The 136,169-nt window shown below is 44.0% G+C and overlaps 2 protein-coding genes and 2 long non-coding RNA genes across 6 annotated transcripts; 2 read left to right on the plus strand and 2 right to left on the minus strand.

Moving 5' to 3' along the window:
* Positions 1–466: 466 nt before the first annotated feature.
* SMARCA1 (SWI/SNF related, matrix associated, actin dependent regulator of chromatin, subfamily a, member 1) lies at positions 467–34,960 on the minus strand. The gene is made up of 24 exons (XM_064426823.1): positions 34,802–34,960; positions 30,999–31,085; positions 28,606–28,772; positions 27,576–27,676; positions 27,354–27,454; positions 26,904–27,083; positions 25,422–25,577; positions 25,048–25,179; positions 23,837–23,905; positions 23,002–23,111; positions 22,119–22,345; positions 21,453–21,574; positions 20,918–21,070; positions 19,448–19,580; positions 18,345–18,493; positions 17,636–17,755; positions 15,311–15,421; positions 15,022–15,135; positions 13,050–13,172; positions 11,397–11,529; positions 10,505–10,623; positions 10,094–10,306; positions 5,310–5,420; positions 467–4,628 (listed from the first exon to the last, which is right to left on the minus strand). Exons 1-24 carry the CDS (start codon positions 34,880–34,882, stop codon positions 4,557–4,559), a joined length of 3,084 nt encoding a protein of 1,027 aa, XP_064282893.1. The 5' UTR covers positions 34,883–34,960; the 3' UTR covers positions 467–4,556.
* A 53-nt stretch (positions 34,961–35,013) lies between these two features.
* LOC135304448 (uncharacterized) lies at positions 35,014–37,758 on the plus strand. The gene is made up of 2 exons (XR_010365841.1): positions 35,014–35,856; positions 37,360–37,758. It is a non-coding gene; the product is annotated as an uncharacterized LOC135304448 (long non-coding RNA).
* An 8,952-nt stretch (positions 37,759–46,710) lies between these two features.
* On the plus strand, positions 46,711–118,409 carry GAB3 (GRB2 associated binding protein 3). 3 transcript variants are annotated; one of them, XM_064426824.1, is made up of 10 exons: positions 46,711–46,942; positions 88,719–89,022; positions 95,026–95,239; positions 95,658–96,130; positions 107,358–107,413; positions 108,477–108,726; positions 109,841–109,922; positions 111,528–111,630; positions 112,889–113,002; positions 113,996–118,409. In XM_064426824.1, exons 1-10 carry the CDS (start codon positions 46,871–46,873, stop codon positions 114,110–114,112), a joined length of 1,785 nt encoding a protein of 594 aa, XP_064282894.1. In that variant the 5' UTR covers positions 46,711–46,870; the 3' UTR covers positions 114,113–118,409. The 3 variants fall into 3 exon arrangements, with proteins under 3 accessions (XP_064282894.1, XP_064282895.1, XP_064282896.1); XM_064426825.1 differs by having other exon boundaries at positions 107,361–107,413; XM_064426826.1 differs by lacking the exon at positions 46,711–46,942 and adding an exon at positions 88,245–88,392.
* LOC135304449 (uncharacterized) lies at positions 61,225–61,808 on the minus strand. Its single transcript, XR_010365842.1, has 2 exons — positions 61,604–61,808; positions 61,225–61,529 (listed from the first exon to the last, which is right to left on the minus strand). It is a non-coding gene; the product is annotated as an uncharacterized LOC135304449 (long non-coding RNA).
* Positions 118,410–136,169: the final 17,760 nt, after the last annotated feature.

A 136,169-nucleotide genomic window follows, 5' to 3' on the forward strand; every position in this document is an offset into this window, starting at 1 on the left:
GTTAGCCTGAGGAAAAAGAACTGAGCAGTCAGTTAGGGCATGCACCTCTCCAGCACAGTATCTAGCAAGGCTACTAGTGATCAACAACTGCAACAAAATTCATGCTTCCTACCATGGTGTCAGCTGGACTTAAGCTCCAAAGTGTTTCATTTTAGGAACACACCAGAGATAGGAAATAAAAGAGAACCAGCAATACACTTTAATATAGGATCAACATACATTGTGTAACATTGTAATGAGAGACAACACAGGCAAGGCTGTCACAAAAACATAGGCACTGGTAGTATAGTTTTAGATCACAAGAAACTATAATTTAAAAGCAGATGTGGAACAGCCACACACCCCCCTTACATTCAGCCACCATGGCCTGAAGGTTATGGGAGGCACAAGAGCAAGAAAACCAAATCAAACTATATTGAAAGTATCCAAGTAACAGACCCCCGTGTACCAAAATGACCAGAAGACATGAGGTTCATATTAACTTTTATTTTCATATATGTACAACTTAAGAAACAAATCCCAGATTGAAAAAGTTCAGAAGTCCTCTTGAACAACACGACACTGACATACCTTTGAGGCAGCAAATCTTACTCCTATTAAGGCTCTCATGAAAGGATGGATACCATGCAAAATGCAATTAAAGAGTACATTACATTTCAAAATATGCAAACGAAGTTTAACTTTAAGTCTTTCAGAAAAAGAACATATCAAACATTAGAAATATGAGCCACAAACATATTTACATACATGCTTGGAGTATGTGTGGACCAGATAAAATTAAGTAAAATGTAACAATTGTCAACCTCTCTTTAGTCAGAACTACAGCTGGTGACCAATCCCTTCCAGCATCACAAGTGCCAATGTGTGCACCAACCTCATCATTTTGCATTCACATCAACTGGTACTGACTGCAAAACTCCACCTTTTTCAACCTATAACACTTTGGCATTTATTTCTCATCACTGAAAATACTCAATCGTCCTACTGAAAGTGCAGGAGGCATGTACAGAGTGCCTGTGACACAGCAGCACCTGCAGGCACTGCACAACAAAGTTACTTCCATTGATACCAAACTAACTTTTGCTTTTATATATCCTTCATATAGCTACAAAGCTACATATATGAGAAATATATAAAAGCAAAAATCAGTTTGGCATCACCATCAGACACTTAGAAAGATGCTGATTAATTTCTGTATACTCCTTGCTCATCATCTCAAAGTGATAGATGCTTTTTTTAAACCCTAACCAGCATTAACACTAAATCAAACAGCAATGCTAATCTACAAGAAAAAAATCTCTTACTTAATATTTTACTATAGTAACACCACTTATGCAAACCAGCATCTAAATATGGTCTAATATTACCAGCAAAAAGAAAGTTCATTTCTTCTCTGTGTCATTGTAGCAAACAAATTAAAAACAATGAAGGTGGCTAGCAGCATTAGTTTTTTGGTGTCATCACTAACATAACTCAAAAATAGAGGGACTAAAGTTGGAAATAATGAATATGTGGAAAGGAAACCACCACAATTGCTGTGACCTCTCCCAGGATGTTATGTGCACAGCCTGGTGAGTCAGAGGTGCTCGGTGACTTTCTTCAAGCCTGATATTTACACAATCAAATTTTACTTGTCCACTGAAAAGGAACTAAATTAGCTTTCAAAATGTTTTATCTTGCAGCATTTTTGGCAACTCTAAAATTGCCTAAAGGCTCAAATTTTCAGAAGTTTTGTCACATTACATTCAGCACTTACTAATTTCTTACAAACAGTATTCCTCACCTAAGAAAATAGCAGTTCAAAAAAAGCAGAAAGATTCTTTCATTTCTGTCACCTAATTTTGAGTCATAGCAGCACATAATTTAAGATACTGCTAGGCACACACTGTGTGGGTATTGGCAACTGGAAGAATGAAAAAGGGAAAAGAAAGATCCATTTTCCTTTAATCCTGACCAGCAGCTGTTAGCAATTTTCTTTAGTTATCACTGTAGGACATGATGGATGGGAAGGCTCAATCTGCTAGGAGCTGGTGTGTAGTGTCCAAATGCTCTCAAGGACTGTTGTTCAACAGCACATTCAGTTTAACTGGGGACTACAGACTGCAAGAGGTAACAGACAGTTCCTGGGAGAATCTATCATTCTTCAGAGAAGCTGTCTGATCAAGGGGTAATATCTGAAAGAACAATTGCATGATCTTTTGCTGTATGGTTTGTGTATCAAGTCATTGAGAAGAAAGAACATTAACTCAAGTGGTAACTCAAACCAAAATATCTGCATAAAACAACATGTTGAGATATTACCATTTTAAGACTTTCCATACACTTTGCAACACAGAGAAACTGCATACACAAAAACATGCAAGTCAAACAAAGCTAATCTACAATAAACAAAAGCAGAATACACTTATTTCAAGACTTAAAACATTAAAATATTCATCCAATGCTAAATAGAAGCAATAGAATAAACTCTAGACCTAGCCATGTAATTCCATAAACATTTCAACTGGCTCTTTCAGCCTTTATTCCCCATCTCTTTTAACTTGTTTTTATCATTTCAGGCCATAAACTTAGTGAGTGACACATGAGCCAAAATCCAAACATAAATAAGGCATCTTCCTCTCTCTATTAACAGCAATGCTCCCAGGGTTTGTGGTTATATAAACATGCAGCTGCACAGCCTTTTTCCATAATTACATGGGATGTCCTCCTCCCAAGGATAAAGCAGGATGTTAACTGCTCCAACACCACATTCTGAGGAGACATGCTGCCTCCTGAGCACACCCATCCCACCTGGGCTGTACACTCACTTGAGAGCATGCTCTGACTCCCATGACCAATGTCCTGCCTGGAAGTTGTGCCCCACCATTATCAGATCTACCTCTCAGATCATCAGATGAAGTTCAACAGACAAATACCAAGTCTTACAAATAGAAGCAGTGAAATAATTAGTGTGGTCCCTGGACCAAAGCTACATTCCAAAATACAGAATCTAATATTTTGAATTATCTTTTGAAATGCTCAACCAATCATCACACCCATTTTGCCCCAAACTTTTAACAGACACTACGAAAAAAGCTGAAAATACCTCATCAAACTTAAGAGATACTAATCCCAGAAAACTTCAAAGACATACCAATACATTTTAAATGACATAGAAGAATATTAACAGAGCTGAAGAACTTTATTTTATAAAGTCCTATGTTTTACAAACACAGAAGAAGGTAGCCAATGCAAAGCACAAAATACAAAGAGTAAAGAGGTTTCTTTATCTCAAAACACCTCAAACCACTGAAGGAAGCAAACTGCACTAGAAGAAGTTTACAAGTAGTCTTCAAGGGAAGTACCATGTAAAGCACACTGCATTAATCTAGACCTGACATTATGAGGGCATGTCTCACTGTAGCAAGGTCTGTACTAAACACCAGATCAGAGACAGAACATGAAAGTAAAACATCAGATGTCACAGCCACTGTTCCACTGATCTGGGAAAGGCAGACTCCAAAGTGAGCAGGAACTGTGAACCTGCTTAATAAAGGCCATTCTTGCAAAGTCAAAAAATCATACATCCAACACTTTCATCCCTTCATTAAAATAGAAATACTAAAAAGGAGCACTCCATAACATATCCCCATTGCTTCTGACTGACATGTTGAACAAAAGGTAAAAGAAGAACTATAGCAGAGATAATTAGAGCAACGAAGATCTTGCAGCACAAGGCAGCAGAGCTGAAGAGCCTACCAACCAGAGAGTGAACTACTTTGTTTGCTACATAAACAGCCAGAAGCTGTGAGCTGACTACTTCCTTTTATGAGGCATAGAAAAGTTTTCATCTAGAGGCCATTCTGAGGAACACCTCACTCTATGTTAAAGCACGTAGCCCAGCAGAAATCACTGATAAAGAAAACCAAAAAGTGTGTATTTGCTGGGTTTCCTTCTGAACATTTCAGAGAAAATGTCCATTTAATGCAGAGAGCAAACAAGGATGTCAGTCTAATTAGATTTTGTTCTGTCATGCTCCTGATCCTGTCTAAGTACTCCTCTGAAAAAAATCTGATTGATGATGAAGGCACAATTATACAAACCTTAACATTCTCTCCAAATGTAGCTATGCAAATAAGGGAGAGAGGATAGGGAAAACAAAGGTGAAGTATATTTCTCTTCAAATAATTAAGTCAGTTTATTTTCCAACAGCCATATAAATTTAAAATATGAAACAACAATAATACAGCTATAGAATCTAGGTTTTCTTTCAAAGCAGCAGCATATAAAACATATAAAAGCTAAAACCTCAGCACAAGCTTCAAAAAACCAAGGACTGAGTGAATTTTGCCAAAGACATGAAACTCACAAAATACAGTACACAAAAATACTGGAATGCGTAAGATATAAAGCTACACATTTTAGGTAAAGAAAGGCGTTGTAAAGGATACAAAATTTGCAAAATTAAAGCATGGGACTTGGGGAAGAGTACCATGAATACAAACAAGTTGGCAATTAATACACATATATGGAGTGAAGAAAGTGGCAGTTTCATATTTAGCATTCAGCTTTCAGGTTCACGACTTCACTTTCTTAGCATCTTTTTTTCCAGAGTTCTCAGCAGCCAAATCTGCTTTTCTCTTCTGTGACTAAAGAGAAAAAATAAGTATACATTTAACAAGACGGTGGCATTACAAAAAAAAAAAAGTGTAAATACATAACTGACTATTCAGAAGGGAATGTACAACCCCAATGCCTTCTAGATTTCAGTTCACCTTTGTAGTATATAATGGAAAGACAAATATTAATCCCTGATGTACACACTTAATTCTCCTACCCTTTTTATATCCTTAAAATCATTACATGGTCTCAGTGGTGCAGGCACCACACATACCATGAATTGGATGAGAAGATCAGGACCTTGACTTATACACAATTCTGTTCTAAAAGATGACAACCCTTCAAAATAAAAGAAACACTTTCATTTCTTCTTCCAGCAACTACTATGTAGAGGAGAAAAAAATCTGAGAAGAAACTGAAGCAACATGCGATGCAGAAAGTAGGCAGTGCTGCTTTCTAAAAAGAGTCTTCCTCTGCGACTTCGACAAAAGACTTCCCAAAAAAACCAAAAGCCTTCAAACACTATGCACTGGGAATACCTACCTAAGCAAATCTAAGAGAGCTGTGAATAGACAAATATTTCAGTTTAATCTCTCACCTCATTGTTTCTACTAATGCAATCAGTGCCTACAATTATCTTTCACATTTTTAAAAAAATATATAATTGAATTCTACCCCACTGGAAGTAAAGTAAGTGCTGCTAAACATACTGCTGTAACTTTTGCTCCTCTTTTCTTCTTTTCAGCTCTTTCTTTTTCCTCAATTTCCATATTTTCTTTTTCTATTAATGATATGAGAGTATTGCAGCGCCTCTGAAACTCCTAAGGAAAGAGAACACATCAAATTTTTAAGTAAATTATACAACTTCTTTTGCTTACATAAGTATGTCCAAAATCCTTTCCTTTCAAAGCACTTACATTTTCCTAAAATATTCAATAATACTAATCATTAGCTTAGTTGCTATTATGTGTCTTTCCCTCAGTGTAACCTTTAGAAACAGGAAAGGATTTACTGTCCTCCTGACAAGCAGTTTTCAGGATTCTGTCTTCCAAACTGACATTCCAAAGACTGATGTGATCTTTCATCTTGGTTAATGAAGCAAATTACAGCCTACCAGCATAGTATGCCAGATTTTAGCTAAGAGGTCTTCAAGTATATCTTTAAAGCAGAGAGAAAAGGAAGCAAAGCTATCTTAAGCAACACTTTTCTCTGGCACACAGACTAGGGAGGGTTTCTTGTGAAGAGACACAGTAGAGCTGCAAACTGGCCAAAAATCTATTCAGTCTTAAATTGTAAACTCACTGTTGTATTTTTATTCAAACAGGACCCTAAATGCTTTTAGCATCAAGACTTGCAAGCCATCAGGACTAAATGCCATAAGGTTGTTTACACATTAAGAAATATTTCCAATACAACTCAAAATATCTGCATTGCAGTTACTAATGGCTGGCTTGCTTAATAGAACTCACTTGACTTGGACAGTTTCTTGTACCCCATTTAAAAGAAAAAGATCTCTTACAAAACACCTCTAGCGCCTATTTTTATTGCAATTATTCAGTATATTCTATGTACTATTAAGAACATGATTCCATGGGTTTTTCTTTCCAACTCAAAGGAGGAAGCTGTCTTCTGAGGTAAAAAAAAGCCCAAAAAATATGTCTCATCTCTGCTAAACTCAGTGAAGACATTTTTGAAACACAAGCTATCCTACAATTACCTAGTAGCATGTATCTTAACCTACAATGGGTCCATTTGCAATGAAGTGAACAGGTGAACTTTTTGCCCAGAAATTAATCTCTATTTTCTCAGCATTTGTAAGCTGGATATTGCCTCAGCCATGGTGGTCCATCATGGTGATGGAAAAGACACAGCCTTGGTGCTCTCCTGATCTGAACCTTCCCAAGCAGGCAGGCATGTGACTCATCTTTGTGGCATTCAAACCCTCAAGCTCAACCCCTCTAAGTTCTACAGTTTCCACTGATTCCTTTACAAAGGATGCTCCATAGCCCTGGGCAAAAACTATGCAGTTGAGAATGGACACAGAGAATCCTACCACCACTTGAATTCTTTTTATCAGACACACACACAGAAAAATCCTCAGGACATTTTTCTTTACAAGTCCCCTCCAGAAATGTTCCAGTGTCATGCTTGTAGCTCCACCAACGGAGTACTGCAGTAAGTCACTTTTATCACATCCCTGTAGCAACAACCCCACACCCTCCAGTCAAGGTTAAACCATGAATTAGGGTGCCATGCTTGTGCCCTGGTATGTGACAGTCCTTCTGGAGCTACAATACTCTCACTTCAATCATTGAACTCCCTCAAATTCCACACAAACAACATTTAGATAAAAAAGCAACAACTCTGAGCAAACTTGAGTTCAATCCATCCCAATATATACTGCAACCCCAAACAGAACAAAAGACAGCCTCTGTCCCAAAAACCTATACTGTACAGATGAACAGAGATGCAAAGAGACCAAAACAGAATCATGACTGTCAACATGCCACAAGTATTTTACATTGTTTATATTTGTGTATATTGCACTCAGACTTAGGAGCTGAGGTAAAGCTGCTTCATCATCGTAGTCTGTACTTTTTCTAGCATATGAGAAATGGGACTGTGTTAAACTCAAAACAAGCAACTAATCTGAAAGGACTAAGAAATAACCTTGATCCACTTGCCTAAAGCACTCAAAGATCCTCCTCTTTCCTGGGGACAAATGCTTGCATAAATACATACATTTATAAAGTGTTCAGGTTCATGGTTAGACTTTCCAGATGGACTACTGCTCCAAGCATCTGCTGTGGACAGAGGATGGACTCAAGAACAATTTTCTCTGGAGAATCACAGCATCAGTTGACATTAACACGTGACATGCACACAGGTTTCTTGTACATCTACCATGAAAAACAACCTGAGTGATAAATCCTGCACTACTGAGATTTCAATATGGACTGCTGCATTCCATTTTAGTACTACAAAAATACACTTATTTAAAATGCCTTGCACTTTCAGAGATGACTATTTATTCTGTGTGGCTTGATACTTCTCTCTTTTGGATGGAAAGAGAGAAGATATACTTTGTTCACCCCTCACAGCTATAAAGACCTGGATTGCAATAAATAAGATGGGAGCACTGAACCATTGCCTTCCGCATGGCTGGAGGCAGAGAAGCTGACTTGGGAGCAAAGGCTCCCTCAGCTCTGTCCACAGGCCTGGGCATTCCTGTATTTACTAAGAAGTCATTTCTCTTATGCTGGGGAGTGTTTGCAGAAAGCTAAAAGAGAATATGCATAATTTATGACTTCAGAGAACAGATACATGCTTCACTATTGCCACGATATTTTGCATTCTTCCTGCAAGGACAGAAATTTAAAAAAAAAAAAAAAAAAAAAAAAAAAAAAACAAAAAAAAACAAATCTGTGCTCAATATAAAAAGCAAAAAAAATTACAATCTTAGGCACTCATGGTATCTCTAAGAATTTACATTTTGGGTAAACCATTTGATTTTGAAATAATTAAATGAAGCAGGATTTGTTTTTCGAAGAGAAATCTTCAGGAGAACAAACAGAAATAGTAAGATGGAAGATAAATTAGCTATTTATATGGAATTCAAGAGACATCTAGTGGTCAGAACACAAAGCTTTCTCAAAGAGCCTGCTAAGCCCTTTTCTGAATTATGCTGCCCTTTTAATCTTATTTCATATGAGTTTAAATGATCACATGTGAATTTCAGCCTTCTCCATTTCACTTATTTACTCCTCTATAAATATTTGTATTAATACTTCATTCATTGTTATTATCATGTGATTTTCCAGCACATTTCTTCCCCCCCCCCAAAAAAAAAATCACCAAACTAGTGCAAAATGGACCCACAGAAATTAACACCTACACAAATCTCAGGACATTAGAATGTATCAGCTATATTACTAAAACATACAGAGCATGATAATTCAGAACATTTCAGAAAATTAAATGCACATTGAAAGTGAAATATTGGTTTAAGTTTGTATTTCCATAATATTCTTTTTCAACCATGTAGGAGCAGAAAAACTAAAATTATTAAGGGACAGAATTTTAAAAGAAAACCCTAAGCCAAAAGATTCACTATATTCCCAGTGTCTCAGTTTCAGCATTAAGACACCACAGAATATATTTCTACACTTGAGCAAATGATTTCTATCCCCTTTAAAAAAAAGTATACTGAACATAAGGATCTGCAAGACTTAAATTGAATATTTAACTCTACCCCTGACAACTATATATCAACTAATATTAAACGCTGAGCTACATTTTTAATTTCTAGTACCTATTTCTATGATTTATTTAAATGGATTCCTGCATAGACAATCTAAAAGAAACTTCTAAATGTGCTAAATACTGCAGTCTTCTCTCTTTATGGACATAATTTTAAAACCCAGTATTTCTTCAAACAGACATTTTAGTAAGAAACACTTGTAATTCTTTTTAATTAAGGGCTAACTGCTGCACTATCCAGAAACACTTCAATTGCTGAAATATCAAGTAAAAAGTGTATTGCATAATTATTAGTAGTACTGGGAAAAGCAAATATACCCACCTATTCAAATACATATTTTAAATATTTTAGGTTTTATTTATTCTTAGAACAGTACCCAGAACTCTGAAAGAACATTCTTCCAGACAAACAAATCCTGAGGTCAGGAAATGAAGATAAACAACAAGTAGAAAGAATTGAGCAAAAATTTTGAGGCAGATCCAAAAGCTTTTTATCATGGAAAGAGTCCCATATTCTGATACACACCTTAATATCTGCAACCACCAAAGCTTCTTAGTGTTAGTGTTATCAATTCCTGCTTAATAACCAAATTAAAAATGAATAGTTTTGCTCTAAAATTCTTAGTATTAACCTTGTATCCACTTGCTATTAACCTTGTATTTTATTCTCTAAATACAAACAAAATTTTTAGTAAAGTATACCTAAAGAAATTTAAGCACTTGCATGGGATAATCCACATTCACAAACTACAAAGTGCATTTTAAACCTACTGCTTCAATGATTAATTTCTATGTGAATCACTAACTTTCCTCATGCTGTTAGAAATTAAATACTGTATTAGAAAAGCTGCTCCTTGCTCCAAGTATATTATTCAGATGTCTTCAGTCTTTAACATTATGCAACAACTTTAAAAGAGATGTATTTTAAGAGACGATGTTTGGTAAAACACTCAGTTTGCAATAAAAGTAACAAGGATATTTGTAAGTCTAGTCTACCTCTGCCTTAATGCCTTTGGGTAACATGGGACTCCAGTCTGGCAGGTTTTCTAATCTCTGTTTCAGCTGTACTGCATTTTTTCTGTACTAAGGCAAATGGTCATTATAAAAAAAAAATGAAAATAAAACCCGAAGTTATTCTTTCAGCACTTGTTTCCTAAACAAATCTTCTGTGGTGGTGCTCAAAAAAAGTATAAGATGTCTTATGTCATGCCCAGTCCCTGTAAGGGGTACCTACCATGGCAGTCCTGGATTTGATGAACCAGTCGAACCTGAACTGAGGCGCGTTGCGCACGCACTGCCTCAGCTCCTCGTACACGTTCTCCTTGTCAAAGCCCATCTTGTGTAACATACAGATCAAAAACCTGTCTTCTTCTTCTGTGTAGTTTTTCCCTTTGTTTGTTCCATACTGAATACGCAGCTGATGAAAAGGTGCTTTGTACCTTGCAATCTGAATGCCAAACAAAAATAAGGACTAATAAACATACAATGGAACATCAAGGAATCATTACATGATACTGCAGATCACTGAGAGATGGTATACTACCTATGCTGCATAAAAAGACAACTCTCATCCCCAATTACTCCTTTTCTGAAGGAATTTTTGGAAGAAATCAGCTGCAGAAAACAAAAAACCTGGAATAATTACTTTGGCATCAAGGGCTTTCTTGATACTGATCCTCCGCTGAATTCTGGCCTCTCCTCGTTCAATCTGAGCCATAATCCTCTCAATGTCCTGTAGTTCATTACAACGTTCCCAGAAAACAGCTAAAAACACCAAACAGAATTGTTGAATATAATCTTTTCCTCTGTTCTTATGATTTTACTGTTAAGATACTCTACCAAAAAAAAAAACCAAAGAATTTAGCTTGTGGTTCCATTAAATCTTAGTGAGCTAATTCTCTCCAGCTTACTGTGCTAGCCAAAAAATAAGCTTGCACTGACTCTTTAGTCAGTATTTTTAAAAGTTAACTGTAAGTAAAGACTTACAAAGAATTCTAACAAAATTTACATGCAACATAATTAATTGTAAAATAAATTCAACACTGCAGGGAATTCTTGTGGAGGTCTTCCTTTTTAACTACAGGAAACAACATTGCAAAGTTGATTTTATGAAGGTGTTTAGTAAAATTACATCCAAGGCTGAAAGAGGAAGACATCTCAAAAGCACTGTGTAAATACAAAACAAAGATACAGTGTTTTAGGTAAAATAGCAGAGACACAGCATAAAGAATCACATTGGCACTAAAAGGCAAATTCACAATTTCTCAAGTCCATGTTGTCAACGACAATTAACTATGTCAAATTCTAAATCTTGACTAAGGAGGGCTAAAGGCAGCTGTAGGTGTTAATTACATTCTACAAGATTAACCTTTTTAATAGAATTTAGTCTTCTGAAAAAAAAAAAGCTGCATACTTTAACAAAAAAAAATTCTTAAATGCATCCAAATTCTCTATCTTATAATTTTAAAAGAACATGTGCAAAAATCATGGTAATACTTCGGTATCAGGAAGTAAATACATTTCAAAATATCACAAACCTGAGTACTCAATGACCTCCTCAGGTGACTTTCCTTCCACCTCACGGGCAATATTGTCTATATCATCACGACCATATTTCTCATTAGCTTTAATAAACTGGTTAAAATCTCTTTTATTCCAGTTTGTAAAACCCTGTAAGCAACAAGAGATAAAGAAGGCATTGTCAAGTCGAAGGGAAGCATTTTCCAAAATTTTGATTTATTTATGTACCATTTTCTCCTCTACATCACACAATTACAGTGGCTAATGGTCTTCTAGGACTTCCATAAACTTGTGTTATCCAGGGCTTATTACTGAATCTATCACTTAAGAGTTATTTTTGGCCATGACTCCACGTGCATTAGTAATAGCTTTTTATCCTTTCTTTTTAAAGTTTTTGTGATACTTCTCCAAAGAAACAAGCTCAGTGACAGCTGCACTTCTGCAGATACAAGCACCACACTTCAGAGCAGTACAAGGTGCAGCAATGCCTGTGTCATCACAAGTTCTTAGAGCAGTGCAAGTATCTAAAGCAAGAGCTCCTACTTCAGACATTTACAAACCTGGAACCAGACAAACAGCTGGATGAAAGCATAAATATGTCAAGAAAACATCTCTAGTCCAAAAAGATGCAATCAAATGGAAACTCTAAAGCACTGTCAAAAAGAGAATTTGTTATGTACCAAAGAAATCAATCCAAAACTGAACAACGAGATGCAATGCACAAAAACATCATCCAAGAAAAAGACATTACAATTTAAAGACAGGGAAAGCAGAAAATGACAAGAATAAACAAGACAATCACATGCCTGGGCAATAATCTGTAGTGCACTGAGTTTCTTTCATCACAGAAATGTATTTACAAGGAACTTTGTGAGTTCTCCAGCTGAAAAAGCTCAGTCCACAATTAGCATGTTCAGAGTGAGTCTAACATATACAATACAAGTATTTCTTTTTAATCATTAACAGCAGTACTGATATGCATATCAGCACCAGCTTAAATATTTCCTCTGCTATACACAGGTGAAATTAATAGTGAAATTGTGACCTTGCAATTTTCTTCCAAGGTACACCATCCCCAATTCTTCTAGAGAAAATTTTCTGAATCAGAAAGTCCTGTTACTTTGAACACGCCTTTCTCCTTAACAATCAGCTTTTAATAAGCCCACTCAGCAGGATAATCTGCCAAAAGGTCAGGAAACTAGTCAGTGGCAGAAATTCAGTCCCAGTATAAAAAGAACATGCCTAACAACTCGACTGGGACAACAATTAATGGATGCAACATGCCTTAGACACCTGCATAAGCACCATGTATGTTGAGACAGGCTTGTCCTGATTCAAACCCTTTTTGATTTAAAAACACACAAGCTTTATGCATGTACAAAGAACCCACTGACTGGATTTCTGCATGCATTGCTGGGCAGTACATCTACTATACAAGCTGTTGCCTCAGAAATGTTCAAGGACTTCCAAGGAAACAGTAGATGACTAAAATGTAAACTTGTTCAAGGACAGGAAAGGTCCTTCAAAGCAAAACCAATCAAAATCATTACGTGTTCTGTGTTTTCTTCTTTCAATAACATCAGCATAGCTTTCCTGTGTGTATTTACCATTACTTATATTCCATACTAGCAAAAACATACGATTAAATGCTTTAGCTGATTTTATTTTACCTGTGTTAGAAGCTTTTCTTTCTCTTCACTTTCCTCAGTATTCAGAGGCATAGACTCATCTATCTTCTTTTGCTCCTCCTTTTGTACCTGAGCTGCATTTGGAAGGTCAGGATTCCTGGGGACCTAAAATCAGGGGTATCAAAAAGCAGTAGTGCAGCAATGTTATTTCAAAGACAGCATTTTAAAAGCACTAATCTGTACAAAATGTGTTCTACCTAGATTCAGATCTTATTGCTTAAACCCCTCCTCCCAAAAACAGGACTGCCTTTAATTTCTAAGTTCGTTATGCCCTGAACCCACCACTCCTGCACACAATGACCTTGGGATACTGTGAGGCTGAGCTGTCACAGCTCACTGATTTCAGTGGTACTTCTCACCAGCAAAGGACCTGCTTTCCTACATTCACTGGTTTACAATGTTTTGTAACTACAGTGAAACACTAAGTTCTGCCAGGTTTCCTGTAGAGCCATGCACACTGCCCAAGTAAGATCAGACACAACATGATGTAAACAAGAACAAACATTTTATCTGTCCCTCTCCAAACTGACCAATTTAGTATTTGTGACCTTTGAACTGTACTCCAATTCCACTGCACACAACAGCAAACAAGTCAGAAACCAGTATCCAGTAAAGGTTTAATAGACCTTACTTATTCCTGCAGCAAAGGGCAGTGAAAAATAAGAACTGTTAAGCTGGTTTTAATATATAAGAAATCTTCTTGGCTTTACTGGTTTAAATTAAGACTGACACATAAAGCTTGGTCTCTGCCTATTGGTTACCTTCTGATATTGTTTATGACTGTATTTATAATAAACTCTCTTCAGATTGGAAGTTATACTTCCACTTCAATGCTAAACAAATTTAATTATATTTAACACCTTCCCCACCAGTAAACAGTAATTCTAACCTTTTAAGATAACTATTAATGTTCAACCTTTCCAGGCTGACAGGTTTCCATAACAGGTCTGAAACACCTCTTTTTACAGGCATATTGTCAACGTTAGCAATTCTCTCCTCTTTCTTTGTTGGAGCATTAATTGAATAAATTCTTTCCCTAAACTAACTGCATACTCATCTCAATTCTATCCTGACATCCCCATGAAATTCTTTTGGCTGCAAACAAGATTCTAAAAAAACCTTCTGCTTTTTCTTAAAAATACATTTTACTAATATTAATTCTAGTCTCACCAATTTTCTATCTATCGCTTTGTATGACAATTTTATGTTCTCCAACACATTTTTTAGATTATATTTTTTTCTTGCTGCAACCTGTCACAAAACCTGAGGCTTTTTAAAGCAAGTTACAGACATGTCTGGCTGGAAGTAGAGAATCCATTTGGTTTACTCAATCAATACTGGTCCAAGTAAGGATAACAGAATCTGTTCATTGCTTGTCCAGCAATGTCAGCAGGGAAAAGGGAGAAATTCAGCTAAGGCACAGTAGGAAGAAAAAAATAAAAGGAAAATCAAGAAATCTGTTGTCTGGTTTCCTTTTTGTAGCAGTAATACATTCAGACTTCACTACACCTTTAAACCTTTTATATCCCACTCAAATCAAAGGAAAACTTATGTCATTTTAATTACCTTCACATCAATACAAAGATATACAAAAGTTTTTACCAAAAAATCATACTCTGGAAGATGACTTTATATTAGCCAAATTGTCCTCACCTTAGACCACATGTCACACCTTTGGTTTTGCGTATATGAAGCACCAGAACTGTCTTTCCTTTTTCTACTCTACTTTACCATTAGGAATCCACCACAAAACACAAAGCTACACAGACACAGAATTTTTACTGAAGGGAAGAATGACAGATTATTTTTTCTGCTCCTCAATGGAACAGAAACAGAAGAACAGAAGCTTTAAGCCATTTCTTTTACAATAACTCAACAAGTCAAAGCTGTAAAAAAATTACAAAATGGAATACAACTACATTTCACTGATTGGAAAAGAAAAAATAGGCATTACCTTATATCCTATAGTTTTACGGTAATACAGAATTTCTTTTTCCAGAAGTTCAAATAACCGTGGTGGGAAAAACTGAAAATCCTGAATATTTGGTTGTTTTGGAGGTCGTGGAGCCTTGAAAAATACACAGATAAATCAACATTACAGAAGCTTAACTTTTCTAGCATAATTCAGCAGCAGTGGCAACCTATGGCTTTGTAAATACACAGGGGTAGAGCCAGGGATGCAGCATGGGAGAGGAGGAGCAAAAGAACAACATCAAACCCTTCCTCACTTGCCACCTTCTTACCTTTGGGACTTTTGGCTCACTGACACGTAGGGCTTCTCTGAAATAAGCATCCACTGCGTAATTGGCTTTGCGTTCTCTTTTTGGAGGCTCAATCCATTCCATCATGCTCAGCTACACACAGAACAGAACAAAAAGCTACTTAAGTAACTGTTTGCTTCCCTAAAGTCACAAGAATAATGACTAATATGGCACAGCAAAACAGGAATCTGCACAGCAAATCTAACGATTGTGCTCAATAATTTGAATACTACAACAGAGCTCAAAAATAAGCTAGAAATTATAGCTGATTATAACAATTACTTAAGCACTTAAAAGATAATACACAAGTAAGGCAGTGCAGTGGCAAGAAGAGATTCTTTTACAGTATTCTAAGTATTTCAGACACCTGAGTAGGGTTATGATTCCATCTACCAAAACACAATGGAAGGGCTGAGGACTTGGGATCTGAATTCTCTAATGTCTTGTGATATAAATAAATTACTTCTCCTCTAAATATCATAATGAATAACCTCTATAAAGGCTACAATACAGACAAAAAATCCATTAGCAATCAATTAATCTCAACTAAATCCTTAATGTTATTTCATACTACGCAGTATTAAACTTCTTATAATGAAATTATCAACACAAAGAATTTTATGTGTATACCCACACACTGTACTATATTATCATCGATCAATTTTTCTAAATGTTTTTTGAAAAATCAATAAAAACCTGAGTTAGAAGGGCATTTTGTCGTTAACGAGTAAGAATTCACATATCTGATTCCAGGTAAGACCTTGAGGATATCTTCACTATACATCTTGTACAAAACAGAGCTGCAAAGGGAACCTTGTGGGATTGAGCAATACCTCTTTGTATGGACAATCCTTCTATTATTAGGTAAAAATCAATGCACAAACTAATACCTTGTTGGGGGCTAGGTTTGTTTCCTTTTGTTCCTTTTTACTTAGGGAATTTTTTTTCCCCATAAATTGCTGGGAAACATTAACAACTTAAGAAAAACAAAAGAAGTGGCCAAGCTCAGGGGAGGAGGGCATCTGGTTGTACTTCTGATTTCTGGGAAATTTCTCTCTGAGGGGCAGAGATACCTTGGGAACTGGGCTGGTAAAAGAGGAGGCTGGGGCAGCTGCAGGCACTCTCTCTCTCTCTTGGCTTTGGAGGTTGGAGCTGCTGCTTGGGGAAGGGAATTTGCTACTGCTGCCACCGGAGCCCAGCCCAGAGCTGTTTCTTCTGCCATGGGGTGAGCCTCTGCTTGTGAGAGCAGCCACTGAACTGGGACCTTACTAACACCCACCTCACTGAAAGAGGGACCTATCCCCGTGTGCTCGGGTGCCCGGGATCCTGAGCCCTCCTCTCCCTGCCCTGCCCAGAGCCAGGCTGCCCCTGCCTGCCCCTGCTGCTTCTTCAGCATGGCTCTGAGTTCCCACTGCACTGTAGCCCTGCACCCCCTGCCTGCCGAGATGTCCTGCCAGCCTAGCTGGGTGCTCCTCAGAGCCCTGCTGGGCACTGGGATCGGCTGCCCCAGCGTTTGAGGAGCAAAGCCTCTCTTCTCTCCTCCATCCCTTCCCTCTGGGCCCAGCCGCCATTGCCGCCATTGCCGGGTGCTCCCCGGGCCCGCACCACAGCGCCCCCTGCAGCCCTGGAGGAATCACCGCCCTGCCCCACCCAGCGGGAGCAGCAGCGCCCCTGCTGGCCGCGCCCGGAACTGCCCCGCGGGGAAGCGCCGCGGCCGAGCCGCCCCGGGCTCCCGGCGCCGGCTGCTGGCAGGGCAGAGCTGCTGGGGTTTGCCTTGTTATACACACCCGCAAAGAACTGTTATTCCTATCCTCACATCGCTGCCTGAGAGCTCCTTAAATTCAAAATTATAATAATTCGGAGGGAGGAGGTTTACATTTCCATTTCAAGGGAGGCTGCCTTCCCTAGCAGACACTTGTCTTTCAAACTAAGGCAAACCTTCACTGCAAAAACAGAATCAATTCCAACTTCCACATAAAAAATTATTATCAGGCCTGTTTTTTCACCTCAGTTATGCGACAGCAAAATAATACTGACTGCAGCAGTACAGGAGCATGCAACACAGCAGTTTTGTTGCTGAAGGGATAACATCTGAGCAATGTTACCAGATTTTGCCATGAAAAAAACAGTGGGGCTGAAAGCATTTTAACAAAAATTCAGAATATTAATGCTCAGGCAGAGCCAAGTGAATTTTTCAGTAGTTCCTTACTCCTCTAAAATCCAGAAACCTTCATAGTCATAATATTCATAGAATGGCTTTTATGCTTGCACCTTTAAACTGAAGTCTTAAATGCTACAAAAAAATACCTTTTGTTTTTCTCTGTAATCTTCACCTTCAAAGTTGTACAAGCTCATCTCTGTGTCCATAGTGAAATTTCGTAGGGAGCTCTCTCCCATTTTCTGCAATCGTTCATTCATTTCAGCTGTCTAAAATGAGAGGAAGATACTTTAGGCTCACTCAAGCTATTTAATCTTTTCTGAAAAAAACAGCTTTCATCATTACTACAACATTCTCAATATCTTTTTCTGATTTTAACTTTTACTTACACTTTCTTTTAAAGAGAGATACCCATTGTCCTTTTCAATTTAGAGTAATTTGACTTCAAGACTTTCCATTAAACTAAATTTATTATGCTGGGATGTAGTCCTACAACTGTAGAATTCAACTTTAAAATTTAAATTAAATTTATGCCCATCTCCTTGGAGCTGAAATGGCAGTTCATTTTTTCATAGAGCTATCTATTACCTAATAAAGTTCCATAAAGACTTTGTGTCTGTCAGAATTATTGGCATTAAATTTACATTTTTCTAAAAGACCACAAAATAAGCAGTGCTTAAGATATGATGCACACAGCATGAACCTTGAAAATAATTACAATCACTAATTCGACTTCTTCAAAACTTTCATAATATTTAAAATCTGCACAAATAGTAAAGTAATAATAGATACACGTAATCAGATCTCATTCTATTTTGTGCATAGGTATTTTGAATTCCGTATTAACAGCTCTCTAACCTTCTTTTCACCTCTTTCTAAAATAGTGGTTATATCTTCTTCTGTCAGCTCACTATCTTTGGAAGCAAACACGTGCGTGGCTCCGTGCCGGATCATCTGCAGCATTTCATCTTTTGCCAGTTTGTTGGACTGCTGGTCTATGAGCCTTCCTACAATCACAAGGAATATGTTGAAAGTTATAATGTGGGAGTTCTAGTAGGATCGTGCAAGCAGTGGATTTTTTTACTTCACTGACAGAACAAGAAAGGAAAAACAGAACAACCATACAGAAAAAATACATTTCACTCAAGATGAGAATAAAGATGAGAAGTCAGGAACTTTGGAGAAAATGAAAAAAAAGCAACTTTGACTCAAGTCATAACAAAAAACATTTCACATTCAGATAATCTGAATTTTACACGCAAGCTCTTATTCTTATAAAGTTAGCTGAACTTTTAAGATCACAATCTTATCTCAAGATGAAAAATTACAAAGTATTCTATAATAACCACTAAGAAGTGCTTGGCATTTTCAACTTTCACACCACTGATTTCAATCCAATTTTCTAATTATTCTTCCCAAAATTTAACTGCTATCCCAAAATTTCACTTATTCTATCTCTTCTCATGCTATCAAATTTTTTCCCATCATCCTTTCAGTAGCCCACCCTTCTGTAAATACAAACAACCCTAAAAACTTGAGTTGACAAACTATTCCTCTAAGTGCTTCCAAACAAAAATACACAAAGGTGTTTTATTGCTCAGTTAACTCTTATGTGGTAAGAAGCATACGTACATCATTAATTCAACTGCCATGCAACATACCTGATTTTTTCCCTTTTTTTTTCCTTTTAACATATCACAAAATTAAGTAACACCTATTCAGCTGTACTTTACTTTCCTCATTTAGACTCACTATAAGTCTGTGTCTACAGTAATTAGAAAACAGAATTTAAAAATAATTCAGCTGAACAAGTGAATACCTTGCACATTAGGTTGATTTAGTACACTGCTATTATACACAAGGCCTGCTTTCTCTAACACTGTACGTTTGTACAGTTATTTAACCATACTTTAAGGGACTGAACAATTCTGTTGCAGACAAACATATATAGCAGTTGATACCTTGTTGTATAACTATAGAGTCCAGTCTCAGTTTTATTTCAGCTCTTTCTACAATCCTCTCTTCAACAGTATTATCAGTGATAAGTCGGAACACCCGTACTGGTTTCTTTTGACCAATACGATGCGCACGATCCTAACAAACATAAATCAGTGAGTGTTCAGCAACAAGAACTCACAAGCAATAGACAGTTAGCTTGCAGAAATAGCAGCCTCAAACTAGCATTGTACTTCTTGGTCCCTTGCCTATTCAAAAGCACAGATCACTGTTAAACCAGTATTCTAATATTTACTTATACCTGGCTATTACATTTTTGAGTCATTCCACAGCAATAAATGCATCTCCCTCATTGTAAATGAAGACAACTGAACATCTGTCCAGACTGCAGCTGGGAAGTGGACATACAACAGTACATACATGCATACACTTGTATTGCTTTCAAATGAATTCTCTCACTTGACACAGCTATTGATATTCTGTATCACTGGCTTGAGCACATAATTCCATGTGCACAGTTCCTGCAGCCACAGCTCCAACACTGCGCTTGTCCCATGCCAGCAAATGAGGTTTATGACTGACACACTATACTCATTTGTAATAAAACTTGTGTTTATCCTCTCTGGAAAACATGTCCTTTTAAATAAAAAAAAAAGTTAAACAGCTGTCCTTCAAGCTGTGGGTACCAGGATTTTCTCTTTAAACATGAGTTCTTAAATCTTTTACTCTTCATTTCTTCCTGAAAACCCTACTGAAGTTCACAAATCACAGTCTCCAGGAAGTTGGTCAACTATTGGCAGTCAACATGCATATCTAAAGGATGAGCTATTGATATTAAATATTTGATGTGTTGAAGTGCATTAAAAGAAAATTAAAAATTACAAACCACTGAACAAATGTCCACCCTACTAATCATGCAAGAAGGCTCACATGAGTTTTATTCCACATGAAAAAAATTACAGACTATTTTTTTTACATTCAGCACTGAGAGATTTGAGTAGATTTAACCCAGAGGTAACGTTCCCCCACAGCATCACCACCAAATGCCTTTATGCTTATGAAGAAACAAAAAGTAAAACCATAAACTTCCAAAATGAGAGAAATATAAGGCTGCATGCTTTTAGTTATCTGTTATTATTTTGAAAACAGCCCCCTATTATTCATTGACTATTCTCTTCTGAAAACACAGAATTAAGAATAATTCTATACTTCTATTAACAATATTGATATAGTATTTTGATAGAAGTAATCTCTCATTATGAAAATAATTAAGACAAATATCTACAGGCAAAAATCTACAATTTCCTTCACAAATACTGTTCGTGCCCTTTTATTCAATTCCTTTGTTTCTTGGTATTGTCTTGTGTAAACAAAATTTAAAGAAAAATAACAGTAGTGCAAGTTCTGAAAACAGTTATACAAAATAGAACACTGACAGCTTAAACAAACAAATGTGTATTAGGGAGTTAACTCACCATGGCTTGCAGATCTACTTGAGGGTTCCAATCTGAATCATAGAGAATAACCACATCAGCAGTTGCCAAATTAATTCCAAGACCTCCAGCTCTGGTACTCAGCATGAAAATGAATTTACTGCTGTTAGGAGCATTAAATGTGTCAATTGCTTCCTGAAAGAAAATAAAAAAGGTGTCACTAAAGTATCAGATCTTTCAAACAAGTTTCCAGTATGCTGGTGGCTTTCCAACTAAATTTCTTTTAAATTTACACCATTTTGCATATAAAAAAGAATTTCATCAAAGTAAGAAACTGTATGTCTGGACAGGTGAGAAAATCCATACTGACTCCACAACATAGTGTATTTTTCATTTAGCTGAGGATCAAATGAAACATACGTGGACTTCAGTTAGGAAAAACATTCCCTTAGCAGCCTTTGGAAAACTGTAGCATTTCTGCTTTCTTTAAACAATTACATGGCTACATATGTATATGTAAATAGTAACTTATTAACCTAACACCAAGGCTTTTCTTGTTTGCATACAACTTTCCCACCTCTCTTTCCTCATGTGGTGTCTGCCCATCAAGTCTGCAGTACTCATAACCACGCCACATGCAATAGTCTTCCAAAATATCCAGCAAACGAGTCATCTGACTGAACAGCAGAACTCTGGAACCTGACAGAACACAGAAGGTTTTGACATTCATTTTATGTTTCCACATTGATCTTATCACAGAGCTACTACAGAGCATGACTGAGAATTCATGTGAAATATTCTGTACTATGCCTAAATTAAATAAGTCTTTCTTCTCAAGTTACTTTTCTGGTAGTGATTTCACCACTCAAGAATATTCCTTGACAAATTATAGAGGAGAAACAAACAACCAAAGAAGCAGAACATCTGAAGCCATTGTAAGGAAATCTGGTGCCAACTAATGCACATAGATTAAATAATCCTATCATCAGAAATTTTCTTACAGAAAGGAGAAGGGAGGCTCTACTCTTCCTTTCCTTCTGCTTCTTCACATTTTAGTCTTACTCATCATTCCTATAAGATTTCTTTCCCTTCACGTGTTAAGATCTACAGAAAATTAATTTTCAACAAAAGCCTCAGAGAAAGTAATGAATACATTCATTGCAGGAAAGGCTAAACCTGTGCTGTTTTTGAAAGATACTTTAAAGGAGCATTCAGTTCACTGCTGTCCATAAACAGTACTCACCCTGCTCTCTGAGTTTTGCCAGCAGCTTATCCAGAACTAACATTTTACCACTGTTGGTGATGAGATGAGTGTCAGTGGTGTAAGGAGGGCCTGGCTCAGCACCATCAAACAGGTACGGATGGTTACAGCACTTCCGCAGCTGCATCAGAATATTCAGCAGACGCATCTTATCCATTTTGCCAGCTGAATTCAGGATATCAATGTCTTTCATCAGGATCCTGGTATACCTGAGGGTTTAAGGGCAGTTTTGAGCAATTTTCCATTTTTTATTTCAATGAATGAATGAAACCCTGCAATATCAGCATTCTTATTTCTGGATGTGGGAGTTGTCTTTGTTTATATACCAATGAGCTATATTACTATGAAACATCTGACTAATAAGGATTTCTAAATTCCTACCTAAATATGAAAGGGAATCTCTCTGTGAGTGACAATGATCTACCATTCACTGGACTATTTTACAATTTCATTTTAGTAGTACAAAGTGGATTAAAAATATCACTTATTTGACAGAAATTGCTACACTGACCTGGCTCCTTATCTCATGGCTCTTCTGGGTATGTAGCTCCTCAAGGTTTTCTTTTAATGTCAGGTAAGACTTTTTGGTGCATACATACTTGGCTCAAAGAAGGAAGCTTAGGAGGCATTTGTTCTTTCAAATTAACTTAAGGAAGGACAAAAGTTTCTCCTTTCTTCCCCCCAGTTCTTTTCATTACCCTTCCTGAGCTCTCTGAAACTTGTGCATTTTATTTATAGCTGTCTTAGGGCTTTGGTAAAAGTTTCTCTGACTGTCTCAACATGCAAATGTAAGGAAAAAAGTATCAGCGTGAAGAGCTATAGTGTTTATCAGAAAATAATCTTACCTTTGATGTAAATAACTCACCATTCTCTCTGCATTTTGCTGAGCCCAAGATAAATTTTTACTTCCTTCTTTGGAGGCAAACTCTTTTCTACTTCACCTTTTATGCGACGTAAGAGAAACGGCTTCAAAACCTACACAAATTAAGATGTTTTACATAGATAAACGTATAAAATTGACTGCCACAAATACAAAACTAACAGATTCAATTATCTGATATTTATTCAGAACTAATTGGTATCTATTGCTGTCATGGTGACTCCATGAGAAAAATTCTGTAAAACTAACTTGTCCAGCAATGACAAAACTCACACATAAATATGTGTATCCCTATATAAGGATTGCCATAATCATCCCAGTTGTTATCTTAAGAAGGAGCAAAACTCTTTAAATTTATAAAATTTAATTCTTTATAACATAAGCCCTGTTTCATTTCCACTAGCAGGGACAAAACACACCAACATTTCAAGTATAAGCAATGCGTGTTCTAGTTTCTCTGACCTCTTTTGCTACTGCACTTATCTCATGCACAGTAAAACAAAGGCAAAGGCAAGCCTTTATCCAGATTAGTATGACGTGTATCAGTGTACTATTCACAATAATAAATAGTTTCAAGAAGAATCAAAATCTTTTGTTTTCATATTTTATGTTCAGGTTTTGTCTGCTTCAAACAGCAACACACAAAAAGTAGTACCTATGATAGGAAGCTTATTTCATGAAAATTCTGATAGGCATTCCTGTAACTAAAGACCTTCATGTTCATCTTTTCAACTTTGAGATGAAGGGGAAAATAATGTGGTTTTCTTCTTTACAGTGTGCATGCTAATAATGACATGTGATTACAGCTTTAATTACTTACAGCATGAAGTCTTTCTACAAGTTTCTGATCACCGAGACAATTTTTAGTGTCAAACCATGAGTCAAAATCCTGTGATGAGAAACAACACAATTGGTAAGAACAGTTTATCATCTGCACTTCTGACAGACACACATTGGCTCTCTCTCATTCCAGCTGAGAGTGGCATAAATCTTGAGACAAATTACTTCTGTGAAAGAAAAATCAGACTGCAATTCTGCGCCATCTCCCCAGTACGTTGTAACATTTGAGTCAAGTGCATCATTGTGCAGACAAAATACCATTATACTCTGCTTAATATACAACTTTCCATGCTCATCACTGCAGTGTCCAAGTGCTTCCCTTCAGTGCTTATGTGATAATGGGGCAAAAAGTAAAAAAAGAAAAAACCCAATTTGAATCCTTAAGAAAATTAGATGGACAGCAGAGCAAAAATAACATAAGCACGTAATACAAGCACAAAGAAACATTAACAGTAAAGGAGAAGAAAGATTACTCAAGTTCTAAATTTAAAAAAAAAGGCTTATGTCTATTTGGATACTTCATATTCTTGCTACTTCGTTGCTTTCTCAAATTTTGCATAACTCTTGAACTATTTAAAGTATTGCACTTGCTATTAATTGTTGTGGTGAGCACCTCATGTGTGGAGACACGAGGCTGGACTCCATTTTCTCAGAAGGCTGATTTATTATCTTATATATTATATTAAAATACTACATTAAAACTATACTAAAAGAACACAGAGAAAATAAAGCTCAGAAGGCTACCAAGAACAAGAATAGAATAGAATGTATAACAAAATCCTGTGACTGCTCACAGCCTTGGCACAGGTGGCTGTGGTGATTGGTCATCAAGTGAGAACAATCCACATGGACCAATGGAAGATGCACCTGTTCCATTCCACAGCAGCAGAGAGTTATTGTTCACATTTCTTTCCTGAGGCACTCAGCTTTCAGGAGGGGAAAAATCCTAGGAAAGGATTTTTAATAAAATATCATAGCTACAATTAATGGTCTGAGGCCCCATCCACACCAGCAGAATGCACTGTTGTAACAAGGTACAGTAAGAAAAGTAGTCTACAGTAAGCCACAGAGATTTCCTGAACCTGGGTCATGCACAATGCCCATCTCCTACTAGGCTGGTCATTCTTCTCTTCTACTGATGGCAGTATGCAAATCAAAATAACAACACTGTACTTCCAAACATCAACTTACATCTGCAGAATTGAAGACATCAGGTAAAAGGAAATTGAGTAATGCCCACAGCTCATGGAGGTTATTCTGTAAAGGAGTTCCTGTAAGCAGCAATCGATTTGTTGTCTTGAACTCACGTACAATCTCTGACAGCTGGAAACACAACATAGTTATCAACACCATCTACACTAAAGCACAGTGAATCAGTTTTTGAAACCAAAAACAGTGTCAATTAAACTTAGAGACAGTGAGCTACCTTTGAAATTTGTATTTACCACCCAACAGCTTATTGCTTCTATTTAAAAAACACCACAGCTAACACTTGCAATCTGCTTAAATCAGATGCACCCTTTGTACAGAACTAACTTGCAAGTATCAAACAATTTCAATTTTACCTTAGACTTCTCGTTCTTTATTCTGTGGGCTTCATCAATTACCAGGTACCTCCAGTTAAATTTCTTGAAGACCGATTTCTCTTTAATTACCATTTCATATGATGTAACACAAACATCCCATTCACCAGGCATCATAACATCACGGATAAATGCAGCCTAGAGCAGAAGAACTGGATTAATAAACATTTATAAATATGAACAATTTTTATAGCATTCAGGGAAAGCTGACTCCACCACCATCACTGATGCAATAAACTAGCACACAAAATTCATCTAAAACATCTTCTCAGTAACTGTTACTGTAACTTCTCAGAAAGTTACTGTAACAAAAGCCTTCAATCCTTTGTACTTCAAGCACAGAGAAAGCTGGAGTTAAGCAAAACATAAATTAGTTCCTACTCAAAATTAGCTATTTGCCCTTCAGCATCATGTCTCTTTAATTCAAAGAGAGTACATACAACCAAAAGGGGAAAAAAACCTTCTGAATTAACTTGTCCAAGGATACAATCCACAAAAGTGTATCAAACCAACTTACATAACTCACTCCCAACTATCTTCTCTCTTCCCCAAACAGCTCCCTCCTCTGTCCCCATCTCTGTTTTGCAAAGCACACATCAAAGCACATAAATCCCTTCACATGAAAGGACATCATCCCATAGGAAAACCATGCAGACAGGTCTCCCCCGGTGCCCCTGAGGCCATTTCCTCTTGTCCTATCACCTACAAAAACAAGTTCCCTCAGCTGTTCCTCCTAAGCTCTGTTCCCTTCTCAGAACACTTGTCTGAACACCTCAACGTCACCAGTGCCCAGTACAGGGGGACAGTCACTGCCCTGGTCCTGCTGGCCACACCATGGCTGGTACAAGCCAGGATGCCACTGGCCTTCCTGGCCACACTGCCAGCTCCAACTCCTCTTCTAGAACCTTTCTATCCTCAAGCAATAACAGGCAGCCATGCAATCCATATAAGCAGCTACAGATGTTTCACAGAAACATCGAGCTCGTTCATCCCCTTCAGTTAGAAAAACATTCCATATCTACTTTAAGGCATGCACAATGAAAGATGAAAAGCTCTACAACAGAATCCTAGTTACAAGGCCAGGTAGGCTTATAAAATAGAAGAGTGGGAAAAAAGGTGAAGAGAGAGGTAACAAAGTGAGTGCAATAAAGAAAAATGAGTACACACTGTCACATTACAAATATGGAAGAGAGATAAAAAATAGGTGCAAAAGTCAAAGAGAAAGACAAGAGAAAAACTGACAATTCAAAGGGCTGTACTTTGATCCCAACTTATTATTTCATCTAGTGATTTTCAGTTTTTCCTCACAGTCACAAGCATAACATTTTGCATTTTTAACATTAATGCAGTTAAAGATTACTAAAATATACTGTAATTAAGGGAATAGCTTAGGGAGAAGTCCATGTACCCAACTGATATTTTTTGCCAAATAATGCATAAATTTCTGAAATGTGAAGCACTTACTCTGGCATCTTTATCTCCAATAAGGCAAACAGCACGTAAGGATGGCACCCAGCGCTTGAATTCGTTCATCCAGTTATGCAGAGTTGATTTTGGAACCAGGACCATGTGTGGCCCAGGAATGTTGCGGTAATGTTTCAGATAGCCTAACAAAGCTATTGTCTGCAGAGTCTTACCGAGCCCCTGCATTGACAAAGAGGGGGGAAAGAAAGTGAAATGCCATAGAGAAATACTTTCAAACCATTTTCTTACTATGTAATTCTGCCATTTGCTTAAAGCAAGTGACACAAAAAGTGTTAGCAATAGAATTTCTTTCATTACAATTTCAGATTTGAAAGACCAGACTGCTGTAAGTGAAGCATACTACTGCACATTCATAAAGCACTATAAACACTTCAATGTTGTACTGTGCTCAGTAATTACCACCAAAAAATCCAAAATATTATTGCTTACCATTTCATCTGCCAGAATGCCATTAACTCCATTTTCATACAATGAGATCATCCAGTTCAAACCTCTAACCTGATAATCTCTTAGTGTTCCTCCTTTCACATCTGTAAATGTAAGATTCCTCTAAGTAGAAAAATACTAATTCTAAGTAGAAAATTTTAAATGTAATCTGCTCACATCTTAATCACATCAAATCAATCAGAGAGCTGTTAACACCATGCTTACATGAAGGGGACTCCTCAAAGCGAATGCACACATTGGAGGTTTTCCGACTCTCCGACAGGAGCTCTTCATCCTCCTCCTGCTCCGTGCGCCTGTGGCGGTACCTAAACAAAGAGCCCAACCCTGATGTGTGAACAAAACCTCTTCAAAACACTGCTACAAACTTCAGATTACAACAGAAGCAATCACTGACCCACAGTGTGAATGTTCTGGTACCCTGACCCAACTCTCATGCTGTTAACACATTATTCCTCAGGAGTCACTCCAGCTTTAATCAGAAAGGCTGATAGGAAGTGCTCTCTTTCAGAGCCAAAGCTATAACCTGACAATATCATGAGTTCTCTGAGGCACTTTTTAATGAGCAACACAGAAATACAAGACACATCAGTGGTGGCCTTAGATTCAATTACCTGATAATTACAAAGTTCAGAAAAATCACATATTCACATTTTTTAAAAATTAAAATTTCTAAACTAGAATGCCATTTTGCAAACATTCAAAAAACCTAGTTGTTTGTTATTTCAAGACCTCTCAGAGGCACTACAGGCAGGCTCTCGTGCAACACTAACACAGACAGACCAGTGGGGAGAGCCAGTTGGTGCTGAGGATCCAACAACCACTACGAGGACACTGCCTTGTCACAAGCTGGTCTAGCCCCACCCTGGTCCCACTGACTGGTGCACTACCAGCTGGGTCACATCAGGGGGATTTCTGGAGTGCCCCTTCAGCATCTTGCAAAAGAAATTCAATTTGTGTGCTCCAAAGTCACCCCACAATACAGACCAAAGCATTTTACATGGTAAGAATCAGGCAACTTGCTTTAAAAGGGCATTTCTGCTCCAAGGTCACACTTACTGATGGAGCAGATGATGCTTTCAAAACAACCAGCTTTTAAAGAAATTGATACACCACTGATAGGAAATTGTCTGGATTTACTGAAAGCACAATTTTTATGTACAATCTCTAAACAAGTTATGTCAAAATTCTAAGTTGTCTGAACATGTAAGAAGCCAGAAATAAAAATAAAACATACTCCCCAGCTGAAATCAAACTCTGTTTTTCGTCTTTCTTCATCCGTGGCCGTCCCAGCTTGACTTTCAGTGGAGATGTTGGTGATTTTTGTGCTGCAGGTTGAATAAAATGTGCAAAAAGTTCTGTCTGCTTCAGGAGGAATTCAAACCTTTTTGCTCGATCTGCTTTCTGGATTCCAAAGGGAGAAGAGAATAAAAAAAAAAGAAAAATAGATAACTTTTCTTCATAAAAACATATTTTTGTTAAGAAACAATTCAGACACTCATGAGAACAACTTATATGAAGAAAAACTGACAAAACCATCTGTTAGACAACTCAGAGGGCTACAAGCATTGTGAAACAGAGCTAGAAGCTAGAGCTGCTTCATGGCACATCAGCAGTGGTGAAAGGATGCTTTAATCTTTGTCTACAAAAGATAAAGACAAAACTAAAGTTATGACTTGCAGTAAGGGATGAAATCCTAACCTTGCTCGTCAGTGGCAGAACTTCATCAGCTTCAAGGCTATCAGGATTTGATCAAAGACAACAATGTAGTAGCTCTGCTTTTAGAACTATTTCTGAAGTAAAGGTTGAACTGCTTTCACTCAGGTTTGTGAATTTTGCTGTCAGATTTCAAATTTTGAGCATTTCATTTTGCCATCTCAATGGGGCACATTCATTATGTCACACAGCAAAACGTGGCCTTCCTTATACTTAGAAGATACCATGTTACATCATTTTAAAGAAAAATATGAAAAAATGCAAATTCTATCTGAGAGAATGCAACTGTTATTAGTTTCTTTATGAGAAATCAAAACACTATGTAAAGCAATGTCCATGTGATCCCATTCACATATCATGACATCAAGGAGAGAAGTGAAACCGCAGTTCAGCATCGTGACCTTCACAAGGAACACCCGACCCAGGGCACGCCTTTCTGCAGGTCCTTTACAGCAAGCAAGAACCAACAGGAGCAGAACCGCCAAGCAGAGCGCAGCAGAACGATGCTGCCGTGCAATGCTCGATGCCGCCACACGAGGGCGCCGCGTTCCTTCAACCGGAACAGCTTCACCAACATCCCCCGGGAAAAACAATCCTGCTCTCCCCCCCGGCGTTATTATCGGATCATTTCTGCAAATAACTTGATATTTACATCGCATTCGGTTGTCAGGTAAAACCTTTATGAAAAAGAAATTATAGGAGGGGGAAGTAGAGGCATTGACGTTTATGATCATCAGTATAAAAAATCTATTCAGAGGATTCGTAGTTAACAAATAATACATGATCGTTTGGCAAAATAATCATTGTTAGTAAGGATCTATTTGAATGAAACAATATAATTTTCTGCCTGCAATATCAAAGGCTTAGTATAAACAGTACATCTTGATAAAACGGTGAAGGTCTAGCTCACAAGTGCACAATTGATAAAAGGCAGTTTTTTGGTATCTAATCCCTTTGTCTCTTAGGACAACTGAACTAACACTGTAATTTAGGAAAGTTGTAAAGTCATGTGAAACAAGTTTAGCTGCTTACTCAATTCATTCTCAAAGAACAGATTCACTGTGGCTCCTCTCTTTGGCAATAAATTAGGTGTTCACACATATAAGTATCAATTTTTCCATGTCTAACAATTATATTCTTCCCTGACTTCTGTGATATCCAGTCCTTTCAATGGATTATTTGGCATCCATTTAACATTAAAGCTTTTAAAAACAATGCAAGATAGAGGTACCAGCCTAAACCAAGAACCTACTACAAATGTCATCCAAGGAGTCTTATAATGTCCTGCAGGTTTTTGCCTCTTTGTAACACAGAAGTTACCCTGTTACAAACCCTCTCCAGCACTGGTGTCATGGACAAATCCTCTTTTGCACTGTTATGGCACACATATTATGGGGCATTTAAATATTTAAAGTCTTGTTTTTATACGAGAGAAACTGGCAGATTCAGTAGTTCAATTAAGTAAGAAGTAGCTTAAGGATGCCTCTGACATGACCCAAGGAGTCATCAAATAAAACTGACAAAAACCAATTCAAAACAAAATGGGGAGAGTTGTAATTATAAAATGTCATTGAACACTAGCTCCTTACCACAGATGGGTGTGGATAACTAAAAAAGAAACCACAAAACCAAAAATCCACTGACAACTACTGAGTATAAAAATCACAGGCTACAACTCCAAAAACCAGGCAGACAAAAATACTTGGAAGAATGGGACAGTATTGAACAGAACTACCACCACCTGACCTGTTAGACACTGTGAGAGACACGACATGGGCCTAGACATCTCCATGAATCTTGGATTTCTCTTCTGACACATCCAGGCTGCAGTAACTCCTTGAAACTGTGCGGATCCTGCTCCGACAACCAAGTGCCATAAAAAGCTGCAGTACATTTTCTCATGAAAGCACTTACCATCTTCTCTTCATATTCTGGGTCAACTTCTTTTTCAGGTCTAGCTGCCTTTGGAGGAAGTTTGAGTTGGAATGGGGGATCATTTTTCTGGAATTCAAATGTTAAAGATTTTATAAATACCAGTTTATTTACTTTTTTAGCAAAATGTATCAAACTACAGCAAAACAAGCAAACCTACAAACTGCAAGACAAGCATGCTACTTTTTAAAAATAATTATCTCAAAATTAAAGAGTGCATTAATCATTTCACCTGAAGCATCGTGTCCACGATGAAACTAAAGATCCTCACATTTATCTCTACACACAGGATCCAAATTGAAAGAGAACTAAGTTTAATCTTTCACAGAGATCTCACTATAAATCCATAATTAAGTTTAGTATCTTGAAAAGATATTTCAAAAAATTTAAAAGTTTTGGTTTCTAACTGTCAGATTCCTAATTGTAAGTTGCTGACACTTGCATTTCAGTTGGGTTTTTTCTGTTTCCACTTCTAGATGAATAGGCACAAGTTCAATTGGAAACACAATTTAACACACTTAACCACAAACCTAGGAAGACAGACAACCAACCAACTCAATCCATGCAGCAACAAATCCATGGACACTCTCAGACAGCAGAAGAACCACCTTATTTACTATATATGGAAGAAATCTAAGGAATTGTAACTAAAATTTAACTTTTGTTAATGAGATTCGTAGCTGTGAATAAATATTAATGAAGCTCAAAGCAGGTTTTTCACAACTATACTGGTAAAATGATGAAATGGGTCTTTTTCCCCCTACTAAAGGAAAACTTTCCTAACTCGTCTTTGAAATATGCCAATAAAAAATAAACTGATTTTGAGATGCTTTAAATGCTAAAAATGTTTTTGAAAAGCTCTGAATAAACTGAAAGGAGCTGCAAGAGTGCATGTCTGCATAAAGTATAACAATGCAGAGCACAAATCTGCTTTAAATATCAGACTACTATTAACATAATAATTACTCTAAACTATTCAGGGTCCAGCAGCAAAATCAGGCCAAAATGGTACCAAATATTTAAAAATCTGTTAAGCAACACTGCATTTAAATTTCAGAACTGTTACTGATAAATACACATGCCAGCTTCTTCTTTAAGCAAAATCATGCAAATGGGAGGAATATTTTCTGAAGTCAGAGATTACTGCTGCAAGTTTGGCCCAAAGCCATAATTCCCTGCAGAGGTGAACAGTACTAAGTGCATAATGAAGCTGCTTGACAGCTTCATGATTTTACACATGCTCCAGCTCACCTGTGCAAGGCCAAATGTTGCAAACAGGCAGCATTAGAAATATTCTATTCACTTAAATGTTCTTCAATCACACAGTTAATCAGCTCATCTCAGAAAACAAAGTTACTCCAACATGCCAAAGAGAGGTGATACAGATGTGTATATTCACACCCCCATTACATCACTAAACAACATACACTCCAAAAATACAGACTGACATTGCTAATATCAGGTCCAGTCCTTCAAGTGAAGTGTCAAATTACTCCTTAAATGAAAACAAATTCACAGTAGGCCATTTCAGGCATCTCCCTCACTTGCCCCAGAAATAAATTAGATATGTGTTACTGGAAAAAAGCTGCCTGTCTACCTCAGAGAAGTATGAAGTTTCTTCAAGCAGAACAACTCGGTATTAGGAGAATCCCTTAAAAATGAAAGTTCTCCAAGCAAATTGCCATGCAATATTATCTTTCTTAGCCCCAAGGCAGACAGCTGCAATGCCAGTTCTGTTCTTACTCAGATTATCCCAGAAGGATAAAACTTATGGTGGCATACAAATACAACTTATTCTGAAATAAGTATTTTCTCAATAACACACTCTGAGTTAAAATAGCAAACGAGCTGACCTCTTACTGCAGCCACAGCACAATAAAATCACAGTGCACACCTTAAAGAGAAAACACACTGTCCCTACCCCCCCAGCTTCTTATTGCAGTGTTTCTGTTGAATACTGATGACTCCTATATCAGAAATAACAGGAGATTGTCAAAAGGCAGTGAAAGATCATGACACATGATCCCTGTGCCCCTTCTCTCCTCACAATGGGGAGAATTCCCTGCAGGTCCCCTGAGCACTGCTCTGTGCCAGGGGTGCCAGGCAGGCAGGGACAGGCACCATACCCAGACTTGCTTCTGCATGATGCTCTGAATTACAGAAATCACTAGATTTTGGTACGAGTAGTAATACTTCCCCCTAACAACCGGGCCATGTAGCTTAATACAACACAGAAACATAAAATCTTTCACGAAGTCTGAGAGTTTTTCCCTAGAAACTTTACATAACATATCTTCATCACGTAGAGGGCTGCCTTGTCAGGACCAGGACAGCAGAAGTCTCTGTGCAACTCACCACCACAAAAGTAGTTTCATTTTTAGCTCAGGAAACTCGTCAGTAACAATCTGTCTCTACTCTAGAGCCTATTTCCATTATACATTAAACAGTCCCCTGAAAACTGGTACCAACACCTTACAACATCCACGCAGCACTTTCAAAAAATCCTGAGCATTCCACAGATACAAAATACTCCCCTTAAAATCTCTAATATTAAACTACCCTAAACAGAGTTCCCAAATTCAGGCTGCGAGATTTCTACCCAGAAAGTTTAACAGTCCCAAAGTGAGGAGGCCCCATGAACACCTGAATAAACAACTGGGAACAAGAACTGCTGCTGCTGCTTTAGCTGCCTTCACTCTTGCAACTTGCGCTACTAAAAACTCTGAACAGATGCACTAAGAATAATTAAATTAGGGTTCCTTCTGTGCTTAATTCACATATACAAGGTGAAAATACATTTCCAAACAGTCAGTAAGACAGTTGTGGTAGTACAACAAGGACTATTTATGAAGTAAAACACTGACAGGGGAGCAGAGCACAACAGGTTGCATGACTGCCACTGTTATGCAGATGCTGTGACTGTACAGTTGACATGCACAAAATTTTGCAGAGTAAGTTGAATAGAGAAATAGCCCTTAAATATTTTCTCTTGAGTAACCAAGTAAACCGTCCCATAACTGTTTGTATGCATAATAAAATAAAGCTTCAAACATTCTTTACAGGCAAAATGGACTGTCAGTAAGTGGGATAAAACACCTGAATGTATCAGTAGCTCTGCAATTTTCTCCAGTATCATAAATATATGATGTATGGTCCTCATTCCTACTAAGTTTTTTCTAAGATTCATTCTTCGGGTTAAACCTTGTTCTGTTTCCAAGGATACCTGAATACGTCACTTTCTACATGCCTTGTGTCTTTCTTCCAAAAAGCTAAGGAGAGGCGGCTGGCAGCCATAGGCGTCCTCTGGAGGGGTGCATTCTGCACCAGGGCACAATTCCAGCCGGGCAGGGGCAGGAGGAGGCCCTGGCCCCTGCCAGCCGCCAACTCCCGACACTCCCTCCCCGAGCCCCCGGAGCTGCCGGCCGCGGGACAGCTTTCCCCGGGGCACGGGAAAGGAAACAACAGGGCGGGGGCTCCGGAGCACGGGCCCCGCAGGAGCGGCAGGCCGCGGGCTGGAGGGGCTCCGCACGGGCTCCACGGCCGCGGGCTGCAGGGCCGGGCGGGGGGCATCGCGGGGCCGCCGGGCGCTGCTGGGGCGCTGCCGGAGGGCAGGCCCGGGCCGGGGGTGTGTCCGGGCGGGGCCGGCCCGCAGGGCGCTCGCGGGCCGCGCCGGAGGGGCCCGGGCGGCCTCAGGGCCGGGGCGCCGCGGGCCGAGCAGGGGCTGCAGGAGGGGGCGCCCGGGCCAGGCTCCACCACCCGCAGGGCCCCCCGGAGCGGAGCGGTACCTCCTCGGCGCCGGGCTCCTGCGCGGCGGCCGTGGCGGAGGACGTGGAGGCGCGGGGCTCCTCGCCGGGGCCCGGGTCCATGGTGAGCGCGGCGGGCGCCGGAGCCGCGGGGGGGCGGGGGCGGCCCCACCGCCCCTCGCGCCGCGCGGCCCCGCCCCTCCGCCCGGCCCGCGCCGCGCGGCTCTCGCGATAGCTGCGCGGGCCGGCGCCGGGCGGTGCTGCCGCTCCCCTCAGAGCCCCGTGCGGGGTCCAATGGACCTTACAGATCGTCTTGTTCCACTCCCCGTTGTGCTTTCCCACACACTTTATCTATTCCAGATTGCTCCAGAGCTCCATCCAGCCTGGCCTTGGACATTTCCCGGGATCCAGGGGCAGCCACAGCTTCTCTGGGAAACCTGTGCCAGTGTCTCACCACCCTCACATTAGATAATTTCTTTTTAATAATTAATCCAAATCTCTCCTCGCTGTTCAAAACCGTTCCTCTTTGTCTTATCTGCCCATCTAAAAATTGCTCTCCCCGCATCATGAGCCCCTTCCAGAACTGAAAGGCTTCAACAAGAGCCTCCTGTTGAGGCGGAGCAGCGCCATGTCAGCTGCTCTTTCGTAGTTCAAAACTAATCTCTCCTCGTACTTCAAAACCTCTCCTCGTAGTTCAAAACCATTCCTCCTTGTCCTGTCTGCCCATGTAAAAAGCTGCCCTCCGCCCTGTCATGAGCCCCTTCTAGAACCGAAAGGCTTCAGCAAGATCTCCCCAGAGCCTCCTGCTGAGGCGAGGCAGTGCCATGTCCGCCTGTCCCCACAGCAGAGGTGCTCCAGCCTCCCGGCCTTCTCCATGGCCTGCTCTGGGGTCACTCCAACATGTCCCTGTCACACTGGGGACCCCAGAGCTGGGTGGGGGTGTCACCAGAGCCGGGCATTGGGCCGGGATCCCATCCCTCGGTGCTGTGGGTTCAGCGCGCAGCTCCAAACCCTGCTGCAAATGGCAAGCGTGCTTTCCCGAACTGCTCCATGCGGCACCAGAGGGAAAATCATCTGTTAATGTCTGCAGGTCTGAGGTACCAGTGGAGCTCACAAAGCAAAAATAGCTTGCAGGATTTTTTTTTTCCTGAGCAATTTTAAATTCAGCAGTGTTTGCGTATTTCTTTTGAAAATTGCAATAATGAAGCCACTCAGTTTAGTTACTAGCAGTGCACATATTTCTGACTGTCCATGCAAGATGTTCAGATTTTCAGCTGCTGAGCTGTAACTTTGCTCATACTGCTAAAAAATCCCAAAACAGTCCTTGAACTGGCAGACATAAAAACCATAGCTCCAAATCAGCCATGTTCCCTAGTGATTATTTACAAAGGCAATAGCATGAGCGTTTTGTCCACTGGCAGCAATGAAACCTTAGCTCAGTAGGCAGAATGAGCAAAAAATGCTACTTCAGTCCAGTAAAAAGCTCAGTAGCTATCTGAATCTTTTTTGTATAACTCAACAACTAAGCTGAGCGAATAGGTTATTGCAGATCTCATACGCTGCATTTAGAAAAACTTCTGAGACCTCTCTTCCATCTATACACTGGTTCCAGGGAAGTGCCAGTAACATATGTCTGAACTGTTTCCATGACTGTCTGATTACTCTGAAATTCAGTATCTACTTTATGGCCCATCATAGCCTGTCTAAGCTCCAAACTCCCCTTTTTCATGTTGTGGAACAGCTGCAAAGCAGTAACAGTGTTGTTCCAAACTATTTAGCACCTTCTGTGTATGCTACATCATCCACAAAAAAGCAAGGCCCACAGCATCTGCAGTAGCCCTTGCACATGATTTCTTTTTAAAAGCTTTGGGAAGTACATTTTTCATAGAGCAATTGCGAAGAGTGATGTGACTGGTTTTGAAAGAGTACTCCAAATAGCTTTTCCAAGCAGCACTCTGTAGAAAATGAACTTTACCGTTAGCTATGAGAAAGTCTCTGAGGTGGGAAAATTCCAGTCCATGATGTGGTTGTTCTTAACCTTCAGAGCAAATAGTGCACTAACCACTTTTAACATCTGACTTTCCTTCTCCACTTTCAAATGCTTGAAGCTTCTGTTTATGCAGAACACTCTCAAGTGTTTGTCACAGCTTGTTTTTTCCTTGGAATTCACAGGAACATTGCATGCTGTACAAAACAATCAAGCTGCTGCTTTCATGAACGATCTCTTTTGGCTATTTTTTGCTTGTGTGCTTCACATTTACATTTGACACTTTGCAAAGATGTTCCTAGCTGCTTCTCTTAGACTATGCAATGTACTCCTTGTGGATCTACAGCAGTGGCTGAAAAAATCACTTAGTCACACAACACTGTTATAATTTAATAATCTAACTAATTATTTTTAAAAAGTATGAAGTGCTTTTTTGTACTTAATTAGTATACTAGACTTTGTAGTCATATTTGAAAAATTCTACTGAATATATCCAATTGTTTGAGGGGTTTTTTTCATGTGTTGGGAGGTAAGGGGCTAGTTGTCCTGTTTACATTGTAGATTTAGCTGTGAGCTCCTTGTTTTCCCAGGTTCATTACTCTGTATTTTACAGTCTGCCAGATATAATCACCAGAGCTGAATGTGTGGCCTGCTAAATTCACGAGAACAAATAAACTCACCATGCCAAGAATCTGCCAAATCCACGCAAGGCTACTGCTGGCAACAGGTTTGTAACTCAGACCAGAGCTGAAGAGCAGTGGCTATGGCTGCTAACTAGAAAGGGAGTGAGAGGATTATGCAGGCACCTGCTGAAAAAAGAGGAGCCTTCAAAGACCTGAGCCCCTTGGTGAGCAGGAGGGGTTTGCCTCCCGGCTGTCACAGCAACCAAGAAACTCAGTGCTGGTGAAATGGAACCATGTCAATGCACCGTGGGGATGGTGATCTGCTGTTAGCAGTAAAACCTTGATTCTGTAGCAAGCAACAGCTTAAATAATAAAATGTGTCTGCGATATCAGTTGTGATGTGTCTTTGCTGACTTGAAAAGCAGATTCCCAAGTGGCAGTGCCGCTGTGCCACCAGGTGGCAACACCGGCCTGTACTCAGCTGTGGCAGTCCTGACAAGGGGATCCGGCAGCCCGAGCACTATTTGATGTGAATGCTGCTCGGTCTTGAAACTATTCTGATCAAGAATAGGAAAAAAATAATAAAAATTACTTTGCAAACAATCTTTTGCTAGCTGTTGTTTAATTACCTCTATAACTGTATCACGTACGTATAGCACTTTCCTGTAGAATGGCAAAAGGGTTTTGTTAAGAAGGGTCTTGGGAAGGGTGTATCCTGTTACTCTGGGATCTGTTCACTCCCACATGCACATTCAGGAGGCTCTCCATTGAATGCCATAGTCCAAAATCCACTTCTGGGACCCTGGTCGTTTCTAGCTTAATCGTACCAGCAATTAACTTTAACCACAACTGTGCAATGCATGTTAACTGTAAGCAATAAACAGCTTTATAATTCAGCTTTATATATAAACAGCAGGATCTGGAGGTAACACAGCTATCTCTGCGATATTTGCAAGTTGACTTGAATAGTTGCCACCTTTATCTCCATGCCTACATCAGCCTCCAAGTGTGATCAACCACAGTAACCACACATTACCCTGACTGCAGCACTGCTACCCACTTGCTTAAAATGCTTATATCAAGTGTTGCTATTTTAATATTGCTGTTAGTAACAGGCTGTTTCTCTACAAGTTGCCTTGGCTATGTCCAGTAGCACAGTTCTATGCATTTTTGCACTTACCTGTTTCATTCAGTTCCTTATTTCATAGGTTCCCTTCCAAGTTTACCAACTTCAGGGCTCAATATTATTTTTCTTGTTCATAGGATTAGAAAGAAGCCTAGGACTCCTCCTCTAGAGCTTACAATAAAGAAGGTGCTTCTGAAATGTGCTCTTGGTTTATGTGCCACTCATTTGTAAGCCAGGTTTTGCTCAAGATGCCATTCCTGAGGATATCTGTGGCTGCAGGGCTTTGCAGCAGCCAAGAGATGAGAGCAGTGCAGTTCATTTGCTCCCTGATTCTGCATCAGTAACAGGCAACAGTGTGCCCTCATAGACTGGACATTGAATATTCTTGTAGAAAAGGGTTTGCATGATTTTGTTGTAGTTGCTTGGAGGTTTTGTGAGGGTTTTGTTGTTTGGTTTGGGTTTTTTGTGGTTTTTTTTTTTTTTTTTTGCTTGTTTCTTTTTTTCTCTTGTTTGTTTGTTGGGGTTTTTGTGATGCAGGCTTCATACCAACACATCAATTTTCTGTATCAAGTTTTCATTTCACCCAATGGAGAGTCTCTAGTGTTGCCAGAAAGGTTACAAATGCAAGACCACATTCAGCATTGGGAACTATAACAAAATAGCTGATGTGTCCTTTTTATCTGGTTCAAAGTGTTGATAGCTGTACAAATATTCTTTGTTTTTACAACTTTATCCCAATATTGCATTTTCAGTCCAGGCTTTAGTAGCCAGAGCTTTATTGTGGTACTGGAAAGTCTTCTAATATCCCTGTGTTTCCCAACTACACAGGTTTTTGTTAACTTTTTTTTTTTTTTGGCTGTGTTCATTGTTGCATTGGGAGAGCCAGGAGCTCTCACAGTTTGTGTTCCTGACCCCTTGCACAGTTACTGGTGTTTCTGCAGGTGAGCAGTGGGTTAGTTCTAGATTCTAAAAAACAAAATTGGTCCTAACAAAGAGAGTTATTATTTTTTCCTCAGATCAGCCCAGCAAAACAACTCAACTGCCCACGCACAGAGGGGCCAGTGCCAATACAGCAGCAAAACAGATCTACAGCAAGACGAAGGGTGGGATTGCAGCCACACTAATTTGTATCAGTTTAAGCTACCATAACCAGGCTTTAATAAACAGTTTTACAACTGTGTATTCTGTCCTGAATGCCAGATTTTGCCCACCTACAAACCATGATGTCATCCAGATATAACAATGATTGGTGATTCCTTTGGAGGTCATAAAATATTTCCTGTTGTAATAAGCTTCTACTTTGCCAAAATCTGAGCACTGTCTCAAGAAGACAGTCCCTGATTAGAAGAGTACTTTAAAAGAGATTTTAGATCAAAGCAAAAGCCATCAAAAGTTTCCTCCAACTGAAATAAAACTGAAGCATAATTTGCTGCTCCCTTCAATGGCATCTTTTTCTCCCCTAACCTATGCAGTCATTTTGAAAACCTGTAAAAACAAACTGCCCTTAACAAACACAGAGTATTATAAAATCTGGAATATCTGTGAGAATCCAGTGAGCATGTTGGTGCAGTACAGCCTTTAACTCTCTTAAATGTTGGTCTCTTAAATGTTGGTTGGTCAATTTCTCCTTCACAATCTCAATTTCTTCTTCACAAAGAATTCTCTTACTGCTTTGCCCAAAACAATTTATCTCTCTCTTAACCAAAAGCCTGTGGGTTTGATTTCACACCGATCACAGATTATTTGTAAACGTAACAGTTCTTGTTTGAAGGTTTTAGCATGCACCAGGATTTCCTTTGAACACAGGAAATGCACAAAAGGATGCTGCAAAGTACTGCCTGCCTAAGCCTTGCAAACATGGCAGATCCATTCCATAAGCCAGAAGCCATCACTTCAGTTACTACAGGCTTGACCCTACTGTGAAATACTTGTAATCTTGTCCTTTATATCTATTTTTACTTGTAAACATCTACACACTGTGAAAAACTAGACCGAAGCTATTATATTTTCCAGAGTACTATCCATTTCTGCTGAGGGGTCTGTTAGACAAAAGTATTTTGTCCTAGGCCACATAGGATATGTGTCTGCTTTTCCCCTTTTCCCCTTGCTGTCTTTTTTTTTTTTTTCTTTTTCTTTTTTTTTTCTGCTATTTTACTTCCCTGACTGCCTGGGCCTTCTTTCTTCCTCATCCTGTACTGATTCTTCCTTTTTTTGTAACAGTCTCAAACACACAGCTGCCATCAAAACAATCCCTTCTTTCCTGCATTTGCATTCTTCACACTGAGCAACCTTTTCCACACAGAGTTCAGAAATCTGGTGTGTTTGCTGTATTTTGGTGTATTGCTTTATGCTCTATTTGCTGTATTTTGCTCTATTGAATCATATTAAACATAGTTAATTGCCTGGAGAGGGAAGGTCTCTCACCCACAGTTCTGCCATCAGCATGAAAATTTCTCCCAAGTGTAACAGGTAGGGTTCCTATTTATTCTCAGGCATTTTTGGGCAATCTAGAGAACAGAGGCAGGCAGTGTCCTCTGTTAATTCTCCTGGGTTCATTTTCTCATCACTCCAGAGAGTTCTCTGGTCTCAGCAGGACTGAGACCCATCCTCCAGTTCATGGCAACTCTTCCACATTTATGAGTCTGAAAATAGCTAGACAGATATTTTTTCATCTAAACATAAAACTACAGACTTCTTTTTCCATCTGTTTCTTCATACTTATGTGGAACCCGTTTTTAAGCTAGTCTGGAGTAAACTGGTCTCAGCAAATCCTCACTTTCAGGATATTAAAATTCACATAATGATTTGTTATTTCTGATCTGGAAGAAGCATATCATAATCTTGATGTCAAATAGATTATTTTGGGTTCCTTTAATAAAGTAAAAAAGGTAAACTTCAAATTGCTATATAAAGTAGATCTCGTGTGAGCTGAGTACTGATCATTGTTGTGTATGAAAAATTAAGTAGATTTTTCTTAACTCATAAAAGTTATTAGGACAATATAGTAGAAATTTTGGATCTTTGAAAAAGCCTTTGTATCTCCTCCCTTAATTGCAAGGATTATTTGCTGACCTTGCGGGGCCAGTAATATCATTACCCCATTAGGAAATCCTCACAAAAAGGTTGCTACTGATTCACATGTGGAAAGGAACAGCCATGACTTACTTCACTTCATCACCTGTGTAGACATCATAAAATTGTTTATAGTCTGCAAACAGAAGCTGAAAGTTACCAAATCCACAATTATTAGTGCATGCTTTTGTGGATGACAGGGAAGAGAGAAACGTCTCATCTGGCAAAAGAGCTGGGGCAGAGATTTGAACCAAAGTGAACCTGTTTGTTGCCACTCCCACTTCAGAAAAAGACAGTTTTATGTTTGTAAATAAATTCATTATTCAGAGAACTCCGGTCATCCACCAGCTACTTTCCTAAACAGGAGACTTTGCTATGAGATGCTGGATGTCTGCTGCTGTTTCCCAGAGGAGGTTAGTGCCAGAGGGCGTTGGTCTGTTTTCTGAAAGGGTTTGACAGAGTTCTCCCCATGTGTCATGAGAGCTTTTGGTAAAATTAGATTCTGCCCTGTCCACAACAATAAAGGCCGTCCCCACATGCAGCTCACACAGTTCACAGCTTCCTGGAGCAAAACCGCAGCAACGTTCCTCTGTTGTCTTTGTCTCTTTTCACAATGGCTCCTGCTCTGAAATCAGGTGTCTGCCCAGGGGGTGTCACTGCCGCCAAGGTCCTGGGGGTGACAGAGCACAAACCAGGCAGGCAGAATATATTCATCAATCAAACAGCACAGTGCACATGGGTCAGCATCACCCTGGGCCTGTGGTCAGGCTCCAGTTTTGGTCGTTAATTGTTTAAACAACAGCAATAAATCGTGACTCTGAGCATCTGAGTGCATTCCTCCTTTAGACCTGATTTGTATGGTGAGGACAGGCTGTTGAAAGGAAGAGCAAGGGCTGAATTATCCCGTGACTTTGCTAAATTTGTCCTTGTGAATGGAGAGAGAGAGAGTGAAATACTTGTCTGCAGGGGGGAGCGGAGTGGTAACTGTCAGGAACAGCTGGAACATATATACTGTGTCATGTCTTTTTGTGGCACTGGGCTTCTCTGCTTGCTGAGAGAATGCTGCAGAGGCATGTTAGCATTCTGCTGAGTAAGTGTGCTGCGAGTTCCATATGTAAACAGGGATCAGTTGCTAGATGAGAGAAAAAGGCTGTTCTCCCAGGGCTGTGGTTGTCTCTCGCATGCACCTCAACCTTCTCAATGCCTGTGTGGTGTTGTAAATTAAATGTGAGGCTAAATTCTCAGAAAACTATCTGCTTGTGGAAATTTCAGTTGAGATAACTCTCATCTCTTTCTCTTTTTATACCTATAAATTTGTGAATGAAATAAATCCTTCTGATTTTTTCCATCCTATCCATCCTGATTATCCATTTGCGCGCAAGGAAGTAAGAGCTTTCACTACTCTCAAAATTAATGATAACAGTATCAGTTGCTTATCAATAGAAATGGATAAGCTTAAATAGCAGACTTCTATCAGTGGCCTGTCAAGTCATGAAGGAGATTCCCATCAATGCAAGTAGCCATTTTGTTCTCTTCTGCTTTATTAGTGTTGTTTTCCTCTGGGACATCAGGAAATGAAAGGAGTACACCAGCACTTCCATGACAAGCAGAGAATTCTCTTAGGAATCTGGCTGATGTGAATTGCACACACATCCAGGGTTAAACTGACCATGGCTGCTGTGCTCTTTGCTAGTGCCACATACCGGGTTAGTCTGGGGAGGGCGGTGCTGCTTTGTGTGGCAAAGGGCTGCAGGGGGGGCATCTGTGAGATGCTGGCAGATGCTTCCTCCATGGCCAACAGAGCCAAGACCAGCTGGCTCCAAGACAGACATGCCACTGGCCAAGGCCAAGTGGTCTGTGACAGTGGTAGCACCTCTGGGTAATGTCCTTAGGAAGGGGAAAACAACCTGTTCAGCAGCAGAAGACAGGATTGAGACCTTTCAATTCTATTTCCAGCATCAGTTCACTCTCTACATATGTCTTCAACTCTAAGATCGTTAAAATAAAGACCCTGTCATTCACCATCATGATGGTGGATTTAAGAAAATAATTTAATGATTTAAATGTGGCTGGAAAATTTGTGCATGGATCAGGACAAAAGTGAAATCCCACTTCTTCCATCAGGATGAGAAACCATTAATTTTTAGACCTGTTATTGTCAAACACATGCATGAGTGGTACATTATCAGCACAATGAAAGTTGTCAGTGTAAGAAAATAACTTTATTGGCTCTTTTAATGTTTGGAGCACAAGTACCAAGAAGGCAACAGCAGCTTTCATAACAAACATGTTAACCCCCACATGCTCTGCTTAATTATGGCTTCCTGTATTTCTCCTCAGGCTACTGGCATCATAAGTAAGTTGGCACAGATTTTATTTATTCTGAATGTGCTGAGTGCAAGTGGCCGGGCAGGTGCTTCGCAGGCAGCTGAGCCATTCCAGCAGTTCCAGAGGACAGGAGCCTCTGACAGAGGAGTGACACATCGAGCAGGGAACAGAATCACTGCACCCCTCCCTGTCACCATGGCTACCACTCAGCAGGCGGGTTTTGGGCAGAAGTGCCAATTTAAGCAACTGCTGATTTCTTCTTATTGCCCCTGCATCACCCCCTCCCTTGATAAGGTTCATGCTATAGCAGGTCACAGCACTCATCAGATCAGGAAACTAGTCCTGATACAGCTGGAAAATAATCTCTCTCTGTTTTTTTGACTCATTCTTTTCCAAACAGTCAGGTTTGTGATTCAGTTCCTCATGTAGACACAGAAATGCACCATGTCTGTGCAGCGGAGCTGATGGCAGAAGTGCAGGGACAAGGATGGGGACTGCTGGTGATTTAAGCAGCACTGTCACTGACCACAGCAAAGACAGAGGCAGAGCTCTCCTTAAGGCTGTGGTCTGCTATTCAATGTTTAAATTCATTTGGTAGCCCAGGCTCCTTTTTCCCCTGTCCTGTCCCCTCCCCACTCCCTCTGCTGCCTTTCTGCAAGTGGTTATGCAGCTGCACAAGGGAAGCCATCTGTCTGAAGCATGATCCAGTAAAAAATGGATATTGTTAGGACAGTGCAGGGATAACACATGAAGTGTACCCCAACTCATTTTATTTTGACATTTGGATGTTTTAAAGCCTTTAGTTGTAGGCTACTGTATGTGTCAGGGTGACACAGGCAAGTCACATATGGGAGGAAAGTGTGACTTTCTTTCCCTAAATAAGTTCCATGGCTGGATGTAACTCTCCAAGAAGAAGTGTTGCAAAGCCTTGTTCACAAACCTGCTATTAAACATGTGAAGTTGTTAAAACATCACTGTGGATAATGGATAAATGGAGCTGAGTGAAGGTGGTAGTAGAATAGACGGTTGGGAATCAAATCAAATAATACTGCAAGACTGCATGAAAGCCATTCTCAAACAAAAACATATCTAAAAAAGAGCACATTTGAAATGTTTGTAGTTTATTCATGACAGTTTTCATTTACCATAGGATTCTTTTGAGACCAGTGATAATGTAAAGCACTAGCAACAGGATTCTATGAGTTTGTACAGATTTATTTATATTTTTATGTGAATTTACATAGGGCCTATATTTATACAGTTATGTCATTTATAGTGCATATTATATTAAATGTAATAAATACATATTACAATCACCTTTTTGCTTAGAAACTTGAAAAACACATTTCTAGTTTGTGAGATTCAAGAAGTGACACTGCAAGCTGTTGTCAGCCTGCCCTGCCAAAGAGCCCCGGCAGAGACCTGGGCTTTTCACAGAAAAATTCTGTGAAAAGATGAAACTCTGCCATGGGCAGAGTGCTGGTGCTGATCCCACCATGCAGGGTCGGGCTGCACTGAGTGCTGTGCCTGGCCAGGGGCACCAGAGACTCCTCTCAGTAACAGACTGATGAAGTCTGTGAAGAACCACTGTGTCCTCTTTAAGTAAGTCAGAGTTTTTAAAGTCGTCTGAAAAATGAACACAGATTGCCCTGTCCTTGAAAAGGCAAGAGTTTCCCACTCTGGAAAGGCACAAATTACAAGGATCAGCAATATTATGCACTCTGTGGGCGTATTTTTTAGTTGTGACAGTGGAGTGGCAGTCTCCTTGAAGTCACTTTCTGAAACAGTATGTTTCTAAAAAATCCGTGATGATGAGAGAAGAAAAATCAAGTTTATTCCTATTAAATTCGTACAGGGGTCTAAATGCTCCTGGAAAAAAAAAAAAAAACAAAAAAACAAAAAAACAACCACTAAATCCACAGACTAACGAAGCTTGTTAGATGTCGGAAGCTGTAGTGGAGATTTCAGCGGGGACCGGCCCCACCGGCCCTGGTTTTGCCTCCAGAGCCCTTCTCGAGCCGGGTCCCCACGGGGACCTCCGCGGTCACCGGCGCTGCCACGGCTCAGCCGCGGGGCTCGCCCTCCCCGCTCCGCCGGGCAGGGCTCACAGCATCCGCGGGGCTGCGGGCAGGGCTCACAGCATCCCGGGGATGCGGGCAGGGCTCACAGCATCCCCGGGGCTCCGGGCAGGGCTCACAGCATCCCCGGGGCTCCGAGCAGGGGCTCACAGCATCCCCGCTCCGCCGGGCAGGGCTCACAGCATCCCCGGGGCTGCGGGCAGGGCTCACAGCATCCCCGGGGCTCCGGGCAGGGCTCACAGCATCCCCGGGGCTGCGGGCAGGGCTCACAGCATCCCCGGGGCTCCGGGCAGGGCTCACAGCATCCCGGGGCTGCGGGCCGCGCTGTCCGGGGCGATGCCGTGCCGCTGCCGCTGCCGGGGTGTCGCAGGCGGCGGCGGCGAGCCCCGGCCGCCCATCACGTGCTCGGTGTGTTGCATTGTGCTGGCGGCGGAGGGAGGGCTGGCCGTGTCAGTGATCAATGTCATGACTTCTTCCGCGGGCTGGAGCCGCAGCAGAGCGCAGCTGAAGGAAGCTGATTGCTGCGGTGCGAACTGCCTGGGAACAATACACAGAGCCGCGCACCCGCACGGGCGGACACACGCCCGCACACACCGGCGCACACCCGGGCGGACACGGCACGCACGCACACGGCCGGGCACACGCGTCCCAGCAAACACACACACACATATCCCAGAAAACACACACGCACTCACACCCCAGCACACACACACTCACATCCCAGCACGCACACACACACTGACATCCCAGCAAACACACGCTCACACACACATCCCAGCACGCGCACACACGCACGGACGGACGGACGGACGGACAGACACCCGCACATAACAAGCACACACGCACTGGCAGCCCGCACCCTGGCTCCCGCTCCGCCGCTCCGCGCCCGGGGGGAAGATGAGCTCGGGGGACGTGGTTTGCACTGGATGGCTCATCAAATCACCCCCCGAGAAGAAACTCAAGAGATACGTAAGTGCAGAGGCTTTGCTGATATTTTTTTTTTTTTTTTTCCTCGCTAAAGGGATTTCGGCATGTGCTCGCTGTCTGACTCTTCCTTTGAAATCTCTCGCCCGTTTCGGCTTCGCCTTGGACCAAAACAAAAAGAATTCCAAGTCCATGCGCTTATGGAGTATTTTAGTTTCCACCGACATTCTTGTGCCCTCTGGAATTAACCTTTCCCGGCTCGTAAGATTTCAGTACTTCAGCTGTTATGCAACGTATTTTAGGTTAAAAACCGCATTTCGGTTGCAGTTAACGTTGCCGTAACTAACAGAATTGTTGTAATAGAATTGCAGATGTCACTTTTCCAGGGACGGACAAGAACATCCTAAAAGGAAACGGGAAAAAAACCCAAACGCAAACAGCCAAAATTTTAGTAATTTAAATTCTGAGGCTTGGTTTTGTTAAGATGCTCTGTAATTTCTATGACACTTGCTAAAGGCAACATATGCAGTAGTTTTATTTACCAATGCCAGATGCGGTTGTTAGCAGAAAGCTTCAGAAAGCTTTTTGCACTGTGATAAAGAGGTGCTGGAAGATGCTGTGCTGTAAAGTTCCTGATAGCTGAAAGGTGAAGGGGGCTGGGGAGAAGAAGCGAGCCCTGAATGGAGATCTGCAACTGCACTATGGGCCCCTTGTTTCATTCTCTATCTGCTTGCCTGTTTGTCTGAAGGGAAAAAAAAAAAAAAAAAAGGATGTGTGTTGCAAACATAGGAAACTCTCATTGCAGGGGTGCAAGGAAAGCATTCCGGGTAGGAATAAATGACCCTTAAAAATCTGCTTGGGACAGCATTAACAATATAAGCCCCCTCATGGGCCATTTTGCATACTCATTGGTGGTGGTTCTTCATCAGGCACATTGTTCTGTTCTGCTGTGACACTTCTGGAGTCGGTAATACCCGTTTGAGTCATGCCCTTGTAACCTGACTTCCCCCGAGCCCTGCACCGTACTCGAAGGATGCCGCCGGCCGTCCCTGGCGCTCCGAGCCCTGGGCACAGCTTACATCATTTGTCGTAGTCACTTCTGTTTATCAGCATTTTCTCTGGAGTGCTGATGTTAGCTTTTCCCGGTAATATGAGGCATAACTGTCTTGTGGAAGAATATGGTGGATATCATTGGGTAGTATATTTTTTCCTAGGCTAAAAACTAGCAGAAAGGATAATTTACTGATGTTTGGATTGTTTTTAACTTATTCTTAGCCAGAGTTTCTTCCTGTAGACCACAGTATTGCATTGAAGTGGCTGAATATTTGCTTTGTTCAGTTAGCATTTTCCAATTCTAAAATAGCCACTATGATGTGTCTCACGGGAGCTGCAAATAAATTATGGGCATCTCATTTTTGCTGTATTTTGTAACGAGTGTACTAATAGCACTGTATGGCAGGCACAGTGTAAGAGCCACTGATTCACCCAGCTGGTATCATTAGTAACTCTGTCAGTGAAGCTATTTTTTGATGACTCAATATTCATAAAAGGGCAAAGTAGAGAAAACAGAATGTGATAAAGCTGGGATTTGAAAGCCCCCATTATACAGTCAAGATAATAGTCACAACAGGGGCTCTGATCAGCTCACAAGGCTACTTGCAGTCTGCTCTGCTCAGATTTTGCACTACAAAACCAGGGGAAATTTGGTCTATGTTAGTCTCCAAACACCATTAGATTAGCCAGATCTCTGCAGATTAAGCTTTGTTTTCTGTTTAGGAGGATGAGGTAGTCCTTGGTCCATAATAAACCAGAAAGAAATCTGGTGCAAGTACAGCAAAGCTTAATGTCTTTTCTCATATGACTGGTTACACAGTGGATGCTACAAACCAAATGGAAATTGTCTCTCACCTGCTGTAATCTACTTTTCCCCTATTTTTCATAGAGTTTCACCTGCATGGCAGCTCGTGCATCTTGCACCGGGGTAGAGCTAGCTCGGGCTGAACCACGGTGACTGCTTAAAAACAACAGGGCTTTAAAACAATGCCTGTTTAAACTGACTTCAGTAGGTGTCAAGTGTCAACCGCTTACAGCAGAATGGTGTTGGCTCCGGTTCTGAACTGACAACACACATAAATCCCCGAGTTCAACGCCACCCTTTGTGTCCAGCTGGAAAAGCCCATGGTCTGAGCTGATGCTTCCAGGGAGCTTCCAGTGCCAGCTTGGCCTGCTGCTGCTGGGACCTCTGCACGCTGCCAGCCCCGTTTGCTCTCCTGGGGTTGTCTCCCAGTTTACGTTTTCCTGAGTTGAGCATCCGGCCTTTGTAAGGTCTGACCTGAGGGTCCAGTGTTTTACACACAGATAAATTCTTAATCCTTCATCTATTACATCTATCACTAAGAAAATCCATTTAATTTCAGTGGATTATGTGGTTAAAAGATCAGAAAAAGCAATGAATTCAGGTTGTGAGATTGGGAACTGCAGTAATCCCGCTGAAGCCACTGGGAATATTTGCAGTGTTTATAAAATTAAACAAATTATTCTTTCCAAGACTGGAGCCTGAAGACCAAAGTATACCTTCATTTATATTTGTTCTTTGGTGAAAGCAGTTAGGTTTTCTATGCATAAACAAGTCAGAATTTGCCTCTAGGTAAGCAGAACATTATTTTCAAAACTTTCAAAGCGAAAAGCAGGTGTTAAGAGGCTATATTTTTCCTGCAATGTCTCACAAAGCCGATGCTCTTAGTAACACTATTCTTAGAAGTGTCTTATCATTCCCTAACAAAGGCTGCTCTCTTGCCTGTGCAGGAAACGAACATGAGATTAATTACCCTAGTGTAACTTTCTGTAAAAACAGAGAGCTTAATGCTAAACACAAAGAATTCGTTAGAAGGCACAGGGAGCTTTGCTACATCAGGCAAATACTCTAATAGTGATTTAATGGCATGGACAATGCTTTTCTCTCAATCTGATACTTGAACCATGAAACCACCACGTCAGCCTCTCTATAGAGGCTGTTGTGCAAGGAGTCTCCCAGGAGAGTGTTTGGTGTGTGTTGCAGTACTTTGTCCTCTGAGTGTGACCCGAAAGCTGTGCTGCTTTCATTTCCCCACTCGGTTCCAGCTTTTCTCACCGACCAGGTCTGCGTGGGCCTGAGGGTGCCAGGGAGCAGCCAGAGCTGGGGGGAAGCTGCTGTGGGGCAGGAGACACAGAGGAAGAAGCTGCTAGCAAAAACTAAGAAGTGGTGGTGATGGAGGTGAAGTCCACCCTGCTCTAGACCAAAAATGTTAAGTATCAGTCATAGCTTGACATGGAGCCCCACAGGAGGAAAACCCACTGAAGATTTTTGCTGTTGATGTTAGTGGATCAGTGAGTACCAGCCTCTGCAGGAAATTAGATTTAATGGGGGAATCTACTTCAAATTTGATGGGTTCCACAGTTCCTTATATTGGTGCTGAGTAGATCCATTCCAGTTCTGTATTGTCATCATTGAATAGCTGGCTCCTTGATAGTTTTCATGTGGAAATTTATCTGATCACTGACTGTTATTATTTGTTGTTTGTTTACTGGGGGCGGTGGAAGGAAGGAATGGTTTCATGGCCTTGGAAAACAAAGGACTTAGCACAACAAGTGCAAGAAGTCACAATGAAAGGAAAAACAACATAGAAGAAGGCCCAGAGAATGTCTAATTAAATAAGAGACCCATGCTATTGAGATGACACATTGCTCATGTGCTGACAAGAAGAAGGAGATGGGAATTTTAACACACAGCTAATTGCAACCTCTCCTCAAATCGCTGTCCCATTGTTTGTCACACAGTGTGGAACAGCAGTAGCTCCTCTGAATGCCCTGCCAGTGTTTACTTGCTGTTAGTGTTATGTGGTTTGCAGTAGTAAAGGGCCATATACAGATGTTTGCTTGTTGTGAGTCACTGCAGCTCCATTTGAGCTAACGCTGTGCAGCTGTACCCCAGCTGAAGAGCTATTTTTAATCTTCAGTACTATACAAACTGATGAGGGAAGACCACTTGCTCAAAAAAGGGCAAGTTTCCCACTTTACTTGAGTGACTGATTTCTTCAAATGTTGTTGAAAATCAAAATTCCTTGTCAATATCTCTAGAACAAGAGTCCCAAATGGACCCCGTATCAGAAAATACAGCCTTGCACTTCCTGCCACGCTTCTTCTTGGAGTGTCTGATCTGGGAAGACAAATAGAGGTGTAAATTAATGTACCCTGTGGCAGAAGCTGGTGGGGCAGAGTTCTTTGCTGCTGTGTGTGTGGGGGGCAGTGAGTGCTGCCAGAAGGACGGAGCAGAGCCCAGCCCAGCATCTCTGACCGTTGGGGGATCTGCCAGGAGCCAACCGCAGCTCACCAAGGCTGGGGCTTTAGAAGATAAGAGAATCTAGGCGACTTCTCCATTTTTAGCTGAAGTTCTGGTATTTATCTGGAGAACAAACAGGAAGTTACTAAGAAGAAAAAGTAAAGTAGAATTATGGAAGAGTTTGCTCAACTAATAGGAACAGGAGTCGCAGAGCGCTGTGAAGGGCGGGTGGGACGGAGAGCATCTGCTCTCTGATCCAGCACTGTCTGCTGTCACCAGAGGACACTGCCACCCTCCCCTGAAAGAAATCCCCAAGTGCTTTGTGAGGTCAAGTACTTCTGCTGCTTTGGGGTTTGGGGGAAGTTTCTGAAAAATATTCTCAAGAAGAAACCCAAATCTAATTTTTATCCTTAAGTCTTTCTACTTCCAGATGCTTCTTACAAAGCCTCACCCGTTGAGTGCTGTCCCTTTTGAACAGAGAATTCTGACCACCTTTCATACTTTCCTGAATAAATATCCCCAGCTCCCTGAGTTGGTTTAACCAATTTGGGCGGGTTTTGTAGCTGTGGCTCATAGGCTGGGTGGAAGTAGGAGTCACGTGGGCTGCAGAAAGTTGTCAGAGCCCTTTATCCAGTTGTAAGTTTTGTGCCTATGTTTATTTCTGTTGTTTCTTCATTTTAAAATCCAGTGTATATTCTATCTGGTTTGTATATTAAAAAATAACTGAATTTTGAGAGCATGAAGGCTTTCAAACAGAAGCTCCTGTGTGGCAGTTCCCCTCTCTGTGAAATCCTCTACAAATCGATCTCACTGGTAAAACAACAGCAGAATATTTATGTTAGGGAGGAGTTTCCATCACTGGAATTAAACATTTGTAATTAGCTATGCGCAAATCAGACCTTGTTTTGGTAGGTTAAATGTGGTGTTTATTTTAGACCGTTTTCTTCCATTTTAACGATGTTTTGATAGTTTAAATGCAGTGCTTAATGAGATAGGTTGACTTCTAAGAAAGAAATAATTTCTAAAAAACACTGCTGTTCTTGGCAACCTGTGTATCAGAATAATTTCCCTTGAACTATTTATTTGGGTGGAGCCATAATAGTCCTGAAGCCCCAGTTTAATCTTTGACTACATGTTTTCAGTGCACAGGAATGTCCAGCTATTGGTTTCTATTCAAAACAGAAACCCACAAGTTATCAGGCCTTTGCATTCAAAAATAGTGCCTTAGAAAAACATGCTAGTTTGAAATAGAGAAGGAAATGTTAACTCGAGTGGTGATTAAATGAGTGATGCAGTCAAACATGGCTCAGAGGAAAATGCATTACAAGTCATACTTTGGTGAAGTCTTTTGTTGTAGCATGTAATCTATGGAAATATGGATAAACACATTATTTATACCAATAATACATTAATATGTTATGAATATTTGTTATGAAAATTTGATAGGTTTTTAGGGAAAGGGACAAGTTTATTCCTAAAATGTTACTTGTTGGACAAACAGTAATTTTGTTTGCTTTTTTGTCCTTTTCATTTGATTTGGAAATGAATTAGCAATGTGATAAGACAAGGAAAAAAAGCTGGTTTTGAAATAAAATTTGCATGTCAAAACATTACATGCAGCCAGATAAAATACATTTTCTTCCTCTCTCATTTGATTGTTAAATAAAATGCAATACTTTAACTTTTAAATTATTTTCTGCTTTACACTAATATCCTTGACTTGCTTCAGTTTGTGTTGCACCAGGAAAGTAAACAAACAAACACATAGCCATGCAAAACTCAATTCTAAAATTTGCTGCAGCTTAGTATTTGTTCAAAATAGAGCAAAACTGATGCCTAGACTTTGTGCCAGAAAAATACTCCCTTTCTGAGGCTAATTCATTCATAGCTTTGTAATTGTTAGAATGAGACAACTGTTCTTAGAGATTTTGTTATTCCCTTCCCTCCTGATGCCAAAAACCCCACCTGACCCCTGCAGTGAAAACTGCATTGTAGCTTTCCACAAAAGCCCTGAACAGCACATTTCAGTTATCCAGGATCCCTTTTCATAGAGCTTTTCACAGAAAGGCAGTAAAATGTTGTTATTAGTATGAATTTGAAATTACTTAAATGAGAGTGTTAATTTAAAGTGAACTTAGATTGTCATATGAAAGTTTTTGGTTCATTTTCGACAATGCTTTTTTTAAAAGACAGTGCTTTCTGTGAGGCCTGGTAGTGATAAATATTCATCTTGTGACTCCCAAGTCTTGAGACCGTGGGTTATGTATTCATATTTCTGTTGGACAGAATAATGGCCATGAGGGGACCCTTTCTAACTTCGCAACTGCTGTAATGTCAGCAGAGCACATAGTTTGTGAACAGCCTGTTTTTACATACCAGACTTGCAAACTGTTTGTAGAAGTTCAAGGATTTTACAGTTGTGGAGCCATTTTTTTCAAGCTGACATGAACTGGTCGTGCCAAGGAGAAGCCAATAGTTCAGAACAAGCACGAGCTGTGTTTTGCTTGCAGACTTCACAAACGGAGCAGTAGAGCCACGAGCTTTTCCAAAGTTCTTGCTGGCTTTGGGGGTGCTGGGGAAGCCAGCCCTGGGTGCCTGCTGTAAAGCTGCATCCCAGGGGCTGTTGCTGGTTCCCCAGAAAAGCCCTGGCACTCCGAGGTGACTGAGCTGAGCAGATCACTGAGGGAGCACAGGAGACATCCCAGGAGATGCCAGCTGAGTTTACAGGAGCAGGGAAGAAACAGTTTCAGGAGAAGTGGTAATGCTCCTTCGCCAAGTGTTCACTGCTGTTCCAGCTACATCATCTGGGTTGTTTACTGATAGTTACACTGGAAGCTCTGCAAGCTTAAGAAGTTTTATTTTTAATGAGTTCAACATTTTGAACCCATCCTACGAAAATAATTGCATTCTCACTGAGGCCTTAGGTTTAAAAATAAGAAGCACTCAAGTAGCTCAGGGAATTGGGTTTTTTGAGATTTCCAAGTGCTTTGCTCCCACTGTAAAAAGGTTTGCGACATGTTTTCACTGGGTCCTCCCCTGACTCCAGGGCTGCTTTTACAGATCTTCACTGGTCAACTTTCCCAGTAAAACAGTGAGGTTTGGTCTGTCAGATGAAAATGGGACTGGTACTCCCAATACTCCTGTTACTATTACACTTTATACTTTTCAAAATACTCCTTTTTGACAGATAACTGAGTGTCATACCAGCCTGGAGCTACAGATTATAAAATAATAGTGAACTGTTTATGAAAAGTGATGGAAAACCACCAGCTAAACCCCATCATTATGTCAGAATCCTCCCCAAACTCCTGCTTTCATCTGCTCTGAGCCCAACAAATAGTCAAGCTGAAACATCATTAAGACAGACAAACAGAAAGGTTAGGGGACAATCAGATTGGCATAGGAAGAACAGGCTTCCTGGTGGTGACACTGCTTTGGTTCCCCTGTTCATCCCTCTCCCCTGGGTTTGCAGACTGGAAGCTTAATAATTCTGGTATTTAAAGGGAAAAAAACCCAAAAAACCCCTAAGCATTTATTGAAGTGTTACTAGACTGCAATGCTTTAACAGTTTTAATATGTTCATATGTTCTTTTTTTTGCTTTGCTTTTTTTTTCAAATTCACAACTGAAAGTACTGTTGCTATGTTACTGTAATGGTGTGTAGGCTGCTAAATAAATAGAGGGAGTTTAGTTCATGCCAGAAATAGAAAGCCAGGTCAAAGGTGACATTTGGGACATGTTGAAAAAAAAAAAAGAGAGTATATAATTATTTATTTCCTTCCTATTATTCTCTTCAGTCTCATTAACCCTAGACTACTTAGAAGGAAATTACAACAGAATTTCTGAGCATGTCAGAGTATAAAAAAATGACACCTTGGGAGTTGTAAGTCTTTTGGCTTTGTTCTTTGCAAGATCAGATTTGCACAGTAGAACAGTGGCACCTCACACTGCTGTGAATTGAGCAGGTACTTGGAGCTATCAAAGGACCCAGGGACTGCTGAAAATTCACTCTGCAAAGGCGTGCAGAAGGGAAAACCTGTCAGAGGGAGCAAGCTTTGAGGGAAAAAGCCCCAGGAAATGTGAGTCCATTGTTGTTTTTGGGGTAGTCTGGCAGGTTCCCAAAGCCCAGACGCACAAAACGTGCTTGGGCTCTTTGTGAGCAGCCCCAGGTGCCTCAACATCTCTGTGAGCCTGGCTTGTGAACCTGCAGAGAGCAGGGGCATTTCATCCTGCTCTGCTGCCTCTGTGTGCCCCTGCTGTGCCTGGGCACCAGGAGCTCCTGCTCCAGTTCCAGTGAAAAGCAGAGCCCAGCCCTCCCTCCACCCGCGTGGGCTGGGGCAGAAGCGCCCTGAGCCCAGGAATTAGCCCAGCAGCCTCCTTAATTGCAGAGGGAGGCTCTGGCTTTATTTGCAAGATGTTATGGCAGCTGCTGGAAGCTCAGGGCTGTGTTCCTGGAGCAGCAAACCCTTGGCCCCGCTGCTCCTGGGAGCATCAGCAGCTCTGAGCCCACGGCAGAGCAGCTGGAAGCTGCCAGACCTTCCCCTGGCAGGAGGTGGGACATGGAACAGCACTGAGCCATCAGCTAATTTAGCAGATTCATAATTGATCTGGAAGATCCTCTCTTTAAATATATATGTTTACTTATAAAGAAGTTATTCACGTGACACAATATGAGGTCTCTAATTTCTTTGTGTGTTAGGGAAGTCCACAGCAACAACCTTAACCAGTTCAGTAACCATAATCAGTTCAGTAATCTCCTATTAGAGATTATGTGGTGTTGTTTTTGTAGATCCACAGATCTGTTACTTTTCTGCAAACAAGTTCCCCTTATGGAAGATACATTTGGATTTGAAGCATTCCAGAAAATCCCACATTTAGCATAAAATTTATAGAAGAGGATTAAATTAGAGGTACGATGAGAGCAACAAGTCTTGATCCTAAATTGCACAAGGTTTAAAATTTTCTTTGTTAATGCTCCTTGAATGAACGGATGGAACTTGAATGACTAGGAGCATTTCCTAATATGATGGATCTGAATAGCTGGTTTAATAAGATACTTTGCTATTTTCAGCCCCAAGCCAACCCCTAGTGCCTTAGACCTTGGGGTGTGTCTGACTTTTCTGTGTCAGAAAACAAACAAGTAGTTTAGGATCCATCAGGGTTGTTTACTGACTTCCATCACAAGTTTGCTGCTGCAATGTGTTGTTTTCTACCACAGCCAGTATTCAGCCTTCACTCTGAGAGGGTGTTAGAGGCTTTCTTGTCCCCTGTGGAGTTCAAACCCTCATTTGGACTCTGTCAAATCCTTTACCCTTGCCAGAGACTGCATTTATCTCAAACCCTAAAGTGCAATTACTATGATTTATCTCTCTTTGGAGTGAATAAGATTTTACCAGGCATTTTCTCCACAGAAGTCTGCAGCTGGGAGAAGAGCAACCTACAGCCTGTCCTTTGCAGGGCTGTGTTGCATATGCTCAGTAAACTGCCCAGCTTTAACCAGCAACAGCAGCATTGCTAAGTGGAATGAAGGATGAATTATGCCCTCTGCAGTTCTTTTATGTTGTCCTCCTAAGAGACCTATTTGTCTTTCCTTATATTTCCAGGTCCTTGAAATGATTTTCTAAAACTTGTAAGTAAACTTGTTTTGCTGGTTGGTAGATTAAAGCAGTTTACCCTTTAGAGCAGTCCAGATGGGTGTTTGCCTGTGCTCTTTGTTGGGGCAAACAGCTTGATTGGTAAACTGGATGAAATTGTGCCAAGGCAGAAGCTGGCAGACATGGGCAGCTTTCAGATAAGCTGTAGTTAGCTGGATGAAGATCAGGCATATTTGCATTGCTGCTCTCAGTCAGTACAAACTCCCCTCCCTGTAGCACTTACCTTGTCGTGGCCTCAGAGATGCTTCAGTGAAATTTGCCTTTAGAGAACGGGCAGCACAAGCCTGGAGGTGAAGAGTCACGGGGAGCTTGTGTGAGGCTGTGGCTGTGCAGTCCTTCCCAGAACAGCGATGGAGAGGGGTACTCCCAGAGATGCTCCCCAGTGACAGGTCTGAGGAATGGTGAGGCTGTAGTTCAGCAGCCTGAGCTATGTGGAGACATCAGCAGTGGTGGCTCTAATTCTGATATGCTCAGAACTCACTGTTACCCACAGGCGAGTTTCAGTTTGACTCGTTTCTGGGGTTTACTGGATTTGGAAGTGGAGCTGGGATCTCTGTATGAGCATATTATAGATTTTAGTTCAGAGATTGCTTTTTTTTTTTTTAAGAAAGCAGGTATTTTATGTGTCATCTATGCATATGAATAAAAGATAAGGAGCAGAGGAAAGCACTCAGATGTAGGACCTTATACTATTAATGGGCATAAAGCCTCAGGTCAGTTTGTTGTAGGGCAGCTTGTCACTTCTGACTTCCAGCTCGGGTTGCTGCAGTCAGAGGGCCTGTTTTGAGTGGAAACATGGTTATGCAGAACCACTCCAGATTTAGTTCATGGTGCACAATCTTCGTGGCTCCTTGCTGGGATAACAGGAAAAGGCACATGAGCCTGCACAGCAACAGCAGCAATGAAACATGGTGTTGTAGCATTACTGAGTCTGTACCATCTAGCACAAAACTTTTTCCTTCCAGAGTCAAGTGCACCCATAAAGAACAGAAAGGCCAAGTAAATAGTGGCTTTAATAAGCTGCTGGAATCAGGCAGGTGCAGAGTCAGCCTGGAGGGTTGGATGTGAAGCTTTCATTTGCCTTTATGAGTTTGCATGAATCTGCTTGGAATGCCTCTTTGTCCTCTCTGAAAAGGTTTGATGTACAAAGTACTTAGACTCATCAGAAAAAAATTCCTTTAAATAGAAATGGTACCTCATGTTCTTTAGCAAAACAGGAGCTTAGAGAGAAAACAGAAGCTAGAAAATGTAGTCTCAAATTCTAACCCTTTATGACTAGATTTATGGGGAACATTTAAATGATTGGAACTGTTTTCCTACATATTCCTTACTAGCAACAACAGTACCTTGTGACTGGTGATGTCTCATTGCCTTTAAACACTGAACTTGAATGTCAGGTTGAGCTCAAGGTTTTTCTCTTTAGCTTTTCTATGAATTGTCTGAATGCAGATCAAGCACAGAGCCGTGGTCCTCAGCAGCAAGGGAGTGGGAAGAGAAAAGCAGATGGAGGATTTTGCATCCCAGTGGAAACCCCCAGATCTGCCATTATTATCAGGGCTCCTGGTAGCTCCAGAAACACTGGGAGAGATGGTATGTGGTATGGGAACTGCAGCATTTACCAGCTTGTGATTGGAAACTGGAGGCAATGAATGGATATGAATATGTTAAAACGCACAGTTTCAGTTCATTTTGTGTAACATCTTGTCACACAATTTTCCACAAAAAGATTTTTCAGCCAGATAGAATTATGGTGAGAAATAAAAGCAGAATTGCAGAGAAATTAGTAACTTCTTAAAAAGAGTGAACTCACTGAAAAATCTCACTTTCTATTTGAGAGATTAAATCTATGCATGGTGCAGCCATTTTTGCTTTGCCTGGCATAAAATTTGCATGACTCATGGCCAGCAGTAGACCATGCTACCATCCCCAGCTCAGGACCTAGAAATACAGAATGCAGAAGCAGATGCTGACTGCTGGCTGGGAGGTTCCTGCCCCATCTCTGAAATGATGACCCTGTTTGATGGGGCAGCACACAGAGTGCAGGCAAGTGCCTGTAATGCTTCTCCCCAGGTGAGGGGATTGATCTGAGGGTGAGGGACAATGCAAAGGCTGCCAGACACCTCCTGTCCTTGCAGCCAGTCCAGCTGATGAGGATGGATGATGTAATGGATCAAGCAGGAGAAGAAGGTTTGCAGTGGGGAGGGTGTAAGATTTGAAAGGCTGCACAGAGGAAGGAGGAGTTGCAGTCCTAATTTGAGTACAGGCAGCTCAGCAGATGGCCCAGCAGACGAGTTGCTATGCACCACAGCATGTGTGAGAACACAGAATCACAGAGTGCCTTGGGTTGGAAGGGACCTTAAAGATCACTCCAGCCCCCTGCCAGGATGCCACCCACCAGATCAGGTTGCTCAGGGCTCTACCCAACGTGGCCCTGAGCACTTCCAGAGAAGAGGCAGCCACAGCTCTCTGAGCTCTCTGTTCTGTGCCTCACCACCCTCTGAGTAAAGAACTTCTTCCTAGCATCTGATCATGACACGAGAGTGGTGGTGAGGCACCAGCAGGCACAGAGCCCTGCCTTGTGCCTGCTGCAGGTGCCCTCAGATCCACATTCCTTACCCCAGCTGGTGCTCTGCATCCCCCATCAGGGTGCATGCCTGGCTTGCACACTGAGCTTCCCACAGCAGCATTTCATTTTGCTGTTCTGCATTAGAGGCATTTCCTCCACCAGGCTTTATTTTCCCTCTCCAAACGGAGCAGAGCCCACCTCCAGTAACACCAAAGTCACATTACTGACTTCTCCTGCCTGAGGCAGCAGCTCTCTGGCTGAGCTGGCACGTCTGGGGGAGGAAAACCTCACACTCTGGGCCACAGAACAGCCTTGTTGGCATGTTTTGGGGTTATTTCTTACAATTCCTGTTCTTCCAGCAGTGAAGTCTAGTGGCCAGAGATATATAGATATTTCATGTTCATCCTGTGTGGCTTGCACCTTCCCTAACAACTTCAACTCTTTGGGAGTTTTAGGAAAAAACTTCAGAAAATCTTGAAAAATCTCTAAATCTCTTTGTTTAAGAACTGGACAGTCTGCAGATTTGCAACTGACTTTCTCCAGAGCATCTGTTTTGCTGCTTGCTGTTTGAATCCTTAGGGCTCAGTTTTCAAATGACCTAAGCACTTATGGCTAGATCCAGGAAAAATCATCTCTACCCTTAATAGCTCAGAATGGCCATTGACACCTCAGAGTCACATTGTGATGCCACTCAGCGCACCAGTGTTAGAAGTTTCTTTTTTTCCAGGCTGTTAATTTAGAGCAATATATTCCTGTGGGAAATTCCAATAATCCATGTCTAGTGATACAGCAAAAATCTGCTTCAGTAACCAGTTTATGTGTAACATTGATGAAATGATTGCCACTGACTTGTTCCAAGAAGCTCCATTTCCAATGTAATCTGCAGGAAACCCACATAGATGTATGGTGATGCATGCATTCAAATCACTATAATTGGGCTGATAAACACCTCGGATATTCTTGGAGTGAGTGACATCTTTTTCCTTTAACTGTTTCTGGAGCAGTATAAACTAAACTGGGAACAATGTTCTTTTTATCAATATCAGAGTGTTCCCATGGCATGCTCATGCCAGCAGATACATGGCAGCTCAGCTATGCCAGTAAAAATGCAGACAGCCCTTTGATTCAAGCAGCAGCAACACAAGCAGGGGTAATCCCTGTTTCCCACACACTGTCCTGTCAGATCCTTTTGCTATCTCCAAGTCTTAAGAGCATAGTTCAGGTTTTGTGTCTCCTTTGCCCTTGGCGTATTTACTTAAATTGCAAACAAAATTAATCCCTCCTATTTTTACTGTGGTCCCTGGGAGCCTGCACTAAAACTTTACTAAGCTCATCCAAGGGCACTGTTGGCCCATCATTGGGACAGTAATTTTGTGAGTCCCCAGTGAAAATTCTTTGGACCAGGTCATGGACTATGTTGCATGTTTGAGGGTATTTCACTACTGGACCTGTGGAGAGTGTTCAGCGAGGAGAATGTTCTGATTTTCCATAATTAAATTCTGTATATACAGGAGCCAACCAACAACAAAAAATCCAGGTCTCTACTCACTACTTGTACAATCAAACTCTCTGAAGTCTCTCTCAGCATAAGGACTATGAGATAAAGTGGAAAGTTTTAAACCAGTAAAGGGAAAATTTAAACATCATGATCATCTGTCTTATTGTAAAGAAGCAGAAGGATGTTTAAAACTTTGCTATGCTGGCTCATTTTTTTCCAACAAAAATTGTTTTGGGGGGCAATGTACATGCTTACAATAAAACAGTTAAATAAGAAAAAGTGAAATCCACTATGAGTTTTGCATAACTTTTTTGTTCATAACATGCTTGTGCAATAGAGTAGTCAGAATGCAATGATCAAACTATGTTTCTTCCATGCTTGAACATCAGTGGCTGGCTGGAAACACATTTCCTTCATATAAGGAAATGTGTTCCTTATATTCTCTGAGATTCAGTCCAGAGCTGCCTCTCTTGTCCAGGGGCTGTGTTCAAATAGGAATGATGGAAGCAGCCCTGCTGAAGACATTGGAGCAGCCCCCCGAGCAGCAAAGGGGAATGCCCAAGTGCTGGAACACATCTCAGCCTTTCCAGGAAAGATCTTGTAGGAAGCACAAACTGCTGGTGGGAAGGGCTCTGACAGTGCAGATTCCCTTTCTGCCTGCAGCAGCTTACCTGAAAAACTTTGTCTCAAGCCACCCAATATCACTGTGCTGCTGCAGAGTTCTGCCTCTTCTGCTCCCAGTAACAAGTCTGAGCTGTGCTCTGGAACAGGCTGCAGGCACTCTCTAAGTCAACAAATACCAGAGCCCCAGGGCAGGGACTCCACACAGGGAACAGGGAAACAGGGACACATCCAGTGCCTGTTGGTAATCCAGCTATTAAAAATAAACACTGACTTGACAGACTTCTAACCAAACACCTGTTATGTCAGAAGGGAACTCTGACATAATAATAACACTCAGCTTCTAAGGGCAGGGTATAACTGTGATAAATGCTGGGGAGATCTTAGCTGAGTGGAAAGAAGAGCTCAAGTAGTTACCTAAATACAGGAGGCTTTGGCAACTTTCGTCCATGCTCCTTTGGAACCAATGTCTCACAAGGTTAATATATTTGACGTATTAATCTATTTGGTCAAGTTTTTGGTGAAAATACCATTAATTATTAATTTAGTTCAGTGGAATGACTGCAACAGTGTGTGTGTGTAGTTCATTTAGTGATTTCCATCCTGAGCCTGTAATTGCTCTTTACTGTTGGGAAAAATTTTCAGTTTCACAGTGTCAAGCCCTTAATTAATCAAGGACCAAGCTAGAAGTAGAGAACTCTGGAGAAGATTGTCAGGCATGGAAAGTCTCTGGCGGTAAATGAGTGCCCAGCTGCAGTTGGGGGACTTCCCTTCCAGTTACACCCTCCCATGGCAGTAGATGCAGAGCTGGTGCTTTTTGCCTGTGCAGAGGCAAGGCAGAGCCACCAATCCGTGCTCAGGCACAGCTCATGCTCAGCTCTGTCTGGCACAGAAGCTCCAGAGCTGTCAGGATGGAGGCAGCAGCTTTGTGGTGTGGGAATGCAAGACACACACATGGAAAAAAAATTAAAAAAAAAAAAAAACCAAAAAAAAAAAAACCAAAAAAAAAAAACCAAAAAAAAACCCAAAAGAGTCTGACACTCACTGCAGCCCAGGACTTGAATGTCTCTTCAGGGGCTCTTGGCTCTCCTGCTTTTGACTCTGTGCAGCCACCTCCTCCTCTCCCACATTCCTCCTTTGGTGGATTTCATGGCTAACCCTCAGCATCCATGCAGGTGCTTCCCTGGTCCCCTTGGGTGGCTGTGGCTCATGCTAGCCCATATAAAAGTGAAGTAGCCACAGGCTTAGAAAATGGCAAAGAAGCAAAAAGATCTCTCCTTGCTGCTTCTGTCCCCTGAAGGGCAGCTTCTTTAATCAGGGGCTGTTAAGGGGGTCTTGGATCATGTTTGTATTCCTGTGAGTAGAGCTGTGGTCCTGGAGCTGTCTCTCTCAGAGGATTTTCTGATACACAGAGCACATAACATCAGTCACATAATGCTGTGAGAAAAGTGTTTCTACCTCGGAGCTGAAGCAATGTGTGAAATTAATCATAGGTATATGTCATGGGTTCTGATTTAAATGTGGATTAGGAAGCATGCAAGCAACAGTCTGTCTCTAGAGACATTGGTTCTTTGCAGCCAAAGAATGAAAGTGAAAATATCCAGTAAAGAGTGCTATGGCCTGCAAAAATACCAATTTTTCAGACTGAACACAAGAAGCGGTACAAGGAATGGGCATGGGATGATTTTAGTGTTTCATTCATTTTCAGCTTTAGTTGTACGTTATGGCCCTGATTTTGCACATCATTTTGTACCCAAGAAAAGCTTTCATTTTCCTTTTAATTGTCAAATAGGAGCAAACACAAAATCAGACATGGGAACGAGTTTTGGATTATACAAACACAAAGTCCTAATCCAGCTGGAATTCAAGGCAATTGGATTATTCTGCCTAATTTTTGGGAAAAAAAATTGAAATAAACCATTGTGCAATAGAGTAATCTATTGTGGAGAGAGACTGAGGTTACAGGATCAATATTAGTATTCAAAGAGATAGACAGGAATGTCCTATGGCATATTTAAAATATTTATTTTGGATTTATTGAAAGATGACTACTCAAATACCCCAAATTCTTCGATAGGCTTAAAATTCCATTTTATTTTTTTTAAAAATCATTGTTTAAATTATGTGTATTATAATCTCATGACAATAGCAATGCAATAATATTAGTAAGCACCATAATTCTTCTTTATTCTCAACTTATCATTCTCAACTTACTTTAAGTAATAAGGAATTCACAGAATAAAATATGGACATCTGTGATGGGTTTAAAAATTAATTCAAACAGTCAGTAAGACTAGAAGCTCTAAGTGCCAAATTATCGCTGCAGAAGTATTCTTTTTATCTATGGGTCATCATTTCTAAGAAGCAAGTGAAAAATGTAAACACTTCCAAGCATTTGTCCCTTTAGGCACAGGGTGTATTAAAAAACAACAACAAAAATACTTCAGGGACTGAAAAAAAATGCTGGCCAGGACATTTTAGACAGAAACCAATAACACCTAATCTGGTGAACAAGCAAGAAAAACTTGCAAATGATTTTATTACCTGATTCATGTAAGTTCTCCATTCAGCTCAGTTTAATTAAGTTCCCTTTAAGTTTAAGGAAGCTAATTGGAAACCCTCTTCTGTACCAGGATTCAAAGCATGAGAAGGTTGTGGTAATTACTGGCAAGCAAATAGTAAATAGTCTCAGAGGTGAAAAACCACAGAACTGGAGATCGTGCCTCTGCTAAGCTGGGTCAGATTCCGTGCTTCATTACACCACATGAATAAATCATTGGAAGACAGTTCAAACTTCTTCTCAGAAGTGAAAAGGATAATGCAAATTCTTACTTTTGCAAAGCAAAGGGTGCAAAAAGAGCATAGCATCATGACTCTGCTGCATTATTGGTTTAGAGGGGCCCTTTTGAGTACTACAGGCACAAACATCCCATTGCTCCCAGGCTAGATTGTGTAAGTTATTTAAGCATCTAAATCCATTTTGTTTCCTATGTGGGTTCTTTGATGGTGGTTTGATTCACAGTAAAAAGGTAGTAGGAGTATCAAAGATAGTCTGAGTATCCATGCTGAGAGGGTGAAAGAAAATCAGCATCACACGGTCTTTCATCAATATGAACATTAAATAATGGCACTGGCACTGTTTCATCTGAAACAAGAAGCACATTGGAATTCCATAAAAGTCAGTACAGTTGATTTTTCTTGAAAATCTCCTGGAACCCAGCTGAGCAAATACTGTAAGTTTGGAGCTGCCTGGCAAAAGCTGCACTTTGTGTTCCTCCTCAAGTCTTCATCTGTCCAGCTTCTCCTCTGATTGCACACAAAAATAGCTATGGCAGCACCACAGGGAGGGCCAAAGTCAGAGCAAAATTCTTTGGGTTGTACTTAGCACAGACCATACCCATCAGAAACCACCGATTTCAGACAGTGTTGAGTGTGAAATCAGAAAGTGGCCACTGTCTGAAATTCTTCTGTCTGTTGCAATCCTTGAAATTTCCCCAAGAAAATAGGGTTTGCTAGGCAAGGAGTAGTGTCATCAAAATCTTCCTTGCCTTCTTTGGAAGCTTTTTCAGTATTCTTCTATATCCTACAGTCAACCCATCAGTTCTCTGGGATTAGACTGCTTTTCAGCAAATTTCCCAGGTTTGAGACATCACATTGTATTGCTTATCTTTACCATGCACAGGACACAGGGCTTTGTGTGTGTGTCTGATTATTCTTGTAACCTGCTGAAGTCAGAAAATAAAATTTCCTCCTTGTTTCTCTAAGGCCAAGATGGCATTCTTAATATTCCTGTGTGATACTGTTTTCTCTTCTCTATGGTGTTGTCTCTAAACCAGTCTTTACGAATGGAAGAGGCATTTCCCTTGGCATGTCCCTGGAAAACAGCTCACAAACATCAAGACAGCATCACCATATTATTCTTCCTGGGCATTGTAAAGTAATAAAAAACGTGTTTTCTGCTGAGAAAAGGCTTTTCTATCTGCAGAAGGACTAGATCAATCATAAAACCACCAGTTCTGGGCCAGTGCCCTCTGAATGGGCACATCTGTGCTACAGCCACTCAACTCTGTGGCTGAAAAACCTCTGTAATGTTAGGGTTTGGAATCCACTCACTTCTGGCTGGTTCAGCATCTCTGTTAGTGCAGCACAGATCTTTGTCCTGACTAGGTGGTATTTTACCTCCCAGCAGGCATAATTTAAATCTAGCAATTAGTCTTTGCTGTCAGTCACTGCATCAGGCAGCCTGGTGTGGCTGCTGCCTGCAGCACACACCATGCATGTTGCTTGATGCACTGGACCCTCCCAAGGAACATTTACAGTCTGGAAAACATGGTAAGAAAGAGTCATAAGTGAAGGAGAAGAGTGGGAGTAATTCCGCATTCAGTTCTAAATTTGTGTCAAGTGTGGGATGAGGTTTAAAATAAGAAAAGATAATAGTTGGGGTTCTGTTGTTTCTTTCCACCTCTTAGTAAAGTCATTTTTGATCCTACTCTTTGCTTCTTTAAGAACGTAAAATCAAGTGATGGATCTTAGCTAAAGTGTTTCACGAGTTAAAATTAAACTTGAAGGTTAGCAGGAGGTGTTACTTGTTCTTGCATTTATTTCTAAGGTTTTTTTCATGTCTGACCAGAAAAAGGTGACATGCAAATGTCTCTTAGTGGTTTAAACAAATAAGCATGAAGTCTAAAAAAAGGAAAGCAGTTACTGCTTTCTGTGTACAACCACTGCTTTCAGAAGTCTCTTTTATATCTGCTGCCTGTGAGTATGACTCCATTTTTACTCAACAATATTGTGCATTGTTGGGGTAGGATCAGGGGAAGGGATTTTAGTAGCTTGGTTTTCTCCTTGAAGGGAACTCCTGCAGTATTCCTGCCCTGGAAACCAGCAAGGACATGGGAATGGCACAAGAGTAAACCTTGTCTTTCCCTATAGAATACAAAAGATTTGTTATTCAAAATGTCAGTTAATCCACAGCAGAAAGGTGTAGAGGCTCCACGGTGCCCATCCCTGAATGCTCCTGACAGCACCCATGGTTTTACAGTGTCCTTTTTACAGTGTCCTTTCTGTGTGCTGTTCCCTGCACTGTTGCTGTGAACAGCACCCAGGCAACAAGGGCAACACCTTAAAAAAAATAACATCTATTTTCTCATTCAGAACCACCCTTTTGGGGTATCATGTGCAAGAATTATCTCAGCCTACGCAGAATTTCTCTCCTCTGTGTAACTCTGGCTTCGTGTTTGTAGACAGGGTTTTGCACTTGTGTATTCTAATGAAATCCAGAATAAGAAACAAAAAATTAATTCTGTTTTCCCTTTTCCTCTTTAGTGTATTAGGGTATTGGTTTTTTTCAAACCTTGAGATTTTGGATTTGATTTAATTTAATTTAGATCTTGTTCAGTTAGGATGAGGCATACAGCTTTGGAGAACTGGGAGCTGTTTGCAAGTTAGCTCGGCTGCTCCTGTTACACATTTTATTGCATCTTGTTGTGCTTGAAGGTTTGATGCTTCCAGACTTGTGGTTCCTTTCTCGTGCTTTATAGTGAATCATAAAGGTCTTGCTCCATTGTATTCTGATCTTTTTTTTTTCCTGGTAATACACACCTTAAGGCCCTCTAGTTTAGCAAAATTGATTTTATAGAAAATAAATAGAAGCACAACTGAAGGATCAATGACCACTGTCTATCTTCAAAATATGTATTATCTGCTATAATACATTTGCTTGTTATTTGTGATTGATCTGGTTTCTCACATTGCACTTTAGCTTTTGGATTATGCACTTGAAAAGTGTTTGGCTACTGAGCCATCTGTCTTTACAATATCCAAAATAATCAAAATAGATAGTAAATTTTGACTTGTTTTAGAGAGGGAGAAGAGTTGAAGAACCCATTGTGGTGAAGCAGCAACACAACGTAGCCTTGCACCAGCAAAGGTTTATTTTAAAATATTATTTTATTTTAAAATAAAATGTGATGTTTTTGAGATGCGAGGTAATTAATATAACTACATTATGGCTTCTTTTAGAAGGCCCTACCCCTTCCAACTTGAGGCTGCTAATTACTGGCACAGCTGAGAGTGAGCTGACCACTGCTGCAGGAGTAGGAAGAACTGAAAGTGTAAAGTAGATCTAGAGCTTGAACACTCTTTCTCCTAACTTCAGAGCTCTGACCTTCAGAGCTCTCTGAAACATATAGATTAGGAACACCCAGAAAAGGAAAGATCATTCATTCGGTCCATCAGCCTCCAGTGGATTTACAAAGTGTGTCTGATGAAGTTCTGTTCGGGGAAGCTGTGCAGCACCCACCTCTCTGCATCTCCCTGGAGGGGCTGAGCAGTCTCAGCATCTGTGCTGAGCTTGTCTGGCTGAGCACCCCTGGGGTGCTAGGAAATGAACTGCCCTGCTGTCCAGTTTAAATTCCTTTTCATAACTATAGGTAAAAAATAAGTGAGTGATTCAGAGTTTGGCTTCAGCTGACCCATGGGTCGAACTGCTGTTGTTTGTTTTTGTAATTACTATAGTTACCCTGGAAGCACTCTGGGCATTCAGGTATTTTGACTGCCAAAAGCCAGAAATAACTAGTTGGAATAAAAGTGTTAATAGTCTGATGGCTGTGTGTGAGTCACAGCCACAGTGGCCTTTAGACAAAAGAGAGATTGCTCTGAGTGCAGCGGTAGAGAAAGCCCTTCCTCTCTGCAGCCTTACACACTCACTGCAGGTCAAATTTAAACTTCCTTACTCAGAGCACAAACAGCTCTTCATTTACACAGTTAGAGCTCCCATAGGCCAAGATGCCTTATCACAGAATAACAGAATCATTTAGGTTGGATAAAAACCTTCAAAATCATGGAGTCCAACCAATTAACCCAGCACTGCCAAGCCCACCACTACACCGTGTCTCCAAGTACCACATCTGCATGTCTTCTAAATACCTCCAGGGACGGTGACTCCACCACTTCCAAATAATTAAGGAATAATTGCAAGGCTTGAAGAAGCAAACTCTGCCTCACTCTCTCTGCTGGCGCAGGGGAAGACTTCTTCCCATGCAGCTCCCAGACAGAGAGAGGTTTAATTGTGCTGCTGGTTTTGTATGGCCCATTTGCAAATCAAAATTATTAGATGTCAAACATTCAACATCCAAGATTTCCATATCCCTCTCCTGCACATGTTCATGCGTGGTGCCTGCTGGCCTCTTGGTGCATGGCTTTTGCTTTAGAAGAGGAAGTGTCCCTTCAGTTTGGTGCCATACAAATGTGAATGTGTTAAATACATAACGTGCAATAGCATTGTTCTGAAAGAAAATCTTCACTGTCTCTGAGGTGAGAAGATGCTTAAATAGGAGCACTTCACTTAGTCAGAGTCAAAATTCTCCTTTATCTTGCCAGGTGCTGCTCACACTTTGGGCAGTGAAAATGGAAGGGAAAACTTGGACAATGACAAAAAACTAAACAGGCTCAATTCCTTAAATTTTAGTTTAAATGAGGTCAAAACTGTTCCTGAGCTTGGTGTGGAGCATGTGCTTAAGAGCTTTCTGGAGCTGGGACCTAAGCTTGAAGGGCAAATTATTTGGTCATTAACGATTGGACATTTTTTTGTACCCTTTGGAAACAGACTTTGACAGAAGAGTTTGTGTCAGGCTGAATTTCAGAAATCATCTTTTGGATGTGAGAGATGGAGACTCCTCTAACTGTGCTCAGCTCGCTGGAGTCTCAGGATCTGTGTGGAGTGTTTGTTTGCTCTGTGCTCAAACAGCCTTTATCTCACATCACTTTTTATGGGATTCAGTTAGCAAAACCAGCCGCTGTGAAGTTCACGCTTCTGCTTACAGCTCCTGGCAGCATCCCTGCTCTGCAGGCAGGGCAGCTCGTGCGTAGTGTGGTTGTCAGAAGTGACAATACAGCAGCACAGCTTCCTGCTCCTGGAACTGGGTCAGACAATGACAGCGAGGGCTGGTGAAGGATGAACCTTCACCAACCTTCAAGAATGGGGCAGGAAGTTCTCGGCTCTGCAGCCAACCTGCTTTTTGCAGAGAATTTCAGAAACTTTGTGAGAATGCACGCAGACTTTCAGATGATGTAACATCTTTGCTGGTGTGAAATTTGTTGAGAGAGCCTCTCGATGCAGAAGAGCCATGCAGGGCCGTGGTGTGGGATGCCTGCCTGGGTTTGTGTTGCAGTGCACAGTCTGTATCAGGGTTGCTGTCACTGGCCCAAGAGCAGTGGATGGAAAAACACTGGGATGCTTTGTGATGTGTTGTGAAACTGTAAGGGAAAAGATCTGCAGTCTGAAGGAGTCTGAGTAACAGGTGTTCTCTTCTGGGTTTTCTTTTCCTGGTGTGGTAGAGAAAATCCTAAGCTTACAGGGAGCTGAGCTGCAGTGTTTTACATCTTTTTGTGGTGGTGTTTATTTGGGAGATTTTTTGTTCTGGTAGGACTGTTCTCACACCTACACACTCCATTAATTGTGCCTGGAAGACACCCTCAGTGCTGACCTACTTCACACGTGCTCACCATAAGTGTGAGCTGGTCTTTTCATGTGGTATCAGGCATATCTGCATGTTTGCTCTTGGATGAAGCTCTAGCTGTGTTTGAATTGTGGCTGTAGCTACCAGCTCCGAGTCTCTGAACACTGAGAGCCCAGGGAAATCCCGCGTGCATGAGGAGCTCCAAAGACTCTGTTAATGTGCATTATTCTCAGAGTCCTTGTGAAAACTAGCTGCCCGCTGTACCCCAAGTAAAATACCTGAGTTCAATTGTTGGTAATAAGGTGCGGTGAGAAGGATTAATGACTTAGCCCTCAGATACCTTTTAATCTGTGGGTTAACAGATGCCCTGTGTTGTGACAGTCCATCACTGTCTTTTTGACATACATGACTGGGGGTAGAAAAAGAGCATTGCATGCAACGCCATTGATTACAGGCTGCAAGTTTTGTTCAGTCTGAGAGCACTTGTAGTTTTATTTTTAATTTCAACAGCTCCCCCTCATGATACTTAGCCAATCTGGTCCAGTCATCCTGAGGAAATTTCCCTATAAAGAGCATTAATTCACATAGAGTAGTGTTAACACAGATTTTTATAATATTAAATGAGAAGGTATAAATCTTTGAATTTAATTGCGATTTCTTAGTCTAATTTTTTGCCACAGGTACTTTTCCTTTTATTTCCTTGAAATACATTTTCATTAGCTGATGTGCAATGATTTACCACCAAGTGAAGCTTTTAGGATAAATGTAGTGCTTATTTCTGCCAACAGGCATACTTTATCTCCATCCATAAATATCAAGGCATTGGTGTTGCTTAATATACAATTACTCATGTTCTTTATGTTACAATTTTTATGTTAAAGAGGTATCAGTGTGAAAAGTTTGCTTTCCCCCAGCAAGGATTATTTTATGTGATTTGAGACAAGTTGAATTTGAATAACTTTGGGAAAAAATACAAAAGCATTTAAACACTTGTTTAAATGATTTAAAATTAACTAATTATATTAAATTACTTACAAATAAACTAGGTGGGTTTTCTTTGATAATTTCTCACTGTTTGGGTTGCAGGGGTTTTTTTATAAAAACTTATTCAAAATTCCAGTTTGTTTGACACTCCCTATTTAGAAAGCATTAAGTGAAATATATGTTGGAGCCAGAACTTGATGCAAACAGATAAACAGTGCAGTCCAGCACTGCTTCCTTCTGCTGCCTGCTGTGCACCGAGGCTCAAAGGCTCAAGTGTTACCCTCTTACCGTATTATACAATAACATTATAAATCACATTTGCTGATACATATCACTAACACCCTGAATTCCCCTGAGGCTGAAAACCTGTGAATGGTGTCTTTGCACAGAAGTGTTAAGTATGTTGAACTTTTGTGTTAGGACTTGTTTGCAACAGAAACGTGACTTGGCTTTGGGACAGCCCTGCTTTTGCTGGGCAGGAAGATCCAAATTTTTATTTCTTACTCATTATGAAACACAGCCGTGCTCGGGAACAGCACAGACCCAGCTCCAGCTGCAGCCCTGGGAGAGCTATTCGCCCTGTCCTGTCCAAGCAGTGCCAAGGAGGGAGGGCTGACACCTCCAGCCAGTGCCTGTGCAGACCCAGCCCAGGAGGGGAAGGGGCTTATGGTTGGATATAGCCTGAATTTTCCTTGGTATGTGCCAGGGAATCTCTAGCTGGTGGCCAGAAGAGTAGAAAATTACCATTTTCAGTCAAGGATCCTGCCCACAAGGTGCCTCTATGATCAGTTGTTCAAAGGAGTATCAGTAAAGGGCCAAGATCATTCCTACTCCAAACTTGAAGAAAGGAGAGTCAGAGGCAGCCAGGCTGTGAGTGAGTCACACAGGGATACACTAGCACACATCGTGTACATAATGATTTTGAGTGCTGATGAGTAAAATACAAGAAACAACTAAAAGCTTGATTAGAAAAGGCTTTGTTTGAAGCACATTTCCTTAATTCTTTGGGAGATCCCAACAGATCTGTTGAACGCTGTGCTGAAAATGTCTAATCTGTCAGTATCAGCTGTAAAGGCTGCTAGAAGTCAATTTAAAATGAACAGAAGAGATGCAGAAGGGCATCAAAAGATGCAGGGGAAAAAAAAGATGCACCTCAGCCTCAGTGCCTGCCCAGTGTCACTGGCTCTGCTGGCAGCAGAGGCAGAGAAATGGTGGAGGAGGAGGGGGAGGCTTGCACAACCATTGCTTGCTCTCATCATCCCAAAGGATCAATTTTCAGACCATTACCTACTTTCCCACACACGCAGACACACGTACGTCACTGATCCAGAGAGGATTTATAAGTTACCATCTGAGGAATCACTATCAAAACACAGACACCATTTGCTTCAGAGTTGTTTGTGGTTCTCCGGTAATGGCTAATGCCCAAACCCAGAAACAGCCCCGGCCCAGTTGTGCTACTGGGGACAATGTATAGTGCTCTCAGCTTGTTTTTCTCTAAGGCACAGCTGTGTCTTTGGGCTCCTTTAAATCTGTCTCCAGCTTAGTCACGGAGCAGAGGCTTTCTCCGGTCCTGAGCCAGCCCGACAGACACAGCTATCTAGCAAGCCAGACTAGCCCTCTCCAGCACAATCGCAGGAAGTTATTCCAAGCCTCAGACAAATCCCATTTCTATCTCTGGAAGAGTAAAAGGTCAAAAAACACGAGGCTGCAGCTCTGCCAGCAGCAGCAGCCCCAGCCGTCCCAGCCCACGGCGGGGCTGAGCAGAGGGGACGGCGAGCCCAGCGGCCGCTCCCACCAGAGCTCTGCCCTCCTGCCAGCACCAGTGCCTCCTGCCCAAGTCCCTCCAGGAGCCCCTCTAGGGCTCCAGAAAGGCTTCAGGGGCTGTATCATTCCACAGGCAACCCCAGGAGAGGGCAGAAAGAGTGCATAAGGACCGGGTTACCAAGGCAGACTCACCCTGGGAGTGAGCGGAGCCCTCCGGTCCCGCCTACCATATTACTGTTGGCATCCAGCCACATCCCCATCCTCTCCCAGCAGTAGGCAGCTTAATTAGCACAACTCCTGATTAGCTCTTGCCCTCTGCTTGCAGTGTACTAGCAAAACAGGAGGTTTGTAGGGCTCTGTGCAATTCTTCAGTAGCAGCCAGAGGTGCCAGCTCTGAGCTGCCCTGGCCAGCCGTGCCTGTCACACTATGCTTTGGACACTGTGCTGTTGCACTGGCAGCTCTGCAATGGAAGCAGGGATGTGAGGCATTGTCTGTCATCATTCCTCACTGTTCTCATAGGATTTCAGTAACGGCCTCTTCCCTCCTGTTGCTTTGCTGGCTTTTCTGCTTGGCTTTAGCTAAGGAGACACGTCATAACAATGCATACAATGGCCAGCCCACGGCCGATGATTCAGAGTGTGATGGGGCTACTCCACCCCTAGTAAAAACTAGGTCTAATTTTGAGAATTCCTTGCTGGAGGAGCTGTGCCTTCCCCATGCTGAGACCAGGGGTTTACTGTCAGCCTTCTGCAGGTTGTGCTGTGTGAGAGCTGCTGCGGATGAAGCTGCTCCTCTGTGACGTCCTCCCCACAGACCTGCAGTGTCCAGTCCATTCTCTGTATGGTCCCCACAGTTCTTTTTTAATTTGTCCTTCTTCCTTCAGTTTTCCTGCTCCTCCCATTCCTGTCTTTCCAATATTCTTGCCCATTTGGGACTCCCCTACTCTCTCTTTTTAGCTCTTACTTTAACTCTGCCTTCAAAAACACTTATTCTGTAGTCTTGCTTTGCTCCTAGAGCACGAACACCCTTGAAATGACCTCTCTAAACAAAGCCTGCATCCCTTCTCCCATCACTACCTACAAGCACCAACAGGCCTGTTGATACCCACATGCTGTCACTCCTAAAATAACATCAGGCAGGAGCCTAAATGGCAGGGCCAGGGAGCAAAACATTGCCTGCTAAAACAGAAGTGGATTTGAGACCTGTTATAAAAAGAATAATCTGCATGGCTCCCAAGCACCACATTTCAGCTGAAGGCAGCCACAGGGAAAGTCTGCTTTGCTTTCCTCTAACAGGCTGAGCACTGTAGCTTCAGTGCAGAGCCGAGGATGTTGGACATGGCTTCTTTGTTGTGATGTGTCTGTCCCCACACCCTCCCCAAAATAAATGCTCTGAGCAGGGCTTTCTTAGCCAGTGTGAGGGCACTGACTGTCCAGGATTTGCACTCTTTGAAAACTCATTGCTGGGCGCAAACCTTCAGTTATTTAACCATGCTGTGGCTGGGGCATCATTGGTGAGAGGAAGAGGAGAACTCAGCAGTGACTGGGAAGGGAGTGCAGTGTCCTCAACATGGGAGAGTCCTGTGGAACAACTCTGATTGCACATCCAGCTGATCAGGAAATGGTCATATCTGTAGAGAGTTTTGAATTTTTATGTGTCTGCATTTTGGTTGGAGCAGATCTTAGTGTGTAATGCTGTCTTGGCATTTCTGCTGCTTGTTTCTCTGTCTTCATTAATCTTTCCTATAGGATTAGAAGCAATAAAACCCACTTCAAAACTGAAAATTATTTCAAAATTCAGCAGAGGAACTCCAAGGCAGCTGGAATTTCACTTCAGCTCCTGTTTTGCAATTCAAGTTGACAGCATTCAAGCAGTTCAAGTATTAGCATCAGCCACACTCACATTTGCTTCCTTCAAAAGCATATGCAAGCACTGCAGACTATGCAGATGACTGTACACTTTTGGCTTTGAAGATCTCTAGAATTTGGGCTGGCTGAGGTATGGTTTTAAAGCCAATTGACCAACTCTTCCCATCAGAGGAAAGCAGAACAGGCCTTGTTCGTGGCCAAGGTCATGTGGGCCTTTCATCCCCACACAGCAGCATGGCCTCCCCAGCTGCTTGGGCTTGCATCACCCTGGGCAGCCTCACTGCAGCCTCGCTGGGGCTGGAGCCACGTGTGGTTCAGATGCCCAAGATGTGCTTCAGGCCCTCCCCACACTCCAGGACACAGGGGAACAAGTGTACAGGTACATCCCTCAGGGCAGAACGCGTGTAGTGACCGTGCACAAAGGTGGTGACACTGACCTGCCATGACTGGCTGGGAGGGCACAGGTCACACTGAGGTGGGGCAGGGGAGCAGGCAGGAAAGGAGATGGCCAAGGAGCTTGTGCAGTTCTGCATATTCCCCATTTGCCTGCAGCCTTGGCATAGGAGAGGATGGCTGGAGGCATGACAGACCCTTACAGCCCTTATCCTTCACGGCACACAGCAGCATGCCTGTGAAGGGTCCCTCATTCTTTAGCTGCAGGCACCAGGAGGGCACAAGAAAGCTCTCCCTGAAGCACATCCCATCCGTCTCTTTTCCCCAGTGCCTGTTCACACAGCACCAGCAGCAGAGGCAGTCCAGTCTCGATGCCTTCTCCTCCTTCCTGGTCCTTTCTCTGGCTGCTTCCTGGGAGCCCTGGTGAGAGAAGGCAGCCAGCAGCATGCACAGAGCAAATGATGCAGTCACAGTCTGCATCCACATCCTTACTGCTCCCTGGTGACCTCATTTTGGGTGTAGCTCAGAGTGTATAAACCACAAAAAAAAAAAAAAAAAAAAAAAAAAAAGAAGAAAAGGGGATAGGGAAGGGAGGAGAAGAGATAGAGAAGAAGTTGCAGAAAAGCAGAAATAAATGCTGTAGTTTTGAAAATGCTTGTGGAAAAACCCAGCTGGCTCATTGTCCTCACTTTTGTAACAGTAACATTGATCCTATTTCACCATCCCACAATCACATACTCTTCTGATAACTTTACTGTTTAAAAAAGACCTAAATCCAGATAGGCTGCACAATATCACTGCCTTCAACCACGTTTACCAGTTTACATTACTAAGAATCTGGATTTTGGTATTTCATAGATTAGTGTGCTGACAGGTTGAAAAATGATAGAAAGGGAGCTATTACCCTTCTCCCACATTGCTCATATTTAAGACATTGCTGAGCATATTAATTGCACGTTGTTCCCAATACATCAAGCTGAACTTTCATTTCTGAAATCTGTCTTTACTCCCAAACTGTTCCGCTATTTGTGGAGTTTGGCAGGAGTTTTACTCCTGCTGTACTCACAAAAAAAAAAATCTGCATTACAAATGCCTGTCAACTGACTGAACATAACCCCAAAGAGAAGGCACCTGCTCAGGAAAGCTGGCCTGTCCTCTTGCAAACTGTATCTTCATCAGCTTGCAGCAATGAACCTTTCTGGGAGTGAAATCCATAGGGGTTCTGCAGAAATGAGCACTTCTATTTTTCACTCTTTCTCTCCTTTCTGTTTGGGGGGCTGTTGCTCTCCCTGGCATCAGTAGCCCTCCCAGGATTTCACATGTGACTTTCCCCAGCACAGGGAGGACCACAGCCAGCTGCTGAGGAGCAGCCCCACTCCTGCCCTTCCCCTTGCCCCTGGCCAGCGTGGGGAAGCTCAGGTGCTCACACAGGGTAGGGCAGGCAGTGGGGAGGCACACCAGGCAGGGCAGTCCTTGCATTGCACCTCATCCTTTCAGTGCCACAGAGACAGCAGGACACTGCCCAGAGCTGGGTTAGGCACATTCCTGAGTGGCACCAGCCTGCTGCCCACAGGCCAGCAGGAGGAAGCTGGTGTGGGGCATCCTGAGGTTACTGCCTGCATGTGCACTGTGTGGTCTGAAATCCTCAATGGCCAGGCAAAGCTGGGTTCAGCAAGTCTGGGGCATTTCCTATGAAATAAATTATGGTCCATAGTTGTTTTAATGGTGCTGTGATCAGAGTACAAGCCTGTAAATATGCTGGGATACCAGGATTCGGAGTGTTAAAGTGTGCAGCATGCCAGAGGTAATTGTTTTCCTTCTGCAGCCTGTTGTATTCAGATGTTGAGGAAATGATTTAATATTTCTGAACATGTTGTGATTTCATCATTTGGTTTGGCAAGGGAAGTTTGAGAAGTCATGGAAATGAAGATAAACTTTACATATGCTCTTAGGACCCTATTTGCCACACTGAGTTTTTTCAATAGCAGTGCTGCACAGCATATGCCAGTCCTGGCCACATTCATGTCTCCACATCCAGGCAAAAGTTGCAGCAGTAACAGGGCTGAGGAAGGTGAAATTAACCTACATGTGACTTGCAATGGGAAGGACTAGTCTCAGGAGGTGAGAGGAGAAAGGGCTGATGATGAGGATGCTTCCTCGTGAGGGGAAAAAGAGATGCAGACACTGATCTCCTGTCTGGTACCAGTAAGAGGACCAAAGAACAACATGAAGATGTGTAGGTTTAGGTTGGATATCAGGAAAGCCTTCTTCACCCAGAGGGTGGCTGGGCACTGGAACAGGCTCCCTAGGGAAGTGGTCACAGCACCAAGGCTGACAGAGCTCAGGAAATGTTTGGACAATGCTGTCAGGCACACGGAGACTTTGGGGATGGTGCTGTGCAGGTTCAGGAGCTGCACTGGCTGATCCCTGTGGGTTCCCTGCAGCACAAGCTGTTCTCTGGTTCTGGGAGCAGCACAGTTCAGGACCCAGGTGCAGCCCCAAGCGCAGAGCCCAGGTTTGTGCCCTGCTGCTCATTCCCAGCCCCACTGGAGCATTCTGCTCCACGGGCAGCTGTGGAGAAGGCAGAGCCCTGAGGAGAACAGCGCAGGCCTGCAGAATTTCACAGGCAGCAGCAGCACTGCCTTCCCAGAGCCCAGCGAGGAACGCAGTTATCTCCTGAGCATGGGAAGTTTACACAAGCTGTGTTTGCATGCTCGAGCTGACTTTAGCCAGCTGACTTTGTGAAACACACCTAAAACATAAAGGAAAGAGGAGCTCACAGGGTGCTATTTCTTCAAACCCTTCATCCTGAAACCCTCTTTCCTTGGATGACATGCAGGGTCCAACATCAACAGAAAAAGTACTGACAACTCAGAGAGAATTCTTATCCAAAAAAAAAAAAGAAAACCTGGCACAAGGAGCATTGTTTATATGTTTCCTAACATTTATGTATTTTAAAATAAAAAATGACAGCCAGTGAATTCTGTATATTATGAGCCTTGTGAGTGATGACCACTTTTACACAAACCAAGGAGAACAGAAAAATAAGTCTAAAAATATTTTAAAACTAGCTCTGCCTCCTGTCAAGCATAAAGCAGGAAATATTTTAAGATAGCTTTTAAAGAAGTAAACCCAGGTCTGGAGATACAACACTGCCTAGAGAATAATTAAAGGTTAAGCATCACAATTTAGTTGATGAGAAGACAGGTGAAAACTGCAGAAGTGCAATCAAAATAGAATTATAAATTCCATCCCGTAGCTGGTTTTCTAATAACGTACTTTGAAATGAACAAATGGGTGCAAAAAGCAGCTGCTGAGCACTTTCAGCCACCTTCAGTGTTTTGAAGTTCAGCTCAACCTGCTTTAAAGGAAGCATGGGCCACCTAAATATTCCCCCTTTAAAAAACATCAGTGCTTGCATATATGCAACGTAGAAACTTCATCCAGCACATTCCACCGTCTGTTTTGGTTTGTGCCTTGCCCACACACTTGGTGTGCTCTTAAATACAATTATAATATTTACTAAATAGGTCTGACAAATAACTCTTAGTTTATAATCTGGTTTGTTTTCTGTAAATATTCACGGAGGGAATCTGGCCAGTGATGACTGGCTTTGGCTGAGCATCTGAATCACACAGCAGTGCTTCCAGTTGGAGGCTGCAGAGACCTGATTGCTCAAACCGCATCTCTGACAAATACAGACCTTTCCAGACTTCACTTTATTTCACCATAATTCATTTGTTTTCTGGTTGCATTCCAACAGCTCTCCCAGTGCACCAGACACCTCTGCTCCTGCAGGAGCCCTGGCAGCTCAGCGTGGTACCTGGCTTGCCACTCTGCCACAGTGCTGTAAGAGCTGGGTGTTTGTGCTGCACAGAGCCTGCCCTGACCAGGTATGGCCAGGGTAAGACCCATGGGGGCAGCCTGCCTTCCCCCTAACTGGGGCTTTTACCATGCCTGAAGTCACCAGTAGATATTTGCTCTTTGGCTGGAGAAAAATCAGTTGTGGGCAGCCTGTGTGCAACCCGCAAAACCCAGGCTAGACCCATGAAGGGAGAGTTCATCTTCTGATGTGGTTGGTAGAAATGCTCTTCATAAGTCCAGAGGCAGATTTCCTTTATTCAGATAATTTTTTCATATCATGTTTCCATTTTTGGGAATCTCTGAATTTCTCAAAGCTTCCTGTCAAGAGGAGGACCTGGCCCCCTCAGAGCAAATGGGAGCTTTGCCATTTGCATCAGTGGAGTTTAAATGTCACTGCAAAGGCCGGGTGGTTCCCACGGGACTGATTTCAGGCCAATACATAGATCCCAGAGGAGATCTCTGAGTCAGTGTACCTTGGAGCATGCAATTAAATCAGTGCCCCCTCCTCATGCCTAAAACCAGAGCTCATCTGGATACTATATAGCTGCTGTTGTGAGATTGGACCTGTTCCTATTTTTCTTTCTATCTTTGTCCATATGTGCAGAAAGGTTGTTTCTTATTTTGAACAAAAGTGACCTGTTCTCCATGGCAAGTCCTCCCACACATGTGCGCCTCCTCCCTGTTTTGCTGCCTGCCTCCCGCACACTTCCTTTCTCCAGGCAATTTTAGGAGTGAAATGAAGTGCAAAGGTCAAAGTCTTTGCGGCGTGTAGCCGTGAAGTCAATAAGGTTTTAAAAAAGAGCAGCCCAGATCTGGCCCAAAGGGGATGTGGAGGATACAGCTCTTTGCTCCATGTGCACCCAGATCAGCTGAGCAGGACACTGAACATGGGGGCGTTTCCTGAACCTCATTGTTATGATCAGGCAAAAGTGCTACAGCCTAAACATTTGCAGCTTTTATTCTGCTCCTGCTGGCTACTCTGCTTTTCTTCATTAGGTCTGACAGCATATTGCTGAACACTTTAAAAAAAAAAAAAAGAAAAAAAAAAAGTGGTGTTGTGGTCCCCTACTAAAAGAGTCACTTTGCCCAATTTCCTGTTTATGCTGGAGCTGCAGCATCATGTGAGCACAGACAGTTGTAGATAGGCTGGCGACTGTTGCTGACCTCACACCACATGTTCAGTTAACAAGGTGAAACAGCAAAATTTGCTCTGTTTGTGTAAAGAATACTGAGAAAACTGCCAGTTCCAAGTAAAACAGAGGGAGAGAGACTCCCGATAGCCTGAGGCAGGGCGCAGTCTCCAGGCTGTTTTTCTGGTCTTTAACTGCTTTGCACATCTGTATTCACATTGTGCTTGCAAGTGACAAGGAAGGGAATTAGCCCCTACTCTTTTCCTCAGCAAAGCAGGTTTGGAGTCCTTCCATAAAAGCTATTAGTTTAGCAAATTTGCTCAGAATTCGTCCAAACTTCACTCCCTTTGGTATATACATTTTCCTATACTTGTTTCCAAAAATGACTGAAGACTCCTGTGACTTAGTTATTATTCAGTTATTCAGCAGATGCTTATATCCGGCATTTGTATTTCAGAACTGTTGTTTCTTAAAGAACCTGGGAGTAACCTATTTTTCATTAAGATCTCAAAGATCCATGTGGAGTCTTCCAAAAATCCTTTAAGACTGTGGAAGACTTTTGGATCAAAGCCATTCTAAGGAATCAAAATTTACCTCTATTCAAGATTACATCTTATGCCTGAAATAAGTATTAAAGAATTTATTGTGAACAAGTCAGGGGGATCTTAGGAGTTTCCAGACAATTTACACAAGCACTTTTTATGTAAAAGTAGGAATTCCTAACAGGCATCTTAAAGTTTCAGCAGCATTTTTTCCACTTAGAGAAAACAAAGTTAATGGTTAAATCCAGGAAGACCTGTCAGTGTGTTTTCTCCCTTCTCTCTGTTTTCAGCTTGTGTCTGTAAAAGACCCTATCCTGCATCCTGAGAAATCCAATTTTCTTTGTTTTTAACTGACCAGAGGAGTGGCACCAAGTCAGACCAGCAGTTCTTTGTCCACCAACCTCTGCCACCTTATGCAGCCAATAAAGGGTTTCAGATGCAAAAGTGTCACTGCAGATTGGCTGAGGCTGAAGACACAGATGGGAGTGCATCCCTGTGGGTGTGTGGAGAAGCAGTCTGAGTATCAGGAACACAGCATAACTTCAGAGGCAGGTGTATCCTGTGACAGGTGAACAAATCACAGCATATGGAGGCTGTAACCATGATGTACGGGTTGTCAAGTGCTTTAGGATTCAAAAGTGAAAAAAAAGCACTCCAGAAACTTAAACTGCATTCAGGATGATAACAATGCCATTTTAAATGCTCCGTACAAACATGCTGTGAGGGAATATGGAACTAAAACTCTTGGCTAGCGGGCAAGGCTGTAAACATCCTCATGTAAAGAGTTCTGCCTGTAAGTCTTCACTGTCTGGGAGCTTAAATACTTGTAAAATTGTGGCAGCAGTTAGAAGGTGTTGTTTGAGGGGCAGCTTAAAGGAATTAAGCTTAATTAAAGGAATTAAGGAATGTGTTTCACAGTGCTTGCACTTGGGAAGGAAAATTGTCCTGGAGGAGCAGAGGGCTCTGGGTGGGAGGAAGTCCTTGAATGGCAATAATCACTGCAGTGCTGTCTTCTGCTGCTGGGAACTCTGCTCTGAGCTCTGACCTATTTTACATTCCCACTAAAAGTGAAAAAGGAAGACAAAATGAAACAGAGGGTATGAGGATGCTCATGAGGGTGCTCATGATGTGAGTCAAATCCGACCCTGGTGCCCAGTACTTTGGTACCCCCTGCCTGGTGTCACAGCGTGCAGGGACACAGGTGGGACAGGCCCACCTGCCTGCCCAGGCAAGGTCAGCTGGCCAAAATCAGCTTCCCTCCACCCAGGGCTTTTGTTCACCTAGTGCAGCATCCTCTTGAGCAGAGCTGGCAGTCCACCAGAAGTGCTGGCAGCCCAGATGGAAGGTGGCCATCCAGGGGCCAAGGCTGTTCCCAGACCTGTGCAGATATCACACCACAGCTGGCTTTCTTCTCCTTAGCCTGATTTTACATCAGTTCTGCAGATCACTTTGAGCACAGCTTTACAGTGATGCTGACTCACAAAAATTCCAGTTTGTTTCCTGAAAGCAAGTGAGATCGTCCTTACCCTCTTGTTAGTCCCAGTGAGCCGCAGCCAAGTGCAGCTGGGGAGTTACTTCATTTTTTATTAATACCAACTTCTCTTCCTGGCGCCCCACAGGTGCTGTCAGGTTTGTTGGCTGGCCCTGGTCCCTCGGTGCTCCTGACAAAGCCCCCTTGGCCACAAGCCTCTCCCTGGGAGGTGCAGCCCTCGGGGCACAGCTGGGCTCCTGCCCTGGGGTGGCAGGCAGCACTAATTTCATATTGATTAATCCTTATACTTTCTGTACATGAGCTCAAAGAGGCCTGCACGTATTTGCAGGGCACCTGTTCACAAGGAAAGCTCCAAGCTTTCAACACCACTGATGTCAAAATAGGAGGAAGAATAGAGGTGTGATGCCCTGGGCTGGCAGTGGGGAGGGTACTGATTGGCTCCATGCCTGTTGTAGGATGTCACTGTTAAAGAAATACATTGAAAATGGATTGTCATCCTGCCACCACTTCTCGGGTGTTTTGCTGCTGTGTGTTTCACAGGCAAGTCTTTATCAGCCTAGAGCCATCTCCACAGCCTGGGACAGTGGTGAGCAGTGAGCTCTGTCAAGTGATGAGGTGACAGTGAGGTCCTGCCTGCCCTACAGACCTCAGGACAGGACCCTGTGATACCATTTGACATATTTCAGCCACCTGGGTGTGGTGGAGCTGTGGTGGTTTTCTGCTGTGGCAGTGTTTGTTGTAGCTGGGATCAGTCAGTGAGCTCTTAGATCTTGTAGGATAAGATACTCCATCAGCACCCTCCCCTGCAAACTCCAGGGACCCATCTGGGCAGCATGGCCACAGCACCCACATTTCTTCTCTGTGGGAGAGCCCTGACACCCTCTCACCAGGAGCCATGGGGAAGGCGAGGAAGGCACAGCACTGCTGCTCCCCTGCAGCCCCCAGAGTCCTGTGAGCATTTCCTCCCTGCATGAGGAGCAAAGGGTTGCTGAGCCACCTTGCCAGTGTCCTCAGGGGAAAGCTCTCATCAAAATGACTGTGAGGAGCACAGTTCTTTATTGTCCTTATTAAAGGACAGGGCACATGAGTGAAATGATGTTTCTTCATCCAAATGTCTGGCTCCTTTCTCCCTCTCCAAAATGAAGTGGTTTCATTATTGATTTGACCTTCAGAACTTTTATTATCTTCTGCAAGTATTTTAAGAACTTGCAGAAGTTAAATTCTCAAGTTTTTGGACTTCGACCCTCCATGCCCAAACAAACCCATTACAGTAACAAAGAATCTTCATGTTTATTAAACAGCAGTGACTCACTCAGATGCAGATGTTTGTTTATGTAAAGCACCATAAATATTATGGATTAGAATGTTGAGCAGGCAATGGGAATGTGTGTAAGTTAGCAGGCAACATGTGTCTGTGGGATTTTTTTCTACTTTTTAAAAAATGTGTGTCATCTTTTCTTCACAAACCACAGATTCCTTCATGTAATGAAACAGAAACAAAGGACACGTCTCTGCTTCTACAGGATGTCCTCTAAGGTGCTTTATTACAAAGCTTTCATTGCACTTAAAGTGCAGGAAATTTTTTGACTGGTGTTTTTAGTCAATTAACATAGCTGTATCACCTTGAAAGGAGAAGGTATTTCCCCTTGTATTACGTACCCATCACGTCTCCTCTGAGGGCTGATGGTGACTTTCTTGAAACAGGGTTAATTTAGAGTCATTCTGAAACTACCACGGTCAGAACGTGGCAGATGGAAATCCATTGTGAGGCTGTAGCCTGTCCTGAGCTCGCTGTGTGACAGCCCTTAGCACAGGGTGAGCCAGAGCATTTGTGCCAGTCTGTGTGGGAAGTTGGTTTGTATGGAAACACTGGTTAGCTCGGAGCTTTTTCCACCAGAGCTGAGCCCTAGCTCTGGTGCAGTGCAGTGGGCATGAACAGGCAGGGACAGGGAGAGCAAGTGCCTTTCCAGCACAATCGAGAATGCCCCTCAACTTCCAGGCATCCAAGCAAAGGGAGAAAAATTACTGCAAAAAAATCTTATTTTATTCTCCAGGTTAAATAGAATTACATGCCCGTGGAGGCAGAAGAAGGGCCTAAGGGAGGAGTATCCCTCTCTGAAATTGAGTACTTATTGATTTTTCTTTCCCAGTCATAAACCATGAGTTTCAGCCTCTGACTACTGAAGACATTTGTGAGAGCTGAGTGGAAAATACTAGAGACAAAATCTAAGAGAAGCATTAAACCAGTAAGTGATGGACAGTGAGCTCATCTGCTCCCAGAGTGCTCCACAAGAACACACTGGAAGGGACCAGCAGGCAGCCTCATCAGGGAGAGATTAATTATGCAGAGCTGATAGGTGCTGCAGACCAACAGCCACAACTGAAACAGCAAAACCATAACTCCAGGTGGGGGACAGGCTGGGTGTTTTAAGAGGTCTTTTTCATCTGATTTCTGTGAGTGAGTAAATCAAGTGTTACAACCAAGCACTGCAGGCTGCCAAGGTGCAAGCCCTTCTTCATGGGTCTCACATTCTGAGGAGCATGTGCTGCATGGAACTGGCCCTTTGCTCTGGAAAGAGGGGCACAAAAAGCTCCCAACAACATCCTTTTTGAACACGAGGATGTTTGCTAGGAGCTGGTCCTGACTCCTTGCCAGTGCACAGATTCCTCTTGCAGGGACCGTGCTCTGCAGCCCCACTCTGCAGGCAGGGAACCTCTGTTAACATACATGGTCTTAGTGGGCTTAGAATCAGCTACTTACAAACCTGACTACATATGAATTTTAACTTCCTCTTTTGCGCTTTTTATAGGAAATGCTATAAAGTTCCGCTTAACTTCTTTTTTCCACAGGAATATGTTTAAAAACTGTTCTTTAAAAAAGACAAGCTGCGAAAACTTGTCTCAAGTGCTGGCACTCCCATGGGACTATTATCCTGCAGCTCTGCTAGTTCTCTTGCCCCAAGGGCAGTGACTTAAACTGTGGGGCCACAATGAGTGGCAAGAGGAGCACTGTGCTCTGAAGCTCCCAGCCCTCAACCAGCTGTGGGAGAGAAGCCATGCCAAGCCCTTCTCTGGTGGGATTTGCTGCTTTCCCCTCTCCAGGGGATTTTGCAGGATGAGAGCAATTCCCAATAGTCAAGCCTTTTGCAGTCATTCCTATCAGTGAGTCTCAAACTCTTCCTTGAGTGCCAGAGGCCCTGCAGGAGGTGTGGGGATCAGCACATGTCCTGTGCCATGTCCTTGCAGCCTGTCCTGGCTGCAAGGCCACCAAGCAGGCAAGGAACCAGCACACAGCCACCTTTCTTTCTGCTTTGCCCTGCCATCCCCTTTGCTGCATTCTGTAAAATGAAGATTATCCTCATGGGGGAGTTGTAAGCATTAATATAGCTGGTCAAGAATTTCACGTTTGTTGGTTGCTCGGTGTTTTGTTGTTAAAATCAGAAAAAAATCAAAACCCACAGGGCAAATTACATTTCAGGCCAATTTACCTCACTGAGCTTGCATGTCCTTTAATAAATTATTTAGATCTCAAATACTGGATATGTTGTACAAACAAATGAGAACATGGTCCTCAGGCAGAAGGTAAGTGATGAAGGTCCTTGGCTAATCCTTTTCAGCTTTCATTATGCCCTGTTCACCAGCCAGCTGGTTTTCAGCTCAGAACAGGTTTGCTTGTGGCTTTTGTCTGACAGTGCCGAGGTAGATCAAATGCTCACATGTAAAAGCAGCCCTCTAAACCTCACACCACTCATTCAGCAGAAGCAGAGACGTCAGATTGTGGAAGGAGCAATCTCTTTCTTGGAAACCCTACTGAAATGGAAACAGAGCTGTTCCTCTTTCTTTTAGATGTGACTCTCGAATTCCCAAAGTCAAAAATTCAGGAGCTAGATGAAAACACTGATAGCTTGTGTTACACAAAGGAATGTGCTGGAAGCCAACCAATGCTGCTGCAAATTCTTTCTTTCTTTTGGCATCAAACTGTTTCACTTACGAAGGGCAGATGTAAATTGTTCTAGATTGATGTTGGCTCTTGTCTGATGGTAGTTGTGTTTCTCTGATAAGCCTTCTCTCTAGTGCTCGCAAGGCTTTTGAGGACATGTAAACTTCTAATCATCCTATCACTCCTTCATCAAGAAAATCATAATTTCAGGAGGCCCCAAAATAAACATAATAGTTTGGATGGAATAGCCTGGATGCATAGAACCTTTTCATAGTGTGATTGAGGAGCCTAAGCTGAGTGCCAGGACTCAGTACCTATTTACTTCATCTCAGCCATGGGAGTGCAGTCTTTCACCCTTAAATTGATCCACATTCTCTTGTAAATTTGGCACCCTATGCAGGTCTAGACTAAATATTGGCAGATATTACTGGCTCTGACCAGCTGAAATAAATCCCTCCTCACCACAGCCCAGCCACTGTGGCCCTGCTGCCTCCTTGGGTGTCCCCACTGGCCTCGAGCCACTGCAGGGGCTCCCAGGGTGTCTCTTAGCCTGGTACTGACACCCTCAGCAGACACGGGGACAGTCCTGTAACAGGGAAAGCAGGAGGCAGCCTTGTGACTGGAAAATAGTAAAAAGGAAACTGCTGAGGATGTACAGCTGTGTGAAACCCACCCTGCTCTGCCTGGGGCTGGGGACTGGAGAGAGGGACAAGTGCCTGCCCTGTGGACAGGGACTGTGAGGGGCCAAGCAGCCTCTGCCCCAGGGTGTGTGAGCTGCTGAGGCCCTGAGAGATAAAACTGCTCCTGCTGACTTGTCTGGCAGGGCTTGTCACTGCTGGGGTCCCAGTGACCCCAGTGTGCTGCAGTCCCTTACCCTGGGGAAAGGAGGTCTACAGCAGATTGCAGGAAAATGCCAGGAAAATGAGCAGAGGATATTTGACTCAGAGATAAGAGCTTCCTGCTGCAAGGTGTGCCAGAACCAAAACCTCTGCTTTGCCTATGCCATGGAACAGGGCAAGTCCTGTGTATTGGCAGTGGCAAACCTGCTCCTGTCCAAAAACCCTGTGACTGTCACTCAGCATTGTAGGATAAGCAAAAGGGTTCTGGAGCCAACATTTTGTGGGTAAAGGCCTATACTGGGGAAAGTTTCAGAATGGAAATTAGTCTGGGGAGGCAGTGATGGGGCTGGATACGTCAGATGTGAGAGGATGTGCAGTGGTCCTTCAACCCCACCCACGCAGGTTACTGTGTCATGTCAGCAGCTGATGCCACTTTTTCCTTAGAAAGTGGAGCACAGAAAACGGAGCCCAGAGAGTTGAAGTGTGTGCAGATGCAGTTTGATGGTACAATGAAGCTGATGTTAAGAGCAGGCACCCAGGGAAGAGGTGTTCTCATCTTCTCCCACCCTTCTGTGCCCTCCCTGATGCTGGGTGCCTGTGTCCAGCCAAGGCTGTGTGCTGGGGCAGTGGATTGGCAGCACTCCCCATTCCCCAGTGTTGAGTGAGGCAGTGCCTGCTGCTTTTGTCCCTCAGACAACTCTTTGGTATCAGGCATAGAACATCCCTGGCACAATGCAGCAGGTGAGCTCACCAGGTGGTTCCAGCAGACTCCCCGTTGTTCCACACCACTGCCACTCTGCCATGGCACCTGATTTCAAGAGGGTTTGAGTGCTTGAAAGTGTGCAAATGTTGATTCACCTGCGCTGCTGGCTCAAGCTGCCATCCCTCCGTGCCCCTCCCTGCCCTGTGCTCCAGGCTCAGCAGTGGTTGCCAGCACGGGCAGGTATTTGCAGAAATATAAGTGCAGCTCCATGAGGCTGAGAGCACATTAATGTTTGGGACACTCCATGATGGCAGCCAAGGGCTGTTGACTTGTCTGAGCTTGTGCTATCACCAAAGGGCAGTTCCTCTGCCTCGCTCCACCCCTCCTTTCCTGCGTGTGTCTGTAGTCCCTGTGGAACCCCCACAAGAACAATCTGCTTGTTTGCCAGCTGGCCATGGCGGCCTGGCTGCCTGGGCCCCACCGCAGCCTGGGGAAGGTGCTGAGGCCACCCTGAGGGAGCAGGAGCGGGGCCCACCCTGCCCAAGGGCCCTGCAGATCTGGGCAGCTATCTGCCATTGTTTCCCCTCAGCCCTGTTCTCACGGCTGCTCGGCTGTGATAGCCGGTGTTTTCTCCCAGAGACCCAGCCCTGCTCTCAGAGCCATCATGAACTCTCCATGTCCAGCCTCACACCACCAGCCCGATGACAAACCTGGTCAGGCTGTGTATCCACAGGTTGGCAGGCAGCTCCTCGGGGACAGACCCAGCCAAGCCACGGCCCCTCACACTCACCACAGCCAGCCTTGCCTGAGGGAGGACCTTGTTACTCTAGAACTACCTGAAAGAAGGTTGTAGCCAGGTGGGGGTCAGGCTTCTCCCAGGTAATGAGCAGCAGGACAAGACAAAACAGCCTCAGGTTGTTTCAGGGGAGGTTTAGTTTGGACATTAGGAGAAATTTCTTCACTGAAAAGGTGGTTAAGCATTGGAACAGGCTGCCCAGGGAGTCAGTGGAGTCACCATCCCTGGAACTGAAAACACATGCAAGTGTGGTGTTTAGGAACATGGCTTTGTGATGGGCTTGGTGACTGGTTCAATGAGCTGAGGGGTCTGTTCAGGCCCTGCTGGGGCTGCGTGTGGCTGGTTGCTGCATGGCTTTGGCACTGAAGGTGTTTGTGTCCCTCGCAGGCCTGGCGGAAGCGCTGGTTCGTGCTGCGCAGGGGCCGCATGAGCGGGAACCCCGACGTGCTGGAGTACTACAGGAACAACCACTCCAAAAAGCCCATCCGCATCATAGACCTCAATGAGTGCGAGGTGCTGAAGCACTCGGGGCCCAACTTCATCAAGAAGGAATTCCAGAACAACTTTGTCTTCATCGTGAGGACCACCTACCGCACCTTCTACCTGGTAGCCAAGACTGAGGAGGAGATGCAGATCTGGGTGCGCAATATCAGCCAGATCTGTAACTTTGGACATCTGGAAGATGGCACAGGTAGGATCACGCTCACCTTGGAGGCTGGGAGAATGCCCAGGAGTGACAGGAGGCATGGACCTTGCTGTCACCCTGGGCTGGGCAGGTGGAAGAGGGTTGTGGTTCCTGTAGCTCCATACAGACTGAGATCCTGCTAAACCCTGATGTGAAAGTTCTCACTGCTGCTGGGTGGAAATACTCACTGGCTGCCTGGTCTCACTTTGATGAAACAATGCCTGCTGGAGCAAACAGCAGGTCCTTAATAAGAAAAGGTGCTGTTTATGTGAAAAGCTGACTGTTATCTTCTGGAGCCATTTATTTCATTACATGTCCTGTATTTATTTAGTTAGGCTTAATGTAAGACACCTGTTCCAGGAAAGCATCCTGCACAACTCCCATTTTCTCAGGCTTTGCTGGATGTGGAATGTGCACAGACTTGGGTGTATATGCCTGTACATAAATCAATGACAGAAATACTAAGCTGCCTTAGTCTGTTAATAAGAGAAAACAAAGAAAAGGCAGAGGATAGGAGTGTTAGAAGTGTGTGTATGGACTTAAGAGATGGTCCTGCCAGTGAAGCATCACGGCAGCTCTGTTGCCAGGCCCTACACCTGTATATACTCAGCAGAATGAATTTCTTGAAAAGCTGCCAAGAATTAACCACTCCAAAATGGATGTAGCCAGTAATTAAAGTGGGGACCTGTACCATCATTAACTTACCTTTTAAATGAGACAATCAGGCTCAGATAACAGCAATTTGTCTTTCCCTTGACAATTCCAAGGGGCAGATACAGCAGCAATTTGAGAGTTTCAGAGGAAGTGAGTCAGAACGAAGCCTTCAATGTGATAAAAGGCAGTGCAGAAGTAGAAGAGGGGGCCATGGAGAGACACAAGCCCTGGGGCAGTAATGTGTTTGGGGGTATCGTGTGTGGCCAGGCAGTTCATCCTTCCATGATCTTTGTGCTGCTGCTGTCTGCAAGTGCTGCATGGCCACACCAATACCAAGCAACTTGATAAGAAACAAAAGGCTATGGGAAAGGTTTTACTTTAATCTATCATGGTTCCTGGCATTGCTTAGCTGCCTTTTGAGTAGTGTCTTCTGAGGGAAATAGGACTGGCAAGAACACTGCAGTCGTCCTGTTAAAATTTGATGTCTGTTCTTTTCCCATTCACTTCAGAAACCACCATGAAAACTTGCTGACAGATTATGTGTCAGTACAAGCTGCCCATGAATACAAATTTCAAAGAAGGTCTGGTAGGGATTGGAGTATACTGCCCTTTGGAGGTTGGCTGGAATTAGGGATATTCAGTAATATATTCAGTAATATCCCACCTTCCTACTGTTCTGCCTTTGTTGATGCTGAGTTGTTGCTCTTGGATTGTTGCTTCTGGTGCAGGATTATTTTAGATACAGTTTTACCGATTACTCTGAAATTAAGGTAAACCTTTTCTATACAAAAGAGAAAAATAATTTTTGTCTCTCAAATGTGTAGGCAGCCTTCTCCTGGCACTGTGTGAGAATGTTCATGAGAGATGTAATGTGTGGCAGAGGAGCTAAGACAGTGGCAGTCCCAGACAGATGCATTTACACTGGGAAATGCCTTCTCTGTTTTGCTGGTGCAGAGCACTATGGCTTGTAAGACTTGCACATGGACAATGCTCAGACTATTACACATTGGTGTTTCTCTCTGAGCAAACACTGCCAGTGTGGGCACTGATGGATGAGAAATGACAGCTCTTGCAGCAGCAGTTGGGAAAGCTGACACTCCAGCTGTCCAAGGCAGATATTACCCCCAAGAAGTTCAGCAGTGCCAAGCATTTGCCTTGATTCAGTACAGTCTGGCACCTGAACTTGCAGCCCTCATCAAGGATGGTGTGAGCTAAGCCTCCAGACATGCACTTACTGTGTCTCTAATGCCAAATAGCTCCTAAGAGCTTCTATTTATCCTGCAGCTCCTGCCAGTGAGCTCAGGTCTGGGGTGTATCCAGGTCAGGCTGCCAAGCACATCCAGATCGTCTGATTTAAATCTGCACAGCTCCAAAAATTGCACATCACATCTCAAACAGTTGCTAATTGCTTCAGCTTTTCAGGATCTCCTAAATTCTCCAAGAGCCTGTAGGTTTAAAAAAATTACCCTTTAAAATTAACATTAGAAGAGAAAAGCCCTATTAAATGCTACATGCTTTTTTAACTTTAATGCTACTGCTTTAAAAAAAATACTAGTCCCTGCTATGAGTCGTATCACTCTTAATCTGTGCATCGCTGAGAATTTGCTGTGACTGCGGCCAAAACACAATCTGCTGCTTTCTCTGCTTAATGCCCAAAGTGTAGCCACAGGTTTATGCAGCAACTCAGTTTAAGGGCTGTCCTGTTGTTCCCAGTGAGTCCCTTCCAGCAGCAGAGGGTGGACAGCCAGCTCCCCATGGCAGAGGTGTTGGCAGCCAGATGCAGCAAAGTTACAAAAGCCGTGGCTCCTGTGAGCACAGCTCTGTAGTCAACAAGAGAGGGGACAGCTGAGAGACAGAGATGACATGGCAGCTCCAGGCAGATGTCAGGAAGCACCTGGGAGGGCGGCTGTCAGGAAGGACTTGCAGCAGCACTCACACACTGCTGCCACCAGAAAGTGCTGCTGGCTGTGCTGGAAATGACAGGGGAGTTGGCACCTTTGGAGAGTCAGCTGGAGGAGAGAGGAAGAGGCCTTGCTCCTGGTTTTCCTACCCTATCTCAGCAAAATCCTGCTTCTCTCTTTGGTGAAACCTCCCAATAGAGCCATCATTCCCCAGCCCCACAGGATCCATGGCCATGCAGGGGATTGGGAGGATGCTTGGCCTGAGTGTCTGGGGCAGGGGGATGAAATGAAGTGGCTGTGGGACACCAGGGGCACAGTTTGTCCTATGTGCAAGCTGAAGCCATGACTAATTGACACAATCCAATGTAACATCTTTTCATTGGAGAAACTAGTGGGAAGGTTGTTTAAGCAGTTTGATTAGGAAGCCTTACTATTATTATTTCTACCTCCTTGGTATGTCAGTGCAGCCTTGGGGATGGTTGACTTCAAAGAACAGCCCTATTCCACTGTGTCCCTGCATGGCTGTTGCACCACAGCTGTTCTTGGGAGAGGGGCTGGGGTCTGTAGCAGAAGGGAAAAGCCCTCTGTTTCTCCAAGCAACGGCCCTTCACTGATGGGAGAGGTCACTGTGGAAGATGCTGTGCAGCCTCTGTGGTGGCTTTCTCCATAATTGCAGGGCAGAAATGTTTGGTGTTAGTATCCACCAAAGCAGTTATTTTGGCAGCTGAAGCCTCTTGCTCTCTCTGTGGCAAAGGGGATGGCAGGCACCAAACCTATTCTCTGCCTTCTCACTGTTGAAAGTAGCCATGCATAATTTATTCTGCCCAGCTGCTGTCGTGGTAGTTTTAATGCACCCGATTCGGTTACCAGCAGAGCTGGCAGGGACAGGAACAGTCTGTGAGGAGCTGGCTGCAGGTCCCTGAGCCCCTGAAGGTCAGGAAAGGGCAGGTCTGTGCTGTCCCCACCCCTCCCTCCTGCTCACAACCGTTGCCATGTGGTCTGCAGCTCACAGCCTTTCCTGATGGGATAATCCATGGCTAAACCCTGTGAGTACCAGATGGAGTTCAGGCCTGTTCGTTCTCTGTGTTAATAACTCAGAATGTCATTAATTTCTTTCTTATGCATTGTGGCAGTTTTAGTTGTTAGTTTGTTGAGGTTTTTTTTAATGTAGTCAGATGGTGAAGTGGACATGCTTTTCTGAGATCCCATGGGAGTTAGCCCAGTGTATGTTTGATCGTTGTCAGCTTGCAAGACAGCTCTGAGTCCTAGATTGAAAAGCAGAGTTACTGTCTGAGCCAGCACGATGAACAAAAGTTATTTTTCACATGGGAAGGCTGTAGCCCTCAGCTCTGCTTTGCAAATATGAAACCCTGTAAAAGCCATTTCTTCCAGATGATCACTGATGAAACCCTGCTGCTATAAGCACCTGCTCAAAATTAAAGCAAATCCTCTGCTTACACTTGAATTTATGCATGTTCTTTTATGCTTTGCTGGGGCCCACCACTGCCCAGATCTCTGAAGCTAACTGGAGGAAGCAGCAGGGAGTCAATAGTGGGAAGGAAAGAGGCAGCTCTCTCCCTGGTTGAAAGGGATGAGATGTAGGATAGTGCAGGGAGGGAAGATCAGCTGTTTTATTCTTCTGCTATCAGAAAGATGAGGGGTGAAGCCTGCTGTGGCTGGTGGGATCCTGGATCACTGGAATCATAGACTATCCTCAGTTGGAAGGGACCTGCAAGGATCACCAAGCCAAACTCCTGGCCCTATACAGGATGGCCCCAAGAGTTGCACCATGTGCTGAGAGGTTTAGTTTGTGTTTGGTTATGTTGCTGTCTAACCACTCAAGCCTTGGCTGCCCTCTCCATCCCTCCTGGTCTGCTTGCATGTATACCCAGCACCTCCCAGGGCTGAGAAGTGACTGCAGCAGCCTGGTACAGTGCCAAGGCTTGTGCCTCTGTTCAGGTTGGGACTGGATTGGATCTGATGGAGGGTCTCGGGACCTCATCACACAGTGCTGGATCTGGGGCACAGGACACATGCAGCTGGTCAGGGGCTGGTTCCCAGCATTTCCATCAAGTTCTGGAGATCAGCATTGGAGAAATCCACTATCTTGCTGCACTTTGAAGGCATATTAATTCTCAGTGTGGTTTTATCAGCAGTTGCTGGTTTCTTGTGTTTGTTTCTGCTATGGGGTTTTCCATTTTGGAGAAGGGTTTGGCAGCTTTGACTCAGGCAATGCCTGAGCCAGAGAGTTGGGCATCCACTGCCAAGCCCTGCGGGTGCCAGGGACCCCGTGAGCACTGCCCCATCCCCACACAGCTCTGGTGAAGGAACTGCCATGCAGCAACCTGAAACTTCATTAGAAAAGTCATATTCCCCAGCTGAGGACTTGTGCTCTTGGTGCTGCTGTTTGAGCTTGCTGCCAGGAGCAGCTGCTTTTGGGGAGCTGCTCTGTAAAGACACCCTTCCCACTCCACAGCTGCCCTTTTTGGGAGGTCTGGATTGCACTTGATTTTCTGAGTTGAAATGCCCCAAAAGCTTTGTTTAGCCTGATTCTGTGTGGGTCAGCCATCACTCCTTCTTTCCTTCTCCCAGCTCTCCAGCAGGGACAGAGGCTGGAAGAGGAACAGAACCAGACTTCTCTGCTGCAAGGCAGTGCTCAGGCGAGATGGGTCTGAGTGTCTCAGCCACAGGCTGCCACTGAAGGGTGGCCTTGGTGGTGTGAGCAGGCAGCCAGCTCTGGGCCAGCCCCACTGCCTGCAGCCCAGAGCCCCTCCTGTCCCACTGCCATCCCACTCTGTGCTGGGAACACCGGAGTGTTATGCCCAGAGAAGGTGTCACTGAGCTCAGGCTCCCCGTGCCTTGTGACCTCCAGAAAAATAGTGTCACTTTTCTCAGCAGAGCCAAGAAGCCTCCAGCTGGGCAGTTACAGCCACAGTACTGCTCCTGTGGTTTGGTGGCCAGCCGAGAGAGACATAAAAAGCTTGGAGAAAAGTTCAGAGCTTGTCTGGCTACTCCATGAGCTGGAAAGCTCAGCTTTGTCTGCTGCGATTTAGAAAGTGGCAAGAAACCAATCCCTTTCCTTGTCACCATTAATTTGAAGTATTGGAGATGAATAATTAATTATTTGCATTAGATATTTAAAAAATACTTGATAAGACAGGCTGCTGTGCCTCAGCTCTTTCTTCAGCAGTGTCTGTTCTTCATTGCTGGCTGCAGGAGGGAGAGGGGGACCCCAGAGCAAGGGGTCTGCACTTCCTGCAGCCTGGAGGACTTTGACAGCCTGGGCAGGGGGAGCAAAACCAGGCTGCCCTCTCCCCAGAACCAGAACTTGACTCACTGCTGCTGTGGCATAAAACATCCCTGGTGCAGAAGCAAGGTGGTGACAGCCAGGGCAGTCAGAGCACCAGGGTGAGTCAGAGCTGTCCCTCAGCCGGGCCATCCGTGTCCATTGCAGGTTCTGTGGAGAGCCTGTCTCACACGACCTCGTCCCCACAGCCCTCGCCGGCCGCCTCCACGCACGCCTCCCGCATCGCCGACCCCTCCTTCTCAGTCGAGCACGCTGCTGCTGATGCTGCCGCCGAGGAGACCCCCAGCGAGTCTGGGTCTGTCTTCCTCCCTGACTACCTCTTCCTGTCCAACTGCGAGTCGGGCAAGCTCAGCCACAACAGGTGAGTCTGGGCTCTGCCTCGTGTGTCAGGCTGCAGCCCCCCTCTGTCTGTCCGGGCATGAAACTGGGGCACACAGCCCCAGGGAGCCCTGCCACTCAAGGCTGGCTCCCAAACACAACAGGGGACCACCAGCCTAATCCAATTTACAGGGTGCTTTTCATAGCCCAGATTAGTGATTGAGCATCATATAGTTGGTCCTGTCCCTTTCCAAGGTGGGTGGCTGAGGATCTGACACACAGCCTCCCCCCAGACACCTGCTGGTGCCCAAGGTGCTCCACAAAGTGCCCCAGCCTCCAGTCCTGCTCAGAGGGGAGGGACAGATCTTGTCCCAAACTGTGTGGTTGGGCTTTTTTGTTTGCTGTGTTCTTACAGCCAGGAGAAAAGGAAAGCTCGGGTTCTGACCTCTGTCTCCTTGCAGGTGTGACAGCTGGTCAAATTCAGACAGATCTCTGGAGCAAACATCATCAGACGATGTTTTTGTTGACTCCTTGCAATCCCAGCCCTCCTTGTACCTTGTACAGCCAACCAGCGCTGGCGCCGTGCACCAGGTCGGAGCCCCAGCGGCAAATCCCAGCATGGTGTCCAGGAACACAGACATTAGCGGGCCATCCAGTGACTTTTCCTCCTCTTCCCCACTGCTGGGGACGCCGCTGACACCGACGTTTCAGATGGACAAGGGCCAGAAGGCGCTGCCCTACGGCGTGACGCAGCTGGACGTGCTGTCCAACACGCCGCCGCCGCGGCCGCCCAAGCCCACGCACTTCTCAGACAGGAGGGGAGAGGAGCTGGGCGCCCTGCAGAACGGGCACGCGGGCGTCTGCCGCGCTCAGGTCGCTCTGGTGCCCAGAAGGATCTCCTTGTCCAGCTTGGACAACATGAGGAACTGGAAAGGTGAGTATGGCCCCCAGGGGCAGAAGCCCAGCGGGGAGGCCGGTTGTCCAGGATAGCTCACGGAGGGTCCAGGATCGCCCAGCGGGGGGTTCAGGCAGTCCAGGCAGCTATAGTGATTTGCAGCTCAGCTCTTTAGTGATTTCAGCTCTTTTAGCATGCCTGGGGCCGTCACCCTGGGTATAGCCGCAGCAGACGCAGAGAGAGAGGAGCAGCGCTGTATGGGTTCCGCAGGGTTCTTTTATTGGGGTCTCCGCGAAGGGTCCAGGGACAGCTCTCCTCTGCCGAACCGGGCAGGGCTAGGGGTTTTTATACCTTACAGGGGGATTGAAAACTGTCCAATAGTAAGGGTCAGGGGAAAAAGTGGCCTATGAGTCTACAGAGAGATAACAGGGTCCGAAAGGCGGAAGAGGGGTCTTCTAAAATCCTTAGTCATGCTGACTTTGGTATTTCCTAGCTCAGGCTTCTGTTCGCCAGGGCCTTGCAGGCCTTGTGCCTGCTACAACTCCACTTTCTGTATTTAGAAAAAAGGCGTTCCCTATGGTTCTCTTAAAACAGTGGACAAGGCATGAGAACATAAGTAACACGATGACAATTACAAGAAAAATCCACAACATTCCCTTAACCAAAGATGCAACCCATCCCGTTAATCCCCATTGACCGAAGAGATCATTGACCCAGTCTGGGGTCTGTTCTACTTTTAAGTCCTTCACAAGTCCCTTCAGTTTCTGGATGTTGGCGTGGATGGATTCCGAGCGTGAAGAAAGATTGAAGCAGCACATCCCTTCGAAGTCCTCGCAGCCATGTCCGTGGGCAAGCAGCAGGAAGTCAATCGCTGCTCGATTTTGGAGGGAGGCATGTCTTGTGGTTTCTTCTTCCTTTAAGAGATCACTCAGGGCAGCAGAAGTAGCGTTAGCTTGCTTACTGAGCCAGCACCCAAGGTGATTTATGTCACCCAGGGCCTTAGCTGCAGCTACCCATGGTAGGAATATAGAGACCGCTATCTTTTTAGGTTTGTTCCAATCGTATAATTTGGGATCGCAATTTTCATCAAATGCTGTGTAGGACCTTTTGTGGCGTTTTAACTCGCTCTCTTTTTTCCAATTGTGCAACAAGGTGATATTTGGAGTAAGGGTGGAAAGTTTTCCTAGGGTACAGGGACCTCCCTGGAGTCGGGAGGGGATCCCAGCCCATACTCTGTCACCACAGATGAGAAACGTTCCCTTGGGTAGAATTTTGGGATGGAGAGAGGACACAGAGATCACACGAGCAGTGTAATTACACCAATCGTGAGGGTTGTAGGCTTTGTTAATTGGTGATATGTCTTTTCGGTATGTGTTTTTGTTCAGATCAATTTCAGGCAAATTATTCTTTGGACGTCTAAAGTAAAATTTGACACAGAAGGTGGCCTTAGAGGACCCCAATAGATCCAATTCTTGAGGTTCCTCAAGAGCATTGGGCAGTATTTTTGTCCACTGGTCCCAAGTTTCTACCTGGTGGGGTCTCTTACCTGTGGTGCGGAGAAGCTCTGAATTATAGGCGGGCCAATCATCGGCTACATAAGGAATTCCTACTAGACATGTGGAAAGTGGGTTATCAACGCTCCCCATGGATAAGCACATGTTATCCTGTTTTAATGTTCTTGCTAAGGTTACCCAGACATTATGGCTCGGCTGTGGGCCGATCCAACCGACGGCACATGGCACGGTGAGGAACATCTAGGCAGCAGTGAGGACAGCGCCAACGGAGATATTTTTCATCTTTGGGCAGGAGTGGGGCTTCTGATAGGGAATATAAGCAAAATTTGTTATTTTTATGGTAGGAGGGGAGGGTTAGGGTTCCTTTCTTGTTCCTTTCCTCTGTTCCTTCCACCTCCCCCCTTTTATTTTTAGGTTTTTTACTGTTTTTTTTGTTTGTTTTTTTTTTCTATGGTGCTAAGGGTGGGGGAGTGGGTAAAAGTTAGAGGCTTTTGGTAAGGGTAGATAAAAGGGATAATAGGGTTTCTTAGGGTAAAAAGGGTAATAACATCTAATTCAGAGAACAGTTTTGTTTTCAGGCTGTGCCTGGCCTAGGGCTTGATGCCACAGAATGTTGTTCAGCTTTCTGGTTTGTCTGCTGCTGTGTGATGGGACAGTCGTCTCCTCCACTTGTGGATGTTTGGCGACGTCTTCGTCTCCAGGCCGAGCTGGTCTGGTTTTGAGGAGGTCTCGTGTTTGACTCAGGAGGATTCTTGTCACTGCTTGTGGAAGTGGTATTTGCAGTGCCTAGGTATGGTTTTATGTTTTTCCCTGGGTACCATCTTGGACCAGATGGTAGCAGAACACACGCGTATCCTCTTCCCCACGTGATGAGTTCGAAAGGTCCTGAGACTTTATGTGTTTCTGGGTCCTTCACCAGCACAGGTGGTTTCTCTGTGAGCTTTGCTTGGGTGGTATTTGCAAAGTGGCGAAGTATTGGTGGATCAGGCTCTGAGGTTGTACAGTTCAGGAAGTTGATGACATAGAGAGCCTTGCAAAGTCTTTCAACTGGAGAAGTGATTTTTGTTCCTCTCTGTTGCTGATTGAGGACTCTTTTGAGAGTTTGGTGTGTCCTTTCCACGATGGATTGTCCTGTGGGGTTTGCAGGTATACCTGTCTTGTGTTGTATTCCCCACTCACTGAAGAACTCTTTTAACTTACGAGAGGTATAGGCAGGTCCATTGTCTGTTTTGATCTCCTTTGGTACTCCCAGGGTTGCAAATGCGAGGAGAAAATGTTTTATGGTGTGCTGCGCAGTTTCTCCTGTATGTGTTGATGCAAATACTGCTCCTGAGAATGTATCAACCGATACATGCACGTACTTTGACCTTCCAAAAGGTGCAAAGTGGGTTACATCTGTCTGCCACAGCTGGCAGCTGTTTAAACCTCGGGGATTGACTCCCGTCCCCATAGATGGTATCTGGTAGTTTTGACAGTTCGGGCATGTGGCAACAATAGCTTTTGCCTGATCTTTTGAAAGCTTGAACATTCTGATAAGGGCAGGCACATTTTGATGAAAAAATGAGTGTGACAACTTCGCCTGGGCAAAGATGTTAGGGACATTAGCAGTCTCTATTGCCATGGCTAAGGTGTCTGCTTTCCTGTTCCCTTCTGCAATGAAACCTGGGAGGTCAGTGTGTGACCTCACATGCATTATATAGTAAGGTTGTTTTCTGTGGGAAATTAAACGTGTTAATGTAGAAATCAATTGGTATAACTTTGGATTGGAAACCTCTTTGAGAAGAGCATGTTCTGCTCTCATAGCTATGCCAGCAACATAAGCTGAATCTGTGACCAGATTAAAAGGTTCGTCTTTGAATTTCTCAAAGGCTCTGACAACAGCTGCTAACTCTGCAATCTGTGGAGATCCCTCCACTATTTTTATGTCAGATTCCCAATTTTGGGTTTTAGGGTCCCTCCATGTCATTACCGACTTGTGGGATGACCCTGAGCCATCTGTAAAGACGGTTAGAGCTTTGAGAGGTGTCCTACTTTGGACTAATTTTGGAGTCAGATGAAATGTCACGTCACGATTAAAAAGCTTATGTTTTGGGATATGCACTGAAATTTGGCCTGTATAGCTATCTAAGGCATACTGGAGACTCTCATTGGTCTGGAGCAAATGTTCCAGATCCCCAGTGGTCATTGGCAAATATATGCATGTGAACTCACACCCTGCAAGGGAACGGAGGCGAGTTCTAGCCTTTTTTATTAAATGTGCCATAATTTCTTGGAAGGTGGTAATGGTTTTTGTGGGTTGGTTATTTGTAAAGATCCACTCCAGGATTAGTAAAGGGTCTCGAAGTTGAGTGTCCCATTGGAAAATCAGTCCATAGAACCTAGGTGCTTTTCCCAGAATGACGAACTGGAAAGGCAGGCTGGGCTCGAAACGATGGGCTTTGCGTGAAGACAGGGCTTCCTGGACCTTGGTGATGGCATCTCGGGCCTCTGGTGTTAGAGTGCATGGAGAGTCCAGATTCTCCTTGCCCCGAAGAAGGCTGAACAGTGGAGCGAGGTCCTCTGTTGTAATTCCTAGCAGTGGACGTACCCAGTTGATGGATCCGCACAGACTGTGTAAGTCTCTCAGGGTTTTTGGGTCGTCTCGGATGGCGAGCTGCTGGGGTACGATGGTCCGTTCCCGGATCTGGAGTCCAAGGTAAGTCCATGGATTGGTGTACTGTATTTTGTCCTCACGGATCTCAAATCCTGCCTTTTCTATGGTTTCAATAGTCCTTTTAACCGCTTTGTCCAAGTATGTTTTTTCTGGTGCACAGACCAGGATATCGTCCATATAGTGATGGATGATCGCATTTGGGAATAGGTTCCGAACAGGAGACAGGATGTGAGCAACATACCACTGGCATATACTCGGACTGCACTTTAGTCCTTGTGGAAGAAAACACCAATGATATCTCTTGAGTGGAGCCTCTCTGTTAAGAGAGGGAACGGAGAAGGCAAACCGTGGAGCGTCCTGGGGATGCAGCGGGATGCTGAAGAAACAGTCTTTAATGTCAATGATAGCAAGTGTCCAGTCTCTAGGCAGCATCGGTGGTGAGGGCAGGCCAGGCTGAAGGGGACCCATGTCCTCGATGACCTCGTTGATTTTGCGAAGATCGTGGAGGAGCCTCCACCTGTCAGTTCCAGGCTTTTGTAGTACGAAGACTGGAGAATTCCAAGGGCTGGTGGTCTCTACGATGTGGCCTTTGGCGAGCTGTTCATCCACAAGGGCATGTAGTGCGCGCAGTTTGACTTTAGAAAGGGGCCACTGCTCGATCCAGATCGGGTCATGGCATTTCCAGGTGAGACGAGGAGTGTCTGGCAGTGCGCGCTCCTCAGTGGCCCCAATTAGAAATCCGGACTGGGAATACGTAGGGAGGCTCCCCACTGACATAAAATGTCCCGTCCATACAAGGTGATGGGGGCCCTTACCACAAATGGGCGGATGGTAGCCAACTTGCCTTCAGGCCCTTCGACGAGGATGTTGTTCTTGCTCCGCATGGAAACTGTAGCTCCACCGATCCCTGTGATCATGCCTGCCACAGGTTGTAGCTCCCAGTGAGCTGGCCATTCAGAGCGGGCGATGATGGTCACGTCTGCACCGGTATCCAGCATCCCTGGTAGGTGGAACTTCTCTCCTCTGCAGGTAAGACCGCACTCGATGACAGGCTTACTCGGTCCCACAACTTGTATCCACATTGCTGTGGGGTTGAGAGGAAGCTGTTCCCTGTGATTCTTAGGGAGTAGAAAGGCCTGTGCGAATGGGGTACCCTTTGGAAGAAAATATGGTAAGTCTGTGCAGTACACCTGGACAAAGATTTCTTGTCCCGGGTGCACTGTTTGTACTTCTGGAACAACAAATATTTCCTTTGGGCTATGGAGAGAATCACCTATAATTAGGATGTTAGAAGGACCTCCTTTTGGTCCACGTTTGCCTGTGGGAACACGATAAACATTGTCATTTTTAAAGTCAATGGACAGTGCAGTTACCAGCTGACGGCGCGTTCCCTTTGGTATTGCTCCGTGTGTTGGATCCTCCTCATGTGGTCTGGAATCTCCTGGGATGGTGCGTGACTGGGTCTGGATGGCCTTTGATTTGATGTCCTTGCGTGGGGCCCCACCACGCTCCGATGGAAGTTTCCCGGACGCGGCTGATAGTACTGCTGATTCTGGGGCCTTTGGTAGAAATTGCGAGGGTACCTGGTAGGTGACCTCTCTGGACAGTCCTTTATAAAATGTCCAAAATCTCCGCAGTGGTAGCAGCGGACCTGGTCTTTAGAAGCTATTACTGCATATGCACTAGAAACTCCTTCTGCAACACCCTTAGTAACTGCTTGGGCCACTGTGTCGTCAGTGGACAGGTGACGTGTGCAGCTTTCCAGCATTTGCTCTATGGTAGGCTCTGTGTCCATGGGTAAGGCTCTCAGAATTATTTTACATTTGTCATTTGCATTACTCATGGCAAGTTTACACAACAGTTCTTTTCTTGCCTCTGTGCTCTCTATTTGTTTTTCCAGAGCATCCTTAATTCTATCCACAAATTTGATAAAGCTTTCATCTATTCCTTGTTTGATAGTAGAAAAATATTGGGTAGGGGTAGAATCATCTGGGGTGAGAAATAAAGAGGTTTTTGCTGCTATAGCCACGTCTTGTAATGTTGCCTTAGGTAAAGTATCAGCTTGGTCAGAGGGTTTCTGCAAATCCCCTTCACCAGCCAGCTGTTCGAGTGTAAAATTTGGCTTATCAGCATCTGCAGCATAGTTATCTGATAATGTTTTTAATTGCTTTTTCCAATGCCTTTCCCAAAGCATGTACTCGGCGGGAGAGAGGAGGCACTGGGCAATATTTTTAATATCGTGGGGTACCAGAACATGTGCTGAGAACGTAGCTTCTAGGAAATTTCTAAAAATATGTGAACTTCTACCATGTTCTGTGGCTGTATTTCTTAATTGCACAAGTTCTTTATTTGTAATAGGTTCCCATGTCTTTCTATTAGTGGCACCTCCTTTTTTCCCCTTCTTATATTCTACTGGAAAGGCAGTAATTCTCTGAGCTAATTGCCAGTCCCCTGCCTGTGTGGCTTCCATTTTTATTTTTGCCCAAGGATCAACATATTCTATTTCCAAATCAGAATCGCTGTCACTGCTGTCATCAGATGACGAGAAGTGAGAGCTATCAGGCCTTGCCTTATGTTTCTTATAGCTGGCTGTAGCTGCATTTGGCAGAGGTGCCTGTGGCTGGGCAGGGTATAAGGCAGCACATGGCAGGACGTGGCTACACGTGGCACATGGCGGGGTGGCCGTGCAATGCGTGATACAGCATGCACAGGACTGGGGGGCGTGGGGAGGGGGGGCAGAACTGAGGGAAGTCTGGGGGGTCCCGACCGGGGGCTGCGGAGCGTGGGTATGGGGTTGCGCAGCGAGGGTATGGGGGCAGGGGGGGTGCGGGATGGAAGGGGCGGCGGGACTGGAAGAGGGTGCGGCGGGTACAATTCCGGCGGCAGGCAAAAGCGCGGTGGTGGGGGGGGGCGCGGGTACGCAGGCGGGCTGATCCCCTGCCGCAGCAGGGACGGTGCCGGGGGCAGGGAAAGGCGCGATGGTAGCGGGGGGGGCGAGAGCGGGGGAGGGAGTGGGGGCGGGCGCGGCAGGGACAGGAGGGACGGCAAGGGGGGTGGGGGTGGCCCCAGTAGGGTCGGGGGGAGCAGGGGGAGGGGTGGGGTTTGGGTCAGTCCCGGCGGGAACTGGCGCAGATGCTCTCGGAGATAACACAGAGCAAGGAGGCGCGCAGGATGTGGCTCCCGAGGGGAAGGCGGGGGGGAAGAGGGGGTGGGCAGGGGCCGTGGGCGCCCTGGGGTCGGGTGGTTGCGGCGCAGATGGCGGGACCCTAGGACCCAGAGGAATGCTGGATTCCAGGGTGGAGGGGGTGTTATCTCCTCCATTAGCATTTGAAATAGGCGCTTCTGTTAAGTGAGATAAGAACTTTTCGTTTCGTTCGACAGAAGTTAGCCCTGAAGCTAAAATCTTTTTGTTAGTTTTTTCTACAGCTTTAGTGATAGCGTGGAACATCGGTAAAAACTGAGTTACAGAAAAGTCTTGGTTAGTTTGAAACTTATATATCGTGGTCCCAATTGTATCCCAAAAGGAGTCTAAGGTAATAGTCTGTGTATTAGTATCTGGGAAGTGGCAGAGAATCCATTTTATAAAACGTTTCAGGTTAGTTTTTGAAAGGTTACCTTTAGAAAAAGAAAAGTTGTTAGAAGATAGGATTTCTAGGATTAGGGAATATAAATCTCTCTCGTTCTGGGATCGTTTACTAAGCTTTGATCCCATTTTTCAGTTCCCGCCAGCAGAAAAAAAGAGAAAAAAAAAGAAAAAACCCAAAAAAAAAGGACCCAAGGAAAAAATATTTTTTGCGCGCAAGAGAGGCTGTGTTAAACTTACACTTTTCAGCCTGTTGTGGGTCAAAGTTCTGCTGGGGGTCGTCTGCTCATCAGCCTCCGCGAACACTCGCGTGCCCAGGTGTCGTTGTTGCGGGTCGGCTGACGTCCTGTCCAGAAGAGTCCTTCTAAAACGAAGAGCTTCTCCTTCCAGGATCTCTGGCGAGCGGAGGCAGTGACAATTTCACGAAGAAATGCTGCTCCTCTGAAATGCCAGGTCCGGCATTCAGTTCCGCGGCCAGGCTATCACGGCGGTTCAGATGTCGGCCCAGGGGCCCCCCGCTGTTCGGGCGTCGGCTCTGTTCGGAGCGCCAGCTATGGCCCCCAGGGGCAGAAGCCCAGCGGGGAGGCCGGTTGTCCAGGATAGCTCACGGAGGGTCCAGGATCGCCCAGCGGGGGGTTCAGGCAGTCCAGGCAGCTATAGTGATTTGCAGCTCAGCTCTTTAGTGATTTCAGCTCTTTTAGCATGCCTGGGGCCGTCACCCTGGGTATAGCCGCAGCAGACGCAGAGAGAGAGGAGCAGCGCTGTATGGGTTCCGCAGGGTTCTTTTATTGGGGTCTCCGCGAAGGGTCCAGGGACAGCTCTCCTCTGCCGAACCGGGCAGGGCTAGGGGTTTTTATACCTTACAGGGGGATTGAAAACTGTCCAATAGTAAGGGTCAGGGGAAAAAGTGGCCTATGAGTCTACAGAGAGATAACAGGGTCCGAAAGGCGGAAGAGGGGTCTTCTAAAATCCTTAGTCATGCTGACTTTGGTATTTCCTAGCTCAGGCTTCTGTTCGCCAGGGCCTTGCAGGCCTTGTGCCTGCTACAGGTGAGTGCACTTCCAAGAGCCAGCAAAGAAGCACCAGTGTGAGGGATGGAGCTGCCCACACCCACAGAGTGGTTTTGACTTCCTGTTGTGCCTCTCTGTCCTCCCCTCTGTGAAGTCTTAGACCACCCAATGCTGCTTTCACATGAACTAGCAATAGGATTCAGTCCCTTAGGTTTGCCCCTGCTGTGTAGAAGCCTCTCAGTATGTGTACAGATGGGCAGCAGTTTGATTCCTTCAGGGTGCCTCATGCCTTGCTAATTTTCCCCCTTCCTTCTCAGAACAGACAGCAGTAGAAAAACCAAAATGAGAAGTCAGCCACTGAATTGGGCAATGCCAGACTCTGTTCATACAGGTCAAAATGTGTGCTTGCATGTGGGAAATGCCTCTGGAGCTGTGCTGCTTTGCTACACCCAGTCTGTTCTGTGAGAGCTGCGTGTCTTTTCACAGCTTAGAGTAAAGACCAGGAAGTCAGGGAGACGCTGGGGATGGGATGTAATCCTGGTTGAACCAGGGACTCTGCATGTCCTTGAACAAATCCCGTTCTGTCCTTGCACTTCAGTCAGGGCAGTCTGAAAACCTGCTGCTGCAGAGCAAAGCAAGGCTGCAAAGCAAACTCTACTCTGAGCTGAGCTGGCTTTTCCGCTTGCTCCTGAAACACCGTCGTCACAAACAGGAATAACAGTCAAAACCCAGAACATCATGGTGTAAAAAACCAGCATATGCAGGGTGAGAAGACTTTATTACGTGGAGCCACAGAACAGAAGGAGGCAGCTGGAATACCTGGGTGGAAATCAATAAGTATATTGTAGTGACGTGAAAACCTTCATTTTTGATGAGGAAAAAAGTGCAGGTTTTTAAGGGCAAGCATCCTTTAGACTCCTGCAGTTTGAATGACCAGACAATGTGCGGGGCTGTTAGATCTTGCTCTTAAAGCTCAGAAGCTAAAGCTAAGCATGGTCGTCAGTGTACAGACAATTCTTGGAAGGTTTCTAGAGAAACGCCCATCAGTGGAACTGCTGTTCTTAATTATCAGCTACATTTGGTTGCTCCCTGAGAGGTGCTGCTCTTGCTTCTGCATGTGTGCTGCTCCAGTGAAGCTGGTTCATGATCCTCCAACCCAATTTACACCAAAACGTCTCTAAGAGGATTAAGTGGCCAAATCACGTTGTGCTGCTGTGCTGCAGGGTTGTCTCTGCCTGATGGGGGCAGCAATGAATTAATAAGTGCTGCCACTTTTTCTTACCCTAAGTGTAGCTGAAACCATTTGGAGGGTTAAACTCTGAATTAAAATGTGTTTAACAAGAATGATCAGAAAAATAAAGAGGCAGGAAGCAACAGTTCCTCACCAGCTTCCCGAGTGAGTGTTATAACTCAAGTTATTAACTTAATTTTTTGCCCTGCTAACCTGCAAAAGGTGCACAGATGTAATTAGCCCAAGGAGAAAGCAGCACGAGCTAGTGGAAGTGCCATGAAGGAGGATGAGCAGTGAGGCACCTGTATCCTGGCACCTGCCACAGCCTCAGTGTCTTTTTGCCATAATAAATAAATGTAGCTGTCCCAGGACAGTGACCGTGTCTATCTGAATATGTATCTGCACCAACAGAATTGCTTTGTTCTTGTTTAGCCTTTTTGGCTGGTACCACCAAAAATGCCCCCAGTTGCAGTACTGACATCTCTACCCTAAGAGCAGGGAATGGATTGACATGGTTGCAGGGATTTGAGGCATTCCCACAGAAAAGCCATTTTCTGCACAGAAAATCCCTTTTCAGAAAAGGTTGTAAGCATCTCCTACAGCTGATCTTCTATGTGCTGAATGCTGGACTTCAGGGGTTTTTGGCTTTCTCTTGGAAAATAAAATTGACCTATACCAAGACCAAGGCCCACCTGCACAAGGAGACTGGTGATTGTCTCCATGATCTGTCTGTTCATTCCCCATCACCTTGAGCCCCTTGCACCACATCAGCACTTCTGGATGACAAAGCAAAGAATTTTTCTCCATTAAGTTCCCCCATGCACCACTTTCTGTACAGTAACAATTGTTTCCCTGGCACCTTAAAAGGCTCCTAAATAAATATCCAAGAAATAATATTATCTATAATAGCCCCTTTTCATATAATTTCCCCAGTTTGACAGATGAGAAAACAGAACAAGTAGAGCAGAAGCTGCATTTAAATTTGTGCTTACTTGCTCCCACTCCAGCCTTTTTCCCCAACTGCTTGTGTTACAGGAAGCATAAGTTGCAGCTGGATTATACATGAACAGGTTCCTTGGTTTCATCATGCTTAAAATAGATGTAATCACTCTTGAAATTCTGCTGAGCCTTAAGTGTCATTGTATTTCCTCATTTAGGAGTTATGGAATGTCTATAAAACTCTAATTATTTTAGAGCCATATGTTTGACTCCAGAATTATCTCTGTAAGGTTGCACTGCCTTATCCCATTTTTAATCACTTTTTTTCCCTTGCAGCAGACACGGAAGGCAGTTCCCTAAGAAGTCGAGATAAGAGGCTTAGCTTGAATTTGGTAAGTACTCTGTTTGCACAAATTTAAAACACTGCCACAAACTTCAGAGTGAATCATTTCACATCCTGATGCTCAATCATTCCTCTCCTCTGTTCAGCAGAAGAATTTAAAAAGTGGAAAAAGTGCCTAGCTTTGGGCAACTTCAGTGCTGGCTGCTTGGTGGCTTCAGTCAGCTTTTGAGAGAAGAGGGAGGGAGAGGCCTCAATACTGAGCACCCCATTTTTAAAGCAGGTGAAGCTGGGTCTGTTATGACAAGGGTTCCCAGTAGCCTCAAGAATTAAACTGTTGACCAAGAACACCAGAGCAAATGGCTTATTCCTTGAAAAGAGGGTCTAAAGAAGCCTATCACTCTGTGGTCCTGAGGGATATCACTTCTTTATGACACTGGAAAATGTCTGCTGTCACAGTGCCTGCGATTGAAGGCTCTATCAGTCCACAGCTTCCTCCCTCAGCCTGTGACAAACACAGTTCTAAGCAGCACCATCTCACATCACATAGCCAGTCTTCAGCCTGGGGCTGGATGTTGTCTTCTGTGGGAGATCCTTTGCTCGTGGTGGGCAACTTATATTTTTCTCCTTTTTGAAAGCTTTCAAGGGTTGTAATCACTCCCTCTCACCACTCAGCCAGCACTAACCTGCACTAAGTGATTTTCTAAAGCTAATTCTCAGAGATCAGAAGTGAGTTGTAGGTCTGTGTCTGCTCTCTCAGCTTCCACGTTTTGCCAAAGTCTTGTTCATCAGGTGCTCTCCTTTCAGACTTTATTTTTTTGTATTCAGGATCCTCCCTCATTTTATAGGTCAGAATTACTGCTGCGAGAGGCAAGTGCAGCCTCGCTGAAGTTGGAGGATTTAACCAATAAAGCCACCAGTCAGTTTGGTTCTAGTTTCCAGCAGTTCTCGTGAAGCTCAGAGCTGGAGCCTTCATCTGAACTCATGCCTTTGTCTCTTGTCCATCCCGTGCCTCTCGGAGCAGTCCTGGCTCGGCTCGGGTGTGTTCCCAGCTCACAGCAGCCCCGGGCCGTGCACTGACGGAGCCCTTTCTCTCTCTCTCTGCTGTGCCGCAGCCGTGCCGCTTCTCCCCGCTGTACTCTGCGGACAGCTCCGAGGACAGCTACGTGCCCATGCGCCCCAGCACCTCGCCCTCCGCGCCCGCCGCCGACTGCTCCCCCGACGGCTACATCCCCATGAGCCCCGGCTCCGCCACCTTCACCTTCCCCGCCGCCAGCACTGAAAAACTCACCAGCCCCTTGCCTGAGCTTCCCTCCGACGTGGAGCCCCCTCCGGTGAACCGGGACCTCAAGCCTCGTAGGAAGTGTAAGCCCAGACCTGAAGTCCAAAGCCTGGGGATCCTGATGGTGGGGACGCGGGTGACCTCCTTTGATGGTGTCCTTGGCATGTCTTAAAGCAATTCTCCCTCTAGAGGATGGGTTGAAATGCTGCGTGGGTGACTCACAGCACTGTAGCCTAGGATGTGCTTGCAGGGTGGTTTGTGAGTGGAGGAAGAGCTTCCACGGCTGCTTCTGCAGTCCCAGCCCAGGTGGCCATGTAAGAACAGTGCCTGGCTTTCACTGTGACTGCAAACAGCCCAAAGGACCTAGCCTGGCAGAGACAGCAGACTAAATCCTCCACTCTGAGGTACATGTGCTCCTGTCTCACCAGCTCCCCAACCTGCCAGGAATGGGACATCCAAACACTCAAATACTCAAACTTGATGTGTTGGCTGTGGTTAAACCTTTGTTGGGTAGGCACTTGGTTTAATCAGGAATTTTCTGCAGATGCTTTTGCTGGTGGTAATTTTCCACTCCTGGTTTTCATGGCACGTCCAAAATCTGGATTGCACTTCTAGAGAATATACTGGGGACAAAATTCAGGTTTGAAGTGGAGAAATTACCTAAACCTAGCCTATAATAAAGCTCTTAGGGTTGCAGGGCCACAGGGTTACTCAGAAATTGGTTCAGGCAGTGCTACTGTAAAGTGGGGACAGACATTTAGACCATTGCCATGAAGAAAAGCAAACTCATATCCTTTCTTAAAGGGTCTTGAGAATGGTGGGCACACGTACAGAGTGGTGACAGGGATGGCCCTGATCCCCATGTATAGGGCCTCTTTGTTTAGAACAGAATCCAAAACCTGTTATAACCTGTAGGCTGAACCAGCATCTCTAAGGCAGCATATGCAGAGCATATTTGGGGCAAGTGTTGGGTTGGCCTTTGGTCTCTTTATGCCCACTGTATTTATTCTGTTATTTTAGGGTGATTGGAGGACTTTGCTTTCCAGCACTGACCAAAGAGGTCATTTGTTACTGATTTCCTTCTTGGTTATGTTCTGTGAAATACTCTGTTAGTTTCTTTCTGTTAATACAAAACTGCATTTTTCTAAACAGTCTGTACTGTACTGAAAACATAGTTCCTTTTGTTCTTTCTTACAGCACGACCACCTCCTCTGGACTTGAGGAACCTCTCCACAATCCGGGAGCATGCTGCCGTGACCAGGATGTGGACTGTGCCTTAGTAAGTCAACAAGAAACCTGCCATTCCAATCTTCTGAGCATTAGCATGGAATAGAGTTAAAAAAACCTTATCCCATCCCACAAGAAAGATACCTGGCAAAGCCCACAAACATAAATTCCCCAAGGTTCCTTTCAGTATCCCCCAGGCTTTTGCTGTCTCTGAAAAGCAGGGCTCCCTTTCACAATGGGCAGCTCCACAGAATTCAGTGTTGTGATTTGAAGGTTCCTTTTAACCTGGAGCTGGTCTGCACTCTGGTGTGGCTGCTGCAATGCCTAAAAGCTTGGCATGCCTAAACTATGATAGAGCCATCTTTGCTCCTTAAAATAATTATAGCAAAGTAGAACCAGATGAGATAAAGAGCTCCCTGAATTTCTAGACTGGGTGCAGAATTCTGCAGTGCCACAGAGCAGTCCAGACTTGAACTTTTGGCATGACCTTTTGTCACTAGAAATTAGTCGTCGGTAAAATAAATGCTTTTGATCCCAAAGCCCAGGTAGTATGAACAGATTATACTGTTGGGCTCCAAGGGCAGCAGAAGACTCATCTTCAGGGAACTTGTGAGCAGGGGAGGACTTCAGCCTGCTGGCTGGGGGGATTTTGGCACAAAAAAAAAAAAGCAGCTGTGCTGAAGTGTGCATGCAAAAGCCAGAAATTCCATTCAACCTCCTCTGCACACCCCGAGCACTCCAGAAAATGTGGGGTTTTGCTGGCATGAGTGCCAGACAGGGCATTTCCACTCCCCCATTTCAGGCTGTCATGTGAAGGGCAAAAAAAGACACAAGATGAGCAGTTTCTCATTTGCAGAGCCCTCTCTCACATCCAGTTCAAGGCTGGTTAAGCCCCTTGGCACTGCCTGTTAGGGAAAGCCAATTCCCTGCCTCCCAAGCACCCCTGCCAGAGCACTGAGGTTAATCAGTGCTGACACAGTGCAGAGTCCTGAAGGATAATGAGCTTAGAGTGAGTTTGCATGTTTTACACTAACAAAAATAAAAAAGAAGTTATGCCTGAAACTAATACAGCAAAAGGAATTATGCTGTTCATGCACAGAAGCCATCTAATTTCCCATTAACCAAGCCCCATTGTGCTTGCCTGTGTTAATTTATTCACCATGCACCTCTGAGTGTTGTGTTCATGGGAGAGATTTCCTTGTGCAAGAGCTGAGTCACAGCCATCTCCACAGCACGGGTGGCAGGTGTTGACACTGTGTGCAAAACCAGACTGAGTTCCTTTGCATGTACCTCCAGCAGCTGATTAATTCACATCAGTCTCCAAAACGTGGATACCTGCACAGCCAAGTAACTGCCCCCATCATTACCCAAATGAATGATAGCTCTGTGGCCCTTGGTAGAGAATTGCTTCAATGTTTTACAGTTTCTGTTGTACCAGATAGCAAACTTTCATAAATCCCAGAGAAAAAAATCAACCAAATCAGTCAGCAATATAGCTGACTATTTCTAGAACTAAGGAGTGGCTTTGGACATCCTCTCCATAAAGGCTGCAGCCTTAGTGTGAGTTTATTCACCATATGGACTGTGTCAGGCTTTGGCTTCATTTCAGTGCATCTGTAAGATGCTTCCTTAACCTCTCCTGTGTTTTTCTTCATAGCAATCGAATGAGCTTTATCTCACCAGAAAGAGACAGTATTAATTCAGCAAGAATATTTGCCAATTCAGTTTCCGGAGAAGAGGAAGAAAGTTACATTCATATGGTAATGTCATTTTCACACAGCCATCCTTTGCTTTATTCTGCTCTGTTACATTGATGGAGAATGCAGAAGTTTGTTTTCTAAGAAAAAAAACGTTGAGGAGGTTTGTCCTTTGCCTTCTGGTTTGTTTCTTTCTTTTTTCAAATGATTAAATGGTTTTAAACCAAAGACACTGGGACCAATTTACAGAGAGATAAGGGAAGCCCTTTTCCTGCTCTGCAGAACTCAGCTGTTCGCCCACGAATGTTGCTGAACAGTTCCAAGAGATCACAGGGATCAGCCATATTTACATGAGAACTCATTAAGACAAAAGAAAATTAAATCTTTTCACCTTTTAAAAGTGTGCCTTGCAAAATCTCCTAGGAAATAACAGAAAGCCGTTAGTGCACTTCCTAAAGAAACACACCAAATATTGTGCAGAAACAGAACTCCTATTAAAGTCTCATTGCTTCTGCTTTGGCTGGTGGCACTAACCCCACTTCCCATCCCATGAAAGAAGAACATCTGGCTTTGTGGCTTCCTTTTTTTCATTTGCTCTTTAGCCATATCTTGCAAAAGACCAGAATCTTGTTTTACTTTGAATTTTAGGTGGAAATGGATCTCAAATCCATTCATCTGAGCCAATGTCTACAGATCTGCTCCATAGCCAAAGCCTGGTACCAGTAGCTATAAAAATATATTGCAAAACTGACCACAGTCTCCATTAACCATAGTTTCAAATTTTAACCCACATCTCTACCAGACTGAAATCTGCTCAAGAGGGCAGTTCCAGTTGTAACCATTCCCTATTTGGTTTTTCTAGTCTAGGAAAACCTGACATGTATTTGTGGTTATTTGTGATTTTATGAGAATTAATTTTCAGTTTCTAGATTTGAACTGAATTTTCACAATTTCTTCAAATTCACTGAATGACGATGTTTTAAGTGGGCACCTCTGCAAATCTGAGTGTTCTGAGGGCTTGGATTGAGAAGCTGGGCACAAATTCTTCTTGATAAAACTGAGTGTAAATCAGCCTGTTTTGTTTGTTTTGCCAGAATTATCAGAAGAAAAAGGGTCTCATGGTTTCTTTATGCTATCCCACAATTATCAGTGTTATACTGTGGTTAGTAACCAAATGCACCCTTGGCTTAGAAAATTATGTGGGCCCTGACTGTTCTCATTCACATTCTGCCAGGCAAATCTCCCAAATCCCAGTTGTGATCCTGTTTCCTTCTAGGATCATGTTTTTAGAGCATTAAAAGTTTTTCTTCTTTCCTGACAGGAACACAGACAGGCCACCTCTCCATACAGTGGTGCTTTTCCATGGACAAGGAAATCTAACCTTGATTACTTAGCACTGGATTTTAACTCTGCTTCCCCATCCCCTGTGCAGAAGGTATGAGTCATCTGAAAAACCCTGCAGCCTCCTGCCTTTTTGTCTGCTGGGAGGAAATCCAGACCCAGGATTGCATTCTGTTAGGTGCCCTGAGTGCCATGATGAAGCCAGTCGTGTTTCCAGCTGACTGTATTTGTGTCAGGCCCAAGATTGATAAGATAAAAGCATGATGAGGGTGCTGACAGGATGTCCTTAGTGTGGCTCATAGGGATGCTGCTAACACAAGCTTGGCACAGGGTATGACACTGCTCTGGGAAGTGCAGCCATGAGGGCTTGTGGGCAAGCTTGCAGGATCTCTGCATGCTCCTTCATTTTCATCAAGTCTCCACAAAGCCTTTCCTGCTAGTTTTCCCAAAAATCTCTTTGCAGTAACAAGTTTGCAGCCCACGATAAATTCATGGGGTAAAACTTTACCATCTCTTACAATCTGGCAAAAAGTGCATCTTTATTCTTGCACCACCAAAACCATTTCAATTTCTTTTGCAATGCTGAGAAAATACATTCCTTGTTCCAAAGAACTTCTAACCTGCCCAGGTGGTGGGTTCACTGCAAAGCAATGAACTGTTGTTAGTTTGGATCATTTTATGTCCTGTGTATCATTTTCCCCATGAGCCAATACTCCCAGATGCAAAAGACTCAAGACTCTTAAGCTTTCTTATTTAAACCCTCCCTGTTTGTAAAATCAGTTGGGTTATCCCTGCAGCAGGATCACTCAGATGAGGAGAGAATGTTTATCTGCATGGACACAGCCAGTACAGCATGTTTCCCTTGCTTGCTGTGCTGGGCTGAGTGACAGGGTGACAGATGGATAATTATAGCTAAAGCAGGCTGTAAAGCAGTGCTTTTGTCAGCTGATGTCACTGTGAGCTTCAAGGTGAAGTGAAGCAATCAAGGAGTGAGGGAAAGGAAAAACAGAAAATCAAGCTAAGTTTTATTAGCACCCCTGTTCAACTTGAAAATTAAAACATTGTTTCTTTCCTCTCTGTCCCATAGAAACCTTTTCTGTCTGAGGAACAGAGAGTGGACTATGTCCAGGTCGATGAACAGAAGACTCAAGCTTTACAGAACACTAAGCAGGAATGGACAGATGAAAGACAATCAAAAGTATAAAGGAAGAAGTTTTGGGATCTGGAGGGGTTTATTTTTGCACTGGAACCACAATGTTAATGAAGCAGCTATTACAGTAGAGCTCAAAGGCAGAGAGAGTTGTAAGATGCTTACAGTCTGTAGAGGCATTTTTACTGGAATCCTTTGATTTCAGCTGGAAGAAGTATGTTGAGTGAGTGAGTGGTTCACTGATGACTAAAGTGATGCATTAGCCTTTTTACTGCCCTTACCAGTATGCTCCATGGTACCATTTTCTGGCATGATTCTGCAACGAGTCATACACTTAACGTTAACAAATCCACTACAAGTTGTATTAATCTAGTTCGTCCTGCCTTCTCCTTCTGTTGCATAATTCCTAGTTGCTAAAGCTATTTTTTGATATTCCTACAAATGCTGCAGGTGCTCAGAGTGCTTTTATGGCAACAGGCATCTGACAGGTTTTGGTGACTAATCAACTAAGGGCTAAAATACTGAAACAATAATAAGAATTTTTTGAATATGTAGTGCTTAAGCAAAGAGAATTTTGAAAAATATTTTCCCCCTGGGTTTAAAAAATCTGGCTGTGAGCTGATGCTGCCAGAACTCAAAACAGGACTACATGCCCATGTGACTGGAATGCATGGTCTTTGACCCTCTGGATGATGGTCATCGTATTCAGCTTCTTCCCTCCATTGTGGCTCATACATGTCACTTTTCTGTCTGATTCCTACTGATGTTTTCTCCCCTGTCTTGGGAAGTGTCTTCAGCACAGCACAGCTGCTCTTCTCGTAGGAGGCTGCAGCCACACAGCTCTTGGCTGGCCAGAAAATAGAAAGGGAAGCTGTGAGCCTGTTTCTGAAAGCCTTGAGAGAACTGGCAAAGGATCAAGACTGCTTTCATCTGAACAGCAGAAGGAATGCCATTGGAATGCTGGTAGCAGTCGTCAATCTGATTGTTTCACTAGACCCACCCCAAAATAAAAAAGAGCATTAGGAAGTGCAGCGTGCTCTGAGAGGCCGGGAGCCTGCCAAAACAGGACAACAATGTGCTCACACAGCATGAGGACCTCTGGGCTCAGGAAGTTTATCTACCTTGGGACTTGTTACAGGCACTATCTCAGGATGACATGTGTGTATAGTTTATAAGATATTTAACTTTGAACACTTGGCTGTGGTCTTTATTTTACAGTGGCACACAGCCACTTGACTCATGGAAGTGGGCAGTGATGCTGAGTGACCCACACTGGATTTGGTCTCACAGGCCTTGCTCCTGTAGGTGAGTCCCAGTAGCCATAAGAGGTCTGATCCTGTCAACGTGGACAGACAGACAGGACCCTTACAAAAGATTTCTTCTCTGACAGTGCCAATTCACTGGCCTCTCTTCATGTGCCTCTTGTTACCACGTTGCATTGCTGTAACCTGACATCCTGAAAATTCTAATCTACCAAACAGAGGGCATAGAAATGCCATTGCAGAAATGCCATTGCAGAAACCACTGGCATTTCAAGGCTCCTGCTCAGCTTGTTCCTTACAGCCCGTGTGCTCCAGTCATTCAGGCACTCCAGGAGGCCATCACACATCCCGTGAGAGAGGCAGCATACCTGACAGAAACACAGTTTTCCTCCTACCTCAAGAGAGCTGAAGGGCTTGCAAGTCTCAGTGCTTCTTTAGCCCAGTCCCTGGGGATCTGTGGTGACCAGGATCTCACTAGGTTACCCTGCAAGAACAAGGTTCACCAGCGCCTTCACTGACTGGGGCAAACTGGGCACCAGGCCTGCAGGTGTGAAGTCCTGGACTAGAGCTGCTTGGAAATCTGGGGTTAGTCCTGCAGACAGCTGACCTGCTGTTCCCTCCTGCCCTGCTCCTCCCCCCCCCCACCAAAGCTCTCAAGTGAAAGTTGATGTTCATAAAAATTTTGAAAATAATTCCAACTTTTCAACATACATCTTGTCTGTCTGGTGTGAAATTGAGTTTGTTAAAACCCAGCTGTTTTGTCCTCTAACTGACTTAGCAGAGCTAGGAGCACCATGCCCTGGGAGTTATAATGTGACAGGGGTAGGGCACGTGGGGAGAGGCAGAGGAGATCTGCACCTGCACAGAGGTGTCAGAGAGAGGGGAGCGTGGAAGGGCCACAGATACTGAGACCTTTGCCTTTCTGCTCAAATGAATTTCCTTTCTTTCAAAGTGTGCAAATAACACGTGTCACTGTATGTGCTGATGTACTGAAAGGGTTAAAAGACCAGCTAAAAGGTATTTTAAATTACAGACAGACAACCTCCACAAAGGGTGAGTGAAGCTGTGTTCTGCCACTGCAGATCCTAGATTGAGGAGTGATGGCAGAGCAGCCTCTGATGCGGATCAGAATCACACACAGATCAGCTCGTGTTTGACTGGAGTGTTTCCTTTCATGCTGTCAGAAAATCTTCTGAAGTGGAAAAACACCAAGTTATCGAAGACAACTGACTCACTTGTTATTCTAGTTTATTGTAAAAATATTTAAACTTCAACAAACCTGGCTAACAGATCATTCAAAAGTTTAGAGAAGAAAGAGCTGTATCTGGATTTTTACTCCCCTAAAAGGACATAAGCATATAGCTTGGCAGGGACTGTCCTTAGAGGAGGATGGCCCCTTTCAACTTCCCGTGTCCCCTGCTTGCCCTCATAACACTCTTATCTTGATCAAATGCTGCTCACTGGTTTCTAACTTTTACTTTCAACTTAGAGCTAAGTTTGAGGGTTTATTCTGATTTTTCATGTAATGTTCTTTTTTTACCAGCTGCTCCAGGGCCCATGACATACATCCTTATGCAGGTACAACCCATGAAACAGGAGCAATTAAAAAATACTGGGGAAAAAAATTTAAAAGCAGAACAGTCCTTCTCAAAGGCTTTTTTTTTCCTTTTGTTTTGGTCAAATTCCACAATACTTCAAAGAGGGTTAAGAGGAGCAGGACGGTGGGAGGATGGCAAAGCCAAATCTGCTGTGGCCACCTCACCACTGAGGATTTGGGTGTGAGCTGCAGCAGCCACGAGTGACAAACCTGTGGGCCAGTACCCATAGCACAAACTGCTGGGAGTGGAGGAGTGTTACGGAGCAAAAAGGAGTTGCTGTTCAGTTAAGTCTGTTCTTGTCCTAATGCCTTGGCCAAGAAGGAAAGTAAACATGAAAACTGAGTCAGCTTTTGACAGTGTCATGTCTGAAAATACAGCCCAGGCCAGAGCCCTCAGTTGGTGCTGGCTCTGGGGCCAGCAGGCACACTCCTGATGGTGTCCTCTTTTTGACATGGGTCTCTTACTTGCATATATTTTTTCCAAAAGTGTGAGAGCTGATGCAGAGAGATGCTCTGCACCTAAATGAGCACAGAGTGGCCAGTGGTCCTTAGCAAACTCTGCTGAGGGAATTGGCATTGCCCAGCCCAGGTATTGTAGTGCCTTCTCCAGCACTGCTGGGGCCTCTCATTAAAAATAGGGAGAGCACTAAATGAGCAGAACTGTTTTAGTTTAATTGGAAATGTCACCTTGTGGAGTTGCTGGACGAAGTTTGGTTGCAGGATGACTGAAAACAACCAAGCTCAATGGTTTGAGTCCTGAGGTTATTTTTGGGGCCATCAGCTGGGTCCCCCCACTGATGTGTTTAATATGGCCTTACTCTCTCCTTCAATGACTGCACGTTTGACCAAGGCATAGCAGGCCCACAACTCATTTGCTGTTTGGACTAAACTACATTTCACATTTATAATTCCTTCATGACAGGAGGCAGCATTAATTTCCTTACTGGCAGAAATGAACATTTAACCTGAGAAATGCCAGCAGCCATGTAACTGGAGCAAGGTGTCTTCAGCCAGCTCACTTTGCCAGTGGTAGCACCTGCTTTCTTCATTTCACTAACTACATCCTAGATGTAGATTTTGGAGTTGCATTCACTTGCAGTAATTCAGAAGTTTAGTAATTCAAAGACCATCAGATGCTGTGATGAGAACAAAGTACAGGGCAATGCCTTCCCTTTGTCCCCCTGTTCCGCAAAACTTGCTCAGGTTTAAAAAAAATGAAAGCCACCAAAATAGCAGACATTTGCCATGTCAAAGCCAGGATATTTTTTGTTTTCAAATAAAAGTAAACTTTTTCTTGTGCAAATGAAGCATTATACATTTTTTTTTGTATTTGTAAATCTGTGGGGAAGCATTAAAGAGTCATCTCTGTTACGAAGGGACAAGTCATTGCTAGAGGGAAGGGCTCACTTTCCTCTTGTTTCATTGTAATGTTTGATGTATATATTTGCACATTAAACTGTATCTTTTTTCTAATAAATTAATATAAAAGGTATCTGTGATCTTTAATTATTTTGGTAAGTGAAGGTGCTCATGGGATAAGTTCCCACATATTTCATTTAATGCTATTTCCATTTTTAAATTCTCTTATTAGGCAGTGTCTTTTTCATAAAAAATATTTAGATATAAGTTCAAACAAATTTGCAAACAAATGTCATATGCCTGTGTATCAGGGAGATTATTTGCAGAGTAACAAAGAACCATGAAGCTGTGGCTTGGAGTCATGTCTGTGTCCTCCTGGGTCAGGGTGAGCTGCATTCCCCAGTCCCAGCCACAGCTCCTGCTGCCACAGCCAAGGGGCAGGAAGGGACACAGCTCCTGACCAACCATGTAGAGCATAAGCACAAATTTATTCAGCACATGCTCTGGACTTGGATACAAAGGCTAGTTGTTATTTAACCTGGAATTTTAATTGCTCTGTGCTGAGCAGTGGAGTTGCTGGTAATATAATTTCCACATGCAGCAAGCTAGGGATGTGTGATCCTTTCAATGTGCACATCTTGGGATTTGGAAGATGAAACAAGGCAGTCCATGGGGGCAGAGCTGAGCAAGCCTTGCTGCTAACAAGCCAGGAAGTTTGGAAATAGTTTATTTATTGCTTCAGGCAAGTGCCACTTTTGGATCTGCGTGCTTTGCAATCTGGCTGGAGATGCACCGTGGTGGATGGAGGGAGGTGGAGTGCTTAGAGAGCCCCTGATGGAAACTTGGCTGCACAGCTCAAGACACAGACACGTGTGACTTCGATAAGCCTTTGCCTGCAGGCTTGAGAGAAAGGAACTCCCTGACATTTTGTGTTTGGTCTTCAAGGGAGGGCAGGTCAGACAAATGAAAGGTCAGATAAAGTCTGACTGATGGTTCACAGCTCTTCGTGTGCTCTGCCCAGCAGAAAGGGCAACAGCCCTTTCACCAAGAGCACTTCCCAGAAAAGAGACCTCCCTCAACTGCCTCCTCCAGAGCCTCAGAGGGAAACAGCTGTGCCAAAAAACAACTGCATCAGCCCTGCCACCATGGAGTGAGCCAGGAAGCTCTCAGACTGCTCACACCTCTGTGCAAAATACTTAAGGGATTGGATAATAACAATAATAATAATAATAACAACAACAATAATGTGAAAAAACTGACAGCAAAATGTTTGGATATGTAAGCACTTGGCTCTGTAGAGGCTGGCCTCTCTAGTTACATCTGCAGTTTCAAACCACATCAAATACTTCCCTGAAGCAAAAAGCCCCAGAGCAGCCAGCCACGTGGCAAAAACAGGTTATCTTCATGGGGTGTGAAAACAAACCTCTCCAAAAATACAGTAATTCCTGCCATAGAGTCATAGAATATACCTTGAGTTGGAAAAGACCCACAACAAACTCTGAAGTCCAACTGCAGGTAATGCACAGGATCACACCATGTATCTGAGAGCATTGTTCAAACTCTTCTTGAGCTCTGGCAGGCTCAGTACTGTGACCACTTCCTTACAGAGGCTGTTCCAGTGCTCACTCTCTGGGTGAGGAACCTTTTTTTCACATCCAGCCTCTCAGCCGAGCACTTTTTTGTCTCTTCAACTCTTCTGGTTAAAGCGCAATTGCTTTGATCTTTTTTAACCAGAGCTGCTCAGGAGAGCATCTGCCCTAGAAACAGGCATTCCTTCATAGTCCTTGGGCTCTGCATCAACTCAACACAACAGTGGTCATATCTCATTTCTCTCCAGGACATCTCCAAGAGTTTTGGCAACAGAGCCATACTTTACTTCCAATTATTCGTGTGGCTTTTGCAGGACAGTGACTTCCCCCAGGCCAGTGGCAGCAGCAGAAACAACACTGAATTTGTGGGGTCTTAGTCCTGCACTTCTGCTAGCAACTTATGCAGGCTTCACACTGTGTTTTGACAGGTCTTAAGATCTGCATTTCCCCATCAAACAGCATCTAAAGCTCCTCTTCCAGTTGTTTAGGGCAGAGAGCAGAGGGACTCAGCTATTGGGTTATACATATTTATGGGAGCACTCCAGGAGCCAGGGGTATCACATCCAGCAAACAAAGGATGCACTGGCAGAGGCTCAGCCCATTCCCACCTGGGGAGCTGATCCCAGGCCCTGTTGTAATGCAGGAGCAAGCAGGGAGCAACCCAACCTTTCATTCACTGCCCTGTTTTGTTCTACTTTGATTTTCCTTTCACATCTGATTTTAGCATAAGCTCATTGTTAAACAGCCCCAACATCCTGTTCTGACAGCTTTGGGATCTTGGCATATCCATCACTGTGCAAGAGCCTGAAAAGCCCTTGCTCTCTGGTGGGCCTTAAAGCTTTGAGCAATTTGAGGGGTGTTTTCATGGCATGTGTTTGTGGTGGTTGCTGCAGTTGAGTTTGCTCCTTCGTTCAAAAATTCCATTCTCTTGTCAGGAGCTCAGCTTCTTGGAATTGCCTCTGACTGTGCTGCTATCCATGGCTGCCTTTGCCACTGCTGCTGTCATTTCTTAGCATCCTTCCCAGCATGAGCAGCATGTGGGTCACCTGCTCTGTATTTTCCCCCAGAAGAGAAAAACCACAGACCCCTCCCATGAAGCATCCTTTCTGCCACCTACTCCAGGACACTGTCACTCTGCCAGCACCTTGGTGTTCTCTGGGAAGCCACAGAGTGTTTTGTGGAGTTACACAACAGTGAAAAGGACGAGACATCAAATAGAGGCAGCACTGGCAGGTGTCTGCAGGCACTTGAGGAGGTGCCAGAAGGCAAACAGAGCTTTTCCCTTTACATTTCCAGACCAAAATTCAGGACAAGCTTCAAATGCAACCTTTTATACAGCCAGAAAGTGAGAGCTCCTCTACAGAAAGACATGGAGGATTGAGCAACACAGGAATTCATTAAATTCCTGAGGTCTACATAACTCTTCCATGCCTCAGTTTAGCATTAATGTGGCTTTCAGGAAGCAGCCAGGCTTATCAGGCAAAGAGAGACAGTTTCCATAAGGAGTCGTAGAGGGGCTTGTGTGCCCCTACTGCAGTGGCATCCAGCTGAGATCCCTGCCAGCAGCCCCAGTTAGCACCGAGCTGTTCCCCTGCACTCTGAGCTGCCTGAGGCCATGCCCAGCCAGGGCTGGGGACAGGCTGTGCCCAGGAGGGCTCCAGGCACAGACTGACCCTCTCCTGCCTCCTGCTGCTTCCCCTGACAAGCAGCCTCACCCCCACAGGGCTGTGCCCAGGCCCCTTGGGGCCCCAAAAATCCGGAGGCTGAGAGATTTGCCCTTGGCCATAGGAGCAGGTGACTCAATCAGTCACATCTTAGGGCATGTTCATTTAGACTATGAACAATTTATTTTAAAGCACTGAGCAAGCCCAGTGTACTGACCCTGGCAAATGAAGTTCCCTCAAAATGGTATGGGCTTCCCAGAAGAAAATTTATCTGGCTTTTGGTGTGAACTTCATCCATGAAGATGAGGCAGGCAGCAGGACAGCAAGGCAGGCTGTTTACAGCTCAAAACAAGAGATGTCTTTTTAAAAGTGTTTTTAAAATAAAAAATAGAAGATTCATCATTTCTTTGGTTTAACTTCCTCCACAGTTAGTCAGAAATCATCAGGAAATGGCACCGAAGGAAATCCGTCCTGTTCTGCCTGGTCAGCACAAGGAATGTGCTCACCCCAGGACAGTGGCGGGGGGGCTCTGCCTCTCCAGAGCTGAGCAACGCACCAGAGACAGCTCAAGAGTGAACTTGCATGACATGTAAAGACAAAATGACAGGGAGGAAAAGTAAAGATGGATTTCCACAATCAGCACACCCAGAATCTGACTTGTGCACCGAATGAAAATTTGGAATAGCCAGAAATGTCAGTAATTCTTTTTTCCATGTTTATATATGGGGGAAAACAAAAACAAAACTACAAACAAACAAACAAAAAACCAACAACCATAAACTACACACTTTACCATCCATACACCTCTTCAGACTTTTCTCTAAGCAGCTCTGACTGTTAAATTATACCCAAGGCTCAATAAATAGATTTATTTCTACTGCAGACCTGCCTATCTCTCTGTGCTCCTCTCACCAGTGACCTCACCATTAATCCCTCCACAATCCACAGCTGGACTGCAAAGTGCTTGAATGTACTTTTTTACTTCAGTCTCTGTGGATCAAGTTGGGAGGAATGGGTTTTTTGGTGTTATTCCATCAGCTTGGGTTACCTTCACATTTGTGGCTGCAGAACAGAGATGTGTTAAGTGAAAACACCATCCTTTTCCATTGGCAATGTAATGTTAATCCTCCTAAAGAGCCCTTGCTAACTGCTGACCACAGTTCAGTGGAAGAAACAGAGGGAGGAGCACATGAAGTGGCTGGTCTGTACTGGGAGGAGATGAGAAACATGCAGGAGCTGGGGGTGAAGAGAAGAGCACCTGTATCCATGGGGTTTATTTCCACCCTGCAGGTGAAACATTGCACAGAAAAGGTTGAATCAATGAAAACCCCCAAACCTCATTTTTACAGGCAAGTACAAAGCCTGTATCTTTTCTAGAAAGAGAGCACAGAATCACAGAATAAGCTGAGTTGGAAGGGACCACAAGGACCACTGAGTCCAACTCCTGTCCCTGCCCAGGACCATCCCCACGAGTCACACCGTGTGTCTGAGGGCATTGCCCACGTTTCTGGTTAGAGCTGTGCCTGCACTGCATCCTTCCATAGCAGTGATTTGGCTCTTCCACCACTCTTCAGCTCTCTCACCTGTGCTGCCCCTGAGGAGACAGACACTGCCAGGCTCACCCTCGTGGCCTCTTTGGTGCCACAGAGAGCAGAGCCTGACTCATGCTGCAGGTCCCCAGGCTGCTCCAAAGCACATACAGAAAATACTCTCTACACACAGAAAATCAGGTGTGTCCCAGCCTGTATCCAAAGTGTACACTCAGAAAGGGAAAATAGTTCTGAAATGCACGTTGTGTTTATCAGGATTGTTTTTGCTATGGTGCCTTTGATCTGCTTCCCAGGGAAGCAGCAGGTTCAAGGAGCTCTGTGGCATAAGGAAACCCCTGAGGTTGCTCTGCCAGGGGATGGAGCCTGGCTGTGGGAGCAGCTCTGTGTGCCCACCAGGCTCCAGCGTGGGGAATGGCTTTGCTTGTGTAGAAGCCATGTGCAAGCTCCTTTTGCTCTGTCGCTCTAGAGGAAAACACACCCAACTGCTTGCACCCCGGGGAAAAGTCTCAGTCTTGTACCTGGGGGAGGGAAACCTGCAGCCTCAGGAGGAGGCAGAAAAAATTATATCCCACCAGAAGCCTTGCCTACAAGAACTGTACCTTAGCAGCTGGTGGGATGTCCTTTCTCAACGACCTTTTAACTCTGAATGGTCAGAAAATCAGATTTCTCTGGTAACTCTGACACAACTGCAGCCAAGCAGAGCCCTCTGCTTGGAAACATTGACACAAAGGCTTCCTGGGGCTGCAGAGCAGCGGTCAGTGTGAGATGGGATCAGTAACTCCAGCCCAGGGTTGAGCAACCTGTTTGTAAAATTGTGATCTGGCCACTTCCCCGGGGAGGTGCTCGCTTCCCCTCCCCACCAACCCCCCAGTACAAAGGGCCAAGGGCAGGGCAGGCAGGGGAAACCCAGTGAGGAAAGCTGCAAGGCACAGGGTGAGACAGTGCTGAGCAAAATGCAAACCCTGCCCTGCTGTGCCCAGGGCCTGCGGGCTGCTTCCACTGGGAGATTGCAGCCCAGGAAACTCCAGTGCAGTCAATCCCATTTGGGTGGGAGGTTGGCAGCAGCTTTAGGGTGGGCACAAGGTGTCCAAAGATGTCTGTGGCTATGTGGGTAGGAGCTCAGGGGGACAAAACTTCCACATCCCAAACCATCACCTTTTATTTTGGCTTGGAAAGCATGCAAATATCTGTCCTTCAAAATGTCTAGAGAGAATCCTTATCTGCTTATCCTTATCTTCACATCATGCATGGCCCGGCAGCAGTCACCCCACACAGCAGAGGGGAGGAAAACAGGAAAATACTTTGGTGAAAGAAAGCACTTGGTGCTGGCAAAGACTTTTAGTAGTCATGGAATATACTTTGTGCTGTGACTGCTTTTTTTTTTAATAACCAGCCATGGTGATGAGCTCCCCCACTTTCTGCTTAAGCAATAGCCCCAGTGGCTGTGATGGGTTTGGACTCTGGGAAGACAGATAACGTCAAGAGCTGAGGGCCACTCGTCTTGCTCAACAGCTGAGGGCTGCCTGGGCATGTGCCAACCAAAATACAGCTGGTATGTAAATATGACCATAAGTCAGTCATCTTACTCCATAAATAGCAGGCAGCCCAGTGCCTGTTGAGCTCTCCTGCATCACAGCAGGCTGCAGGACTAGAGCTGCTCTCGAGTAGGAACACCTACTCCTCGAGGCTGAGAGAATCCTTGTCCATCAGATGGAGTGAATTAGGAATAAGTGTGCTGAAACTCTGAAATCTTAGCTAAGTGATAGACAGAATTGGTTGGGCACATGCAGTCCTTCAGACCTAAACCACTGACCAAGTTTGTGTCTATGTCTGGATACAGCTGCACACAGACTCCCCTGAGAAGGGAGCTCAGAATGCAAGGGGTCCCTCTGGAATCCTGTGCCTCAACAGGAGGGTCTCCCTGACACTTCTGGCTGGCCTGTCCTCTCTGCAGTAAGTAGTCAAGCATACCTTGCCATGTTGCTATTTCTCTCTTGCAGGTGAATGTGTCACTCCATCGGTGACACCAACCTGGGACACATCACAGACAAAGCCAGAGGGGAGAGGGAGCCAGTGGATTTCTTTGGGCCAGTATCTCTCTCATCCTTGCAGCCAAGACCTGGGGGTGCAGGTGAGCCCAAATCCAGCCTCTGCTGCTATCAAGGCAGAGAAGAGGAGCAGCTTCCACTGCCACCTTAAATGCCAATCTTCCATCTTAACCTGTGAATCCTTTCAGAGGGAAGTGGGCAATCTCAAGCTGGAGTCAATTTCATGGAAGTTTCCAAATAGATGTTACATTCGGTGCTGAAGAAGGCATTTCTTAGGAAAATAAACAAAATGCTGCTACCACAGACCACATTTTGTTGATGATGGTACTGAAGTGGATGAAGTTCAGCTGTATTCTTCCTGCTCCCTGCACACCCACGTGTGCCCACAGCACAGGGAAACAAGTCCAGCAGTAACTTGTGGAGCCTTGGGCAAAGCTGAGGGCAAATCCAGGACTCAGGCCTTCAAGTTAAAGCAATTCACCTGGATTACTTCTCATAAAAGGGCATTTTTCATCAGCTGCTTGGTAACAAAACCAGTTGACATGCTGTTTTTTTCTGATGTTAAATTGGCTGTAGAATCATTGCTGCCCTTGCCTGTTCCCAGCCCCACAGTGTCCACTGCCAAGGTCCATGACATCCAGTCTGCTCCTACCAAGGCTGAGCAACCCAGCTCTTGGATTTATCAAAGCCAGAATTTCTGGTATGGGCTGCTGTTTGTGACACCAAGTCAGGCACACAGGACAGAGCTCAAGGACACCCTTCAGGCAGGGCTCACCTCCTCCTCCCCATGTCTCAGGCTGTCAGACACCTTCCTGATGTGCTGCTTCTTCACTTCACGCCCATCTGAAAGACTCCCAGCCCTGAGGGGCTGCCAGTGGAACAGTACATGCTGGAACTGAAAAGCAAGCAGACCTCTATCTCTATAAAAGATTTTTATCTCTATAATGTGCATCTATATATAGCTCGAGGACACATCTATGTATATAGCCTCAAGAAGCAGAAGGCATCTGTCTCTACACTGGGACACAGAGGCATGTGGGGGCTGGCCTGGAGTTGCACGGCTCCTGAGGGAAGAGCAGGGTTTCCATTTCTGTGTCTGCCTGGCTGCCCAGCGCCTGCTCTGCCCTCCCTGTGCACACCAAGGCCTTGGAGGCTGTGCCCACCCCAGCAGCTCCCTGTGCTGACTGGGAAAGGGACAGGAAAGTGCCTGTTTTCCCTGTCACCTCCCCTGTGCAGAGCTGCCCACCACCAGCAGCCTGTGCTGTGACAGGGATGATGCAGAACTCCAGCCACAGTGACTTCAGTGTTCAATTGCATTTATTGCCATGGGAAATGTGCTCTCTCATGCTCTCAGTGTCATGTGGGTCTGAGCCCACGTTGTGGCTCCTGGGGTCAGGCTTTTAAGGGTCAGTTAAGACCCTTAAATAATGTGCAGCCACCTGTAACAACTCTGCTCCTGCTCAGGTCAGTGAGGGATGACTACAGCCAGGTTCACTCATGCCAGCTCCCATGCTGTCTGTGAGATCCACTGCAATATTGGTCATGGGGTTTGGCTAGAAGTGGCCACTAGTGCAGGACTGGGATGGCACTGGTGACACCAACTCTGCAGCTCCTCAACACCAGTGCTGCTGTCACAAGGTTCTGGCACACAGCAAGACAGAGGTGTGAGCACTGCCTGAGCTGGAAATGCCTTGGTGCAAATAGCTCCCCTGCAGTGTCTTGGGCTCCTTGTCCCAGGGAGATAACCAGCAGTATCTGGCTGTGCCCAGGCAGAGCAGGGTGCACCAGCCACGGGGTGGGAACCTGCCAACACCCAGAGGCTTTAAGGTGGAAGGGCCCCAAGCTGCACCACAGCTGTCCACTCCATGGCAGTTTTGCATGCACCTATCTTTGCAGTTCCTGTATTTGTAATTTTTGCCATGTTTTACCTTCTGAAGCAGGAAAAAACTGTCCATGTTAATGTAGTTGCCTTTACCCTCTGGCACAGGCACTTCTGTGGTTGCTGGATGGTTCCCCAGACACCCCATGTTGGGTGGAGTTCCTAGGCCAGGCTCAGGGATATCCAAGCCCCAGGAACACAGCACCCATCACAGTTAATCCTGGTCTGATGTTGGCCCATTGCCCCCACTCCAAAGCCAGGCCCTGCAGGAGTGTGTGGCACCCTGGTGAAGGATGGCCCAGCTGATGGTGTTTGCAGTGAACACCTCTCTGGCTGCCTCTGCAGCCCCCACAGACCTGTGCCCTTCTCAGCTGCTGCCTGAAGAAGAAACTGATGCCATTTCCTTCACGAGCTCAGTTCACAGGCAGCCCTGCTGTGGCCATGCTGCCACTATCAGTTCTCAAGTGGGGTTTTGCTGCTCCCCCCATGCAGGGACACTGTGGCTTTCCTGGGATGAGAGAGGGGACACAGAAACCACCATCACCTTCTCTGGTGCACCTTCTGCTGGGTGCAGAAAAAGACTCTTTCCATAACACTGCAGAGCCCAGTGCCTGTGACTGCAGTGCCCTGAAACACCAACCCCACCACTGTGTGAGGAACAGAAGGCTCACCATCACTAAGATGGTGTGTGTGCTTGCATACTAAACCCCACACTTGCATTCATCAGAGAAAAAAATGTCAGAAGGAAGGATTCATGAGGGGTTGCCATTTTCGCTTTCCATTTTTGCTGATTAATTTTATACACAGAAGGAGAGTTCTTGCAAAACACAAGACTAAGGTTTTTCTGTGATGTTTAAGGGTGTAGGGATGATGAAACCCAGGGGAAGAGGGGATGTTGTTGAACAGGCATGACGGTGTAGTTGGAAACCAAGCAAATGGCTTTTCAGCAAACAAATGTCTCTGTCACTGCCTGCACACTCTTTCAGCCTGCACAACCTTAACACTTCAAAAAACAACAGGAGCCAAAGCAAGTGATTGTAATGCAAAGGCCATTTCACAGCTATGACAGTAATAACAATGGGCAGCCAATAAACATTTTAATTTTAGCTGATCACAAAGAAAGGTGAAATAAACCCATGCTTGCTGAGAGCAAAGCATGTGCACAGGCCTGTGCTGTTAACGTGTCTGTGTTCCACACTTTGGAAATGTGCATGAAATTTGGCCACAGGGTTTTCAGCAGCAGCCAGAGCATCCTTGTGCCAGCTGCCTATGGAGCACAGGGCACTGTCCTGTGCTCAGCATTCTTGTGCCCTGAAACATGTCCAGACCTTGACATTTTTTCCCTCTCAGGCAATGGGGTGGATAATAAAACTTCATCTCCCCAGAGATGCTACCTAGTGAAACCAGCTATTTTATAGCTGTTACTTGGCACACCCATTCTCACCTCTGGGATGATGATGCCTTGTGTAAAAAGAAGGGAAGAGCACAGAAAGGAACATGGCACTCTCTGCTTGGCTGGCTTTCTAAAAATACCATGCTCAGCTTTCTCATCTGCACACTCAGCACAGCAGTTTCTCCCAACCCTGCCAGGCTGATGGGATCTGATTTTCAATGTTTTCCTGTAAGATCACACTCCATCCATCCTCTCACCAGTAATTCTTGAGCCCACTGCCCACCTTTTTTTCAAAGAAGTAAATGTCCTTCTTGCAAATTTTGTGAGAGCAGATAATCAGGCTGAAAAAAAGCCAAAAGAGGCAAGAGAATAAATTAAACCCTGGGGAAAAAACTTGACTGGGAGTCGGTGGCTATTAGACCCCAGAAATCACCAGAAAATCCACTCTTCACTTAAGGTTTCTCTCTCATGTGGATTCACTGGTGCTTAATAAAGCACGAACTTCCATTTGAGCTTTTCCTGTGGTTAGAACATTTGCAATGTGTGGCTTCTCTGTCTTTTAAGCAACAGAGTTGTGCTGCAGCCTTGGAGAACTCAGTCTGCCAGTCTCCCGGCATAAACCCATAGAAAATTATCCCTTTATTTATTAGTTCTGTGGCACATGGGGCTGCTTGTTAGATGCAGTATTTCCCACAGAACAGGCAAAGGGACAAGTGGCAAAGGCAGGTTGTGTACAGTGGGAGCCACTCTATCTGACAGCACCTGCTGCAACACCAGCTCTGGCTCCTTCCTCCACTGTGACCAGCCTCTCTTCTGTCTCTGGAGCCTCTCAGTTACCTCTGTGAACTTTTGGTTCAATTCTTAGTGCTTGTGCTAAATTCTAAATTCAAGTATCTTTATTTGGTTTATTTCAGTTTATATAAAAAAAATTAGTCCCACAAAAAAAAAATCTCCTGGACAATTTTGAAACCACCATGTTTCAATGTCATTGATTTGGCACTCCTTCTATCAGCAAGGTGTTGCAAACAAGCATTTCAATTTCAAAATACTTGTAATTCTACTGTTTGCATCTAATTCTGTGTCTCCCTTTCAGGATCAGCTTTTCAGAGGCTTTTGAGCACTTAGTAACACAGTGAAATGCCTTGATGGCATCTCACAAGTGCCTAAGCTCATTTGTCCATGCCTTTTTCTGGTTTGTTCAGGGGGTTTTTTTTGCAACTCTAGATAAAAGGTATGTGCTGCCCTTATCTTCCATTTCACTGACACACTTAAGGAACTGAAATGGAAGACTTTCCTTTATAAGTATCTGCAGATTTGTACCTCTTTATTCCTGCTTAGCCAAATGTCTCATTTTTATTGTTATTTTTTGTTCCCATTTATTTATTTATTTGGTATGAAACTAATGCCTGATGGGCTGCAATTTCCAGGAGTGCTTTAAACTGATTTTAATACAAGATTGATTTCCATTGGCAGTGCTATATTTTTTTGGAGGCTGTGCTGCTAGCTCCTTCCTCTGTTGCCATGGCACAGCCCCCCCCCCCACACACACACACTCTCCCCAGATCCTTTTCCCCAAGCCAGGTATGCTCCTTCTCCTTGGCAGGGACGGAAACATTGGGAATCTGCTTTGGTCCACAATTTGTATAATTTTATTAGGCTGATGATTTTAGCTTTCTTGCTTCTGCAGGTTTTATTTGGTCTATAGTTAAAACGATGAGTGTAAAAGCAGGGAATGGCTCTCCTGGTCCTGACCAAGGGTTCTCCAAGGTGCAGTCTCTGAGGTTTCCAAAACAGCTCCAGCATCTGCCTCACACCTTGTCTTATCACCCCGAGTCGCCTCTCACAGACAGGCCCCTGGAATGAACACCAAGGTGATGGAAACAATGAATGAATACACTGGTCATCAACCCAAACCCTCTGAAATGTTTGGAGCAGGGCAGCAATGCCATTTCCTCAGGTGACAATTACACTTAAGTGTAATTGTCTGCTAACACCAGCAGTGACTGTATCAGAATTGCCCAGTGTACACACACACACACTCACACACACACACACACACACATGTATGGTTCTGGAAGATAAACAAGGTTTGTCCTGGGACAGTCCCAAAGCCAAAACTGATCCCTTCCCCCTTAAACCAAGACTAATTTTCCAAGTCTAAACCTCGAGCCTAAATTTGTATGAGATACCTTACTCAGTTCCTGCTTTTCAAAACCCTTCTCATAAACCTACTCAGGAAGTAACAGACTAAACCAGGAATAATTGTATTACACCAATTGCATCATATTTTGTTTCCCCTTTTAAAAAAAACATTGAATTGTAACGTTAAACAAAGAGGTCAGGCAAAGGAGACTTCCATGAACCTTGGTCAATTTCTCAGTAGATGGAACCAGAACAGCTTCTTCACCAAATAGAAACTTTTTCACAAGGACGTACTTCAGAAATAAATCATAAATCTTCTCAAATCTGTTGTTATTGACAGCCATACACCTGCAAGAACACGAGGAGCCTAAGGGCAGGAACAGCAACCAGCTGCTGCAATGGGAGCCACGGGAGTTCTGCCTTTCTGCCTCCCAGCACTTTTTGCAACCATGGCATAACTTCAGATTAGTTTTTCCTTCCCATTCTTTCTTTTCCTCTTTCTTTTCTCTCTTCTCTATACAAAGCCAGCAATTTAAAAGCTCAAACTTCACCAGCAGTCAAGTTTGAGAGGCAGAAGTTGGAGGTGGCTGGGAAGAGAAGAGACAGCTTCCAGGGCCAAGTCCTGCCCCAGCCACTGCTCCTCGGCAGGGGCTGAATGAGAGGGACAGAGAAGTGAGACCTTCTTCCCTCATGTGACAGGAGAGGTGACAACAGTGTGTGGCTTTAGCACTCCTACACTGCTCAGCATAAATGACATGTCTGCAGGGTGCTTGGAAAAGGGGCTTAAAGGCCCAGGGATTGTGTACAATTTTAGCATCTTGTGGGCTCCAAAACCAGCCCTGAGACAAACCTGGTCACTGCTCAGGGTGTCTTGAGGTGAGGTCCTGGAGGAAGGGACTCATGATCTGATGTTCTTATATTTTGCACTTTTTCAAGGTTTGAATGAATCCAGCTATAGAGGGTCCCAGTTCTGGAGCTCAATTTCTTATCAACATTTTACAACTTGGAAGAGGGAAACAAAGATCTTTAAAAGAGACTGGCAGAATATGGTACCCATAAATCCAAGCTGGACAACAGTGTGTGAGTTTTTCCTGTCATGTCTCTGTTCAGGTAAGAATTAGTTAAATAACATTGAAACCCCTGGTATTAGGCTTTATAGATGATGCTGATGCCTTGTTTCTCTCCCAGAAACCTCCTCATCCAATTTTAACCACACCTGACAGCAGTAATGATCCCCAAAGCACTCTGCTTTGGCAAAGCTCATGGAAAACTGGTAGTCAAGAAGAATTCTTGGTGCCCCTGTATGGAGAAAGGCTGGGACAATTCACTCATTGTTCATGACTGGAGTGCTGGGTCAGGAAATCAGCCTCAAGCCCACCTCAGCCCCCTGGAATCCCAAATCTGCTGCTGCCGTGGTTTGTTTCCTTCCCTTGCAGGCAGTGTGGAATCAAGGTGTTGCTCAGACACTTCAGTGCCTGAACTGTGAGAGAAGCAGCCTTGTTTACAGCTCACTCCTCCATGCAGATATCTTACTGGCCACCAGGAAAAATGCTGATGACAATATTTTAACTCTCCTGGGTTTAAACTGGGATTGAGCAAGCCTGAATAAATTTAGTTTTATAATTTCAGATCACAATCACAGTATTAAAAAAAAATGAGTTGTGATTTTTTATCTCAACTCTATCAGCAAAACAACAGCCTCCAGTAAGGTAGGTTCTGCTCTATTTTGGATTCAGTGCTGCTGAGCAGATGGTATTTATTGACAAACCTGCTGCTAAACTGTTTGCATTCCCGGGGCTGTAGGTAGAGTCAGCCCACAGCACACTCACTACTCATTGGTAAAATACTCATTTCCCTCATTTCTGAGTCATTCAGCCATGGCAGAAGCCCAGAACCATCCATTCCCTCCACTGCCACTCTCCCCAAGCACTATTTATATGCATCCAAGCCTGGACCACATTTCCTGTCTGATGCCTTCATTACCTGCCCTGTAGTAAACAGAAGGCAGCAAAATGAATGAGATGTAAATTGTACATATAATTTCCACTTTTCATCTTTACTAAAATGAACTAAAGCATAGGTGCAGGACAGTGGCCACGAGCAAGGCTTTTTGCATTAGCCTGGGCAGACATCAGGGCCTGAAGAACACATTTTTCCTCCAAGTAACAAGGGACAGGACAAGAGGAAATAGCCTCAAGTTGTGCCAGAGGAGGGTCAGGTTTGATATTAAAAAAATTTCTTTACCAAAAGGGTTGTCAAGCATTGGAACAGGTTGCCCAGGACAGTGGTGGAGGCACCATTCCTGGAGATATTTGAAAGCTGTGTAGATGTGGCACATGGTCTAGTGGTGGCTGTGGCAATACTGGGTTAATGGCTGGACTTAATGATCTTAAAGGTAATTTCCAACCTAAATGATTCTGTGATTCTACCTGCAGCCATCCAGGGGGTGCACAGGATGGCCTGAGCCCAGGTCAATGCACTGACTGAAGAGGGACATTTGAACTCAGATTTGGGCCTGGCCAGCACATGGAGTAAAGACAGAAGCATGGCTAAGGCAAACACTCAACTCAGGCACTTTTATGTGGAATTTAGGCTTTCTGAAACAGAATAAATTGAGTCCCTGCTGGGGAAGGAGGTAGTACAGAATGGCTGCTGTGCTTCAGCTCACACCCTCCTTGATTGCAAAAGAACTTCCCTGTTTAGACAGGCCCAAAGAGATGTAGACATTTGTAATGTGTATTTAATCTTTCCATCTCTTCTTACTGTTTTGATGTTCCCTCAGGCTTTGAAGATTCAAGATCACTTTTTTCCTCAGAAACTACAAGCCTTAAAACAAAAATAAGGCAGCTGGAAATTGCCTGCTGCCAGTGAGACTGAAGAGCTTGTAACTTTTCCCAGCACAGGAAATGTTCAATAATTTAATATCAGTGACCATGTATTAATGCATTTATGTCCTTAGGTCTATAGAAATCCTTCATTAACAACATTACACACCCCAGTTCATTCACTAATATTTGTTCAGTGTTATTGTGCTTTTCAATGGTATCAAAAGACACATCTCTGCTGCTGACCCTGCTCGCCTTTGTTGTTCTCTTTGCATTTATTGGGTCTGGCTGGAATGGAGTTGATCTTCCCTCATAGGGTTGTGCTGTGTACTGGAATTCAATTTAAATTTTTTCCCCATCCCTCCAGCTTATAGTAAAAACAGGGTGCTCTTGATGAAGGAAAATGACTGACAATCACGACTGAGTCATGATTCAGAAGGCTGAACAATTGTTTTATTAAAACTATACTATATTACATTACAACTATATTAAAGAGAGATACTAGAGTATATTATATTATACTTACTACTAACTCAAAAACTCGTGACTGTCTGCAGACTGACAGTCTACACAGTTTGGACTTGATAGGTTAATTAACAAACAATCTACTAGAATCTAATTACTAAATTCTTTCAGGGAAACAATCTTCTTAACACATTCCACATGTGCAAAACAGTAGGAGTAGCAAGCAGTGATAAAAATTGTTTTCCCTCTGTGCTTCTCTAGGGAAAAACTTGAGAGAGAGAATTATGTCTCTCTCTGTTCAGAGAATGTGAATGCCACACCAGCTGAATATACAGATGGGCTCATGATCAAGGAGGGGACCTGACCATGGAGACCATCACACTGGTCATTCATGGATGTGAAAACTGCTGCAATCAAGTTAAATCCCCCTGGCAGAGAGGGTGGTGGCTGGTTTTGATATGGCAAAACCAGGTCCTGGCCATGGACTGTTCTGGACACAGCCAGGAAGATGCCAAGGTGAGTGCTCCATACTCACCACAGTGGGAACAACCACCAGGAATGAACTGGGCTGAAAAAGAGCGAGTTTCACCAGGAACTGAGTGACTGCAATGATGACACAAACCAAGCTGGTGTTGGTGCCCAAGAACTTCACACACTGCTTCTCCTGCCCTGAGCACCCATCTTGAAAGATGGGCTCAAACTTTAGCCTGTTCTTATGAACATTTGGTGGAGTAGAAGAAACCCACAGAATGGGAGTTAAAGGACAGGGGACAGCAGTTAATGAGAATGCATAAACCTTTGTGCTGGGTACAAAGATGGTTTAAGTATGCAGCATAAGCTGGTAAGAAGATATTTCAGTAGTCCTTGTTCCCCGTCATGGTCCATAAGAAATATGCTGAAGTACCTAAGAAAAGCCTTCTGTACCACACAAATATTATAAAAAGACATAAGTTTTATGTACTAGTGAAATACAAAGTACTGTGAATGCAAGTGTGTCCTGCTTTATGCTTTTATACGTGTACTGCAATAGCAGGCGGTTGGTGTTGTGGCAGTCTACCCACATATTTATGGCATGTTTCACTTTAGGGATAATGTAAGCAATACAGCTTTAATCAGCACCCTGAAATATGAGTTGACTGTCAGAAGCTGATAGATTTTTGTTTATAACACTTGTATTCAACTGCCTACTTTTTACTCTCCTTACTTTTTGTATTTTTACTTCAGAGTAAAAATAACTATTGCCGTGTTCTATCTTCTGTTTGTATGAGTGTTCACACTTATATTAGTGTACTATAAATACAGAAGTTAAAAAAATACTCCTCTGTGGAAGGGCCTGGGAAATGTTTGTTCTGACTGAGTAGTAGTGATGCTGCATTCTTTTGTCACAGCACTGGGTCTGCCTGGGATGGATTTCCCTCACGGCAACCCTCACAGGGTTGTGCTGGGTATCAGTAGCTGGAAATGTTTTGAAACCCACCAGTGGTTTGGCTACATGTGAGCAGTGCTCCGCGGCACCCAGGCCGTGGTTCAGGCTCTTCTCCCAAACCACAAGTGACAGGACAAGAGCAATTAGCCTCCAGTTGTGCCAGGGGAGGTTTAGACGGGAGAGTATGAAAAATTTCTTCACCAAAAGTGTTGTCAAGCCAGGAACAGGCTCCACAGGACAGCGGTGGAGTCACCAATCATGGGGGGATTTACAGGACAGATAAATGTGGCACCGCTCGGTGACAGTTTCAGTGGTGGGCTTGGCTTTGACTCAATGAGCTCAGAGGTCTTTTCCAAACTAAATGCCTGTACAGTCCTTGAAACAGGCTCAGCATGGGAGGTTGGGCTATTTTTTACCCCCAAGATGATGCTTCTGAAAGTAAAGTCTGCAAGAGAAAAGAAAACTCATCACCACACAAACTAGTGTAACCGCGTCTAGCAGGTGCCCCTGCCCGTGGCAGGAAGGTGGAACTAGACTATCCCAGAGGTCCGTTCCAGGGCACACGGCTGTGATCGGCGATGAAAACCTCATGTCCGGCGTTCCCCCGGTCCTGCACGGCCCCGCTCTCGCCTGTCCCGCCGTGAGGGCCCGGCGGGTCGGGCTGCGCCCACAGCCACCCGCGAACAAAGAGCGGCGGCAATTCCCCGAAAGGAGGCGGCAGCCAGCCGGGGAGTGGCCTCGTCTGCCCGGCAGATAGCGACAGAGCGAGAGATCGTACTCTGCAGCTGCACCAGGGCGGGTTTAGGCTGGGCATTTGGAGGAATTTCTTCACACAAAACGTGATTAGACATTGGAATGGGCTGCCCAGGGAGGTGGTGGAGTCACCGGCCCTGAGGTGTTTAAGAAAAGACT

Source organism: Passer domesticus, chromosome 7 (genome assembly GCF_036417665.1).
Source record: "Passer domesticus isolate bPasDom1 chromosome 7, bPasDom1.hap1, whole genome shotgun sequence".
NCBI classification, from domain to species: Eukaryota; Metazoa; Chordata; class Aves; order Passeriformes; family Passeridae; genus Passer; species Passer domesticus.

Coding starts and splice junctions, on each gene's coding strand:
- SMARCA1 (XM_064426823.1), bottom strand. CDS start 34,882: ATGGACCCGGGCCCCGGCGAGGAGCCCCGCGCCTCCACGTCCTCCGCC. Junction 23,112..23,836: donor TTGTAGAAAGACTTCATGCT/GTAAGTAATTAA, acceptor TAATTTGTGTAG/GTTTTGAAGCCGTTTCTCTT. Junction 15,136..15,310: donor GTGAGCCAAAAGTCCCAAAG/GTAAGAAGGTGG, acceptor GTATTTTTCAAG/GCTCCACGACCTCCAAAACA.
- GAB3 (XM_064426824.1), top strand. CDS start 46,871: ATGAGCTCGGGGGACGTGGTTTGCACTGGATGGCTCATCAAATCACCC. Junction 46,943..88,718: donor AGAAGAAACTCAAGAGATAC/GTAAGTGCAGAG, acceptor TGTCCCTCGCAG/GCCTGGCGGAAGCGCTGGTT. Junction 113,003..113,995: donor CCCCATCCCCTGTGCAGAAG/GTATGAGTCATC, acceptor TCTGTCCCATAG/AAACCTTTTCTGTCTGAGGA.